The 121,783-nt window shown below is 47.5% G+C and overlaps 3 protein-coding genes and 2 long non-coding RNA genes across 5 annotated transcripts in view; 4 read left to right on the forward strand and 1 right to left on the reverse strand.

The window, feature by feature from the left end:
- LOC306639536 (uncharacterized protein C11orf24) overlaps window positions 1-8,688 on the forward strand; it is a 10,292-nt gene extending 1,604 nt beyond the window's left edge. Inside the window, exons 2-4 of the mRNA XM_079103190.1 lie at window positions 2,878-3,074; window positions 6,489-6,649; window positions 7,260-8,688. Coding sequence (XP_078959316.1) covers window positions 6,574-6,649; window positions 7,260-8,545 — 1,362 coding nt within the window. The 5' untranslated portion in view covers window positions 2,878-3,074; window positions 6,489-6,573 and the 3' untranslated portion in view covers window positions 8,546-8,688. The remainder of the gene's footprint in view (window positions 1-2,877; window positions 3,075-6,488; window positions 6,650-7,259) is intronic.
- Window positions 8,689-28,555: 19,867 nt separating this feature from the next.
- On the forward strand, window positions 28,556-31,918 carry LOC306640231. Its single transcript, XR_013757775.1, has 3 exons — window positions 28,556-29,323; window positions 31,202-31,319; window positions 31,799-31,918. It is a non-coding gene; the product is annotated as an uncharacterized lncRNA (long non-coding RNA).
- An 18,290-nt stretch (window positions 31,919-50,208) lies between these two features.
- Window positions 50,209-53,625, reverse strand: LOC306639604. Its single transcript, XR_013757693.1, has 3 exons — window positions 53,495-53,625; window positions 50,556-50,654; window positions 50,209-50,319 (listed from the first exon to the last, which is right to left on the reverse strand). It is a non-coding gene; the product is annotated as an uncharacterized lncRNA (long non-coding RNA).
- KMT5B (lysine methyltransferase 5B) lies at window positions 53,184-108,290 on the forward strand. The gene is given in 12 exon segments (XM_079103294.1): window positions 53,184-53,636; window positions 70,631-70,866; window positions 78,090-78,237; window positions 82,425-82,493; window positions 87,556-87,721; window positions 88,100-88,209; window positions 89,492-89,609; window positions 89,611-89,659; window positions 89,932-89,951; window positions 90,045-90,181; window positions 98,129-98,325; window positions 104,899-108,290. Coding segments are annotated over 11 exon segments (2,646 nt in total). The 5' UTR covers window positions 53,184-53,636; window positions 70,631-70,706; the 3' UTR covers window positions 106,371-108,290.
- Window positions 96,064-97,893, forward strand: LOC306639603 (small nuclear ribonucleoprotein G-like). The gene has a single exon (XM_079103295.1). The coding sequence runs from the start codon at window positions 97,178-97,180 to the stop codon at window positions 97,370-97,372; it is 195 nt and encodes a 64-aa protein (XP_078959421.1). The 5' UTR covers window positions 96,064-97,177; the 3' UTR covers window positions 97,373-97,893.
- Window positions 108,291-121,783: the final 13,493 nt, after the last annotated feature.

Consider the following 121,783-nt stretch of genomic DNA (forward strand, 5'->3'; position numbering starts at 1 on the left):
GGGAGAAGGGAGGGAGGAATGGACCGCGGCCCTGGAGAAGCATGGATGGGGCCCAGGAGGGAGGAGGCTGAAGCGCATCGCAGACTGGAGAGGAGAGGTCAGGTTGTGCCAGTTGAGGAGCACGGTTGGGACGTTCCCGAGCGCGCGGAGAACTGAAAAGGTCTTCTTGAGGCACGTCCCAGAACAGACTGGACCCCAGAAAGTGTTGGTTTCAGAAAGGGTTGGCCCTGTGGGTGACCCAGGCCTCCGCCCTCAGACCTTCTTTACTTAGAAAGGGGTTGTGGATTTCCATCAGATTTTCCACGCTGCCCATCTGTCTACCTGCCTACCTCCCCCACGTGGTTGCTTAGTGTGTGCGCTTAGCTGTTAGGCTGATGCCTTGCACATGGTACTTAGAAATCTGACTTTTAACACTTCGCAGTTATTTCTACCCCGGGGGAGCATCGCTAAATTTTCAATGAAATCAACAAGAAAAGTATTTAAGGTATAAATTTCCCATTTATATGCTGAACCTGCCTGATAAACAAAGGAATGTTAAATTCTACCCGTCACCAGCAAAAGCTAGACTTTAGCATTTAGCCAAAATACCAAAACTTCCATAAACCTGGAAGCAAGCAGCATAATTAAGGTGATGTCCAGTGTTCTAGGTTCCCATATGCCACATGGACACATCCTTTGGACCACAGGGCAATGTCTATATACACAAAACTATAAGTCTGTGTTCCTTGGGCTTCTGCTACCAAAGTTCAGTAAGGTGACGTGTCAGGATAGGTGTGTGTGGTTTGCCCTGTGTTGACTTTATATCCCTGTCCTTTGGTATGTAGATACAGCTTCCTAAGCTTAGAGAGGGACCAGAACCATGTTCTTGCTGATAATAACATGACAGGGTGTGGACATGACACTGGTAGTCCTTTACCAAGCCTGAGCATTACTCATATTTGATCTGTCTAGGCCAGAAACAAAGATCAAATTTAGAGTCCAATTTCACATAACTTGCATGAAACATCCTATGTATTACCAGAAGAGAGTTAAAACTCAAGCCAAGGTTGGGAGCACAAGAAATAAGAGACAAGAGAGGTTGGGAGGCATCTCAGGGTCCTAGACCAGAAAAGGATAGGGAAGTTGACATTCAGGGTCACAAGTCTAGGAATGCCTTTCTTGGGGGCTGTCGCCTGGCTGAAGGGCATGCCCTACTGCACATTCCTTGCAGATCCTGTGGAGAACTGATCCCTGAAGAGGAGGAACTCTAGTACCAGCCTGGCCTCTGACTTCTGCTTATCACCCTGTTTATTCATTCCTGGCCAGCAGGAAATTATTAAGTTTGTCTTTGTTTTGCAGTGCTGGGGATTGAACTCAGGGTCTCGCACATGCTAAACAAGCACTCTGCCACTGAGCTAATCCCCTTGCCTTTTTATTTTATTTCAAGGTGGAGTCTTGCTAAGTTGCTGAGGCTGGCCTCAAACTTGCAATTCTCCTGCCTCAGCCTCCCAAGTAGATGGAATTACAGGTGTGTGCCACCACACCCAGCTTAATTCTTTCTCCAGATAATAATGAGAGTAACTAGATACGTCCTGAGGGCTAGCTTTTCATTTAAGGCTCACAGAAGCCCTTGCAGGGAAAAATATTATTTTAAATCACATTAATGGTTTCTTCATTATGAGTCAACTTGTACAGGTCAACATTTCAGTACAGGTACCCACCTGTTACCTCAACATTGAGAATATTCTGTTGAAAAGTGGAGGCAGGACCATATTAAAGTTGAAGTCATGGCACAACGAAAGCCTGCTCTTGAGTTGATACGATAACCAATCCCTGTTTCTGTTTGAGGGACCACCAGCCCTGCTGGCCAGGAATGAATAAACAGGGTGATAACCAGCAGAAGTTTTATGGGAAATTTGTAGCATTTTCAGAGAGAGCCTTGTCGAGACACTGTGTGTGTGCACGTGTCAGTGTGAACCCAAGTGCCGCTAGATATATACATGACTGTGTGTGCACACCTTTTGTTTTGGGGAGCAGGCCCGTGGTGGTCCCCAGGCATCACCACCTACTGATATCTGCCCACTGTAGAGAGTGATAGGCTGATTCTACAATCTCCTGTGTTCACATCAAGGAGAGAATCATTTGTACTGCTTGATATCGTCACATTACAGCTGGTCATCCCGGATTCCTCTACAGTTCCAGTTGGCTCCTAGAAGAGTGTGCTTCCTGACCTGTCAATGGTGTAGTTCTAAGATCTACACATAAAGCTTGTCAACCGAGATCGCTCTGTGTCATTGTGCCTGCTAGCTCAGAGTACTTGAAAATCAGTTTGGTTTCACTGGAGCCTTTCAGAAATATTTTCCAAAGTGACACATGACTCTTTAAAAAAAAAAAAAAAAAGTGGAAAAGAAAGAAAATGAAAATGACAGGTCACTCGATTCCCCAGGGCTGATTGTTAGTAACTTTATAGTATAAATCTTTCCAGACTGTTATTATATTTCTGTTGAAACAAAACTCATGGTATGCATGCCATTGTGTAACCTGCTTTGCTCCTTTAATGATGCATGCTGTGCCTTTTTTCAGGTTAATAAATTTGCATAATTTTTAACAGCTGCCATGGTATTTCATATGTGAATGGGACAATCATTTATGGAACTGTTGCAGCATTTTGCTTTATTTTGTGCATAATGCTATGAAGAATATCTTTGTGCATCTGTCTAGTTACTTTACTTCCTCAGAAGACATTCCTGCAGTAGAAGTTGCTACATTGAATGTTTGGGCAATGCTGAAAGCTTTGATGTGCCGTTGTCACTTTCCAGGCATGCTCTGCCCTGCCTGCCCCTCCTGGGTGTTTCTCCCAGCTCTCTTAAGGAGTATTCGCTCTCTTTCCAACCCTAGATGCATCAGTCACTGCAGGGGAGCATCCGCCTTGGTCCCACATGTGCCACAAAGCATGCCACGCCTGGGGTGCACTGCCGAGCTGCTCTCACCTGCGCAGCCAGACCTCGCCTGGCAAGCACTGCAGTGCCAAGCCCGCAGCTCCCCGAGGAGGAAGATGGCCCAGCCTGCGAGCACGCCCTGAGCAGCTGCCTCTGGTGAGTGTCCCCAGCCCTGCAGGGTTTGGAGATGGGACAGTAAGCTTGGAGAGGCCCCTGAGGTGGCTTTGCAGGGTCAGTAGAGGACCATGGAAAAGGAAAGACAACCAAGCCTTCCTATAACCGGGGGGACCCAGTATGTGGCCTTGGACATCAAAGGTCCTGCCTTTTGAGTGTACCAGAATGGTGGTCCAGGCAGGGACAGATGTAGGGAATGGAGACCTTGAATCTTCTGTGACCCTTTTCTGCTTCCGTGACACAACTGCAGGCTACTGCAGGAGACTCTCTTGCAGCCTCATGTCACAATACCACAGTGCTCTTGGGGGCCCTGCAATTCACAGGGGATGCTCCATCTCACTGATGCTGGGGGACAGAGGAGGTGCCTCATAGCAGAAGGCTGAGTAGAGGCTCCAAGCATGAAATGGCCCTGTCTGTCCAAGGTGAGGGACTGGATGGACAGGAGGAAGTCCTTCCCTGCCTTCGCTGGAGCCACAACACTACTTTGCAGACATGCTAGGGCAGCAGTGAGCCAGTCCTACCAGCTGCCCATTTGTGTAAATAAAGTTTTATTGGAACACAGGCACCATCCATGTAGGTGTCAGGCATGGCTGCTTGTGCTCTTGATGGCAGGTTGGCTGTGACACACACCCTCTGGCCCACAAAGTCTACAGTATTTGCCTTCTGGCCCTTCATGGAAAACATCTGCCAACCCCTGTCCTAGAAACATAGCGAGGGTGCGGTGAAAGGCCCTGGGGCATGTCAGAGAGCCAAGACCCCCCTTGCCCACGAGAAGCCCGTCACACCTGAACCCACCAGCAAGGGCTCCGGCATGGGGAGTGTCTTGGGCCCAGTGGTGGTGGCATTGTAAAGGCAGTCAGTGGCTGTGACTGGCATTTACCAAGAGCCCAGATGCATTGCTGGGCTACCAGCACATTGTGAGTTCATACTGGGACCCTCCCATCTCAGTTCTTCAGTCAGTCAGATGTTGCTCCGCCTCTTCTCCTCACCCTACCCCCATTTTTTCTGTCAGAACAAAGAATGCCTTTTGCACCCTAGAGAACAAATGCAAGCCTGTGGTTTGTCAGGCAAAGGAACTTCCTAGACCTGACGGACAGCGGGGGGCCTTATGACCCTTTGAGAGAGAGAAGGCACAGTTTAAAGGTAGAAAAGTCGGGGTTCTTGGAAAAGGATGGAAGCCTCAGGAACATCCCAGCCTTCTATAAGGACTCTACATGAGGCTCATTCCAGCCACGGGCCACATGCAGGAGTCCCCACTGATTATAGGTCACCTGCCACCACCAAGTACCCTTTTACGTGGCACTGGGGCTGCTTGTGTGTGGCTCCCAGCATGGCTGGACATGCTTCTTGAGGTGGCTGCTGACTGAGTGAGGCACCGTGCTGCATGCCTGCCGCATGGACCCAGGTCACCCTCACATACCTTGATGAGGTTCAGCGAGCTGACATGACTTGCCAGCCCACCTGGTTAGTGAGCCTGGGAGCTGGGACTGAGCCCTGCACAGACTGCCTGTCCCCACGGCCCCGCATGGCTCCTGGGCCCTGGGCCCTGCTGCTTCTTCAAGGGAAGGGCCGTGAGCACTGAAGGAGCTAAAAGGCTGCTTGTGGCAGCACCCAGTGTGTCCCTCAGTCCCCACTGATGAATGGGACGCTGACCCAGCACCCAACCCCAATCCACACCCAGGCCTGGGATGTTTCTGCTGTGGGCTGCTGAGTGCTGGTCTTCTCAGCACCTTTCTTGCTCATTGTTATTATTTTACTTTAAAAGAACAAAAAACAAAAAAAAAAAAGTCACACTAAATAGAAACAAAACAAAAGCCAAACCAGATGAACATCATTCTTCTAAGAAGGCATTGAGGTCCCAGTGTCGCCTGCAGAGCGTGAAGGGGAAGAAAGGTTCTGCGTCCTGGGTGAGCGGAGAGGCGCTGAGGACCTGTGTGGCCTCTGCCACTCATTCTTGCAGTCAGTGACACTCTGGCAAGTGGGGTGCGGTCCCCAGGATGCTGGGGATGAAAGAGGGAGAGAAACTGCCTCACCACAGCACAGGACCCAGCTGGAGAGCTGGAGGCCAGAGTTTAGGACACGAGCTGGAGGCCAGAGTTTAGGACACGCCCCGGAGGGGGCTCCTGAGGATGCCGCCTGTGGGAACTTTTTCAGATGAGCAGCTGCTCCTGGGCAGGACCCAGAGACCTCAGTGCTGCCTAGAAGGTGGGATTGCAGGTATTTCACAGGTGCAGGTGAAATCCCAACGCCCTGTGGTTAGTGGGACGACGGCTTGGTGGAATGGCACCTGGCTGTTCTCGCCCGGTTCTGACACTGTCATCCACTGCTCCCTGGATGCGCATCTCCACCTGGTAGATCCCAGACAGCTTTCAGATGACCCCAGGTGTCACTGCCCCAGACAACCTTCCCTGCCATACCCGCCACCACCACTGACTGAATTCAGTGTCCTGTAGGTCGCTGTGGCACCCTGTCCTCTGCCAGCCTCGCTTCAGGCCTGCCCAGGTACTGCCTCCCTCCTGCTTCCCTGCCCAGGTCAGGCCTGCCCAGCACTCACACTGACCTGCAGTGACCTCTTTTCTGTGTCTTCCGCGGTCCCTTGGAAGAAAGTTTTTTATTTTTTGGTACGGGGGATTGAACAGGGACCCTTAACCACTGACTGTACCCCAGTCCTTTTTCATATTTTATTTAGAGACATGATCTTGCTGAGTTGCTTAGGGCATCGCTAAGTTGCTGAGGCTGGCTTTGAACTTGTGATCCTCCTGCCTCAGCCTCCTGAGCACTGGGTCACATGTGTGTGCCACCTCACCCAGTCCATTTTTCATCTTTTGTACTAAGTGTACTGCTGGCACCTCAGTAGATGCTCAGCAAGTGATGGGCAGTTAGGGTAAGGAGGTGGGGTAAGCAGGTGGGTGGGTGGGATGGGGGAAGGGGGCGGGGTAAGCAGGTGAGTGTGGGGGTATGGAGGTGGCTGGGTGGGGAAGGGGGAATGTTCGGGTGGAATAGTAGAGGACGGAGTGGGTGATGGGTGGCTCCATGATGCCCCCACTTGACAGGTGTGGTCAGTGTCATGGTGCACTCGCGAATGGGGCCTGACTTGTGCTCTGCAAACCTTGAGAGAAGCTGAGGACCAAGAGCGTGGCGAATCATGACCCTCTCCTGCCCTTCCAGAACCTGGCCTCTGCCCAGGCTGAGACTTCAGAATGAATGTGGGTCAGGCACGTCACCTGTCAATGGCAAGGCGCAGGCAGGTGGTCGTTACCACCAGGACTGCTGTGCGCACTCTGCCTGTCCTGGGCTAAGCACGTGGCTCTGTTTGCAGCCTGGACCTCCAGGCCCTCCACAGTGGCTGTGGTGCTCAGACAGGCGTTGCTGACCAGTGTGCCTCCTTGACCCCAGATCCTCTGGCCAAGTGGAAAGGAACGTTGACAGCCTGAGAGCCTTGGGCCCTGCCCTGCCCTGCCCGGACCCCTCCTCCCCCAAGATGTGGACAGCCCTGGTGCTTGTTTGGCTTTCCTCCTTGTTCTTATCTGGAAGCCAAGTGGCATCCGAGGAGCCAGGTAAGTGCAAAAGCTGGGTGGCTTCTGGATAGACCCTGGTGGCCCCCACACCCTGAGCCCACGAGAGAGGTGTCTACAGTCCCTGGAGCGTCCCAGGTAGCGGACTGGGAAGGGTTGCCAGGCTGAGCTTGGGGGCAGTGTGGGTGGGGAGCGCCCAGGACAGGGCAGTGGAGCCTGGTGAGGAAGCTTTCACCCCCTCCACATCCAGCCGCCACTCCCTCCTCCCCAGGTGCCGTTCATCTCCAGGAATCCCACAGCAAACCCTGTCCCAAGGTTAAGGGCTCCCGCAGGGGTGCAGGGGTCGAGCCCTGTGTAGCCACCTACCTGCTCTAGGATCCCAGGCGCATGCGCAGCGGGTTTGTTTTAATGTCGCTTCAGGCCCGCAGCGTGAGGCTTCCACCGTGTTTTGGGAATTGGAGGGAACAGCAGCGCCCTTACGCCTCCAGCAGGCAGGGTTCAGAGGGTGAAGGAGTTCCAAAAGCAGTGCAGGGCTTCTCAGGTGCGCAGGCTCCCAGTGTGCACCGGGCAGAGAGGAGGGGCCTGCAACGCTGGTCCCACAAAGCACCTGCGTGTGGCTGGCAGTGATGGCCTCTCTTGTTCTCCTCTTAAGGGTTCTTAGTTCCTAAAAGGAATGTGTCAGTGAAGAAAGATGCATTCGTGGATACAGGTAACAAGACTCCGGAGGCAGCCACCACAGTGACACGTGCTCCTGTCCTATTGACACAAGGGACTTGGGCAGCCAACCTCACCTTTACTCAGGTCTCAGCAGAGATGGCAAACAGGACAAACATGAGCACTCCAGCTGCTGTGGGAGGCATGGCCGACGGCATGGCCTCCAGAGCTTCCCTGTCACCTGTCCCCACGCCTGCACCACAGACCCCATCCACAGCCACCGCCGGGCCTCTGCCTCTTAGCCCACCCCTCTCAGGAGGGCCACACAGCAGCACACCACCGGGGGCAGCAACAGCAGCCACGGAGGCCACACAGGCCCCGGCTGCTCCTGGGACGGCCACAAGCCGTCCTAGCAGCACACTCCGTCCTGCAGAGCACGCGCCGCCCCGCTCCACAGCAAGCCCTGCACCCCCGACCAGTCCCCAAGCACAAGGTCCCACCACCCAGGTGTTGTCAGGCCAGCCCAACACAGGGGGGTGGTCCACACCCACCCCAGAGCCCACCATCACCCCACAGCCCACCACCACCCCATGGCCCTCTACCACCCCAGAGCCCACCACCACCCTACGGCCCTCCACCACCCCAGAGCCCACCACCACCCTACGGCCCTCCACCACCCCAGAGCCCACCAGCACCCCAGAGCCCTCCACCATCCCAGGGCCCACCAGCACCCCAGAGCCCTCCACCACCCCAGGGCCCACCACCACCCAAGGGCCCACCACCACCCCAGAGCCCTCCACCACCCACTCCAACACTCCAGTGTCCTTGATGGCCATGACCACCATCCAGGTACGAGCCAAGGAGCCAACTGCCAGCACAGTGCCAGTGCCTCACCCCAGCCCAACCCCTGAGGTGGAGGCCACATCCCCCACGACTGAGCCAAGCCCTTCGTCACACACCCAGGGGGCTGGTGGGCCAGGCACATCCCCGACGCCAGAGCAGGTGAAAACCAAGACCACACCTGGTGCTGCCTCCACGGGGCCCACACCCACGGACATGTGCCCACTCAGCACCCAAGGCCAGTACCTGGTGGTCACCAGCGAGCCCCTGTCTCCGTCCTTGGTGAACAAGACGTTCCTCCTGGCGGTGCTGGTGCTCGGGGTGACCCTGTTCGTCGCAGTGCTGGTGCTGTTTGCCCTGCAGGCCTACGAGAGCTACAAGAAGAGGGACTACACGCAGGTGGACTACCTGATCAACGGCATGTACGCAGACTCGGAGATGTGACGGCAGCCACCGCCAGCTGTCCCTCCTCAGCCTTCCATTTGCCTCAGACCAAACCAAGTGCTTCCAGATCTCTCGGTGCAATTCAGAGATACGCCGGATGCTTAGGCACGTTCAATCGCATCAGATTAACTCCGCCATCACGAAAGAGTTGCTGCTTTTCATATTTATTTTTGTAAACAATCATGTGCGTGGGAGCAGCTGGGGATCCTGCCGCAGGGTACAGCGGCGGGCAGGCCCTGGCCCACTCGGCCCTGTATGTCAGGCCTCAACCAGAATTAAAACAAAGTCTGCTCTCTGCTCAGGACACCTCCTCGTGTGTCACTGTGTCCTGCCTACCATCATCCAGGCGGGAACCTTTTCTTTTTTTTTTCACCTAAGGCCTCATGGTCTGGGCAGGCTCCACAGCACAGCCTTGGCGAGCCTTCTTGACATGCCTGACGTCTGCCTTGTGAACATTTAATATAACAGGAGGCCCTGGCAGTCTGCTGTTCCTGACCCACTTTCTTGTGCTTCCTCTGATGACCAAGCCTGCCCAGGCACCTGCCAGGAGGCCACCAACCAATGTCCTGTGGTCTCCTAAGGCAGTCTCTTGTAGCATGATTTGGGCACAAAAGGGCTAAGTCGAGCATACCCTCCACACAGCAAGCTAGAATCTTACTGATTGTGCAGCCAGGGAGGTGGGACAATTGTTACCAAGTCCCTTGCTCCAGGCCACGGTGGGCCCCAGAGCCTAGTCCCTAGCCAGACACTTCTGGATTTTAGGCCCCTCCTGAACAGCAGCCAAAGAACTTTTTCTGGCCACTGTCCTGCGAATGCAGGTAACTCCCTGAGCCCTCACCCTGGCAGTTCAGCCCTGTAATCTGCATTTTAAAGATGAGACCCCTGAGGCCCAGAGAAAAGTCTAGTCACCTGCCGAGGGCCAGACTCAGCACTAAACCCTGGTTTTAGAGTCAGTTCTTTACCTTCTTTCTTTACCACCAGCCCAGGCTGGGCTTGGCCTTTGGCCTTGTTCACCTGCCCAAGGCAGCGAGAACTGGAGACATGGGCTGGTGCACATGCAAGGCTGGGCACCCAGGCCAGGTCTGCAGCTGCCAAGTGAGCTAACATAAGTTGTGGAATGTTCCAGAGCTCAGCTTCATCTGGGAAGTAGAGACAGTGCCGCCAGGGCAAGCATGGCGGCTGGCCCCACAAAGGGAGAGGAGTTAATTGTTCCTCCTCAGCTCAGCACCACAGCCAAGGCTGGCTTCCTCTGGCATCTCCTTTTGCCCTCCCAGACATATCTGGGGCCCTGGACTGGGGCCAAGGTCCAGCTTCCCATCTAAGTTCTGCTTTGACCATAAAGGATTTCAGGTGGCCCTTGATAAAAAGGTGGCAAACTCCCTGACCATTTGAAAGGCCCAGTGGCAGGGATCAGAACTCCCATGGTGCTCTCTGCCCCCGGCTGTCAGCTGACTCCCTGCCGCTTGCTCAGGCCCTTCTCCCTGTCTGGCCCAGCTGGCCCGCCGCCACCTTCCTGTCCTGAGCCATGCCCCCTCATTCCCCCCTCGATCCTCCCTACCTTGCATCATGTTTTCTCACAGGTGCTGGCTCCAGCCTTGGCTGGGGAGGTAGCTGTCCCATCCCCTGGCTTGCCCTGGCTGTCCAAGCTCCAGGCAGCTCACAGCATGGTCCTCAAGAGTCTGAGAAGCCACCTGCTGCCTGAAGCAGGCAGCTCTGCCCTCCAGAGGAAGAGAATCAGGGATGGGGCAGGGGCTTTGGAGGATGGTCTTTCCTCTGCCAGCATAACCCCAGTGGCAGTAAGGGCAGCTCCCCTCCTGGCTGCTGGAGTCTCACCCCAGGGAACCAAAGCCCTGTGTTCTCAAAGACTGTGGGTGCCTGTTCATTTGTGGGGACAGGGAGAGGAGCAGCCAAAGGGCTGGTCTTGCACTGCAGCACGTGACCAGGGCCCTCTGCCTGGCACCCTATCTGCAAGGGAGGCAGAGTCAATCTGACATACTGTCCCTGCCAGGAACCCCGATTTCTTGCATTGCCTAAGGGAGCTGGTTGCACTTTCTGTGCCTCCCTCTTGGAGATCCTACTGCCTGCCACTTGCTGTCCTTTTCTTGCGGATGGCTCTCATGGTGACCACAAGGGCCTCAAACTCAGGACAATGCCCAGCATGGCCCCCTCAGGAACGTGTGCATTCTGAGGACCCTCTGGGTACCAAAAGCTTCAGTGCTTCCCTGAACTAGAGACCTGTTTCAACCTTGAGTCCAACACACCAGCAGAGTGAGACCCACCAGGCCCCTGTGGGAGAACAGTGAAGAAGGGACGAGGTGGGCCCAAGGGAGGTGCCTCGCCCCCTGGAGAGCCCAGAAGGCTGCCTGGCAGAGGAGGCTTTCAGCTTTCCGCTCCTGCCACAGGGTGGTAGCTGACCCAGGTGAAGCACAGCACTGGTCCACGGCAGGGCAGTCCCTGTTTGATGGACAAGTCTGCATGGAAGACCAGAGGCCAAGGTGAATGAGAGTTGGATTTGGGGCTTCACCCCCAAAGAGGCTTTCTTTCACAGTGAGGAATCTGAGGTGCAAAAGAATCAAGTCTCTTGCCCAATGCCACCCACCAGGCAAGTGGCGGGACGTGGGGCACAGCCAGCCTGTCTGCTTAGACTGTCCACGATGTGGGAGTACACGCACAAGGAGGCTCCGCCTGCAAAGCCACACGGACATCCCCAGCGGCAGGAGCACCAAGCAGCATGTTTCATCCAGGGGCAGCCAGTCCCCTGAGCAGGCCCGAGGGCGCCCCCTGGCGGTCCGGCTCCCTCTTCCTCTCCTCCACCCAGCTGTGCCCACCCACCTCCAACTTGGCCTGTGAAACCCCTCCAGCCCGCTTGCCCGAGCCTGGAAAGCTTCCCAGGATACCCCGCGCTGAAGAATGGCCCTGGTGGTGGCGCGGCCCAGATCTTCTCTCCCGCTGCCTGTCAGCATGTTCTGGGTGCGATGCCAATCGTGCCTGTGACCGTCTCCCTGCAGAAGGCAACCCCCAGTGCAGGGAGGCTCAGTGAGCTCACGGACCGGCCCGAGTCTTCCGACCCAGAACCGACCGGCCCGGTCACGTGGGGCAAGCCACGTCCAGCCTCAGCTGTGGTTTTTATATCTACACTTAGCTTAAAAATAAAAGGGGTGGGGGTTTATCCAGCCCGCGATGGCCACACCTGGCGACGCTCACTCTGCCAGGCTCCCTAGTCATCTAGTGGTCCCTGCTCCCCACCCCACCCGACTCCTCCGGCACTCAACAGCCAGCAGGATATTTTTAAACCTTAACTCAGATGATAACCCTCCCTGCTCTGTTCCCTCCATGGCCTCCCCCACGCTACTGGAGAAAAATCCAAACATCTGACTACAAATGCACGTGGCAGAGGGAGGCATTCATATGAAGCCTCAGGACCGGGACTCCAGGCAGAGCATGCATGACAGGCTGGCAAGTATGGGAGAAGCCGGCTGGAAGGGACCGTCAGGGCCAGACTGGGTGACAGGAACCGGGTGAGAAGCCGGGGGCCCCCAGAAGGTCAAGCAGAGGAGTGACGTCATGGGATGGAGGGGTTGAAGGGCTGTTCTGTTGCACTGAAGTGTTCACAGATGACAAGTGGTGCTGGCTGAGATTTCAAGAGCTTCACCTCGGGGAGAATGTGGGGGCGGCACCACCAGAAGGCCCAGTGCTGCTGTCCACCCGAGGCGGGTGGACCCCTGGGGAGGGGGCGTTCCCACTCGCTCTAGGCTTGTGTGTCTGGAGTTTTCCATTATGAAAAGTTAAAAGAAAAAGTAAAAGGGAGGGAGGGAGGAATCGTGACTTCCATCTCCTAAGTCAACGGTCACTCTGGTCCGGGAGGCTGCTCTGTTGTCCCAAGGCCGAGGGTGCTGGCTTGGTCCGGGGACAGAAGCCAGGGAACGTGGGGACATGTTTTGGAGGCTGAGTCCACAGGACTGCCACTGTGGCTTTGGTTGTTGTTTGGGTGCTGGGGATGGGACCCAGGGCCTGCGCCCGCTGGGCAAGTGCTCCACCACTCAGCCACCCCAGGCCTTGTTTACGATTTTATTTTGAGACAGGGTCTCACTAAATCGTCCAGGCTGTTCTTGAACTAGCCACCAGCATCCCAAACAGCTGTACTTGTAGACATGCCCCTATGCTGCCTCTCAGAAGCGGGGCGTAGGACTTGGGGGCAGGTGGGTTGGAAGTCGCGAGCTCTGCAGTGGGTATTAGGCAGAGATGCCTGTCTGACGTGAGGACATGGGAACTTGCCGGAAGGGAAGACCCTGCAGGAGAGACGAGCGCCTCACAGTCTCCCCGCAGCAGGACTCTTGTGCCCATCTCCAGATGTGGACACTAAGGACAGGAGGCTAGGGGACTCTCCCAAGGTCACACGGGGGTAAGGGATGTGCCAGGCATTTCGCCCCGCCCACTTGGCTCCGAAACCTCTGCTTTCCCTCTGCTCCAGGGCAGTGTATGCACATGGAATCAACTTGAAGCACTGAATTGTGTGGTTGGGCTGCCACAGCCCTGTTGGCCCATCTGGTTCCTTCATGAACCGGCCCGGTGTCCTTGCAGGGAAAGGCGCAGGCAGGGGCTCGGTTCCACCTTGCTGATGGCAGGACTCCCCTGGGACAGGCAAGAGGGAAGCCTGCACAGCCAACAAGTCTGGGAGGCTGGAGGCCCCAGTGCTGGAGGCCGGGGGTCCTGGAAAATGGAAATTTGTGAAAGAGGAAGAGCCCGCCCCACTTCTGGCCTTGCTCCTGAGTCTCTGGGAGACCCCTGCCCAGCTCAGCATCTGAGAGGCGCCAAGGACGATCTCATACCTGGGCAGCTCTTTGTCTCAGGAAGCTTGCGATGGAACAGAAAGCCGGCCCTTCCTCGGATGGGGGCTTTGTGGCAAAGGCAGGTGTGCAGGCTGAACTCTGGCTCTGGTCCCCTTCTCCTTCTCTGTCCTCTCAGCACAGCTCTCTTCCTAGGCAGCTCTTTGGCTGGCTTTCTCCAGGGAAGGCCTGGCTTTCACCTTGGCCCCAACAGGGCCCATTTCAGCTGCCACATCCAACTTCCAAGGCCCCCTGCATTTCATTCCCCTGTGACTGAGAGGTCATCCCCAGTGGGCTGTGGGTGCAGCCCAGCTGTTAAGGAATGTGGACAGAGAAGAATGAATGTCCACATCTCGGCCCCCGTGCCGAGCCCTGGGCTGAGCTCTGGGCACAAAGCAGCAACAGCTGTGCCTCCTGCCGCCAGGAGTTGCAGCGGGGTGTTCAGGGGTGCCTGTGCCGGACAGGCTGTCAGGGCTGCGAGGCAAGTGGACGCTCCCAGGCCTGCTTGGGAGCTGAACGCACGCGGTTCCTTGCAGGCCAGGGCCGCGGCTGAAGAAGCCATCACAGAGGCAGCGCAGAGCACCACAGCAGTGTGACCCCTGGGGGCAAAACACTAGGACAGGCCCAAGTGGTGGAGTACCAGGAGGAGGCTCAAAGAACGAGCCAGAGCCGCGGGAAGCGGAATCCGGCGTTCCGGACCGGGAGGGTTGGGCCCGCAAGCACTGCTGCCGGCTCTGGTGCCCCATAACAAGGGGCCGTGGCTTCAGTCCTGAAAACCCGCCTCGCCAGCTCGGTCTCCTGAGTCAGTCTGCACAGCTCAGCTGGGTCTCCTGCATCAGGGTGGCAGAGAAGGTCCATCGAGGCGTTGGCCAGGCCTGCGGTCTCCTCCTGACTACGGCTCCAGTTTCTTTCTTTCATTGGATGGAACCCAAGGCCTCAAGCATTCTAGGCAAGCGTCCTTCCCTTGACGGCATCCCAGCCCTCCTTTTTATTCTGACACAGGTCTCACTAAGTTGCCCAGTCTAGCCTCCTGCCTCCTGCTGGTCCTCCTGCCTCAGCCTCCCAAGTTACTGGGATGAGGGGTGTGGCCACTGCACTGGGCAGGCTCCAGCTTCCTGCTGGCTCCTGGAGGCCCCCTCGCTTCCCTGCCATGTGGCTCTCTCCACAGGCAACTGCTACAGTTTGAAAATGAATAGTGTCCCCACAGGTCCAAGTGTTAAAGCCTTGGTCCCCAAGGTGGCACCATTGGGAGATGGGAAACCTTAAGAGATAGGACCTAGTGGAAGGTCCTGGGGCCACTGGGAGAGACAGTGTGGCCCAGCCTGCCTGGCTCGTGATGTGAGTGGTTTGCTCTGCACTGTGTGCTACCCTCAGCAAAGGTCTGAGATGAAGGGTTGCCCAGTCTCAGAATAGAACCCCCTGAACCATAAGCTAAATAAACCCTTTCTCTTTAAAGCGTAATTGCCTCATCCAGGGTGGCGGTGCACGCCTGGAACCCGGCAACTTGGGAGGCTGAGGAGGAGGCTTGCAAGTTCAAAGCCAGCCTCCGCAACTTAGCGTAACCCTGTCTCAAAATAAAAATAGAAAAGGATTGCTGGCGTAGCTTCGTGGTAGAGCGCCCCTGAGCGCCATTGCCAGTACTGCAAAACAAACAAACAAATAAACAAATAAGGGTAATCACCTCAGGTGATTTGTTACCGTCACACAGAGCTGACTGATGCCGCTCACAACCATCTTTCCATTTTCTTGTGGCAAAATACACAATCTCTATAACCTGCCTCTTAGCCATTTTTAGTGTATGATTCAGTGACAGCAAGTATGTTCACAGTGCCGTGCAGCTGTCGCGGCTGTTTCCAGAACTGCTTCTGGTTCTGCCTCTGAAGAACCCTCACGAGGACGCGGACTGTTAAACTCTCTCATTTTTGCTCACATTCTCTTACAGGTGGACCTGGATGTCCCCCATGGCTCCTGTGTGGCAGGCTTGTCCCAGAGCAGCAGTGTTCAGAGGTGGGGCGGGTAGCTCTAATCTCATCGATGGATTGATCCACAGATGGCTTCGTAATCGATGGCATTCTTGGGAGGTGGTGGAAACTGATGTGGGACCCCCTTGACAGAGGTGGGTCCTTGGGGCATGCCCTTGGGGACTCTGCCTTGTCCCCAGCCTCTTCCTCTCCCCCCACCCCACCTGCTTCCTGGCTTCCATGAAGTACTCAGCTTTGTTTTGCCACCATGATGTTCTGCCTTGTCTCAGCCCAAAACAATGGAGCCAGCTCACCAGGGACTGAAACCATGAGCTATTTATCCTTGAAGCTGATTTTCTCAGGTGTTTTGTTCCAGCAATGAAAAACTAACATTCTCTACTTTTTTGTTGTTGTTCTGTATGTCACATATCTCTGCTCTAATATAAATTATTTCCTTCTTTTTGCTAACTTTGAGCTTTGTTTGCTTTTCTCTTTCTAATTCTTTAAGATGTACAGTTATTAATTTGAGATCTTTCTTCTTTTTAAATATAGGCCTTAACAGTTATAGATTTGTCTCTGATTGTTTTCTCTGTATCTCTCAATTTTGGGTATCCTGGTCTCTCTCTTTCTTTTCTTTTCCTTTTTTTTTTTTTTTTTTTTTTTTTGCATTGCTGGGGATTGAACCCAAGGCTTTGTGTTTGCGAGGCAGACATTCTACCAACTCAGCTATATCCCCAGCCTCTGTTCTCATTTTCTTTCATCTCAATAGAGTATCGAATTTACCTTCTGATTTCTTCTTCATCCCATTTTTTGTTTAAGTGGACTTTTGATTTCCACATATTTTTGAATTTTCTAATTTTCATTCTACTATTGATTTCTTGTTTTGTCGCCCTGTAATTAGAAAAGATGCATTGTATTATTCCATTTTTTTAAAATTTAATAAGACCTGTGGTCTAATGTATAGTCCATGTTGGAGAACGTTCCATGCCTATTTGAGAAGAATGTGTTCAACCGTTGTTGAACAGAATGTTCTATACATGTCCAATGGGTCTACTTGGTTTGTAGAGTTGTTTAAGACCTCTGTTTCCTCGTTGATCTTCTGTCTGGTTGTTCTATCCTTTCTTAAAAGTGAAGTACTGGGGCTGGGGTTGTAGCTCAGTGGTAAAGCACTTGCCTCACTCATGGGAGGCACTGGGTTCGATCCTCATCACCACATAAAAATAAAGGTATTATGTCTGTATACAACTTAAAAAAGTTTTTTTAAAAAGTGAAGTATTAAAATTTCCAACTATTAGTGTAGACATGTCTATTCCTTCCTTCAATTCTGTCAATTTTTGCTTCATATATTTGGGGCTCTTATAGGAACCCCAAGTGCATATATAATTGTTAGGTGCATGTATAATTGTTATATCTTCTTGGTGGATTCAACCATTTATCAGTATGCAATGTCTTTCTCAACTCTTGTAACCTCTTTTGGCTTATAGTCCATTTCTTCTAACAGTAGTACTTGTCTCAACTCTTTGGTTGCTATTTGCACATAATATTTTTTTCCATCATTTACTTTCACCTGTTTGTGTCTGTATCTAAAGCAAGTCTCTTAAAGACAGCACATGGTTAGGTCATATTTTTGTCAATCTGATCTTCCAATCTCAGTCTTTTATTTGGTGAGTTTAATACATTTACATTTAAAGTAATTACTGACAAAGAAAGGACTTACTTCTTCATTTTGCTATTTGTTTTTGCACGTCTTATGGTATTTGTTCTTCACTTCCTCCATGACTGCCTGTCCTTCTTTGTATTTAGTCAATTTTTGTAGAAAAATCACTTCGAAGCTGGGCATGGTTGGCATTCACCTGTAATGCCAGCAGTCTTCTCTCTGAGAAGAGATCAACTCTTAATCTTATAGAGGATCCAGTGTATATGACGAGGCTGAGGCAGGGGGATAGGAAATTAAAAGCCAACCTCAGCAGTTTAGTGAGGCCCTGAGCAACTTAGCAAAACCCTGTCTCAAAATAAAAAAATCAAAGGACTGGGGATGTGACTCAGTGGTTAAGCACCCTGAGTTCCATTCCCTGTACCAAAAGAGAAAAAGAAAAAGAGAAATCATTTTGACGTCCTTCTTCTTTCCCTTTCTATATATTTTTAGTTATTTTTTTGGTGGTTACCTTGTCGGTTATAATTAACATCTTAAGTTTGTAACACCCTATTTTGAATAATACCAACTTTATTTTGGTAGTTGGCAAACACCCTGTTCCCATACATTTGTAACCCCTCCCCTTTGTATTGCTGTTATCACAAATTATATCTTTATACATAGGTTTTTAACTTCTGTTTTGTACACTTGCCTTTTAAATCACACAAGGAAAGAAAAAAAGGACTTACAAATCAAAAGTATAACAATTCCGGCTTCTACATTTACCTCTATAGTTGCCTTTACCAATGTTCTATATTTATCTGTGTCTTTGAATTTGTTTGATGTCATTTCATTTGAAACTGAATGACCATGACTCCTTTTAGTATTTCCTAAATCTACTGGTAATGAACTCCCTCTACTATTTTACTTATTTTATTTTTTTGGTACTGGGGATTGAACCCAGGGGTGCTTAACCACTAAGCCACATCCCCAGCCCTTTTTTATATTTTATTAGAGACAGGGTCTCGCTGAGTTGCTTAGGGCCTGACATAGTTGCTGAGGCTGGTTTTAAACTTGAGATCCTCCTGCCTTAGCCTCTGGAGCCACTGGGATTACAGGTGTGTGCCACTGTGCCCAGCCCCACTTTTGTTTATCAGAAAATATCTTAATTCCTTTTTCATTCTTTTTTAAACTATTTTTTGATGTCGAGGGACCTTTATTTTTCATTCATTTATTTATATGTGATGCCAGGACTCAAACCCAGTGCCTCACTCATAGGCAAGTGCTCTCCCACTGAGCCACGACCCCAGCCCGTCCTTCTTCATTCTTTCTTTTTTATTTAATTATTTTTTAAAATTTTTACAGGCTGCATTTCGATTCATTGTACACATATGGATACATCATTTAGTTTCTATGGTTGTACACGATGTCGACCCACACCATTCGTATAATCATACATGTACATAGGGTAATGATGTCTGTCTCAGTCCACCATTTTTCATACCCCCCCCCCCCATTTCCTTGGATAGTTTTGCTGGGTACAGAATTCTTGGTTGACGGGGTTTTGTTTCCTTTTCTTTTCTCTTCTTTCTTTCTTTCTCTCCCTTCCTCCCTTCCTTCCTTCCTTCCTTCCTTCTTTCCTTCCTTCCTTCCTTCCTTCCTTCCTTCCTTCCTTCCTTCCTTCCTTCCTTCCTTCCTTCCTTTCCTTCTTTCTTTTTTTTAATTCCTTTCAGGACTTTGAATATGTCACCCTACTGCCTTCTGGCCTCTGTGGTTTTGAGAAGAGATCAACTCTTAATCTTATGGAGGATCCAGTATATATGATGAGTGAACTCTTTTGCTGCTTTCAAAATCCTCTCTTTGGGTCTCAACAATTTCACAAGTGCTCCTGAGTGGATCACTTAGTTTGTGCTGATTGGGGTTTATTGAGCTTTGTGGATATAAAAATTCATGTTTTCATCAAGTTTGGGGAATTTTAGCCATATTTCTTCAAAAAAAAAATTCTTTTTGTGCTTCTGTTTCCCTTGTGCTTCAGATGACCCTGCAACGCAGGCCGGCGCACTTGACAGTGACCCACAAGACCCTCGGGCTCTGCTTATTCTTTTTCATTCCTTTTGGTTTCTGCTCCTTAGACTAAGCAGTTTTGTCTTATCTTCAATCTTGCTGATCCTTTCTAAATCTGCGTGAGACCCTGCGAGTGAATTTTTTATTTGTTATTGTGATTTTCGACTCTGGTTCCTTTTACGATTTCTCTCTCTAGAAACATAGCTCCACAGGTTGTTTCCCTGGTTTCCTTCCTAGTCCGTGGCTGCTTTCTTCCTCCTTGGGCATATTGAAACAATTTATTGAACACCCTTTCATTAGTAATTCCAATATCGGAACTTCCCCGCGTATGCTCTTTTTTTTTTTTTTTTTTTTTGCAAATGGGTCATCCTTTCCTCGATATTTGTCTGTTTTGCTATTTTGTTGAGAACTGGGTGTTCTGGGTACTGCGATGTGGTAACTGGAATTGCGTCCTCCCACTCCTAGGGTTGCTGGGTTTGTCTGTCTGGCACTGGAGCGGTTCTCTCGGGACTGCTCTGAAATACTCCTGCAAAGCGGGTTTTCCTTATTGTGCACGGTCACTGGACTTTCTGTACTATTATTTCTGTGACCAGCCAGCAGCCTAACCAAAGATTTGTTTAAATGTCTGGCTCCAAATTACATAAATAAATAAAATGTTATCTCTCACTGTATCCCAATAGGTCCTGCTGGGAAAAGCTGGTGATCATGACCCAGAGGGCCGACGCCAAGGTAAGCATCTGAAGCAGTCCCTCGGAGCACCCCCAACCATCCAGACGTGCAGCCCTCAACTTCCAGATAACACAATCCCTTCTCCACCTCGACACCAGCCAGCCACTCCTGGAACGTGGGCCACTATCCCACATCCGTGGCAGGACTGAGGAATGGGGAACGGGAGCCGGCTGTGCACACCCCTCTCTTACCAAAGAGCAGCAGCTTCTCTCCTCACTAAACAAACACTCCACGGATGGTTGCCAGGGTCCAGCAGGTGCCAAGTGGTCCATTCCAACTGCTCTTTCCAGGTACGTGGTTGCTCCAGTGGAGGAACCAATCCCGGAGCTCCCTACTCTGCCATTTCACACAATGTCTTGATCTTATAATGTGAACAGAGTTGTGATCATGTGCATCAGGTCACCTCAGCTGAATCCTGCTATTTAAAAGCAAGTCACAAGTCTGTACCCCTCCAGGTCATGAATACCATCAAGCAGGGATTGTGGGAACCACCTTAGACTCTGTCCCACATACCACTTATGTATTATGTTATTTATAAATAAACAAACATATACATGAAAGAGTGGGGAAAGTTCTGGAAGAAGAGACATAGAAGAAGGCACAGGGATTGTTCGAAGGGGACAGAAAAAGTTAAAAGGTACAATTTTAACTTTTTAGGAGGAAATATATTCAAATACTAAATAAAGAATCATAAGCATCTCTTTTAGAAAAAAAAGATGAATATTAATATTTGAGCTGAGTCTGGAGTTCCTCTGGAAGAACAAAACATTTATTAGCTTAAGAATATCCAGGGCTAGGGTTGTACTCGGTGGCAGAGCGCTTGTCTAGCTTGTGTGAGGCACTGGGTTGGAGTCTCAGCACCGCATATAAATAAATGAATAAAATAAAAGTCTGTCAACATCTTAAAAAAAATTTAAAAAAAAAGAATGTCCAGCTACTCCCTTGGCGTGTGGCGAGCCTGCCCAGACACTGCGGGGCCCAGGGCAGGAGCATAGATGGAAGCACGTGGCTGGACACTTAGACCTCCCTTCCACTTCCCCTCTCTCCCCTCCTCTTCCAGTTAGGGCCCAAACCCACTAGTTGGGCCAAACGTCCTCTGTGTTCACGTGGATGGAGGAGCAGTGACCAGTCCGCAGTGCTGGGGGAAGAGGGCAGGGCCAGGACCAGGGTGAAGCCCGGCAGCCACTCACCATGGTGCAGAATTGAAGAGGGTGCCCCAAGCCCAGTAATTCAGATTGAAAACATTTTAATGAAACAGTTTTAAAAACCAATGAACGTAAATAATCCATAATGAGAAAAGTGTCAAACTACCACTTTTACTGATTTTTTACGTTTCAAAAATTTTTTTCACAGTACCAAGGACTGAACCCATGGCTTCACACTTGCCAGGCAAGCACCCTACCACTGAGTGGTTCTTGTTTCATTTTGATTCAGGGTCTCGTTAAATTGTGCAGACTGGCCTCCAACTTGCAATCCTCCCTGCCTCAGCCTCCAGAGTGGCTGTGATTACGGGCGTGGGCCACCAAGCCCTGTAGTTTTACTAATTAACGTTGAATGTGTTTTAGACTAAACTGTTCGGAACGGGAGGGGAGAGAGGGGAAGTGGAAGGGAGGTCTAAGTGTCCAGCCACATGCTTCCATCTATGCTCCTGCCCTGGGCCCCGCAGTGTCTGGGCAGGCTCGCCACAAGCCAAGGGAGTAGCTGGACATTCTTTTTTCTTTTTGCAGTGCTGGGGATTGAACCCAGGGCTTTGTGCTTGCAAGGCAAGCACTCTACCAACTGAGCGACATCTCCAGCCCCTGGACATTCTTTTGTTAAATATTTTTTTTAGTTGCAGATGGACACAATTCCTTTTATTTTGTTTATTGATTTTTATGTGGTACTGAGAATTGAACCCAGTGCCTCACACAAGCTAGGCAAGCGCTCCACCACTGAGCTACAATCCCAGCCCAGCTGGACATTCTTAAGCTAATAAATATTTTGTTCTTCCGGAGGAACTCCAAGACTCAGATCAAATATTAATATTCTTGCCTCAAATTCCAATATGACTCAGCATGACACTTTCTGATTCTTCAAAAGGGCTTTCCATGGGGGTAGTGCCCCACAGTGGGTATGGGAGCCAGACAGGTGTGGGAAACCTCTAGTGCTGGGTCTCGGGAGATGCCTTGGACTGACTCTCTCTCTCTCTCTCTGCTTCTGGCTTGGAAAGTGACCATTGTATGGCTATTCTAGGTCTTTGAATTTCCATGTGAATTTTAGAATCAACTTGTCAATTTCTTACACAACAGTCTAGCATGAGGTTGGTTGGGAATATGTTAAATCTATAAATAAATGAGGAAATCGCCATCTTAGCAATATTAGAACCCAGACATCTCAGATGTTCTTTCATTTCCTTTAGCGATATTTCCTAGTTTTTATAAACCTGCATCTATTCTCATTTTCCCAGGTAGTTCTCTTTCTTCTTTCCCTCCCAACCCCCTTTTTTTCCTTTCTTTTTGTTTTAGTTTTTTCTCTTTTACTACTTCACTGAACACCTTCCAGGGTCTTTGGGATAGAGATGGGATGATCTACGGTGCCTCCATACTTCTGCTGGAACCAGCGAGAGGCTCCCTGGTTTTGGCCCCGATGCAGCCTGAACCCCACTTCACTTCCTGCCGAGACGCTGGACGCTGCCTGCCCAGCACCACTTAGAGGTTCGGGCTGTGGACATGGAGGCTTGGGTCATACTTGATCCCAGATCGATGTGTTTCTGGATCTCAAGACCAAAGCTCCCAGTAGCTGAGGATTATTTTTCTCAATCCTCCTGCACACTTAGACCTTGCTCCAGATTCCCTCTGCCTGGTCCCTGGACTGTACAGTGGGCAGTGAGCTTCCATTGCTCCGGATGGCAAGGGGTCAGACAGTTGTTTACCTTTGGGAAACACAGTGTCTGGTCTGTGAGCTGGCCCCTCACCCTGGCTGCTGGGGTGGCTCTGTCTCCACTCTTCCCACAAACGTCCAGACAGCGATTGCCTTTCCACCTTGACCCACCAACCTGGGGAGCAGGAAGGGCCTAAGTACTTCATCGTTTATACTTAACACAGCCTCAGTTTGCTGCTACTATGTAGAAACACAATTGAATCCTGTATCTTGCACACTTATTAGATTCACTTATTTATAGCTTCTCTCTAGAGCCCACTGGGTTTTCAATATAGACAATTTTGTCATCTAAAGACCATTGGGGCCTGGGGCTGGGGCTCAGTGGTAGAGCGCTTGCCTAGTACGTGTGAGGCACTAGGTTCAATCCTTAGCACCGCATAAAAATAAACAAAAGAAAGTTGTGTCCATTACAACTAAAAATATTTTTAAAATAAGTAAGACCGTTGAATGTTTTTTCAGTATTGGGGACTGAACTCAGGGGTGCTCTACCTCTGAGCAGCATCTCCACTTTTTTGTTTTTTAAAGTTGAGCACTTTTTATTTTGAGAGGGGGCAGGGGGCAGGTCTCAAAGGCTGGCCTCAAACTCACACGATCCTGCTGCCTCAGCCTCACTAGTCGCTGGGATTACAGGTGTCCAGCTCCACATCCAACTCAGCTGACCCCATGGTCAGAAGCCCCGTAAGATCTGGAACTGCCTCTTTCTCCTCCTCCTCCTCCTCCTCCTCCTCCTCCTGGTAGCAAGTGGAGCTTCCCCATTTGGGCAGAGCTCTAGTCAGGCTCCCTAAGCCGGGCACCTGTCCTCGCCAGGCTGGTTTAAGACCAGGCCAGGGAGCTGTCAGCCTGGCATGGCCCCTCCTGCTGACTGTTTGCTCAGGGATGCCTCAGTGCCTGGAGCATTCCAGAGGCGGGGCTCACCTGAACTTCAAGGAGCGGAGGGTCCTCGCCAGCCCGGCAGCTCTGTGACCACCTGCTTTCCGCTCTTTCCCGCTGCGCCTGTGGAGCCATTCTGTTCCCCTGTCTCTTTCACAGTCCAGGTGCAGACGGTGCACGGGGCCCAGGTTGGGTGCTCAGGGTATCCTGGGCAGAGCTGCCAGATGAGCCAGGATGGCACCAGTGTGTTGATCCTGCTTTGGTTTAAACAGCAGGGAACCTTAGAAAGAGCAGGAGGTAGCAAGAACCCCCACCTCCCCATGCAGCTGCCCATGCAGGCTAGTCCCGAGCTCCCTCGCTTCCCTGCTGCCCTGTCCAGTCTGTAGCTGGCCCTGTCTCATCCACTGTCATTTCAGACATTGCAGATTGCCTATCTGGAAGTTCAGCTGCGGTGTATAAAAAGTGCCTCCCATGTGGCTACCTGGCATTCTAAATCTCACCTTTTTTTAGGCTGTGGAAGCGGGTGCTCACAACTACTCTAACCCTCTGTGCACTAATTCTGCATCAGTGTCACTTCTGGTTCAGTTTCAATGGGTTTAACTTCCTGTGCATCATGGCTCATAGTTTCTTTGCAGGCCTGGCAACAGGGGGCGGGGCTCCCATACATTCTTTTGCTATTTCTTACGATGATCTCACTTTGTTGAGTGCTATTCTTGTATTCATATAAATATTCTTGAACTTTGTTCGGGGACACAGTTAGATTCCTCGCAAACAGTGGGACTGGTCTCGCGGGACCAGCGTGGTGTTCAGTCTAAGGCTAATTCTTCCCTGCGCTCCACTTGGGGCGGGAGGAGGAGCCATTCCCGGCCCCACAGGGGCCACTGCAGTGGCCGCTTCTGAGCCTCCCCGCGGTTGTCGCACCTCCGCATTCTCTGAAGGGTGCACGCTGGTGCTGACCCAGACTAACCACGGATGCGATCTCAGCCTCAATTTCTCTCACCCCACCCGCTTCTTCTTCCTAAGCCTCTGCCCTGTGAAGCCCGGCCCGGGCCTCCCAGACCGGGCTCCTTCTCAGCCGAAAAGAGAGGCCCGGCCACCTTCTTCCCTCAGACCGGAGCTCTTCCCAGAGGCCCTCCTTCAGCGCCTCGCCCTTGGCCCTCCCCTCGGGGTCACAGAAACAACCACCACCAGACCAGCACCGTTGCCTGCTTCCAAAGTTTTAAATACCTCGGCTGGGGTCTGACAAAGTGTGGGTAGCACCTGAAGTGGCACCCCCCCAGGGGCCCGTTCAGGGGTTCAGGGCTCGGGGCCAGCCGGTGGGTGTTGACATGCGGGCAGGGCCACCAGGACCTCGCTCCCACCCCATAGGTCAGTTTGCTTAGATTTCAGTCAGAGGCCCCCAGGACCAGTTTAGGTGTCAACAGGCTCACTTGACATTTCAGTTGGAAAGACAAAGGAACTAGGACATCAACCCGGAAAAAGAAAGAACTGGGGACCCACAGACTCTGCCTGGATTCTGAGCAAAGACAGGGCCAGACATGGAAGGACTGCCTTTCAGAGAACGCACTGGGACAATAGGACATCAGAGGAAGGGAGGGAAGGAGGGGGGAGGGAGGGAGGGAGGGAGGGAGGGAGGGAGAGGCTCCAGCTGTAGCTGAGACCTTGCATAAAAATTCAACAAGTATGAGGAACACACTTAAATATGACATTCCTGGAGGAAAACAGAAGAGGAAATGATCTTAGGGGAAGAAAACCCTGAGCTATGTCACCAAATCACGATCCTTAAAAGAAAAAAGCACTGGTGAGCGGGACCCTAGCCATGTCAATGCTTGCGCAAGATCTACCTGGGAAATGAGGGCGCTTGCTAAAGTCTCCCCCTGTCTATAAGAGAAGATGAGGTGGGGAGGGTGCCTGTTTTGCAAAGGTGTCTACACCTTATTTTAAAGATTTCTTTCCCAATAAGGTGCCATAAAGTAAAAGAATAAAAATTAAAAAATAAATAAATAAAAAGAAGCTGCCCTGGAAGTAGTTCCAAGTGACCTGCCCAGTGTTGGGTCAGTGAGTAGGACGCCCCAGACGGGCGATAAAAGACTGCTTGCCAACCTCTGGGCCTACGGAAGGTGCAGGCTGGCAGACTGCCGGGAGGCTCAGCAGCTCCCAGCCTGCCCACAGCCTGCAGGGCAATGGGGCTCTGGCCTTCAAATGCTGGGGATCACCCACTGATCCACTGCCTGGCTGCCTGTTGCTTCTGATCCCAGAGAAGTCCACAGAGAGGCAGGTGGCCTTCCAGGTTACCCCGCAAGTCTCCCCTCCCCCAGCTGAATGGGGAGGGATTTAAAGGACTGGTGCCCCTGTTGTTGTTGTTGTTCTTTTTTTTTTTCTTGTTTTTTCTCTTTTTCCACTTTGAGGAGCCAGGCCTCAAATACGAGGACCTTCAAAAATAACCACATATACAGGGACAATTAGAAAGTGAAAAAGGGAAAAGCCCAGGCTTCAAAAAGACCTGAGGAGACCTTGGGTTGACACCCCAGGCCGATCCTGTGCAGAGATGGCCAAACAAACAAAATTAATAACAAAACCCAGTGCGCTCTGGGAAGCAGGGAGAACCTGATTTCTAGAGTCAACCGTCCAGTGTTCAACAACAACAAAAAAATCACGAGGCATATAAAGAAACAGAAAACTATGGTCCATTCAAAGGAAAAAATAAATCAGAAACTGCCCCTGTATAAGACCTGAATGCAAATTCACTGAAATAAATGTGAAGCCGTCTCAAAGAAAGGCAAAACCCTGGCAGGTGCCCCGACCTTACTCTGGCCATCACTGCTGCTGCCCAGGGCGTGAAGGCCACAACCAAAGGAATCAGAGCATACCAGCACGAGGCGCACACCCCTAATCCCAAGAATGGGGAGGCTGAAGCGGGAGGATCGCGAGATCAAGTCCAGTCTGCGTAACTTAGCAGAACCATGTTTCAAAATAAAATAAAAAGCAGGACTAGAGACGCGGCTCAGAGGTAGAGTGACCCTGGGTGAAATCCCCAGGACCTCAAAAAAAGGAATCAGAGCAATTGAGGAGGCTGTTTATTGGTGGTCCCTGCTTTAAAACCACAAAGGACAGTTCAAGAGAACACTCTGGGAAACGGCGTTCTCGGATCTCGTGACCATAAGACACCCCTGAACACAACAGCCCGCGCCCTGGGCCTGCGACCTGCCCTTGCGTTGCAGAGGTGGGTGCAGCAACGTGTGCTCGACACCAAGGCTGATGAGCTGCGAGCGGGAAGAGCTGGTTCTGGAGAGGATTCTGGAAGCCTGGTGCCCATCCATCAGAGAGAAAGCACTTGGTTGGTGGTATTAAAGAAGACACAGAAGAATTAGATTTGAGAGACTTCTTTGAAAAGTATGGCAAGAATGAAGCAGGGCGTGGGGGCCCACACCGGTAATCCCAGCTGCTCGGGAGGTGGAGGCAGGGGGATGGCAAGTTCTAGAAGAGCCTCAGCAACTTAGTGAGGCCTTGTCTCAAAATAAAATGAAAAGGACTAGGGATGTGGCTCAGGGGTAGAGCACGGGTCTCTACCACTCCACTTGGGTCCAGTCCCCAGGACTATAAGGAAAAACAAAATAAAATAAAAGAAGAAAGGAAAGATAAAGGCGGGGGGTTTCAGTCACGAACTAGCATATCAATCAGATGGTAAAGCACTCCCACACAGGGCCACCTACTTCCTAGGAGATCTGGAACAGTCCAACTGGGAGTCAGTTCCTGGGAGTCAGGCCTTTGTGTCCCATGGCTCAACCAAATCTGTTCTGCTAGATATGAACGGCTTTCCACAGAAAGGCTGCAAGATAGGAAACAGGTTGTGCAGTACAAGCAGAGTGGACAAAAGGAGATCTGTTTTTGTAACTTTGGTGATTATGATGCAATTGATAAAATAGCTCAGAAATAAAATCACCGTTAATGGGCGTCACAGTGCCGGGAAGTATGCCCTTCCTAAACAAGAGATGCCATCTGCTGGGTCACAAAAAGGCTGCAGAGTGGATCTGGCAACTTCATGGGTCGTGGGGTCGTGGGGGAAATGTGGAGGCGGTGGGAACTCCAGGGGAAGAGGAGGCCTTGGTGGGGAGATGGGGGCAGCAGAGGTAGTGACGTGGGGTGGATGTCGTGGATTTGGAGGTGACAGTTGCCATAGGACAGTGTCCTAGTGTAGCAGCAGAGGAGGCCTTGGCGGTGGTGGGCCAGGACTTGGAAACCGAGACCATGATGGCAGTGGAGGTGTGACCATCGTGATGAAGGAGACTTGGGTGTTAGCAGCTGGGGCACGGGGGGGGGGGGGGGGGGGGGGGACGCATGGGAACTGTCACACTTTTCAGGCTTTGGGAAATAATGGTGGACATGGTCATCCAATTCTGGACCATGGGGGATAGTTTTGGTGGAAGAAGTTCGGGCTGTCCCTCCGATGGTGGTTCTGGGTCTGGTGGTGGAAGTGGCGGACATGGTAGCAGAAGGCTCTCCCAGCAGCAGAAGCTGGGAGAAGCTCCTGAAGTTCCTAGCAGGAGACGGTGGGACGTTTTCAGGAGAGGTGCAGGTTATTCTGAGACGGTCATCCAAAAGGCCTGCAAAAATCTGCCCCGGGAGGAACAATGATCCGTAGTCAGAAAAGTCGCTGCAGCTTATGCAGGAGACCCTTCTGGTTCAGGACTGTCCATCACGCTTGGCAAAAGGTGCGCCGTTAACTCCTGCAACACAGGGTCACTCCGTGCGCCTTCCCCAGGCCTTTTGTCTGGGGCGGCTTGCTCTTTCTTCTCCCATTCCCCTCCTTTTCCCTCCTATGCTGTTCTTTTCATCAGTTATATTGCAGTGTAAATCATGATAATGGTACAAGGAATTAAAAATTAAGGAATTTTCAGTGCAGCTCAGTGGTAGAGTCCTTGCTTAGATCTGTGATGCCCTGAGTCCCACCCCCAGCACACACACAGAGACTCTAAAACAATTGTCTTCAAGATGCTCAGAGAACCAAAAGAACACGTGGAGCAAGTCTAGAAAACGATGTCTGAACAAAATTGAAATATCAATCAAGGGGTTGGAAAAACCTAAAAGGAAACCAAAAATAAATTCCGGAACTGAAACATACAATCATCTAAATGAAATTTGCCGCAGGAATTCAAAGGCAGATTTGATCAGGTCAAAGGGGGAAAAATCAGTGGAATTGAAAATAGAAAATGGAAATTATCTAGTATGAGAAAAAAAAAACTGAAGAAAATTGGACAGAATCTAATGGACAGTAGGGACATCACCAAGTAAGTGGACCAACATACGTGTTGTGGGAGTTCCAGGAACAGAAAAAGGGTTGGAGAGAATATTTGATCAAGACCGAATAAGTCAGAGGAATTCAGAGAGCCACACCAAGATGTGTTATGATCTAACTTCCGAAAGACAAGGAATTCTGAAAGCAGCAAGAGAGAAGCAACTTGTGACAGACAGGGATTCTCAGTAATGTTATCAATGTCTCTCCTACCCGTAACTGGAGGCCAGAAGAGAGCTGATAGACTCAAAGTACTAAAAGAAGAGGAAATAATAATAATAAACTGTCAACCAAGAATTCTGCATCCAGCGAAATTGTCCTTGACAAGTGGAGGAAATGAGGACATTCCCAGATAGACATAAGCAGAGGGAGTTCATTGCCAATAAATTTACCCTGCAAGGTCATCAGAGTCCCCCAAGGTGACGGGAAAGGGCACTAGCCAATAACCCAGAACCATGGGAAGATGGGAAGATCTCAACAAAGGTAAGTATATCAGGGAATTATGAAAGCTACTGTTTTGTGACAGAGGTTTATCACTCACTGTTTGCTTTCTATGTGGTTTAAGAATCTCGTATACCTTTAGGAAGCATTCAGTCTAAAAGCTGGTGCTATTGTAACTTCAGTTTGAACTTCACATCTTTTTCCTCCATAATTTAAGAGACTAATGCATTTTGGAAAAAAACTACCATCAAAAGACAGATATCGTCAGAATAGATGAGAGTGCATAGTCCGACATTGTGCTATCCAGAAGAGATTCACTTTAGACCCAAGACACAAACAGACTGAAAGTGAAGAGATGGGAAAATATACCCATGTAAATAGTAACCCAACAAACAGGGATAGCTGTACTAATAGCAGACAAAATAGGATTTCTTTTTTTTTTCCCCTCTCTATACTGAGGAGGGAACCCATACACTGGGGAAGCACTCTATCACTGAGCTACATTCTCAGCCCTAAAACAAAAAGGATTACAAAAACCACGTGCAATGGCACCACCTGTAATACAGTGACATAGGAGGCTGAGGCAGAAGGAGTGCAAGTTCAAAGCCAGCGTCAGCAACATAGTGAGACCCTATCTCAAAACAATACAATAAAAAGGGCTGGGGATGCAGCTCAGTGGTAGAGCACCCCTGGATTGAATCCGAAGCAGAATGCCAAATGCCAAAAAAAAAAAAAAAAAAAAATTACAAGATACAACTGGAACATTGTACACTAATAAAGGATTCAGTACAGTAAGAAGATACAATAATTACATGGGGCTGGGGATGTAGCTCAGTTGGTAGAGTGCTTGCATAAAAACATAGGGCCCTGGGTTCAATCCCCAGCACAAAAAAAAAAAAAAAAAAAAAATATATATATATATATATATATATATATATATATATATATGCATATAATGACAGACCATGATAATATATGAAGCAAAAACTATAATGTAATATCACCTCACATCCACTGTGACAGCTACTATTTAAAAAACAGACTATGAAGAGCTGGTGGGGATGCACAGGTATCAGAGCCTTGGTGCACGGCTGGCATGAGTATGAAATGGTCCAACTCTGTCACAGCACGTCAGCACCTCAAAAAATCAAAAATAGAATTATCGTGTGATCCAGCGATCCCAGGCCTGCTGGGCCCATTCCTGGAAGAATTGAAAGCAGGCTCTTGCATATCTGGGCACCCGTGTTCACAGCAGCATTTTTTTTTTTTTTTTTTTTTTTTTGCGGTGCTGGAGATTAGAACCCAGGGCCTTGTGCTTCTAAGGCAGGCACTCTACCAACTGAGCTATCTCCCCAGCCCTGCAGCAGCATTAATCACAACAGCTCAAACAGAAGCAGCCTGAGGCCCGTCAGCAGACGAGTAAATAAGCAAAATGTGATATACACATAGAAGGGCTTGTTATTCAGCCCTGAAAAAGAATGTGGTTCTAATTCCACAGTAGGCTGCAATGTGGAGGAACTCTGAGGACATTAAAGTGAGTGAAATAAGAGAGCCACAAAAAGAAAAGCACTGCCTGATGCCACTTGCGTAAGGCGCTTGGACTAGTCAGAGCCACGAGGGAGAAGGCAGTCCGGTGGGCGCCTGGGGCTGGGGAGCCAGGAGCCAGACATCCGAGTTTAATGGGCACAGGGTTTCCAGTTTACAAAATCAGACTTATGGAGCCAGGCGTGGTGATGATAGAGAAGCATTACACATGTATCACATGACCCCGAACATCTCTTAAATCGGTAGAAACTTACGGCAACTATGTATGTTTCCCACAGTGAAACAAAACTATCAACTCATATCCATGTGTATATATATTAGTTGTAGATTGACACAATGACTTTATTTGTTTGCTTATTTTTATGTGGTGCCGAGGATTGAACCCAGTGCCTCACACATGCTAGGCAAGCGCTCCACCACTGAGCCATAACCCCAGCCCTATCAATTTTTTGTGTGGTGTTGGGGATTGAATCTGGGGCCTCACACATGCTAGGTGAGTATTCTACCACTGAGCGACATTCTGAGCTCCTTAAGATTAAAATAGTAATAGTAATAGCCTACCCAAAAAGGTACTTGCGTCTAGATGCTTCAACCAAGCAGATATAAAAATGGCAAAGAAGCCCAAGTTCAACATCCTGAGCCACTAGGGAAACATAAATTGAAACCACATGATACCGCACTCCAGACCTTGTAGAGTGGCTAAAGTCAGGCAGACTGGCAGAACCACGCTCAGACCAGACCGTGGGGGAGCCGGTGGGTCACCCTGCACTGGGGGGTGTGCACAATGCCACAGGCGCTTGGGAAAATAGTTGGCAGTTCTAATAAAGTTTGACATGGGCCATTTGAGCCAGCCACCGCACTCCTAGTTACTGACCCCAGGGAAATGAGAACTTGTGTTCACACCAAGAACGTCTAGAGCAATGTTGGACAGGATAGAGGAAAACTCGAAAGTCCCCCAATGTCCCTCAACAGGAGACTGCGTAGCAGAGGCGCATCCGATAACCGGAACCATGAAGGAATGAGCCGGTGAGATTCAGAACAGCGGAAGACTCTGAAGGCATTAGTGAGCCCAAGAGCCCCACTCCAAGGTGCGTGCTTAACAAGTCCATTCACGTGATGTCTTAGCAATGGAGGCAGGAGGGCTGTCAGGGATTAAGGGATGGAGGGTTAGGGATGGTTTGCCTACTAAGAGGCAACGCCAAGAGAGCAAGAGGGAGGGAGGAAGGAGCGAGGGAGGGAAGGAAGGATGGATCCTGTATTTTATTTGTTTGTTTTGTGATGCTGGTGATCAAATACAGGGCCTCCTGCTGCTTAGTCAAGGGCTCCATCACTGAGCTACACCCCCAGCTCCTTCTGCATCTAATTTTTAAAAATCTCAGTCATACATAAGAAATGTTTTTTGTTGCCAGGTGCAGTGCTGTTCGCCTATAATCCAGAAGTTCAGGACGCAAGGCAGGAGGATCACAAGTTTGAGGCCAGCCTCAGCCATTTAGCAAGGCCCTCAGCAACTTAGCAAGATCCTGTCTCAAAATTAAAAATAAAAAGGGTCAGGGATGTGATTCAGTGGTTAAGTACTCCTGGGTTCAATCCTTGTATCTCGTACCAACCCACCAAAAAAAAAAAAAAAAAGGAAAGAAAGAAAAAGAAATTAAGAAATGTTTTCTGTTTGATTTTACGCAGTACTTCCAGGTGTTTGTAGCGAGGAGCTTTGAGGCTCTCTCACTGTCTTCTCGCCAGCGCTTGGCAACTTCCTGAGACTTTGAACTCTGCATTTCTAGGGACCCACACCCACGCCCCACCCTGGACCTTTCAGCCACAGTAAGTTCTCCACCTCTGAAATGTCACAATTCACAGGAACGCTTGCTATGCCAGTGGTTCTTGGGGGGAGGGGGGTGATGTTGGCCCCCCCCAGGACATTTGGTAATGTCTGGAGACATTTTTGGTTGTCATAACTGGGGCCAACTTGGGGAGGGCTGTGCTACTGGCATCTAGTGGGAAGAGGCCAGAGAAGCTACCAAATGTCCCACCAGGCTCAGCAAAAGATTGCCTGCCTCCACACCAATGACAGTGGAGGCTGAGAAATCCCGCTCCTGCCAGCCTCCCTCCCAGCTCCTCTACTGTGGCTTCACCCTGAGGCCTTTCTGAGTTAATCCAGACCTTTCCCCCAGTCTTTAATTCCCTCTGTCCAGCTTGCGGTCCATGGTCCGTCACTTCGGCCACAGCTTCACAACTATTATCACCTTAAGAAGACAAGACAAACCAAAATAAGTGGGTGGAAACTTGAACAAGGCCTTGGAACGTGGACAGCCAAGTGAGGGCTGCCGGGGACTGTGCTGCCCCCACCTTGCAGATCCATGCAGTGCCCTTGGGTGGGAAGGGCTGCCAGGCTCGCCCCCACTTTGAAAAGGAAATTAGAAAGATGTAGCACAAATCTGGCTGTTTGGCAGGGCAGATCTGGGTAGAGCACTCCTAGCGTGGGGAGGGCCTGGGCTCCCGCCCCAGCACCAAGGAGCAGGAAGGAGCAAAACAGCTCCTCCCCCAGCTCTCTCCGGAGCTCCCGCCCAACTTTCTCTTCTCTGTAGACCAGTGTGGTCCATTCCCCCTGGAACTTAATTATGGGGTCAGCTGAGGGCAGCCTGGTTTCTATGGCTGATTCAGGTGACCAGCAAGGTACAAGTGGTATTCTAATGTGCGAATTCAAATCCTCTTTTCATTGTTGTGATCTGTTTGATTTAGTGGTGCTGGGATGGAACCAGGGCCTTGACCTGCTGGCCAGTGCTCCACCACTGAGTGTCCAGGGGTGCATTTTTTGAAGTAATAGACTCTCTACAACAGTGGCAGGCCTGTAGGCGACCTGAGCAGATAGAACGAAACTCGCACACAATCCTTCCGGTGTCCCCTGTTATGAATATCCAGTCTCTGTGTGGTACAGGTGTCGCGATGCATGAACCAATGTGACTAGCTGCGGTTTAGGGTTTGCCCTGTTGTCTGCGTCTATGAGCCCACCATGCCAGGATCTACAGAGCCCACCATGCCAGTATCTACAGAGCCCACCAGGCCAGGATCTACAGAGCCCACCATGCCAGGATCTCCAGAGTAGTCTTTTTTTTTCTTTCTTTCTTTCTTTTCTTTTCTTTCTTTCGTGCTGGGGATCGAACCCAGGGCCTTGTGCTTGCAACGCAAGCACTCTACCGACTGAGCTACCTCCCCAGCCCCAAAGTAGTCTTTCTGCCTAAAACTCCCCTGCACTCCACCTGGGCCGTCCTCCCCCCAAATCCCTGGCAACCGCTGATCTTTTCTAGAATGTCGCACAGCTGGAATCACAGTAGGTGGCCTTTTCGTCCCCTCAGCAATACGTCTAAGTTTCTCCTGAGTTGCTGTGTGGCGCCACCGCTCCTTTCTTTTTAACCGCAGGATTGCACTTTGACCTTTCACCTTTTGAGGGACATCTCTGTAGCTTCCAGTTTTCCCCCATTATGAACAAAGGTGCTGCCGCATTCGTGTGAGCGCAAAAGAACGGGGTGCAGGCCTCAGCGAATTCGGAGACGCCCTTACTCTTCGCGGACTCGGGCGCCATTCGGGCCCACTTTCGGGATGGGAAAATGGCCCTCGGTTACAGAGGGGACCTCGGTTTTATAGGGTACAGCGAGGATGACGGGATCATCGGAAGCCCTGCACCGTGCAGTTTGGCCGGGCTCGTTGTACAGGTTAAAATCTTGATTTAGGAAGGTAGTTGTAAAGGGGCTGAATCTCGTCGCCTGGGGAGAGAGTCCTACCGGACGAGTCCTCAGCTCTTGCCCCTTGTCATTCAGGACTACGTTGCCATGGGGAAGGCCCAGGTGTAGGACCCAGCACCCAGTGTCCGCCCCTTTCCCCGGGGCCCACGGCCATCGGGAAAGGCTGCTCCGGAGAGGTTTAACGACTGGCCAGTTTCCCCTCTCCTCCCGCCACGCGGCCCTCCGTTTCTCTTGGGGAGCGGTCTCCAGCAATATTATTCTCCATGACCCTTCGACTCGCGTGCAGGATTCTTTGTGGACATGTTTTCCGCTGGGCGGGTAAATGCCACGGAAGCTGGGGCATGGGAAGGCTCCGCTTAGTGTTCCGAGAAACTGCGCCCAAAGTGGCCGCCGCGCTCCGCCTCCGCACCAGCGGCCCGCGGGGACGCCCGCTGCTGCGCATGCTCCGTTGCTCCTGGTAGTGCCCGGTGTTCGGTCTTCAGCCTTTCTAACGAGGACCGAGTAGTAGCTCGCTTTAATTCGCAGTTCCCTAATGGCCTATGAGGTTAAATATTTTTTTGTATGCTCATTTGCCATCTGTATGTCTTCTCTGGCAAGGTCTTTTTCTGCTCTTTTGCTCGTTTTAAAAAATTAGATTCTTTGCTTTCTTCTAATCCATAAATATGGTATGTATCACCATTTAATAAGGCCTTTCTGAACTTTGCTCAAATTTTTGTAATTTTCAGTGTATAGATCTTACACAGCTTTCGTCAAATCTACTCCTAAATATTTTGTTATTTGATGCTATTCCAAATGCAATTGTTTTTCAAAATTTATTTTTCTAATTGCTTCTTAATGTAGAGAAATATATTGGATTTTTTATATTGACCTTGTATCCTGTGATTTTTAAAATTCATTTATGACTTCAAACATAGTTGTTATGTCATAGTCTATATAAACACTCGTGTTGTCTCCTAATGGGGACAGTTTACTCCTTCCTTTCTAATCTTCACTGGCGAGGCCCTTCTGTGCAATGCTGAATAAAAATGGTGAGGCCACACATCCCACCAGGCTCCGGATCCCAGGACAAAAGCATCCAGTCTGGGACCAGGGGTAGCTCTGGGTGGAGCCTGGCCTGGCTGTCAGAGGGTCTGAATTGGACTCCCAGCACCAAAGATAAGGGGTGGGGGGAGCACAGGAAGCAGCAAGCCCTCCACGACCCTAGGTACCTGTGGCCCCAGCTGCTCAAGAGGCTGAGGTGGGAACATCACTTGAACCCAGGACTTACAGACCAGCCTGGGCAATAGAGCAAGAACCCATCTCAAAAACAAAAGAAACTAACAAAACGCAGTATTCAGGCTTTCCCCATTCAGGGTAAGGTCAATTGTGAATTTTTTTGGATGACCTTTCTTTTTTGCTTTTATTGGTGCATTATAGTTGTACATAGTACTTGGGTTCCTTTTGACATAATCATGCATGCATGGAATTTAATTTACTCCATTTCAGTCTTTGGCTCCTCCCTTTTTCCTCCCCTCCTCCCTCCCCCTATCCTCCTTTATTTACTGGTTTACTTCATTTTTTTTTTCTATCTATTTATTTATTTATTTTGGTCCCAGGGATTGAACCCAGTGACATGTAACCACTGAGCCATATCCCGGGTCCTTTTTTATTTTTTATTCAGAGACAGGGTCTCGCTGAGTTACTTAGGGCCTCACCAAGTTACCGAGGCTGGCTTTGAATTCAAGATCCTCCTGCCTCAACCTCTTGAGCAGCTCTTTCTTTCTTTTTAATTGGTACTTTGTAGGCGTACATAAAGGGAGAATTCACTGTGTCTTTCAAGAGATGTGTCCATTTTCTCTAAGACGCGGAGCCTATTAGAGTGAAGTGGTAGTGTCTGATAGCCTCTATGTCCTGTGCAGTGTTGCCTCCCACCACGCAGAGCTCCACGTGTCCTCGTCGCACTCTCCCGCCAGCCTCCTCCTCCACCGGTCTCCTGCTGTCCTTACCCAATCCCACCCCACCGCTTCCTCTGCCCTGGCCTCCTCCCAGGCCTCCTCCCAGGGAAGAACATTGGCCCTGGGGTTTCTGAGTCTGGCCTCCTGCGCTTGCTGGCCTCACGCTGCAGGATGACGTCCTGAGTGCTGAACTTGCTGCAGCCTGTCCCTGCCTTGCTGGTGGTTTTCTGTCTCCTTTTTCTTTTTAATTGTTGAATCCTGTCAAATGCCGTATTAAATATATCTATTATGATGATCACATGTTCTTTTCTCTTCATTATCTAAATATGGTGAATTATATTGATTTTGATGAGTATTAAACCACCTTTGCATTTGTGAGATAAATCCTCCTTTGTCATGATGTATTTTTAGCCTTCTGATATATTGCCAGATTCAGTTTGCTAATATTTTACTAAGGGTTTTACATGTATGCATGGGAGATATTGGGTTTTTTAATTATTTTTTAGTCATAGATGGACACAATACCTTTATTTTAATTTATTTATTTTTATGTGGTGCTGAAGATGGAACCCAGTGCCTCACACATGCGAGGCAAGTGCTCCACCACTGAGCCATAACCTCCGTCTGGAGATATTGTCTTGTAATTTATTATCACAAACATTTTTTTCCAGGTTCTTCACCAGTTATATTTGCCTTGTAGAATGATTCAGAAGTATCCCTTCATTTCTATTTACTGAAAGAGTGGAAGACTCATTGTTTATCTTCCTTAAATACATACTAACTTCACCAGCGAAGTCATTTGTACTTGGAGAGACAGAGAGAGAGAGAGAGAGAGGGAGGGAGAGGTTTCTTCATAATGAATTCATTTACTTGGACAGACATTGGACTATCCATATTTTTTTTCCTTTGGTGAGTGATTTTTTTTTTTTTTTTTTACTTTCAAGAGGTACATCCATTTTGTCTAACATGCCAAACCTATTATAATAAAGTAACATTTAATATTCTACATGTAATATTTAAGAATATAATATTTAATATTCTGTATCTGTATGACCTGTATCCCAAATAGCTGTGCACCACATGAGTATGTTCCCATTCATGACAGACTGCATTTATGGGGTGGCTCAGTAAAACTGCATTTCCCAGGGCTGGAGTGCAGCTCAGTGGCAGACTGCTTGCCCAGCATGTCCTGGGTTCCATCCTCAGCATGCAAAAAGGCAAACAAAGCAAGACTGTCTACCCTAATGATGTCATAGCTGGTTCATATGAGTAAGTACAGTCCACGATGTTCTCACCATGATTGCATTGCCTGACAGGTCATCAGCAATTAGGGAAATGCAAACCCTAACTCCACTGAGATTTCATCTCGTGCCAGTCAGAAGGACAGTTATCAAGAATACAAACAATAATAAATGATGGAGAGGCGGTGGGGAAAAAGGAACACTTTTACACCATCCGTAGGATTATAAATTAGTACAACCACTATGGAAATCAGTATGGAGTTCCTCAAAAGACTAGGCAGAGATCCACCACATGACCTAGCTATACCACTCCTTGGTATTTATCCTATAGAATTAAAGTCATTTTACTATAGTGACATGCACACCCTTGTTTATAGCAGCAGAGTTCACAAGAGTCAAACTATGGAATCAGCTAGGTGTCCATCAGCTAGGTGTCGATGAGTGAATAAAGAAAATGTGGTCGGTATACACAATAGAGTTTCATTCAACCATAAAGAAAAATTAAATTATGTCACTTGCAGGAAAATGGATAGAACTTGAGAATATTATGTTAAGTGAAATAAGCCAAACTCAGAAGGTCAAGGATCATATGTTTTCCCTCATGTATAGAAACTAGAGAGGAGAAAGGAAAAGAAAGTGTATGAAGTGGAATCTCATGAAAATCAAAGATCAGTAGAGGGAAGGGAGGAGGAAGAGCGAGAAAGGGTGAGTGCCGGGAGGAGGGCTGACCTAATTCTCTCATGACATTGTGTGCATGCACGACCAAGTGACCATGGTCCCATCAGTGCGTAAAACTATAATGCATTCCCAATTAAAAAATGTGGAAAGAGAAGGGCCGGGAATGTGGCTCAGTGCCAGAGCACTTGCCTGGCACGCAGGAGGCCCTGGGTTCCATCCTCAGCACGGCAAATAATTATTATTTTTTTAAATGTGGAAAGACAAAAAAAGTTTGAAAAATTACCTAAGGGGCTATTTCTCAGAATTTATCCCCATTGTTAAGAGGTACATGACTATATGCAAAGAATGTTTATAACTTAATCATAACGAGACAAAAAAATTGAATTTAAAATTTAACAAAAGACTTGAAAGACACTTTGCCAAAAAAGATGCAAGTGAGGATGTGCAAAAATGCCTAACATCCTTAGTTTTTGGAGAAATGCAAATTACAGCCACCAGGAACTGTCACTCCCCACTCACTGGGAGGACCAGCCAAAGACTTGGAGCTAACAGAACTCCTGCGGCGCTGGTGGAAAAGCAGGCACTTGGGGGGAAAATGTGTTTCTTATAGTCAAATGTAAACCAATCCATTGAGCCTGACATTATATTGATTCCAGATATTTACCCAAGAGAAATGAAAACATTTGTCCACAGAGTGGTATCTGTAGGTGAACGGTCACCGCAGCTTTATCCATAACAGCCAAACTGAGAACACAAGGGACGTGAGAGTCACACCGCGACTCATCCCCCCAGATCCACGCAATGGCGACTCCTCTGAAATAAAAATGAGCCAAGTCCTGATTCATCCAACAATCTGAATGACCACGGAGTCATTAGGCTCCAATTCTATGGAGTTCTGGAACTTTAAAATCTAATCTAAGGTGGAAAAGTTCAAAACTGTGGCCATCTCTAGAAGAGACCAAGAAGAAACACCAGGTCTGGGGCGGGGTGGAACCCCTATGTTGACAAAGGTGGGGTGTTCATTTGCCAAAACTAAGTAAATTGTTCACTGGAGATTTGTGAGTTTCAATATGTGCAAACTTTACCTAAAAAGAAAAGAGAGCTTCCACCAAATATTGGACTTATCAGTACGTTGCTGCTCACAGCGATGGGTTGGTGGTTGTGAAGCTACCTCCTGTGTGTTCTGGACTGGGGAGAGCCAGTGAGTGAATCTCCTGAAGCTAACGGGTGTCCTGTCTCCTGGCTGGGAAGAAGGGTCACAGAGGTGCAAAAGGAGGGCAGCCCTATGAACTCATGCTTTTGACTGACAAGTATGCCTGGAAATAAGCATCTGCGGTTCTGAGTGGTACGTGGATGTCTACATGTGCAATGGACGTCAAGTGTGTTTTCTTGCATGTCTGCTGAGGATGCTGAAGGGGACGTCGGTGGATATGAGCGTGCTTAGCACCAGGACCTTGCTTTCCAGATGCATGGTGCACTTGAAGGAAGCAAACTTTCCTGGAGATGTAACTGATCCCAGGGCTGGGCCAGCGAAAGCTTAAGATTTCCCATGGCTTCAGAAAGGAAGTGTTCAAGAACCACAGGGACATGTCAAAAGGGACAGAAGCCAGCTCAAAGGGGCTCAGGGCCAAAACTGGGGCAATTTGAGCACTGAAATGAGGAATGGTAATCGCAGATTAAAATCTAATGAATAAATTAAGAACCCTTGACTCCATGTTGACATAAATAGATTAATAGGTAAAAATGAGTGACAATGGAATGCAAAGTCCAAAGAAGTAGTGGTGCTAATGAAATGTTAGCCTATTTACTAAAATAAGAATTTTTTAAATCTATCATTACTGACATAAAAATAAATAAGTGGAAGAGACAGGATAGTTTTTCCTTATGGTGAAATGCAAACTAATAAACAAATGATGAAGTTGGAAAGTCAATGATGAATGTGTGTAAATGTTTAATGAGAAAGAGGAAATTTATTTATTTATTGTGCTGGGGATTGAATCCAGGAGTGCTTAAGTACTGAGCCCTATTTATTTTTTATTTCGAGACAGTGTCTCCCTAAGTTACCCAGGGCCTAAGTGGCTGAGGCTGGCTTTGAACTTGCCATCCTCCTGCCTCAGTCTCCCAGGCTGCTAGATTTACAGGTGTGTGCTACTGTGCCCAGCAAAACAGGAGATTTATGTGGTCTGAAAGTATTTCCCCGTAAACTACTTATTAGTTTCAAGGGCAAATAGTAGCTTTGTGGAGGTCCAGCCTGCTAGACACCCCTGACACCAAGTTTTCAAATCTGACACCACTAATACTGAGACACACTGCTTCGTGGCCTCTGCATAGGAGGCCAAAGGAGGAACGCAGTGTCATTTCCAGATAGTCCTGCTAACAGGTATCACTCGAATCTGATCATGAGAAGACACAGAAAGGACATTCTACAAAAGTTGCTCATGAAAGACAAAGAGACTGAAGAGCCAAACTTATGATAGCTGAACGCAGCGTGCGCCCTGGATGGCACTGGGCTGGGGAAGAACTACCTTATAACAGGCAAGTTTATTTTTACATAATTCCAAGCTTTCAAGAAATTGCAAGAATAGCACAACAGATCTTCATACCCAGCCCAAGCCCAGCCCCAGCCCCAGCCCCAGCCCCAGCTGGGGTTGTGGCTGTGGCTGTGGCTGTGGCTGTGGCTGTGGCTGTGGCTGTGGCTGTGGCTGGGGCTGGGGCTGGGGCTGTGGCTGGGGCTGTGGCTGTGGCTGTGGCTGTGGCTGGGGCTGGGGCTGGGGCTGGGGCTGGGGCTGGGGCTGTGGCTGTGGCTGTGGCTGTGGCTGTGGCTGGGGCTGGGGCTGGGGCTGGGGCTGTGGCTGTGGCTGTGGCTGTGGCTGTGGCTGTGGCTGGGGCTGGGGCTGGGGCTGGGGCTGGGGCTGGGGCTGGGGCTGGGGCTGTGGCTGTGGCTGTGGCTGGGGCTGGGGCTGGGGCTGTGGCTGTGGCTGGGGCTGTGGCTGGGGCTGGGGCTGGGGCTGTGGCTGTGGCTGTGGCTGGGGCTGGGGCTGTGGCTGGGGCTGTGGCTGGGGCTGTGGCTGGGGCTGTGGCTGGGGCTGGGGCTGGGGCTGGGGCTGGGGCTGTGTCTGGGGCTGTGGCTGTGGCTGTGGCTGTGGCTGTGGCTGGGGCTGGGGCTGGGGCTGGGGCTGTGGCTGTGGCTGTGGCTGTGGCTGGGGCTGGGGCTGGGGCTGGGGCTGGGGCTGTGGCTGTGTCTGGGGCTGTGGCTGTGGCTGTGGCTGTGGCTGGGGCTGGGGCTGGGGCTGGGGCTGGGGCTGTGGCTGTGTCTGGGGCTGTGGCTGTGGCTGTGGCTGTGGCTGGGGCTGGGGCTGGGGCTGGGGCTGGGGCTGGGGCTGGGCTTGGGCTGGGTATGAAGATCTGTTGTGCTATTCTTGCAATTTCTTGAAAGCTTGGAATTTATGTAAAAATAAAACATTACCCCTTGAGTTGCCTCATGTTGCTCCTGCTTCTCACACTTGGAATAAAATCCAGGGTCTTTAGCAACAATGCACAAGGGGCTATCACAGCCTCTGCCCCTTCTCCCAGGATGCCCGGGCTCCATGGTCTTCCCGCACCTCCTGGAACACTCCCAGCTCCTTCTCAGCCCTGGGCTTGGGAGGGCATGTGTTCAGAATCACACGTCCACCCTGCTCTTTGTGTGGCTGGTCACCCTTTAGGTCCGGCTGGCATGTCCTCTGCTGTTCTCACCGTGGAAGGCAGGCGGGCAGGCTTCAGATTGCTCCCAGCACTTGGACCCCCTCACAACAGCCCTCAGCGCTTGGTCCCTTTGGCTGAGGTCCAGAGCCCACCTGAGGCCAGAGGCCGTATGGTAAGGGGCCTGGTCTCCCTCAGCCACCACCTTCTCCCCAAGGGCCTGCTCACTGCGGGGCACGTGGCCTGGGTTGAAATCGAGAAGGCAAATCTCCTCAGGAGAGAGCCTGGCTACACTCGGGCCCAGTGATCACCCGTCATGGGGGCAGCGTCATGCCAGAAATAGCCCTGGGGAAGCCCAGGGCCCAGTTCACAGGGGCGAGGAGGCCATATGCACAGACAGGCAGACTCCCAAGGGTACCCCTCGCGCACTATGCTGTCAGCCACCTGCCAGGCCAAGGCATGGACCCAGCCATTGGCCTTCCTCCAGGCCTCCCAGGGAGGCTGGGTGTGGATGGAGGTGACCTCGGTGGCGTAGACGATTACCCCACAAATTCACCATCCCCGATCCCCTGACGCTTTCCTAAGCAGCTCTTTCCTTCTCCGCAGGTGACCGTCTCTGCGCTGTACCCCTCCACAATCCCTCACCTTGCCCACCGCCTCACCCTCAGAGAAGCCAGGTGCCCTCAGAAAGCACGGCTCCCAGACCTGCCGCATCTGCCCCAGGAGCAGTCGCCTGGCTCCCCCTGCCCCTCCTGCAGAGGCCCAGACTGTCCACCCTCCCTCCCTTCCCTCAGGGGACTCGCTCTTCATTTTCGACCTCTCTTCTCCTCCATTGGGCCTGTCTTGGTTTGAGTTCTCGCAAAAATAGACCTTAAAACAAAGGGTGGGGGGTGGAACGGAAGTAGCTACCTCAGCAAGTGAGGCAGTAGGCAGAGGAGAGAGTTCCAGAAAGAGTGCTTTAATGAAGAGGGTCACCTTTGATGAGGGGGGTGGTGAATGGGGCTCCATCCTGCAGGTGACCTCCTGAGGAACAGGGACCATGTGGGACATGCCCAGGAATCTCCCCACTGAGATGCAGCTGAGTGTTTACCCACCAGCTCTGCCCCCAGCAGGTGGAGGGGTCCCCGGGGGCATCAACTCCCAGGCACTGAGAGGTTGTGCCCGTTCCCCAGAGGTGCCAGGGCAAGGCCCCAGCAGAGAAGAGAGGCTGGCACTAGATATGGGGACAGATCCATGTACTGCAAACTGCTGCAGGGCCAGTGAGCGCGGGCAGGCCTGGCAGGTGACGGGCTCTGTGTGAGGCACATGCCGTCCGCTAGGAGGCCCGGGAGCTTCCTCTTGGTCCGCCAGCACACTGTCTGCCTCCGCAGGTCCATGCAGTCTGGACCTTCCTGAGCACTTGGTCCTAACCCTCCTCTCCACCTGTGGCTCCTGCTGAGCCATCTCATTCATGGCCAAGGCCATTCTTTGGTCATCTACTTCACACAGAGGGAGGCCGGCCCTGAGTTAGCACAGAGCCTCCTGCGGTGGTGAGGGCCTTGGCTGGCTGAGCAGTGGTCTGGGAGGAGAAAGCCGGGAGGGTTGGGGCAGAGAGGGGGCGGGCAGATGGACACCGTGCAGAGACCTGCAGATCGCATGCCAGCACCCACCAATGAGCACCCAGGTGAGGCAGGGAACAAACAAGAAGATGGGAGACCCAGTCGGCTGACATCGGCCACCCTGGTGCTGGCACCTGTGCACGGGACCCTGAGAGCCACTGGAGTGACACAGGGCACTGCGCCCTGCTGTTGCAGGCACTGATGAAGGCATAGCCAGAGAGCTGGGGCACGGGCAACTCCGTGCTGGAGTTGGTATAGTCTGAGTTTGTCCCCCTAACTTCATGTGCTGGAGCTTGGTCCCCAGTATGACAGTGTGGAGGCGGTGAAAACTTTGGAAGGGTTAGTGCAAGGTAACTAGGTTGTGCGGTGCTGCCCTTGGAAGGGATTAATGCTGGTCTTGCCAACTGAGTTAGTTCTCACAAGAGCAGATTGTTATAAGGAGTCCATCCTCTGCGTTTACTCCCTTCCGCACATAGCTGGCCCCGTGTCTACTCTGCCACCATGTCGTGATGCAGCCAGAGTACCTTCACCAGGATCTGGCACCATGATGTTTGGACATTGCAGCCACCAGAATCATAGACCAAACAAACCTCTTTTCTTTATAAATTACCCATCGTCAGGTGCTTTAATGTATTAACACAAAAGAGACGAATATGCTTCATGGAGATGCCATACTCCAGAACAGCCGGTACTTAAAACCAATAGCCTTTACATGGCACTGTGTCCTCAGTAGGAAGAAGGTATATAACAGGAAGTGGAAGCCTGCTTACCATCACTCCAATGCCCTACTTGGAGATTCTGTCCTTCCCACCTCCACCACTCTGAGCTCTTCAGAGGTAGAGGTCATGGTTACCGAAGGGGAGAGTTTCTACCAGGTGACACAGCAAGAGTGGTACCTGGACACTTTGGGCTTCTGGTGTCCAGGGACCAGCAGATAAGGAGTCACCAACCTGTCAGAGGTAAAATGGTCCCTGGTCATCAGGAGATGGAGCCACTATTATATAGCAGGGCAGGGAAGAATATGTTTTGTGTCCAGGACATGCCCTTGGGCACCTCTTGGTACATTTTTGCTTATGGCAAATGGCCAGGGGCAGAGTCTCAACCTGAGAATGACAGAGTGGCCTTATAAATGCTCTCCTGGGGCCTCTCACCCTATTTTCACAGCTCCCCCAGGGTCGGGGGGACTTGCATCCCAGAGCAGCTTCTCCCTCTCCCCATCCGGCTGCCCTTCTGCCCGCTTCCCCGGGTCCTGCGCCCAGGACAGTCCGCGGCCAGCCTCCTGCGTGTGCTTCTCGGCCGGCTCTTACTGAAGGCGCACTCGCCCGGCGCTGCCATCCGGGTGGAAGAAACCCCGAGCACACGGTGGATGGCGACGCCCGAGCTGAAAGCCATCCGGACGACGGCCCTGGGTGTGAACAGCGCAGGGACACTGTCCCCCTTCATCGCGTGGGCTGCGGACGCCCGCCGCCTCCCCCACCGTCCCCACGCGAGCACCTGCGCCTACGCCCAAGGGTGCGCCCGGCCCAGAGCAGGTGCGGCGCTGGGAGCCAGTCCCGGAAGCGGCCGTCCTCGGCGACCGGAGCCAGGGGAAGCGCCCGGGCCCGGCCTCCCGGCCCGGCCGTCCGCAGCGTGCTCCGCACCGCCGCCCGGAGGCCCCAGCGGGACGAGCCCTGCGCACCCAGCTCCGCGCGGCCTGCCTCATGGCCTCCGCGGTCTCGCCTGCGCCCCCGCCGGCGCTTGCGGGATCGCCCTCAAGCCCTTTGCTCAGGGGCTCAGGGGACTGACCTGGCCTGAGCGGCGGTGAGCACAGGACCCTCGGAAGCACCCCGCAGAGGGTCACTGCGTGCGCTGCCGCCGGCTCCCCGCCACACAAAGGCTGAGCTCGCGTGCGTGGGGCGCCGCGGCCTGAGGCTTTCCGTTCCCTGGGCATCCCGGGCCGTCAGAGGGACACCTACGGCTGACCGGCACACGCAGAGGCGGCCTCAGCCCCCGCTTCCTCCTCGGTGAGGCGGGTTCCGGACTCCCCAGCAGGCCGTGGCTGAAGGGCGGAGGACCCTGCTCACCCTCGGCCTGGGTGCCAGTATTCCCTAGGGGAAACACCTCCACGTTTGAGCGAGGAAAGGCCGCAGCTTGGAATTGACCAAGGGACCAAGCGACAAGAAGGTCGCCCAGAGTTTAATTCTGAGGTGCCACTCAAGGAAAGAACAACGACGAGGTGGAGCAGAAGCCGATGCCGGGCAGAGCCCATGTAGCCCAGTCAGAGAACAAGGGTGGAAGCTTCCAGTCTCCTGCAGGCCAGACAGCAGTGGGGTGGCAGCTTGAGGCCTCCCGGCTGGTCTACTAGAAGCACCTGCAATGTTCCCTCTGCCCCTTAAATGTCACTCCTGGTGGCTTCAGTTGAAGGAACAAGAATTTTTTTTTTTTTTCCGGTGGTGCTGGGGATTGAACCCAGGGCCCTGTGCATGCTAGGCAACTACAACTCTCCAACTGAGCTCTATGTCCCAGCCCCAAGAAGAATTAAAAAAAAAAAAAAAAGTTCTAAAAGGACACAATACCTTTATTTTATTTATTTATTGTTATGTGGGGCTGAGGATGGAACCCAATGCCTCATAGGTGCTAGGCAAGTGCTCTACCACTGAGCCACCAACCCGGTCCCAGGGGCAAGAATCTTCAGTCTCCTCACCTGGAACCTGGAAACTGCACAATGAACCCGGGTCACCCCCAGAAGCAACATCTGGGAAACACCCAAGGAAAAACTAAGTTGCAAAATGTACTTGGTCAGACACAAGTCATGGAAAAATGGAGGTTTTTGTTGAACAGTAGCCAAGTTCTGTTCAGTTTTTTTTCCAGCTTTCCCCCCTCCTTGTGGAGTGTGTTATTCACATGCAGTCATTTGCACAGAACTTGAATTTATAGTTGAAGAGTTTTCACAACATGCACATCTGGGTAGCCAGATTCCAGAGACGTTTCCGACTCACCAAGATGTCTCACGTCCCTATTCGGGCAAGCCCCGCTGCATGCAGGCAGATGACTCTTTAGGTTTCTAACCCCATCGATTACATTTTTCTGCTCTAGGCATCATACGATTGAAATCAAACCATTTTTACTCTGGTTTGTGATTTTTTTTTTTCTCTTCTTTTTCTCAAATTTTTACTCTTCTTTTTCTCAACATGTTTTAAAAATTCATCCAGATTGTTGTTTGTGACAGTAGGCTTGTCCCTTTGTATTTAGAAGTAAGATTCCAGTGCATGAACAAACCACTGTCTATGCATTCTTTCATTGACTGACATTTGAATTGTTTCTATTTTGAGGCTACTATAAATACAGCTGCCACAAATATCAGAAAAGAAAAAAGGATAGAGGGAAGAGAAAGAAAGAAGGAAAGAAAAAGGGAGAAAGAGAGAAAGGGGGAGAAGGTAGGAAGGAAGGCAGAAGGGAGGGAAGGGAAAGAAGGAATAGAAACCTACTGAATAAAATGGGAATTCATTGTCCATACTGAGATACATGTGTATATATGTATCTCAGTTTGTATCTATATAAACACTTAGGTTTCCATTACTGTAATAAAATACCTGAGATAATCAACTTATAAAGAAGAAAGGTTTGTTCTGGCTCACAGTTTTGCAGGTTCTGGTCCATGTTGATTGTCCCACTGCTTTTGGACCTGTGGAGGCAGCACACTGTGGCGGGGAGCATGTGGCAAAGCCCATGATCCCGTCACACCTCCCACAGGGCCCCACCTCTTAAAGTTTCTGTCACCTCCCAAGACTGCCAAGCTGGGGACAAGGCCTTTACTACTTGGGCTTTTGAGGGACATTCCAGATCTGAATTGTAGGCCACATCAATACATCCAAAGTATGCCGAGGAATGGGATGTTCACATCTCAAGGCACCTCAGCCCTGAAACCAGCCAAGGGAAAAGTGAGTGGCTTTCCAGGGAGGACAAAGCAGTAGCCCAGGAGAGCATTGTCTGCATGGGTCACAGCAACATCCTCGGCCACCTGCTAGCATGCGACCAGGACTCGGCATTGCTTCTGTGATGTCCCTGCCAACGGAAGACCTGTGACCTCAAGCAACCCACAGGGAAGCTTAGAAAACTTCAACTGAAGGACAGACTGCAAAATAACTGGGTTGTGGCCATCAAGAGTGCCAAGGTCACGCGAGCAAGAGGAGAGTGAGGAAGTGACCTGGGGGGGAAGGAACTGAAGACACCCAGTAACCACAGGCAAGGTGGGGTTCCTGGCAAGTGCCTGGTTATAAAGGGGCACATGATCATCAGGATAGCTGCAGAAACCTGAATGTGTAACTGGCAGAGCCCAGCAACGCTGACTTCTCAATTTCCATGCCCTACTCTGGTTTTGTAGGAGGGTGTCCTTGGTGCAAGGTATTGTACCCCAAAGCATTTGGAGGCAATGGAGCAGACAGCAGTGACTTATAGTCAGATGGCCCGGGGGAAGAATTCTTTGTGCTGTACTTAAAACTTCTGTATATTTAATCCAAAGAGGCAACATGAAGAGAGAGAGAGAGAGAGAGGAGACTCCCGCATCCTATTTGTTTGTGGTGCTGCGTGGGCTTCATGCTGCTTGGCAAGGGCCCCATCACTGAACTGCACCCCAGCTCCTTCTGCGTCTAAAATTTAAGAGTCTCAGCCACACCTTAGAACTGTGTTTGTTTGTTTGTTTGTTGTTTTGTTTTTTGATACCAGGGATCGAACCCAGGGGTGCTTAACCACTGAGCCACATCCCCAGCCACATTTAATACATGCGCCACTGTGCCTGGCTAGAACTATTTTTTGTTGCTAGGTGTAGTGGTGCACGCCCGTAATCCCAGTGGCTCAGGAGGCTGAGGCAGGAGGATGGAGAGTTCAGAGTGAGCCTCAGCAACTTAGTGAGGCCCTAAGCCACTCAGTGAGACCATGTCTCTAAATAAAGTGTTAAAAATGCCGGGGATGTGGCTCAGTGGTTAAGCGCCCCTGGTTGAATCCCTGGTACCAGAAACATAACAAAACTAAAAAATAACAAGATGAAGCTCCACCTGCTCTTGGAACTCTGTTGACCCTTGCTAGGGTTTGACTGTGTCCCCCAAGTTCATGGGTTGGAAACCTAATCCCCAAAGTCATATGTTAATGGAATTTGGAGGTGAGCCCTTGGGAGGTCATTAGGATCTGGTGAGGTCATGAGGCTGGGGACCCTCGCATGGCATGAAGACTTTACAGGAAGAGGAAGAGAATGGAGCTAGCACCCCTGCGCTCTCCTGCCAGGAGGTGAGCCGGTGAGATGAGACGCGGGGCATCAGTCGTAGGCACCACGGCCTGGAACTTCCCAGCCTCCCATTAGCCAAGTAAACTTCTATTCTTGATAAATTATCCAGCCTCAGATGCTTTGTTATGGCAACAGAAAATGAATGAAGATGTCGGCTGTGTTTATTTCTAGGTGTTTGAAAAGAACTTGTTAGGGCTGGGTTTAATTGTGGGGTGTGGGGGAGGATGAAAGACAGTGCCTGTGGGAGCCACCAACACGAACTTCCCTCCGTGACATGGGACTTGACCTGGTGCCTGTCTGAGGTCCCAGGTGGACACCCAGCACCAAGTCCAGAGATACCAGTGCGTCGAAAGCTACATACCTTGGGGAGTGGGGGGTAGGGGTGGAAAGCTTCATCACCTGAACAAGCGTCTCGAGCCCTGGGACCAGGAGAGGAGTCAGCCAGCCCCTGATGCCTCCTTTTATCCTAGAAGCAAGTTCAAGGCTAGCTTGTCCCTCCCCTCCCTATCCTATCCTTTCCAACCTTTCTTTTCCCTTTTTTGGACACAATACCTCTATTTTATTTATTTATTTATTTTTATGTGGTGCTGAGGATGGAACCCAGTGCTTCACATGTGCTGGGCAACCGCTCTACCTGAGCCACAACCCAGTCCTCCTCCCTGTCTTTTACATTACGTGAATATGACTTGGGCCTCTACACTGGTGTCCCAGGGCCTGTTCTGGGAGCAGGAGAGACAGCAGAGACACCAGTGAACAAGACAGATAAAGCCTATCCCTGAAGAAAAGAGAGGCAGGGCAGTGATATGAGCTAGGGAGAAAACCCTGCAGCCACGGAGGGAGAGGGGAAATGGCTCTGGAGCTGGGTGAGAGGTGGTGCTTTGCAGGAGGGAGCTTGCGATTGGTGGTCCTGTGTTCAATTTTAGAGATGCAGTATTTGAAATGCCTTTTAAACATCCACGCGGTGGTATCAGAAATTTGGAGACATCAGGCTGGAGACAAATTTGGACACCGTAAGTACAGAAATGATTTATTGATTTCTTTACTTATTTTTGCAGTGCCGGGGATGCCAGGCATTGTGCTTGCTAGCACAGTCTCCGCAATGAGCTATGCCTGAGCCTCATAAGTGGCTGGGATTGCTCAGGCAGGTCCGAGGATGGATCACAGTAGAGGGAATGGACAGGTGCCATCATTTGCCCATTTACATGGCTGGTAAGTTGTTGAGCTAGGATGCAAATCCAGGTCAGACTCAGGTTGCTGGTAAGTTGTTGAGCTAGGATGCAAATTCAGGTCAGACTCAGGTTGCTAGGAGTGGGGTGGGAGTGGGCCCGGGCATGTCACTCCTCTTTGAGAGGCCGTGTCCTCATCTGTCAAAGGAGAATGGTGGTTGATGAGTAGGTGGAAGGCAGAGATGGTGCAGGGAGCTAGTGGAACTCAGGCAGGTGGCCAGGAAGCCACTAGCCACCCAAGGGTCACCAGAATGTCCAGGATGCCCACCTTTTCCCACAAGTTTCAGATACCTCCTCTGAGCAGAGCAGTCTTGTCTTCAGGGCAGGGGTCAGGGACTGGGGGAGAATATCACTTTCAATGAGAAACAACCTACCCCCAGCCTGGGATCCCAGGGTCAGCATGACCAGCAGGTACTCCTAGTGAGCACAGGATCCCAGCAAGCAAATCTCTGCCAGCTGGTCACTGAGTGGACCTCGTGTTTAGAGAAGGGAAATTGGAGATGGTGCAGGGCTGGTGGCACCTGATTAGGCAGCTGAAGTGCCCCCAAGCACAAAGGGAGATTGGAATTGGCATCAGTCTCAGCCTCTGCCCTGTGAAGGACACAGCTCTGGGGCCAGACCCTGGCTGGGCTGTCACTCCTGGTCAGTCTTGGGGTGCTTCCGGAGCTGGCTGTGCCCTGTCTGTCAACTCAATCTTTCTTTAGAGTTGTTAATCCCTGTCAGTCTGGCCAGGCTGGGTGGGGGCCCAGCCTCTGTGGCTCTGCTCTCCCTCTGTGGGACATCCAGAGGCTCTGCGGTGTAAATGCCAATGGCTCCTGTCATGTGGGGCCTGGGCAGGTGCCTGGCCACCTATTTCCTGTCCCCTTTCCTCCTCTGCCAGCTGGCAGGAGGAGGCTCCAGCTGGCCTCTGGCACTACTGGGAAATCCAATCTCTAGTCTCTCCCAGGAGGGCAGCTCCTGGCTTTGCCCCCGGCCCAACTCAACCTTGGCCTCCCCGGGTTAGGACCCTCAAAAGTTCCAAGGCTTTAACATGGCTCTACCAAGGTCCTCAGTCCAGTTCATCTTGGCCAAGACCCCCAGTCTCTCTGTGACTCAGCCAAGGCTGAAAGAGCAGCTGGCAATGGAGGGGCTGGAGGAGGGATGGCCCAGAACTGCAGAGTGAGGAGGCTGTGCTGGGTGGCTCATCTGCAGGGTGCCCAACCTGCTCTCTTGCAAAACAGTACTTGGCCTGGATTGATCAGGGATTCAGGGGAGGTGCTGGCAACTTAGGAGTCTGGGGCTTAACAGAGCTGGAGGTTTGGGTCAGTCTGAAGAGTCTGTGCACTTCTGTGTTGGGGTGGGCCCTGTAAAGCTTGGACAGGCTTGGTAGGGCTACAAAGGTGGGATTGGACTTGGGGGCCTAACAAAGACACTAGAAGGTGGACGAACAGCCACAAGCACCCCCGGAGACAGGTGGTGTCTCTCACAAGCACCCGACCTCCGTGGCAGTCAGTGGTGGGGGTGGCAGGGACAGCCTCAGTGTCTCTGCGACACGAGTTGAATATGTGGAGCCAAGTCCAACAAAAATCTTGAAAACTTTAGTGATAAACCAGAAACTATTGAAATGGAAGCAATCATTTGTCAGCTGCGTTTGCAGAGAGGAACGTGGCAAGATGGATGACCAACTCCCTTTAGAGTGAAAGAGCAGGAAGCACCCCATGGTTAGGGAGGGAAAGGACAGGTGCCGCTGAGGGAGCAAGTAATCTAGACCTGCCTCCCCTTTAGCCTTGTGCCCTCAGCAGGTCACTGCACCTCAGTTTCCCATATGTGGATCGGGTAACAAGCATCATGTCTGCCCCCCAAGGCCAAGGAGGAGGGAAAATGGGGTTAAGGTGTTGTCAGCTGGATTTTAGGACAGCCTTGTGGAGGCCGCCCAGACACTCCATTGACTGGTCCTTTACAGAGTGTCCACTGTGCCAGACGCGGGATGCAGGGAAACCACAGCAGGGACTGTTTCGGCCGCTGACCCTGTCCTTCTCCTCAGGGCGGAGCCGCAACCCTTTTCCCTGCCGCTCTTTGTGCTTGTCTGTCGCAGGGAACACATATTTCCTTACTCCCCTTTCCCTAACACTCCAATTTACCCCTAAGGTCTCCAGTCTGCATCTATCCGCTTGCCTATGGCAACTTCAACCTGTCCGTCCTTAAGGCACGCTAATTTACTTGATGTTTGCATATTTTTCATCAAAGTCCTGTCCTGACTAGTTGTCCCGAGGCCACCTAATCACTCGGTGCCTCAAGTTCCCTATGTGTAAACTGGGAACCACAACACCCCCCACCTCTGGGGGTTGTTCTAAGGAGGTAAACGAGATAGTGCATCGGAGCTCGGAGAAGGGGAGCCGGTGAGGCCTGAATACATGTTACCCTCCTTATTGCTATTTTGTACCCTTTATTATCCTCCGAGATCCAAGGGGCGGGGCTTCGCTACATCCCCGGCGCGGGTGCAGGGCGCTCGGTCTCTTTCTGTGCCGCCTGAGCTCCTGCAAGACCCGAACGCCCTTCTGGTGCTCGTCGACTCCCAGGAGGGCAAGGAGTGGAAATGCCATGGTGTCGCGGAAAGACTGGTACCCATCAGGTGCTCAAGAAACGGCCGGCTGACAGCGCCGAGCGGCCCGACCAATGCCCGCTCCCTCCCCTCCTCCCGTGTTGTAATGCTCGGGCTGCCCACATGGTCTTTAAGGGTGTATCTGCTCCCAGCGACACCCATTCCCACAACAAAGAAACTCGCCTTCCCGGGGCCGCCTCCCCTCGGCGCACCGAGGCGGCGCTGCAGCGAGGAGCGTCCCCGGGCCCCCGGGCTGCCCCCCAGTCCCGGCTCGGGAGCTGTCCCTGGTAGGTGCAGGTGCGCGAGAGCCGGGGCGGGCGCGGGGCCCCGCGGGGCGGCTCGGGCCCGGGCGCTCGCGAGCTAGGTGGCGCCCGCGGGCGCTCGGCGACGCCGCCTCCGCCGCGATTTAAAGGGCAGCGGGCGGAGGGATCCCCGTGCGCCACGCTCGTCCCGATCCCTCCGCCGCGAGGCGCAGCGACGGCAACGACGCGGCCCGTTCGCTCGGAAATCGCCGCCGTGCCTCCGCCGCCCGGAGACGCCGGCGGGGAACTCGTTTCCCTCGGGCGCCCTCCGCCTCCCCCCACGGGATTCCGGCGGGGCTTCCGCGGCGGCCGCGCCGGACAGGGACGCGCACGCTTGCCGGACCGCGTCCGGCGTGGTGTTCCTCCGCCGTCGCCGCGGACTCCTTTTCGTGTCCTTCCACCGGGCCCGGGCGGTGTCCGGGTGGCTCACCGGGGGCGGCGGCTGCGGCGCGGCTCCGGGGCTATGAGGTGAGGACAGCCGGGCACCGGAGGCGGCACCGCGCGGCGCGAGGACGCGGAGCCCCGCGGCCGACGGATGCTTTTCGGAGCCGGCGGCCGCGCGCGAGGCGGAGGTGAGGCCGGGGCGGCGGGCCCGGGACGGGGGCGACGGGCCGGGGCCGGGGCCGGGTGCGGCGGTGGCGGCGGCGGCGGCGGGGGGGGGGGGGCGGGGGCTCGGCCGCGGGACTCCTTTTTCTCCTGAGCGGAGGGAGCGGGCGGTGCTGCGTCTGCGCCGCCATCTTGGATTTTACTCTCCATTTTTCTCTGGAATTATTTTTTGGTGATTAATTTTCTGAGGGGACGGGCGAGGGCGGCCGGGCAGCGCGGGCCCGCGTCGCGGCGGCCGGGCAGCGGGGCCTCGACGCGCCCGAGCAGGAGGCGGGCCGGCCGGCGGTGAGCGGGGCGGGCGGCCGGGCGGGGGCGTGCGGGGCCGCGGCGGCCGAGCGGGCTCCGGGGCGCCGGGCCGGGGCGGCCGCGGGCGGGGCGGGCGGCGGGCGGCCTGCAGTGGTGGCCGCGGCCGGAAGGGAGCGGTAGCGGCCGCCGGGCCGCGCCGGGCCGGGCCGCGGCCGCGCGAGGGGGGCAGCCCGCCGCTCGCGATTGGGGGACTCTGCCTTCGCTCTTCGCCAATGGGCGGCCGTGCTCGGGCTCGCCCAATCTGCTCCCCGGCCGCGCTCAACTTTCGGTTGTTTTTGTTTTGGCTCGAGCCGCGCTCGAGTGTCCTCGGAGCGCGTCCTGCGTCCGGGCCGGCGGCCCCGCGCCGCTGCCTCCGCTTTGTGCGGCCCGGGCCCCCGCCCCCGGCGCCGCGTGCCGCCGCGACCCCTCCGCGGACCCGCTGCCCGCCGGGCCGGAGCCGCCACCCGCGGCGGCGGGGCCGGGCTCCGGGCGCGCCCTCGGAGGCGGAATTCTCGCCCCAGGAGAAGTTCCCCGGCGCCGCGGGCGGACGCATTGGTTGGACTGGTCGCGATTCTCCTGCCGGGACCCTTTTAGACTTAGCCTGGCCCGCGGGCCCGGCGGCGGCTGGGGAGCATCCTCAAGGAAGTTGCCGGCTGTAATTTCCCTGCAGCCTTCGGTAGTTATTGAGGGCACGCCTGTAATTTTTGGTGCCGAGTAGTAGAAGCGTAAATCGGCTCGGAGGGGAGGAGGAAGTCGTTCGGGCCCGCAGTCATCACGGATAACTCGAGCCTGCTCAAGTGCACGCTGCAGAGTTGCTCGCCAGACACGCACTCGCGGTGGCCCAGGGTTTAGCAAGTCGAATCGCAGGTGCGGCCCTGTCACTGTCGGCGCGCCCTGACGTCCAAGGCTAAAGTGCACAAACGCTTCCCTCGGCAGTCTGGGAGCCCCAGCTCACTTTGGGGCTTTAACCTCCCAACATTCTACTTTCTGCTCCCTCTCCCAAGCTCCAGGGGCGCTAGTTTCCCGCGCCTGATACCGTTTGGCCACGTCCTGCCAGGCGCTCCTGTGCGCCGGTCCTGCCCCAGCAGTGCACACCCACCCCTCAGAGAGGCTCCCGGAGAATCCTGCCTGCCCGAGGCTCCTTGTTCTTAAACACACGTCGAGGGGCTGACCCGCCGGGAGGAGGTGTGCTTCCTCCGTTCCCTGAGCAGTTGTTACATTGTATTCTGTTGGCTTGTTTACTTGCTCGTGCCCTCAGCATTCCTGTGAGCTTCTTGTGTTCGTTGTTATTTATCTCCTCTGCCCAGGGACAGGTGCGAGTAGATGCTCAGTAGACCCTTGATGAATGTGATAATTTGTTAATCTCCAGGCTGACAAGTTTAATAGTTCATATTTGGTTTTTCAAAGTATGTCCATTTGAATGTTATTTTAAAACGTCGTTGGCAGGTGGTGGCTCATACCTGTAATTCCAGATATTCGGGAAGCTGAGACAGGAGGATCACCAGTGCGAGGCCAGCCTAGGCAATTTATCCAGACCCTGTCTCAAACCAGTAACAAAATGTATACACATATACATATGTGTATACATTTTCATCTCTAGTTAAACATTGTTATTTTTTTAAAGAAACTTAAGTTTGAGAGTGGAAGGAATATTATAGATACTTCAAGAGGAGAGAAGTTCTGCTCCATTTTTTACCCATAATCTTTGAAACCAAATTCTTCCAACATAATTTTGAAGGGCCCTTCCTCTTCTCGCCCAGGTGCACTCTTGCCTATATTTTCCTGTGCCTCTTGGACACGCTGGACTGCTTTACTCTGCACTCTCTGTGCTTGTAGCACCGGTGGGCCATGCTGGGGAGGCAGGATATGTTTGGAAAAGATGTGCCCTGGGTGTTTGTATTGTGCACTGGGAAGGAGTTTGTGAGTGGGGGATGCTGCTTTGTAAATTTCCCCCTTGTACCCTATAAATCTAGGCTTTAATCTGATTCTCCTTTACATGAGTATAATTTGTGGTTTATAGGGCCTGAGTGTGTGGCTGGACTGTGTGACAAATTTGTATGTGTGACATCTGAGCAGCTCCTGGTCTGCAGGAATACCTTCCCATGACTTACAGAGCAAATCCTTTCTGATAAATCACTGTAATTCCATTATTTTGTGCTCTTGTGTGCTATTGTATGAGCTTTACTCACTCCCGTTCAGTAGAATACTTCTCCTCCATGTACTGGAGTTGGGGACTCTTCATTCCTGGGACATTCTAATAGACTTCCACAGACTCCCCACCCTCACCCTCCAGGACTCAGGGTGCTGTACCACTGAGCTCCTTTCCTGAGCTCCGATTTATTTTGAAACAGGGTCTAAATTGCTTAGTCTGGCCTCAAACTTGTGAACCTCCTGGCTCAGCCTCCTGAGTAGCTGGGATTGCAGGCATGTGCCACTCACCCCCACATACTTTGCACAGGCTTTTTTTTTTTTTAATGTGGTGCTGAGAATCGAACTCAGTGCCTCACACGTTAGGCAAGCGCTTTGCCACTGAGCTACCAGCACCAGCCCCCTTCCACAGACTTTTAAAGGCAAGAGCTCATGTGACTTTCCTCCCTTAGGTCACACTGTTGGTTACATGGTATAAAGCAAATCAGAGAGGACCCATTGTGTTTCTGCATGGAGTGGTTGTATTTTAAGTAGAGCTAGCTCTGTGCAATAGAGATTGGATTTCTAGGGAAGGTGTGACTACTTTTTCAGCCTAATTTTGTATTTGAAGAAAAACTTGTTCTACTGACATGTCATGGTGTGAAAAATGATTTTGATTGCTCAGAGAAGCACAAATCAAAATGATTGTAAGATAAAACTTATCTCTAGTTATTGATAAAATGCACATGGTTCAGAGAATAATTTCTTTCTTGAATAGACTGTCCATCTTGAAACCTTAAAGCATTTACTTTGTGTTTGAGGCTCTTACCTTTGAAATGTGAATTAAAAACCTACAGTTTTAGTGGGGGAGATCTAAGGAATGTGCTGTACAAAGAAGGGCTCCTACTCAGGAAGTAGGAAACTTTTAATTGGGGGGAAACTTTAATAGCTTCTTTTGAATTCTTTCTGCCAATTCTGTATCCCCCCTCCAAAACAAAAACAACCTCCCCAGAAAAACTTTACAAATTCAATTTTACTTTAGTTCTTGCTATAATTTCTTTTCATCCCTATAATTTGATGTTTCCTAGAAGATCAGAAGTGTTAACAGAGCACAGGTCATGCCTGATCAATATCTAATCCTTGTTTATCTATTAGTATGATCTGAATTTCACTTTGTCCTAGTCAATGAAAGCACTTTTCACTTAAAAACATCTTGTCTTACTCAAAAGACATATTCCCAATTTTTAGTCATGCACGTCTTATTTTAAATGCGTGACAGGGTTTGACTATTTTAAAGGCGTGCTATAGAGAGAATCCATCTGTACAGTAAAGACTCACCCAGTTTATTTTTGTAAATTCATGTTAACTTCCAGTGATAGCTTTTTCTCCTCTTTAGACTTTTTGTTTTTTGATGATTCCCTTGTTCAGAGTTAGAGAGGGTATATTATCATTTGTGTATTAGGTGATGAAACCAGAAACCATTTGCATCCTATTATTAACCTTCATTATTTCTAAAATATTCTCACAGAAGGACAAAAACTCACTGCTGTTCACAGTTATCTTCTAAATTAGGTTTTGCTTCACCATTTTCCTTGCATTGTGCCAAGCCATGGAAGGACCACCAAAATCTGTTTGGTCCCTTAGCTGTTTCTGGCCTCAGGCCGCTCGAGTTGGGGCTAGTGGGTGGGTGTCTGAGACATACATAGTCCTCTAGGGCTACATAGAGTTTCTACTATATAAATATAACTTGAGGGGTAGTTGAAGGACAGTGGCATAAAAATCAATACCTGTATTCCAGTCTCTGTTCTGTCACTGTTTGTGTAGGACATTTATAGGGCCAAGTCTCAGTTTTTATAAAATGACTAAACATTAGTCTCTGGACGCTTCCATTGTGTTACACTTCACCTTTTCATCACCCTTTTTTCTCTTAACTATTTTGGTTATATTGTGACACCCGTGTCACTGCTTTACTTAGTTCATCTCTGTTTCATGTCATTTTACCTCCTTTTTTGGAAGTCATTTAATTGATGGGATACTTAACGATCAGTTGAGTTTTAGAATTGAGAGACTGTTCTTAGGCCCTGTATGGATCCTATTTGCCCTTGCATCTCTGAGTTTCTGTGTATAGCACACGAAGAGAAAAATAAATAGATCTAGGGAGCATTTGCCAGTGACAAGCCTCTTTATTTAGGGGTGATACACGTGGCCCAAGTGTTGGAGTAAACCCCAGACTCCAGTTTAAATGCCAGGGTTACACTTGGCCTTAACACGTAATAGCAGTTTGACATCAGGAAAGCATTTCATTTCTGAGCTTTCTTCTTATCATTTGTGATGATAATGCCTGTCTCCCCTCAGTTGCACATGCTAGTGGGAAACAATATAATTCCTAATTCCTGTGTTAGGATGCCTGTCTTTAACTTGTGTTATCTTTGTAGGACACCTGGCTGGTAGGTCACAAAGGGCAGTGGGATTGCCTCTTGGGCTTTACATAAAAGACTCTTGCTGAATGATCATCCTGCTTTCTATTCTGCACCCTTCTGTCCTGTTCTTTAGATATTCTTTTTTTGTGTGCTTCCCTTGCATTTTGATCCCCAATCCATAGTAGTTCTGCCCTATTTTACTGAAAGCAGAAGCTCTCGAGCGCCCTCTAGTGTTCTCTGACTGTGATCCGTATTCCAGCACCACGAACAGTGCCCGGTTGGCTCCCACTGGGCTCTTGATAAATGTTTGTTGAAGTGAGTATTCCAGGTCTGCAGAATGAATGATTTTGTCTGTGTATCAAGATGAAGTAGCCGATATCTCTTAATGATCTCTGAAGAATGATTTTATTTTTAGGGAAGTGTTTATGTTGTATCATGTGGAGCAGTATATGCTTTTAACAAGAGAACCAAACAGGTCTTGGGAAGATGGAGCTCCCTCCAGTGAGAAGTAAAGGGAGGCTTAACCCTTTAGCCATCGAGTCAGTGGCTGTAGCTGTCATGAGAAACCTCTCTTCCCCTTAAAAACAAACAAAACCAACTTTATTAGGTTTCTGGAGGGTTCAGACAAAGTCATTTGCCTCAAAATATTTGTTTGGTGGATGGAAATAGATAGTAAGACTCTTTTTGACTTAAAAAAGGTGAACCTTTTTATGTATTTATTCTTTTGGTGTATTTTCTCTAATCATCTGATCTAAAGTCTATTACTGCATTATTCTCTCAGCTAACATCCTGTTGGCTTTCCTTAGAGCTCTTTTTTTTTTTTTTTTGGGTGCTGGGGATTGAACCCAGGGCCTTGTGCTTGCAAGGCAAGCACTCTACCGACTGAGCTATCTCCCCAGCCCCCTTAGAGCTCTTAACCAGAATTTATAGGTGCATGTTTATTTGATTTTTTTTTTCCTCCTCCCTCACTATACTCACAACTCTGCGAAATCAGGAGCCATGTCTCTTATGTTTTAGGGTCTTTTCATGTATGGGGCAAACTGTATCTAAAATTCTGTTTGGATCAGGCTTGTATTGCTTTCTTTATATGATGTTACCAGCATACAGTCTCAACCTGGACTTGTCTTGATTTTTTTCCTAATTATTTTATTTTATTTTATTTTATTTTTCTGTTTTATAAATAAAGTTTTATTAGAATACAGTAAAAAGTTCCAGAATAAACTGTGTGGCATAAATATTTTAAACTGAAAGCATGTGAGAATAGTTCCCTCCATCCTAATTATTTTAGTGAAACAGGGATGATAATGGTAGTATTGTGTACGTATAAAAGACTGTGGTGTGAGTAGATGATGCAGTGCTCATGATGGGATTGGTGCAGTTCTTGGATCAGAGTGAATCAGTCACGTGAAGTGGTGCTGGAACAGTCCAGTGAGAAGGTGGTCTCCCTCCACTACAGTATTCAGGTCCTCACATTGTGAACAGCCGTGTATCAGACATTGAGCTAGGTACTAACCCATATTTCCCCAAATACTGTGCGTGGCGGTACTGCTTTGCAAGACGATTCTCTTGTCTTTTGCTCATCTCTTTCCTTCTCTGACCCCTTCCTCTCTTCCTTTCATTTAACTGCTGATTATAAAGCTCAGAATATTTTCTGTTCGTTTGTTTCATGTATTATTGGTGGCACAGTATCCTGTCAGAAGAAGTGAATTACTTTGGGCAAGTAACTTGCTTCTTTAGCCTGTTTCTTTGTAAGTGACTTAATGTTGAAATGCATGGTAAAGTGTGAAGTCCTCTTATTAATGTGAATCTTCTCATAGCCTCTACTCTGAGTTTTAGCATCTTAAGACAACTTTACATGGGTAGTACCCTTCTCCCCACATTTAGCAGGTTCACACTTGTTCCTCTTGCCTGCAAAGCTTTTTTCTTTGTTCCCCTGCTCAGTAAATGACAGTCCTGCAGTCTTCCAGACTACAGCCTTGTGCCCACCAGAGATTCCCAGCTTAACTCAAAGTCCTCACCACCTATTTCTAATTTACCAAGTTTTGTCATCCTTTTGTCTTAAACACCAGAGCTTTTCTCTCTTCCCACTCACTACTGCTAGTGCATTTCATTTCCTGTCTTTAATCTCAGTATTCCATCAGAGAAATCAGTCTTTTTTAGAGCAAAATTGAGAAATTTTTCCAACCTCTTGTCTGATAACCAGGAAAATTTACCCACTTTACAGTGTGTGAGAATCAAATGATAGAATGAATATAGGAAATGTAGTGAATGTAACTGTTATCATAAAAGCAGGATTTATAGTAAGAAGAATTAATCTGCTTTACCAGATACACAACAAACTAAATTTTACTGTAATGAAATCTGTAGTCCCTCTGCATGTTGAAGTGTAAGTGTAATTTGGTGTGGTTTCACATTCCTTCTCAGGAGCTGTAGGAAAAGCAAAACCGATGCTCAGTTCTTAGCACTGCCTGTCCTTTTTCATTCTCATGAATATTTGTACTTTTTAAAATTAGTGAGCTGGCATTTTTTTCCCTGTAGGAGTTTGGTTTGGTGGGAAATGGAAAGGAAATGTCTAGTGCATCTGGCCCTCTTTCCTTTTGCCTTAATAGTTGGAAAGAGGAGGCTCATTTGGTCTGTGTGCCAAACCCAGGAGATGGCCCTCTTCATTTTACCAAGGCGGGGGACTGTGAGTGAGGTTAAAAGACTTGTGCTTGGTCACACTGCTAGAAAGTACTAGATGAGATGAGAAGGACCCAGGTGCTTTCACTGCAGAGCCACATGCGAAGCCACTCTGGGCTCCCTCTGCACAGTGCACCACCTGGCAGACTCAGTCATTCCTTGAAATCCAGCCCAGAAATCACCTTTGAAGTTCCCCTCACCTTTTCATTGGCTGTTCTTCAAGGAACTATGGGCTATAGAGGCTGTACTTACAGACATGTGGCACCAGGTGGCATCTGTTTTCTAGAAGAATGAGATACTGTTGGGTCTCAGAGGAAAGGGTACAAAGAAGCATCTTGGATTTTATTTCATAGTACTACAAGGTAAGCAGTGGGTCAGTTGGAAAGATGGGGGAAGCAGTGCTTTGTTCTCTGTGGGGGTTTTGTTGTTTTGTTGAGTTTCCTTATAATCACATAACCTTTATTCTTAAAAGACCTACTGAGACTGTGGTGGACACGAATTCTTTCTTGTCTAAATCCCTCTTTGTAAAGCACACTGGACATGGGCACATGAACAATCATGAAGCAATGTTTTCTGTAATGAGGCAGTTAGCAATTTGTTACATGTCTGACTTCAGATTACCAGGTAGAAATTGCAAATGTCTGATGATAAATTTACCAGTAGTGGATGTTGCTATTCAAAATGTTTTACTAGATGAAAAACTTTTAGCTTAATAGCTATTTTTATAACTTTATAAATAGACATGTTCAATCTTAAAACTTTTAAGGAAGATCTTGGCTATCTGGCTTAGCATGGGACATAAGTGATTAGATGTGTAACTGGGAAACCACCTTTATTTTCAGAATCCATATAAGCCTGTAACTGTGTTTCATTCCTGCAGTTGAAGGGGAAAAAATAACTTTTCAAAGTAGTCTTAAATACCCTTTTTTTCCCCTTTTTTGGGGGGGGGGGCTAAGAATTGAACTCAGGGTCACTTAACCACTGAGCCACATCCTCAGCCCTTTTTTGTATTTTATTTAGAGACAGGGTCTCGCTGAGTTGCTGAGTGCCTTGCTGAGTTGCTGAGGCTGGCATTGAACTCAGAATCCTCGTGCTTCAGCCTGCCAGGCTGCTGGGATTACAGACATGTGCCATCATGCCTGGCTTAAATACGTACTTAAAAAAGTACGTTGAACCTTTTTTCATGTGTGTGTTAGAATTTTATGTATTTCCAGTGTCTGATAGTGAAAAAAATTTCTACTTTGGTTTACTTTTTCGTGGTCTCTATTAGTTTCCTGTGGCTGCTGTAACAAATTACCACATGCTTGATGGCTTAAAACAATAGAAATGTATTCTCCCACAGTTCTGGAGACCCTAAATTCAGCATCAGTTTCACAGGACCCACAGCTTGTATGACAGGGCTGTGCTCTAGAAGAGAATCTGCTCTCTGGCTCTTGGAGGGTCTGGTGGCAGTAGCACTCCTTCCCTTGTGGCCACATCACTCTAGTCTCTGCCTCTCCTGTGTGGGGCCTCCCCGTGCCTCTCTCTTACAAAGGCAGGATAATCTCCATCAACAGAATCCTTAATGACATCTTGTAAGACCCTTTTCCTTATATGGTAATATTCACAGGTTCCAGGGATTGGGACCTGATCGATTTGGGGGCTATTTTCAGCCTACTGCAGTCCCCTTTAGAGTAATAGACCAGTTTGCCATGATCAGTGGTTTAAAAGACTCTAGCCAGGGGCTGGGGAGATAGCTTAGTCAGTAGAGTGCTTGCCTTGTAAGCACAAGGCCCTGGGTTCGATCCCCAGCACCCTCCCTAAAAAAAAAAAAAAAAAAAAAAAAAAGACTCTAGCCGCCATTTGATCCCGAGAGGGCCCCCTTCCCTTGGTGGGCCAGATGAGAGCATTGCCACCTAAGGATGCTTGGGGAAGCTGTTGGATTGGCCAAAGCAAAGTGCTTCTGAGCTTCACCCTGCAAAAGCTAGAGAAGGAAAGCAGGAATGACAACCTAATAATAACACACCACTTGTCATCATTTCACAAGTATGGAGAGACCTGCTCTTTGCTGCTGAGTTGGTGGTGCCAGATGCCGGGTTAGCATGTGGCTAGGTTGGCAGCTCCAGTGCTGCAGTGACAGCTCTAACTTGGGTAGAGGTGTAATTGTGAATCTGAGAGAAACAAAAATCTCCTTTCCCACCAGCAGCATTAGTTAACTAATCTGGCACGTGTCTAGCTTTTTCAGGTGAGGTTTCTGACAGCTATTCATAGGAGCAAATTTTAAGGTTGCTGTCCTGAACGTGAATTCATGGTAGTTTTCTAACAGATTGGCAACTGAACAATTGCCCTGTCAAACCTTATTAGACTCTTATGATGGGATATTGATCAGAAATGTCTCTGATAGCTTTGCAGGTCTTCTCATATTGACCTAATCATTAGAATTATTACTTGAGGCTTCTGTAGAACTTTGGGTATATGGTGATTGCAGATGGGCTTGGAATAGTGGTTGGTAAAGACTAATTTGCAATTCTTTGATGTAGAATTCTTTTGTAATTTTAGATGTAGGGGAAAGATCCAGTGACTAACTGGATATGCAGCAGTTAGGTTTCAGATTTGAAAGAGGGTGTGATGTAGCTAGGTGTGGTGGTGCACACCTGTCATCCCAGCGACTTGGGAGGCTGAGGAGGAGGATTCCAAGTTTGAGGCTAGTATCAACAACTTAGTGAGGCCCTAATCAACTTAAGAGACCCTGTCTCAAAATAAAAAATAAAAAGGGCTGGGGATGTGGCTCAGTGGTTAAGTTCCCTCGGGTTCAGTCCCTAGTACCAAAAAAATGGAAAGCGTGATGCGAATGGTCCTGTGGTGTGGGAAGCCTGGGTGCTAGGTGTGAGTGCTTGGATAGCATACCTTAGCTAGTCCACGCTCCACTGGGAAGGTAGGTGTTATCAGATAACAACACAGGATGCAAGTACAGTGGTGGTAAGCTTGGGAGCCCTGTGGCAAGGATGCCTGTGAGCTTGGGAAGTGGGACTGGGCGGGGACTGAAGGGTGGGGGGCTGTCAGCCTGCCTGCCTTTCCGCAACGTATATACAATTATTATTACAAAAGTGATGCGTGTTCATTTTGAAAAGTTGAACATGTTCCAGGTAAAAATGACTTCTAATCATCCTCCAGGGATAACACTTAACTCTTAGGTATATTGAATTGTTTTCTTACCAGGTTATAGCCAAATCACTTGAAAAACATTTTGTTTTTCTGAATAAAATTTTCAAAAATCTTCTAATAGGTTAAAGCCCGCTTTTTAAAAACATGTGTTAACTTTTCAGTTTCAACCACTGGGGATTTGTTTCCCTGCGTCTGAATACTCTTAAGATAAACTTCAGACAAATTCACCATGTTAAACTGCTTAGAGATTTCTTGGTAATGTCACAGGAATTATGTTAACTTTTTTATAGTTCTTCAGAATCAGTTTTTCTATTTTTTATGACAGATTTTTTTTAAAGTCCTGATTTGTGTAAGGACGTTAAGCAAAATATCTCCTGTCTTTAAATGAAAAAAAGGATTGGAACCAGGGTTATCAAATTGGGAACGAGCTAAATCAAAAAATCACTAAACAGCTTGTAGTTCAGTGGTGGAGTACTGTCGCTGCCTGCCATGAAGCAGGCGCTTGATGGGGACCAAGCACATTTCCTAAGCATTGCTTTCTTCTGAAATTTGTTAAAGAGTATCAGGGTTTTTGTTTCATTGTTTTGCTTTCTAATTATAAATAAATACATTCACTATAGGCATTAGGGGTGGCAATGGTGGGGGTGGGTATTGAGGGAGTATTGGGCTTCACACCCATTGGGAAAGTGCACCACCACCGAGCCACATCCCCAACCCTTAAATAAAAAGTTTTTTAAAGTTATCCCATCCCCCCAAAATGGCCATTGGTGTTGCCATTGGTAGTGATCCTCCTGTACCCTGGTAGTGAGGGGTGGGGTACTTTTAGCTTAGTGGTATTATGGTATACATATGAGTTAGCTTTTTCTTTAATTCTTTGCATACATTAATTTTAGCAGCTTGCTTGCTTTTTCTTTGCAGTGCTAGGATGGAATCCAGGGTCTTTCAGGTGATAGGCAAGTGCCTATCCTTAACCCATTTTAGCAGTTTTTTAATGTTTCATGTTGTTCCTAAATTGTCCCAGTTTTATTTTTGTTAGTAGAGTCTTAAACATGTGCTTCTTCCTTACTCGTTGATCCAGTGGAACTGTGGAAGGTGCAGTTATTCTCTCAGGAATGGTGCTGTCCATCTGGGACCTTAGTTACAATTACATTTCCTTAGCTGGAACCCAGGATCTCACTCATGCTTGGCAGGTACTCTACCACTGAACCACACCCCAGCGGTCCTGGTTATGCCATTTTTGTGAAAACTTACAAAAATAGAGGGAATTCTACCCCACTTTCACAATCGGATGATCCATATCATTCCAAATCAGAGAATTAACTATTAAAAAAATTTACTCAGATCCAAGAAGCTGAAGGCATGGTGTTCTCAAACTATTTAACCAATTTCCATTGCCTATCCTCTCCCATGCTGAGTTAATTTACATTTTCTGGCATGTGAAACTTTTTTTTTTTTTTTTTTTGCTATTCCTTTTTTTCCCCTCTGCCATCTATTTCTTGAGCAGAATTTCTCGTCTTCCTCAGCATGTGTGTTGAGCTGTCATGTCCATTTTAGAAGTTCTCTATCATTTCTGAGCAGTGGCCCATCCTGTCCAGTTTATACTCATAAGAGAAAGAGGTACTTGCCTTCTGGGAATATGCAGCCTTTGCCTGTGTTGGTCACTCCCTGCTTGGGCACCTTCCCTGGTTTGGTTCCCCTCTTTTTTTGGCTGGTACCTTCTTTCCAGTGTCCTGTACTTTCTTCTCTCTCCACGACCTCATTAGCAGACCCCCTCAGTTCTTGGGTTTCTTTCATGCCTACTCACTCCTAGGTGATTTGGTCTGGTCCAGTGGCTTAGAACACCATCAACACTCTCACTCTAGATTTCTCTCTGTAACCTGGACCTGTACTCCAGGCCCTTGTGTCCAATGCCTGTGCCACTGGTGTCTCTAATGGGCGTCTCAGAAAAGACCAGAGCTAAACTCCTGCACCCAGATCCCTGCCAAAACCCAGCCTTCCTATAGTCTTTGTCACCACCTGAGTATTATTAGACCAGTCTTGCATTTGGAGGCACGTTTGAGTCCTGTTTGTCTCGTCCCAACATTCAATCTGTAAGTGTCAATAAAACTTTGAGAAAAGACTCCAACCTCTTCTTGCCACCTATGCTGCAGGCCACTAGTTCTCTGATTTATTGCAGTGCTCTCTCAGCTGGTCTCCCTGCTTTCTCTTGTTACTAGAGATTATTACAGTATTCATTTGTGGCCTCTTCACATGGCAAGCTGCCAGCATGATCCTTCAAAAGACTGATTTGGATCCTCTGCTTTCCACACCACTGGGAGTAAATGACTTCTGAAACCCTGTTTCATGTTCTTTCTTCTAGAAGCCTCTGTGGCCTGCTCTGTGCCTCTGCCCACTCCAATCAATTCCAGTCACCCAGCTTCTGTTCTTCAGACATACCACGGGCATTTCTGCCTCTGGGTTTCATGCTTCCCTTCCCTGGACCTTGCATGCTTTCCCAGGTGGCTGCCAACTTCCCCTGGCTTCCCTCAGCTCTCTGCCATCACCCCCTGCCACCATAAACTGCTGTATCTTACCCAAGGTGCTGATATTTACTTGTTAACTTATTATTTATTGATATTATTTATTAAGTTACTTATTTCCTAGCACTTTGTTCCACTAACCTGCATAAGCACAGATGAGGGCAGAAACCTTGTTTTGTTCTTTGTTCTTTGTTGAGTCTTCAGTGCCCCCAAGATCTAGATATAGAAGTCTAATAATTTTCCTGACATTTTTAAATTGGGAAATTAGAACTAAGAAAGATTATAGTTATGCACTTAAGAAGTGACCATTACTCTTTCTTAAATTTCTATTTTCTGCCAGTTTGGGGATAAAATTGAAGTAATTTTTACTTCTAAATATAGTCAGCGGCTAATCAGTTCAGATATTGTCAACCAAACCAAGACTGAACCTGTACTCCAAGACTGGGGGGTATTTCCATGTGAGCCTTTTTGGGTTCCGTGGCAGAGACTACTGCACTGGTATATGTTGGGAGGGGCCTCTGGGCTTTCTGTCTACCAGTGTCTTCAACTTCTGCTTGCCCTTATGTCCAGCACTTTCAACCTGCGCTTGCTTTTATGGTCCTAGAGGAAAGATCGTGTCACAAGAACAGAGTCCACACTTGGTAGAACAAACAATATTTTGATAATTAGTAGAGTTAAAAATTTATGAATAGCCCTGAACTTACTGTAGCTTTATTAGAACTGCCTTACTGATCTCTGTTGTCTAGTGGTTATGTGGAAAGTACAGGCATCTCTGCGAGGCCATGCGTGGGTATATGCAGTGTGCCTTGTGTGTGGAATTCATCCTTACTGTGATCCACAGAAGAGCTTATCACACTCTGGGACCTTCGGTTCAAACAATAATTGATCACAATGTGATCGAGACCCAAGTCACAGTTGTTAACAATATGGATCATTAACCTACGTTCAGTCAGAATAATGTATAAAATGGCATGGGTCTCAGTATGTTCTATGAACTGGGCTGAAATGTGTACTGTGTTGTTGAACTTTTCATAATTCTCAGAAAAAAATAGGTTGATAGATATAATTTCTTTAATAAAATTTGTTCCATAATTTGTCTTAAAATTTGCCATGCGATCTTCACTCTGATAGATGATAAAATGACTGTCAATGTAATTCTCACACTGCTCTACCTGGAGGTGGTACCCAGGGGGGCCTCCTCCCCAGATTTTCTGCTTTGTACCTGCTGTATGGGAATCTTGGCTGAGACTTAGGGGTTCTCCATGGAGAGATGGCTTGCTGTCTCTTGTGTCTCTTGATTCTGTCTGCAGTCCCCTCTTCTGGTTCCTGTGGATGACCTTTAGGCCTTGCTGAGGAAAGTCAGAGCTCCTGAGAGCCTCGAAAGCAGCATTCTTCAAGGCTGGGCTGGGCTCAGTGGCGGAGCTTGCCTAGCACGTGTGAGGCACTGGGTTTGCTTCTCAGCACCACATACAAATAAAGTCCATTGAAAATTAAAAAATATTTTGAAAAACCCCACATTGTTCCGTCATATAAACTGTGTGTTATATGGGATGTTTTAGGACTGGATTCCCTAAATGACAAAAAGTACTTTGCCTTCTCCTCCTTGCTCTTTTTCTCTGGACATATAAAAGTAGGGACTGATACTGAATGCAGAGTGGCAGAGGGTAGGGAGGTTCCTGGTGGTGGCTGTGAGTCCTGCCATGTCTGTACCTGTGCAGGATCTTCTTTTGCTATCCCTAGCACCATAGGCATCTTGAAAAAGGAGATTTGAAGAGGTTAGGCAGTACCTTTAATTACAGTTTTTTGTGACCTGGTTTAGAACAGAGCCTCATTTATTCTTTCATCAGTTGATTCCTCTGATCTACTCTGTTATGCTAGGTACTGGGGTCAGAAATAAGAAAAATGGATTCTTGATCTTAGGAACCCTCAAGTCAGTTACGGAAAGCACATGGTTAGTTACAGTGACCTAAGGCCTTTGACCTGTATTAGGGATGTGCAGCTGTGTTTGGCAGTGAAGGTCAAGGAAGATCTCATAGAGGTCCTCAACACTAAACTGGGGCATGTCTGAATTAGCCAGACATAAAGACAGGTCATAGTAGTCTGGGCAGAGAGAGAAGAAAGGTGCGAGAGGGCCATGGTGCATTATTTTGTTTTTCAGCCTTCCCGTGTCTAGATGCTTCACAAGTACACTGCTGTGCAGGGAAGTGTGGGGCACACTGGTAATCCCAGCTACTCAAGAGAGCGAGGCAGAAGAATTGCAAGTTCAAGGCCAGCCAGGGCAATTTAGCAGGACCCTGTTTCAAATGGAAAAAGAAAAACAAAAAACAGGACTAAGGATGCAGCTCAGTGATGGAGCACTTGCCTAACAGCATGTACAAGGAAGCCTTTGGTTTAATCCCCAGTACTGCCAAAGAAAGAAGTCTACTATTGACTTCTGTGCCTTTTTTCCTAAGTATGAATGTGTATAGGGTATTTGGTCATCAATAGGAGGTCTTGATAGGTTTGATGAATTTAGTATTTGAATAAGCTTTAGCTTATATCTGTTGTAGTTTTACTTGCCCTTTCCTGTAACTTAAACAGCAGTATTTCTTTGCATTTAAGGAAGCCTACAAGAAAAATTAAAAAAAAGGCACAATAAAAGTTGAATAGTAATGAAATTTAAACAGAAAAGGAACAAGAAAAATATATTTTAGAGAACAGCTGTAAAACTCCTCAACATCATTGAGACATTTTACCTTTCACTTGAGCATGGTCACACACACATTCTAACCTACTGTGAATTCAGATTTCTGAGGTCAAGTAAAACTGGGTGATTCATGTGTTTGTGTTGGGTATCACTAAAGGCATGTCCAGGTATGCATTTCTGGGAGTACTTGAAAATGGTTTGTCCTGGGGCCAGGAGGATATATAGCTAGTGGTAGAATGTGTGCTTATCAACGTGGAAGACTCTGGGTTCAGTGCCAGCACTTTTTAAAAAAGTGTATTATTCATACTTTCTATATGTTCTGTAAAGCAAACTGCCCTTGTTGGTGTAATCAAGAGGTCCTTGGGTGAAAGCACCAGGTTCTACTCATGTTTCCACTGCAGGCAGATTGAAATGTGGCCCTGGTTTCATCTATATGTCGGAGTGTGCTAGTGATCACAAAATCCCTTTAGGCCTTAGGCTCTAAAGTTGTATATTCTTGCACTTTGATATCTTTGGGCCTTTTCAGTGTGACTTAGACTAAAGCATAATTCCGTAATGAAGTGATAGAAAGGGCATCATTTTTCTTATTCCATTAGCAAAATGAGAGTCCATTCACCATGGTGGACAGAAGTTCACATAGGTGCCTTTTCCTAGGGCTTTCCTTTGGACAAAGAACATGATTTCTTTGGAGTTTACCCAGCTCAGAGAGCTTCACCAAAACCTGTCATTTGAGTGAATTATGGAGCTATTCCTAGATGTCAGCAAAATAAGGAGCAAAGATGATTCTTATTGATAGTTAACTGAAAGGAGAATACTTATTGAGCACCTACTGTTTGCTAGTCACTCTTAGCACAAGGAATGAACAAGTCAGAAAGATCCCTCCTGTCTTAGGTAGTTTACATTGTGACTAGAGTCTGGGGGCACTCTAGTCCTGAACCTGACATGGTATGGTTCGGGGGAGCTTATTGGTCTTTAAGAGTGAAAGCATTATTACTAAATTAATTTCAATCATGTGTGTCTTTCTTGGGGTGGGTTTAGCATACTTTTTCATGTATTTACCTCCCTGTATTGTTTTGTTTTTCATGTTTTGCTTCTGGTAGGAGAGAACATTGAAATCATTCTCTAAGCTATTAAAAGAGAGTGACTAAATGCACCTGGGTCAGGCTGTCTGTGGGTATGAAGTGGTTGGGAGAATCCAAGAACATGGTGATGAATGGCAGGAGAAATGGAGGCAAGTTGTCTAATGACCATCAGCAGCATCAATCAAAATTACAGCACACGGGCAAGGACACCTTGAAGACTGGCAAAAACGCAGTTGAGAGGAGATCAAGCAGATGTATGTACACACTTAAAGCTATTATTATTTCGATAGTAATTCTTTCCAGTTTGTAATGTGTATTGTTTTCTTTTGTTATAAAAACAACTTTGTAGGGCTAGGGTTGTAGCTCAGTGGTAGAGATGCTTGCCCAGAATGCACAAGACCCTTATAAAAGAAAATTTCATATATCCTCATAGTTACCAGTATAGTTTTTTTTTTATTCTCAAGGTTTTTAGCAGTTTTTATTCTTACCAAACAATATGTAAAACTTAAGTTTAAAGCTGTATATAATCTTAATCATGTTTTTCTGTCTATAACTTTATATTTTGTAGAATTTATACCTGAATAGTTGGTCTCTTCTTTTTTTTCTTTTTTTTCCCCCTTAGTACCAGGGATTGAACCCAGGGGCACCTAATCACTGAGCCATATCCCTAGCCCTTTTTATTTTTTATTCTGAAACAGGGTCTCCCTAAGTTGCTGAGGGCCTCATTAAGTTGCTGAGGCTGGCTTTGAACTTGTGATTCTCCTGCCTCAACCTCCTGAGTTACTGGGATTATAGACATGCACCACATGCCCAGCAATTGATCTGTTCTATAAATTTTTTTGACATACCACTGAGAAATTTCTTGTAACTTCAAGATATATTTTTTATTTCCAATACAAGTATAGTTTTTCCATAAATGTTTCACAGAGTGATATGAATACCAAAGTCAAATCTAATTTAAATGATGCATAGAATGGAGGACAAGTAGAATTGCCTGTTTAACAGCTCATAGGTCACAATTCTTCTGATTTGTACGGGGGGAACTATGGGTCCTGACAGTGGCACATGCTGCCAAGTTGCTTTATCCTCCCCTTCCCACCCCCCCCCCCATCCCCGCCACTTTCTTGGTGGGAACAAGGGTACTCTGAGAATGTAAGTTGTATGTTTTGTAGTTCTTCTCAGGGTAGTAAGGTGCTGGAGGTTGAGTGTAAACTAAGTGGGTGTTAAATGAAGGTTGTTCAAAAGCATGTGTGTGCCCATCTTAAGGACAACTTTTTTAGTTTTTGCTTTTCCTAACATCAAACTACTTGCTATCGAATATCCTCAATTTGTGTCAGGATTGGCCATTTCCCAGTGATTTGGATTAACCTTGTGTTTTCTGTAGTGTCAAATCTATAGTGTCAAATCGATTACACCAGTTCCAAGTTGTTTCCCTCTATTCACCTTCCAGGGGGGATGCTGTTTATTGTGCCCAGGCTGCTGTCTCCCTTTCTTTCAATATCAGATCAAGTCAGTGTTTCCTAGAAAACCAGGCATGATTCCTGCTTGGGATAAGAATAGGAGAAAGTCCAAGACTTTATGGGCTTTCTTTTACATGGACACCAGCTCACCCCTAAGGCTGCTGTCAGCATAAACCTTGACCCTGTCTCACCTCTTAGCATTTAGTGGGAACCTAAAAGCTTGAGAAATGTAGTGAGTGACCTTACCATTGGGATTGTTGTGGTCTGTAAAATAGGCATCTCTGAAGTGAGTTAACAAATTACTCTTGGCTTCTTTTTGTGCATTATAGTGCAAAAAGATTTTAATTAATTGTCATAGATACAAAAGAATTTAAGAAATGATCATTACATGAATTGCACTTTGCTAAGAGTAGATAGAGGTTGGGAAAACACATAGTGTGGAGCTGGCAGCTCACATTGAATGTTTTTGGGCAAGAATGTTGCAGAAAGAAAGCCAGAGAAGGAGAGAAACGGGAGAACACAAAGTAGCACCTCATCTTGGATAAAATGCAGCAACTTCACCTAACATTATACCCCCAAAGGGCATGAAACAAAAGCTGACAAAATCGAGGGGGGAATGGGCAACTCAGCAATAATTTGGATATTCCAATACTCCACTTTCAGTGATTGATGGAACAAGTAGGCAGAACATCAGCAAGGAAAGACTGTACTTAAACAACACTGCAAGCCAAATAGGCCTATCTGACATCTATAGAACATTCCATTCAACAACAGCAGAATATGCCTTATTCTTAAGTATGTGTGAAGTGTTCTCCAGGATGCACCATGTGTTAGACCATGTAACAGGCCTTAGGAACTTGAAAGGATTGAAATCATACCAAGAATGTTCTCTTACCACAATGGAGTAAAATTAGAAATTCATATACAAAAGAAATTTGGGAGACTTTACTAATACGTGAAAATTAAACACTTGCTCCTAAATAACTGATGAATCAAAAAAGAAATAAAAAATGAAACATTCTGAGATGAATGAAAATGAAGATACTCATACCAAAACTTATGGGAGGGGCTGAGGAGATGGCTCAGTTGGTAGAGTGTTTACCTTGCATACACAAGGCTCTGGGTTCTAATCCCCAGCACCAAAAAAAAAAAAAAACTTATGAGATGGAGTGAAAGCAGTAGCTTAAAAGGAAATTTATAGTCATTGTAAATGCCCATGTTGAAAAAATAGATCTCAAGTCAGTAACCTAGCTTTCTACCTTAGAACACCAGAAAAAGAAGCATGTACTAAACTTGAAGCAAGCAGCAGGAAACAAATAATGAAGATTAGGGTGGAAATTAACAAAATAGAGAATAGGGGAAAAGGTGAAAAATCAGCAAAACCAAAAGTTGATTTTTGAAAATATCAACAAAACTAGCAAACGTTAAGCAAAAACAAGAAAAAAAGACTGAAATTACTAAGATCTAGAATGAAAAAGGAAACATTACTACCACCTTACAGAAATAGATGTTATACTATGAGCATTTGTATACCAACAAATTAGATAAGTTTGATAAAATGGACAGATTCCTAGAAATAAAGTAAAGTGATTCAAGAAGAAATAAAACTTGTGAAAAAACCTATACTGAATAAAGAGAGAGGATCAGTAAAACAAAAAAAGAAAAAAAAACCCACACATAAAATCTCAGGTTCAGAAGACTTCCTTGTGAATTCTCCAAGATATCTAAAGAATTAATACCAATTCTTTATAAACTCTTCCAAAAAATAGAAGGCAAATGAAAACTTTCTAACTTGTTTTATTACCCTGCTACCAAAATCAGATAGCATAAGAGAACTATAGACCAATGTCTCTTGTAAATATTGACAAAAGAATCCTGAATAAAATACTAACAAATTCAAGCCAGCATCTTATAAAAAGGAGTCTGCAGCATGACTATTGGAATTTATCCCTGGAATACAGGGCTGATTTAACATCTGAAAATCAATTAATGTAATAAACCAACTCGTAGAATGAAAGACAAAAAAAACGGCATGGTCATTTCAGTAGCTGCAGGAAAGGCATTTTAGCAAAATCTAACCTACTTTTAGCATGGGAAGCACTTAGAAAACCAAGAATAGAAGGGAATACCTCAAGCTGATGAAGAGCTATGCGAAACCACAGCTCATAGCTTATGTCATATTTAATGGTGAAAGCCTAGATATTTTCCCCCTAAGATCCAGGAGCAAAACAAGGGTGTCCATTCTCACCACTTCCATTTAACATTGTACTGGAGGCTCTATAGCCAGAGAGTTAGTCAAGAAAATGAACTAAAAGCCATCTAGATTGGACAGGAAGAAGTAAAACCATCTATTTTGCAGATGACATGATAGCATAATATAGAAAACCTGGAAAACCACTAAAAAAATTAGAATTAGTATACAAAGTCAACAAGGTTGTAGGAAACAAGATCAGTATGCAATAAGTCATTCATTTTTATGCACTTGTAATGAACAACTCAAAAATGAAGTTAAAATCTCAATGATGACATCCAAAATAATAAAGAAATAAATTTTAGAAATATGTTAACTTTGGACTGGGACTGTAGCTCAGTGGCTAGTAGCACTTGTCTAGTATGTGTGAGGTACAGGGTTTGCTCCTTAGCACCACATAAAAATAAAGGCATGCTGTCCATCTACAACTACAAAAAAAAAAAAAAAAAAAAGGACAAAAACAAACAAAAAAACATGTAAAACTTATCTCTGAAAACTATAAACCATTGCTGAAAGTAATTGAAGAAGACCTAAATGGAAATGTTCATTGATTAAAAGACTTAATGTTAAAATGGCAGCACTCTTGAAATGACAGATTCAGCAGTCTTTATCAAATCCCAGTTGACTCCTTTGCAGAAAATGACAAGCTGATCCTAAAATACTTATGGAAATTCTAGGGACCCAGAATAGCCAAAACAATCTTGAAAAAGAACAAAGTTGGAGAACTCATACTTTACAATTTCAAAACTAAGTACAAAAATGCAGTAATCAAGACAGGGATAATATGGCATAGACATGTAGATTGAGAGTCTAGAAATAAATTCTCACATTTTTGGTCAGTTGATTCTTGATAAGACTGCCAAGAAAATAAGTGTGAGAAAGAAATTTTTCCAGTAAATAATGATGAAAAAATTGGGTATGTGTATGTGAAGAATGAAGTTGAAACCCTGTCTCATACAATATGTAAAAATTAACTCAAAATGAATCAAAGACCTATATGTAAGAGCAAAACCTATGCAATTCCTAGAAGAAAACAGACATAATTCCTCCTGACTTTGGATTAGGCCGTGGTTTTTGAGATATGACACTAAAGACATAAGGAACAAAAAAATTTCATCAAAATTGCCAGCTTTCACACTTTAAGGGACACCATTAAGAACATGAAGAGAGAGGTCTGGGGTTGTGACTTAGTGGCAGAGCACTTGCTGAGCATGTGAGGCACTGGGTTCGAGTCTTAGCACCACATATAAATAAATAAAAGTCCATTGACAACAAAAAATATTTAAAAAAAAAAAAAAAAAGAAAAGAAAAAGAACATGAAGAGACTCCATGGTATGGAAGGAAATATTTTCGTGTCATAGATCTGATAAGGGACTAGTATCCAGAATATATAAAGAACTCTTAAAAATCAACAATAAAAGACAAAATTCAGTTTTAAAATGGACAAAGGATCTGAGTAGACAGATTTCTCCAGAGATACACAAATGGATAGTAAGCACATGAAAAGATGTTTAACATCATTAGTCACCAGGTAATGCAAATCAATGTCACATTGTACGATTTCACAACTACTAGGATATCTAGAATCAAAAAGACAGATGCTACCTAGTGTTGACAAGGCCCTGGAGAATTTGGAACTCCCTCACACTGCTGATGGGAATGTAACCTGTGTTCTGGGAAACAGGATGACTGTTCCTGGGCAGTTAAACTTAGAGTTACCATATGACCCAACACCTCCACTCCCAGGGAGAATGTTCATTGCATCATTATTCACTCTAGCTGAAAAGTAGAAACCACTCAGATGTCCACCAACTGAAGCATGAATAAAAAAAATGAGGTGTGTATCCACACAATGGAATATTATCTGACCATAACAAGGATGAACCTTGAAAATTATGCTAATTGAAATAAACCAGTCACAAAAGGCCACGTACTATATGATTCCATTTGTATGAAGTTTTCAGGCAAATCCATAAAGGCAGAAAGTAGATTAGTTGTGTACAATTCTGCATATGTCAAAAATCATTGAATTGTGCACTTTAAATGGGTGAAATATGGTTGGTGACTTATATTTCAATAAAGGTCTTAAAAAAATGTAACATTAGGATGATGCATGCCTATAATCCCAGCGGTTTGGGAGGCTGAGGCAGAAGGATCCAGAGTTCAAAGCCAGCCTCAGCAACTTAACAAGACCCTGTCTCTACATAAAATATAAAAAAGGGCTGGGGGCTGGGGTTCTAGCTCAGTGGAAGAGCACTTTTCTTAGCATGTGTGAAGCACTGGGTTCTATTCTCAATAGCACATACAAATAAATAAAATAAATGTCCATCAACAACTAAAAAATATTAAAAAAAAAAAAAAATCTGGGATATGACTCAGTAGTTGAGTGCCCCAGGGTTCAGTCCTAGGTACCAAAAAAAAAAAAAAAAGTAATAGTTTTGATAGCTTTCACCTATCTACATGCAGATGAATTTGATTGTAAAACTATATATCTGGGGCTGGGGTTATGACTCAGGGGTAGAGAGCTTGCCTGGCATGCATGAGACACTGGGTTCGGTCCTCAGCACCATATAAAAATGAATAAAGGTATTATGTCTATCTACAATTAAAAAAAAAGGAAAAAAAAAAACATGTACTTACCCTTGGTAGGGAAGTACATGTGTTTATTTTGTTTTGTGAAAGTGAATGAAAAGGTTAAGCCTCTCACTGTATCTCCCATTCTTCTATGTCTTAATTTTGAGAGTCTTGAAATTATATTGTGGGTGTCTCCTGTAAATTACATGTGCTCATTCCATGGAAAAACTGTCAGCGATGTATACATCAAACTCTCAGCTCTGATAAAACTTTATTCATACAATTGTGACCTACCTTCTTTACATTGCTTTACCACAGTTAAATCTAGTTATCACAGTTAGATATTTCAGTCTCTTTTTATCCATTCTTTCAAAATTATTTCAAACAAAAGTCAGTGAAAAATAGACCTGTCAATCTCTCTCCTCAGTCCCCATTTCTGCTACCTAGCTCTGTGATCGTAGGCAAGTTTCTTAACCTCTGGACCTCAGTGACCTACAAAGTGGGGATAACAGTCACTCAGTTGCCTAAAAACAGGAAGCTGAACTCTAGACTCCTGTTGGTGCTTAAGATGCACAGTGCTAACCCTTACTTTAGAATCTGTCTTGCATTCCATTTATTTCTTGTCCCAACCCTATCTGCAGTGGCACTATATGCTTTCTTGTTAAAATAATAAATATTCTATTGTCCCGTTTCTCAGCTGTCCTTGGAGGAAAGAGTAAAGTTTTTGAATCAAAGCTTCTCCCAACTACGTACAGACCCCAGAAACCTGATACTGTTATCAGCTACCCAAAATACTCTTAGTAGCTGGGCACAGTGGCACGTACCTTATAATCCCAGCTGAAGTAAGAGGATCATAATTTCCAGGCCAGGCTGGGTAACTTAGCAGACCCCCATCTCAAAATTTAAAACAATTTTTTAAAGGGCTGAGTAGCAAAGTGTTTGCTTAACATGTGCAAGCTTCTCACTTGATCCCCAGTACCACCAAGAAAAATAAATAAATAAATAAAAATGTTCTCAATAATTGATTTAGTTTACTGCATTTGGTTTTCTGTTTAATAACTTCTTAATTGAGTAATTGAAATATGTTGATTTCTGTACTTGATCAGTAGCTATAATTGGGAATGAATCTGAAGATTTTAAAGTGAACTAGTTTTCAGTTTGAGTCACTTTTCTTTCTTTTGCTTTTTCACAGGTAATGGTAATTCAGGATTCGAAGGACAGAGTCGTTATGTACCATCTTCTGGAATGTCTGCCAAAGAACTCTGTGAAAATGATGACCTAGCAACCAGTTTGGTTCTTGATCCCTATTTAGGTTTTCAAACACACAAAATGAATACTAGGTAATTTTAAGTCTTTATCCTGAATGGAACAGATGATGATGCTAAATTTAAGAAAACAGAATGGCTCATTTTACTTTTATTTAAATTTTATGTTAAAAATTTTAAATGATATTAAAGCAAGTTCTTTGCTGCAGAGGGTTTTCTGCATGTCAGCCTGCGGAGAGTCATCTGCGTGGATCTGTATTCTTACTTCACCTCGGGGTGTTTCCATCACAGGACACAGCAGGGTGGCAGCTTCGTGTTGCTCCAGTGTTGGCGAGGATATCTTAGCTAGAAGTGGGATCTTCCCAGCATCCTCTAAAGCCTCGAAAATGGGTGCTTGTTATTTTCCAACTTAAAATTCAGTGGAATTAGTTATTTTTCATGATTTTACTGGACTTTAAACCTTTTAAATAAATAAGCAGAATTTTGCCTCTATGTTTAATCTCTGCAATTCAGCTAATTATTATAAATTAGTGAAATCGTTTTTTAAAAAATGTTTATATTCAACATGCAGGTAAGAAAACAGATGTGTCTTTTTAGTGTCAAAATCTAAATATATACATTTACATATTTTTACACATAAAATACTAAAAACACCCAAAACACCCATCTTGAAATTTCTCATTTTTTTTAACATTTGACATCTCTCTTTTATTCTAACTCTCTTAAATCTCTGTCTCTCCAAAAAAAGATCCTTAGATCATTTCAAAATGATTTCTGCCACCAAATAGGCAGACTTTGCAGCTACTACCTCTTGGCTTCTTGGGAGAGGGTGGTGCCTCTGGTGGGGAAGCAAGCCAGCAGGAACTTAGGATAGAGAGCCAGTTTGGGCCTGCCCCTCTCGTCTCTGTTGGGCTCTCTCTGGTATTTTATTGGCCTTGTCTGTGCCAGCCCAAGAGGAAGTGGAAAGCCAGGTGGATAGGCAGAGATGCAGCTAACTGGAAGGAAGCTTGGGGTGTCTTATCCCCACTTTTCATTTTATTCCTTGCTGGAATTAAAACAGGACACTGTGTGTTTCACTTACCAGTCAGAGTCTAAATCCAGAAAGAAATAATCAGGTAACGAGGTACCTTTGGTATTTGTGTGTTACTTCCTACAGCCATGTATTTTTTCCTCACTTAAGTGAAAGGAAATGTTGGAATGGAATTCAAAGATTATTTATACAGTTACTTCCAGGTGACTGGTTGTTCTCTGGAAAATTAGAGACCCTGATGTCCAGTTAAGATCTGGTGTGCATTATTTTTCAAGTCTGTTTCCATTTTTTTCTATTAAACAAAAGCCCAATGCTCATTCTCCTCCTGGAAGATCCTGGTGGAACTTGAGTTGCCCCTTGGGTCCCACCTTCCACCCTTTTTCCTGATTTAGTCAGTGTAAATATGTGAACCACTTTTTGCACAATAGTAGTCTTCTGGATGTCCCTGTGAAGGCCCACAATTTGGGCCTGGAATCTTTGCAAAAGTTACAATTTGTTGACTATGGGAGCATATAAAATATTTTAGACAGTTATCCCATCAGAATTATAACAAAGGTTTTAGTGGCTTATGAGAGAACTTCTTCACGTGCTTTATTCCAGAAAAAGAAGACTTAGGGCTGGGGAAGTAGCTCAGTTGGTAGAGTGCTTGCCTCACATGCACAAGGCCCTGGGTTCAATCCCCAGCACCCAAAAACAAAACAAAAATGAGAATGAAGGTTTACCTGTTACTGACTTTTGCAACAGGGAATACTCCAGAGTTCTCCTAGACCACTGATGCTTCTCATTAGTTCACGTATGAATCACCTGAGAATCTTGTTAGACTGCAGGTTAACTCAATAGCTTTGAGGCAGGGCCTGGGATTCTGCATTTCTAATAAACTCCCAGGCCTCATTTGGAATAGCTCTTAAGTCTCAACCCTGGCCTGTGAGTTTGGTTGTGATGTGATAAATAGATAAAAAGTTGCTTATGTATAGTTTCCAAAGGCTGGCTTAAAACTGTGTAGTCATAAAATGTGAAGTTCAGAGGGGTTGGGGATGTATGTAGCTCAGTGGTAGAGCACTGCCTAGCACATGTGAGGCCCCGGATCTGATCCCAGCACTGCAAAAAATAAAAATAAATAAAATATGAAGTTGAGGATTGTCACACAAATATTAAAGTACAGAGCCTTACTGTATCAGGACTCGAGTGAAATTGCGCCCTACTACAGAAATTGAAGCATCTAAAATCAAAACTGGTAAGCCCACAAAAGAAAACATTTATTCATAATTTAACATTTAATCACACTCACATTGTTCCTAAAATAACCTGTGATGGATGGGCCAGGAATCCAGATCCTGGGATCACACAGATCAGCCTGTGCACTGCACCAGCACTTCAGCCACCATGGTACAGGTAGTGACCTCCCCTTCCCCTGCCAGGGCTCTCAGGAGTATCCTGTGGGAGCTGGCGTTTGGGATAATGCAGACTTGTGTGCGGTGTGCAGTGTTGGGGATCAAACCCAGCCTCATGCATGCAAGCCTGGCGCTCTCCACCAAGCTCTACCTCCAGACCTACAAAAATTTTATTCATGAATCTTTTTTTTTTTTTTTTTTTTTTTTTTTAGTTGTAGATGGATATAGTACCTTTTATTTATTTTTATGTGGTGCTGAGGAGCGAACCCAGTGCCTCACACATGCTAGTCAAGCACTCTGCCACTGAGCTACAGCCCCAGCCCCTACTTGTGAATCTTGTTAATTTTAGTGAAAGGTACACATTATATTGGTGGGTAAATTTAATTGAAAATAAAACTATCCTTTTTAGCTCCTCATCTTTTGAGCAAGAATTTATGAGAATGTTGATAGAAATCATTTCCAGAGGGATTATGCTATAGAAAATAAGGAAAATAGATAATGCTTTCCTGGAGTAGTTCATAAAATACTTCTTATTTCCTTGTGAAGATTTAATCTTTGTGTGCAAAAGAAGTAACTGGAAGATGTACTGGATCTTGAATTTTAAATTCTTCATGCTGCCTATATAGTAATTGAATATGAACAGTCTCTCTGTTGATGTTTATGCATTTATAATTTGTCAGGTTTTTTGGGTTTTTTTTTTTAATGCCTTTTGTCTCTTCTACTTCTTTCAGTGTACCTCCAAGAATAGTGTCTTAAAAGAGTATATGGGGCTGGGGATGCAGCTCAGAGAGGTAGTGCAGCTTGTCCAGTGTGTGTGAGGCCCCAGTGTGATTGCCGGCACCACCAAAAAAAAAAGTATTTGTTTGCCAGTGGCTGTGGCACAACACTTGGAATCCCAGCTCTTTGAGAGGCTGAGGCAAGAAGATCCCACATGCAAGCCAACATGGTCAATTTAGCAAGACCTTCACAAAATGAGAAAAAGAAAAGGCCTGGATTCCATCCCCAGTCCTGCAAACAAAACACTAATAATGTTACTGATTTTTAGAATTTTCAAAACTGGCTCCACTTTGAGTAATTATGTTTAATTGTAATATATTTCTATAGTTACCAACAAGTAGGTCAGAGTTGGAGCACGAGTACTTAGTACACATGGAATACTAATTTCAATTTATTGAGAAACTTTCATATTTAATTGACTTGTCAGTTATGAAACAAATTTTTATTTTTAACAAGAGAATAGAATTGTTGATACTACCTCTGATTGTTTAAAGGAGTTGGGTGCAAGATTTTACAGAGGCAGGATGGATGCTTTCACTGATGTCCCCTTGTTTAGGCAGCATGACCCTGGGATTCCAGTGTTGCTGTGCAGGGGAGAGCGAGGAGGAGACAGCCTTATAAAGCAAGAGCAGTTGCCTCGGCGCGTTTTTTCTATGGCATTCATCTTGATTTTTTTGCAATTGCGATGTCAGCGTGCATCGTCTTATTTGCCCTGCCATCATGGTACCCATCTGACTTTTATGTTACTGTTGTACACATTTGTGTATTCATATCCACGGTTGGATATGAGTTTATAATTCACTTTAAATATCACTTTCAAATTCGGTGCTTGACTAGAATGCATAAAGAAATTTTTTAAATCTTCTAACTTAATCAATGGTAAGACTATATTACATTGAAAGAAAAGAATTTTAACCACCTGGCCTTGTTACCTTGTTGAGCTCATAAGGTTCTTAAATATCACTGTTTTAAGAAGTTTTGCTACAACAAATACTGTAAGTCTGTTTAGAAATTACAGATTGTACAAATAGTTTTTATTGTTGTTTGTTTTTGCATTTATATAGCGCCTTTCCTTCGAGGAGCTCAAGGCATTTTTCAAAATCTGACAGTTTTCCTCACAACAACCCTGTGAGGTAGGTAGAGTGCACTGCCAACAATAAGATGCCAACTAACGCGTTCCAGCCTGTGTTTGCTCTTTAATGCTAAGTATTTTGAGATGTCAGCATAAACACGAGTTCTAGAACATTTAGCAAACCTTTTAAAATAGTTTGGTGTTAGTTATATGTTGTTTTAAAAACCACTTGTACTCCATGACAGGGTAATTTTAGGAGAAACATATCATTCATCAAAAGATCAGGAGTCACTTCTTTGGATTAGCTGAGTTCTGATTACAGGAGTCTGCCAGGTATGTTTTTGGTTCCTGTTTATTTTCAGGTCAAGAAGAAATGGAGCTGTGGTCCCGTGACTCTTCCTCTTCGTGTCTACAGACTGGCAATTTGCAGTGAATCTTTCTTCCAAGGGGAAATGTGTTCACATTGTTGCCTCATGGTTTTCTTATTTTATATCTTAAATACTTGAGCATTTTTTCTTTCCTCCTCTCTCCTTCCCTTTTTCCTTCTTTCTGTTTCCCTTTCTCTTCCCCTGCCCCCTCTAGTCAACTCTTGATTGTGCATGCTAATGGAAGGGTACAGTAGTACAGCTAATACAAATCTGCAACTTTTCTTCATTGCCACAGTGGTCTCTTGGGTTTGGAGACAGAAAAACCAAATAGCAAGAAAGCCTGGGAAGTCAGTCTCTGGAGAGAGTGGGGAACAGGTGTGTGGGAGTGTAAATTCATGTTTTTCCCCTGCCTCTTTAATAATAGCTAATTGTAAATTATGTATTCTTAATTTCTTACACCAGCCATTAATCAGAGGTGTAGAAAGAGAAAAATAAATACATTTGGTTTATTTAAAGTAACAGATTATGTATCATGCAAGGGTGGAGGGGGCATGTTGATTTGCCTCCACTAAGGACTCCCCAACCTCACACTAAGTTGAAAATCCAGTTGGCCTCTGTCCCTTCCACCGCGTTGTCAGGACACAGCCAGAACTGTTTCTTGCTGGACTCTGTGGCAAAACAAGTCAGATCCTTCTCTAACATGCAGTGACACAAGAGGGCTCCCCTAGGCCAAGTGACAGCTGAATAAGAAAGGCCTGAAAGAAAATCCCAGCTGTCCTGTGAATCATCCCCACATCATTGGCCAACTGCTTAGCTTCAATGTACCTTATTTCTCTCATTAGTGGAACAAGAGGATTATTCTAGATAATTTGTAATTTTTTTCCCTAGCTTTAAGTATCAGAGTATAAAGTAGTTTTATGGTGTTTATATGGGAATTTAAAGCTATTATGGGTGAGAGGGTATTTTTGTTCAGTAATAGAAAATTATTTTTTTAATGTCCTCATTAACTATTGCCCTGGCCTTAATAGCTATAACAGTCTTGTTAAATAATTTTCATTTCTTACAGTATTTACTATAATGGGATTTGACGTATAGGTTTGTAGACCAGGTGATTTTTATATACTGCTACAGGATTATTGAAAACAAGTGTGTCTTCCTCTGCCTGCCTGTACCCATATCCATTTCCTTCCTCCTTTTCCTCTCATTTCATGCCTATACCAGTGAACTGTGACAGCAAGTTTTAACACTTTGGGGACCACATATCTGCCTTTTAAGTGAAATACAGGTTTAAGGTAGCAAGGGATTGTTTCCTGGATTTTATTCATGTCTGAGGCAATGCAAATCCCAAAAGCAAACAAAAGTCTGCTTGAGAGAAGTGGAAGGCAGAATATTAATATAGTTGATTATTCTGTATCAGTTTTAGCATATAAATTGTTGGACATCATGAACAAAAAATAAACAAAACTTAGCATACCTGAAACATTTTTATATAGAAAGGAATGTGTTTCAGAAAGCATAGAATATACACAAAGTAGGCTGGTGTTGTGGCTCAGTGGTAGAGCTCTTGCCTTGCATGTGTGAGGCACTAGGTTTGATCCTCAGCACCACATAAAAAATAAAGTTATTGTGTCTGTCTACAACTAAAAATATTAAAAAAAAAAGAAAGAATACACACAAAGCTGTTACAGATGTCACAGCATCCTCCACAGAGTCTATTGTTTTTCTATAATGTTCTTAAGGCTTTTCAGGGTGAGTTTACCCCTGACTTCCTTTGTATAATTATTTTTAAACTGTCACCATTAGTCAGTTCCACATCAAACCCATAAAGATAGCTTGGCCCACTGGGTGTGGTGGCACCTACCTATAATCCCAGCAGCTCAGGAGGTTGAGGCAGGAGGATCATAAATTGCCAACCTGGACAATGTAGCAAGACCCTGTCTTAAAGACAGTAGTAAAGCTGAGATGTCTCAGTGGCAGAGCCTCCCTGGGTTCAGTTCCAAGACTTTAAAAAAAAAAAAAAGATACCTTGGCTACCTGTTGTTTGAAGTCCTGCCACTTCCCATCAGGAGTAATTTATTGCATTTGCTCAAAGTGATCATTTTTTTTTTTTTTTAACTAATTACTGTGTAGGACAGAGGTTGTCTGTTTCCCACCATTTCATATTTTATGTTGCTTGAGACTTATACCTTAGTCAGCAACTGCCTTGTTTCCACTTACCTGCTCTTTATTTGCAAATCACCCTACAGGTGTAGGGTTGCAGCAAGAATGGTTTGGCTTGGTTTCTTAGAGCTCTTATTTTGACAAAGTTGAATGTGATGACTACAAATAAGTAGTTTGTAAGGACATTTGGACACTCCCCCAGTTCTGCGACTCTTCGGTGATTTAGTGGTGGCTCTCCAGCACCATATTTTGACACCTCAAAGACATTCTGAATTGTTTAAAGGACTTGTGTTTATTTCTCTTCGAGGCTGTATATACTAATGGATTGCAACTGGAAATTAAAGGTGCCATCTCTTTCCCTGTGTGTCTCTAGGATGTGTTTAAATTCTTAGAAAGGCATTAGCAGCTGTGAGAGTCCAAGGTTATTGAGACAGAACCTGTTACTAGGAAGTTTCTAGTGTATCAGTGTTTATTAACACACCTGAGGTCCTCCATAAATCTGTCCTGGAAACAGTATTAGTAAGACCTATCCTGGACCTAATTTCTTCCCTCTTCCTGCTTCTGGTACTTCACTATTTTGCTAACCAGTTAACCCTGGTCAGCTGCTGGAATCCAGTTGTATTATGACCCTCTGCTAGACTTCCTCTTTCTTTGCCTTCCCTTTGACATTTTCCTGCCTGTAGTATTGTGCCGTTTCTTTAATAAGCTAACTCCGCTTTTTTCATTGCTCATACTACTGTCAACTTAAAAACTCTTCCCAAACAAACCTTGTACCTGGGTTATGATTTTCAAATTTGGAAGTGCTGTGGCAGCAGTTTGTTTATCACACTAACATGTACTTGCATGCCACTGTCTTGCTTAACTATTGGATGCATATTTGTGTCTTTTATTCCCAATTAAATTTCCCTTTCAAGAACAGTGGCCATATCCAGGTGTGGTGGCACATGCCTGTAATCCCAGAAGGCTGAGGCAGGAGGATTTTGAGTCCAGAGCCAGCCTCAGCAAATTATTGAGGCCCTAAGCAATTCAGTGAGACCCTGCCTCTAAATAAAATACAAAAACGGGCTGGGGATGGGACTCAGTGGTTAAGCACCCCAATGTTCAATCCCCAGTACCAAAAAAAAAAGGAACAGTGGCCATGTCCTCTGTCATTTATGAATTGTTTAAAGGACTTGTGTGTAGACCACCTAATAAGCCTTGGTGATATAGTGTGGCATAAAATTTTAATGAAATGTTAATGAATACATTTGTGGTCACTTATCTAGGAAGAAATGTTGCTGAGTATTTCCTTTGCTGGAGGCAAAGATCTTATCTTTCCAGATCTTATTTCAGTTTTAGCATTTTTAGGCTCTTGAAATGTATAGCTTTAAATGTTAAAGTGCCTAATTCAAATATTTCTTTCCCCTGAGCCAGTAATATTTTTTTCTCTTTCTCTTTCTTTTTTTTTTTGGGGGGGGGGGGGGAAGGAGGGCACCAGGTATTGAACTAAGGAGCACTCAACCACTGAGCCACAACCCCAGCCCTATTTTTGTATTTTATTTAGAGACAAGGTCTCACTGAGTTGCTTAGTGCCTTGCTAACGCTGAATCTGGCTTTGAACTCAAGATCCTCCTGCCTTAGCCTCCCGAGCCACTGAGATTACAGGTGTGTGCCACTGTGCCCAGCTTATTTTTTTCTTAATATATTTTATTTGAACAACCATCTGTAATTCCTTTTTCTGTTGCATGTTTGTGTTCTAAAATAAAACCTTTCTTTGAGAAAAGTTGCCAAAATGAAATTGTTCATGTAAAGAAATTTTGACACCAAGATCATGATGTACAGTCTCAGAATGAGGGACTCATACAAATTTCATTCTTTACATGGGCCATGATTGTCTCATGTCTTGGCACATGCTGAGCAGGAGAATGTTCTGGAGTCCTTTTGGCTGATTGACAGGAGAAGCCTTTTTTGATGCTGCCACACAGTTTGTACAAGCATGGTGGTTTCACTGACAGTTGTACTTTCTGCACTCTTCGCCTCTGAATGCAGGTGTCAAACCAACATTTGATGTGGGTGTTTAGAAGGTCAAGGTATTTTTGAAGACCTGTGGAGATACTTAGGTTAGGATTTTTCTGTGTTTGGGTTTTTCAGTGTTTTTGTTTAGGCATGGTTTTGTTCGCTTTACCATACTTCCTGAAACTCATTTCCTTGCGCTCTTCCAGTTTGATTCTGCATATTTTTAAAATGTCTGTCATTCTGACTTTGAATTAGACATGCGCTATTCTCGATATTTCATTTTTTGCCCCTCAGTGTGGCTTGTGTTCCAGAAGCAGACAGCTTTTGTTTGAGTCATCTAGTCACCCCCCAGTTATGAGATAACTGAATTAAAAATATTAAAATATGGTTTGAAGGAAGGGATGTTATATTTCCAGGTGGTAAACATAGTGATTGAACAGTAATTCTCAAGACTACTGATTGTTTTCTTCTGTTAGATCTTTGCTCTGATAACCATGGCCGCTTTTAGGGTATTAGTTCTTTTCTCAAGATCTCTTAAAATGGAACAGTGACCCCAAAATTGTAGCGGATAACTAAGCTTGGTGTTTTAATCTCTTTCAGATTTCGGCCTATTAAAGGAAGACAAGAAGAACTAAAGGAAGTAATTGAACGTTTTAAGAAAGATGAACACTTGGAGAAAGCCTTTAAATGTTTGACTTCAGGAGAATGGGCACGGCACTATTTTCTCAACAAGAATAAAATGCAGGAGAAATTATTCAAGGAACATGTAAGTTTATTAAGAATAATTATGTAGACCTCTGGATAAAATAGTAGATCTTATTAAATCTGGGTATTGGTGAACACTGAAATTTTAGGTTCATTTTTCATAAAAAAACTAATAAGTATGGAAGTCTGCTGACAAATAACATCACTTGGATAACTACCTAAGAGAAAACTTTGTCATCTGGGGAATGAAGTTTTAGAGAAATGTAGCCAAGCTACCAGGTACTAAAATATATTCAACTGAAAAGTAACAGTGAAGTTTGTCACTTAATGACCGTACTTAACGTTTTTTTACATGGTTGCCATGGTGTACTTTTATAATTCTGAGAAAGCCTAGCAGGTACATAATTGACAGTCATTATCATTTTTTTTCCTATTTTAGGTATTTATTTACTTGCGAATGTTTGCAACTGACAGTGGATTTGAAATACTGCCTTGTAATAGATACTCATCAGAACAGAATGGAGCCAAGATAGTTGCAACAAAAGAGTGGTAATTATTATTACCCATAATAGTCTAACCCGTGAAGTAATTTTATTTAAAGAGCTCTTAAATTACTTTTGACATGCTAAGGAATTCTTGGTAAGGGTTGAAGCCAGCATTTCCCTAAAGGAGCCAGTGGCATTACTCTGCCTGTTGATGAGAGTTGGGATGACAGAATCAAATCTTGAGTGATTCAGGTCCCATCTCTGGCCCAAAGTGCTTTCTGCTTTCCCTGTGTTGTCTGGAATCTTGTATGGTGAGGAGATTGCTGGAAGGCTGGGGGCTCCAGAACCAGCCTTTCACTGGCTTAGAGGAAAGACTGGAGGTAAAGTGTTAATGATCCTAGGTCGAAATGGTAGAAACATCCTCACATGTTACCTGCTTTTTAAAAAAAAAATAAATACACATGTGACAGCTTAAATGAAAGTAGTAGAGCTGTAGTTAGGCACCATGGCACACATCTGTAATCCCAGCGACTCAAGAGGCTGAGACAGGATGATCACAAGTTTGAGGCCAGCCTCCGCAACTTTGTGAGACCTTGTCTGAAAAAGGGCTGAGGGACTGGGGTTATAGCTCAGTCAGAGCACTTGCCTAGCAGATGTGAGGCTCTGGATTCAGTCCTCAGCACCACATAAAAATAAATAAAATAAAGGTATTGTGTCCATCTACAACTGAGACAAAAAAAGGGCTGGGGATGTGGCTCAGTGGTAGAGTAGCCTGAGTTCATTCAGTTCCCAGTGCTGCCAGAAGAGCTGAGCCGAGCTTACTGAGGAGGGTTAAAAGCCAGAGATGAAATTTTAAGTCAGTTTTTCATAAAACTTTGGATGTGGAGCTCTTGCAACACACAAAATCATTTGGATGACCATCCAAGAGAGATCCTGGGTGGTGGGCTCCAGCTGGTGGCTCCACATTCTGGATCCCTGTGACACTTTATTACTGCCAGTCCCTGTCTGCTTCCTCCAGAAGTCAGCAAAGTTAGTGCAGGCAGCAAAAGTTTGAGCACTTTCAGCCATGAAATACCGTACTAGGTGCCACAGGTGCTGCTGGAGAGTCGAGAGACAAGGGCACCATTCCTGCCCTGGAGGAGTTTCCTTCCTCTCCTAGGGATGGGTTGATAACAAGTAACCATGGTCCCAAGCTATGGGACTCCAAGGGGGAGATACCCAGGTGGGGTCCAAGTATACACAGGGCTCCTCAATTTCCAGGATTTAACGGGCAGGCTGATTTATTAAAAGAAGCCTTATTATTTATAATTACTAGTAATTTTTAACACATCACATATTTCAAATAGGAAACGAAATGACAAAATAGAATTACTGGTGGGTTGTATTGCCGAACTTTCAGAAATTGAGGAGAACATGCTACTTAGACATGGAGAAAACGACTTCAGTGTCATGTATTCCACGAGGAAAAAACTGTGCTCAGCTCTGGCTCGGTCCTGCTGCATTCATAAACCATGGTAAGCTGCACCCCTAGGGTATCTGCTCTGGTGTTGGGCAGTCCCGCCAAGTTAGCGTGGCCTCACCACACTTGAAAGCTCCTCTTTAAGGGAGAGTTCGAATTAGGAATTCTTTTTTCATAGACTTATTAAATATTCCTAGTTTGACTTGAGACCTAAACTTCTATCAGGAATTACAAAGTTGTCTGAAAAACCTTTTCAGATTTCTGTAACTGTTCGTGTTTCAGATCTTATCAGCAGTTAATTGACTTTCTCTTTTGGACATTTTTCAGATTGCAGACCTAACTGTAAGGTAAGCATTTAAAAAACAAACAAACAAAAACAAAACTCAAATATTTTGTTTCTGCCTCAGTGTCAGACTCTTACTGAGTTACTTTTATTTCAGTTTGTGTCAACTGGCCGAGATACAGCATGTGTGAAGGCTCTAAGAGACATTGAACCTGGGGAAGAAATTTCTTGTTACTATGGAGATGGGTTTTTTGGAGAAAACAATGAGTTCTGCGAGTGTTACACTTGTGAAAGGTAAAGTATTAAATAAGATTTTCAGCTTAGACATTCTTTTAGCTACCTGATGGGTATTGGCATAACTCATTGTTTGTCATTTAAGTGCAGAGATAGTTTTTATATTATGTGGCTCCCAGTGCAATGTATGAAAACAAAATCAAATGGCATCCAACTATTCAGGGACTCTTGACGCCTGTCCCTTTAAAATCTTCATATTACCAGCGGTTACAAATGGGTCAGGATACAGATGTGTTTAAGGAGAAAATGGATATTAATACACACTTGTGCCCACATGCAGTGCCAGAGGGGGTGGCCTCCCAAAATGGCAAGTGCAGTTCTTCCCTGATAGCCATGTAAAAACCCTGAGGTTGCCTTGCATATCATTGAACTGTGTCTTCTAGAATTTTTGTTTTAATGTATGTACTATTCACAGTCCCTGGGTTCCCTGCTGACACTCAGTGAGGAACCTTTTTTATGACCCATCAAGATAGTGGGTCCTGCTGGGCACCATGGTGCCACTCCTATAATCACAGTGACTCAAGAGGCTGAAGCAGGAAAATAGCAAGTTCAAGGTTGGTCTCAGCAACTTCACGAGGCCCTGTCTCAAAATAGTAAACAAAAAAGGTTGGGGATGCAGCTCATGCCCTGGGTTCTGTATTCAGGACGAAAAAGAAAAAGTAGGATGCTGGGACTGTAGTGTAGTGTTAGAGCAATTGCACTGAGGGTGTTGAAGACCCCACCACTAAAAAAAAAAAAAAAAAAATTCTCGGTCCTTTTGGAAATTCCCAAACTCTCCTTCAGCAGGACTGGTCCAATTCATGCTGCTTGTGACTTCTGTGAACAGGAGCTCCTGGGAGACAGTGTCAGAACTGGTGTAGGCGGGGCCACAGGAGACTCCTCCTGCAATGCACAGCCACACCCGGTGGGAGCCTATCCCAGTTGAACCTCTGCTGGCCACCTCACTCGCCCTGCCTCCTTCAGTCCTCAGCTGTCCTGTGAGAGAACAACAAGTGACCCAGTCAGCTGAGTGCAGAGTCCTCATTCTTTCCACTTCCTGTTGCTTTTGTAAATAGGACCTATTTATTAGTACCACTGCTCTCGCTTGAAACAGCCAGCCTAGGGAAGAGAGGGCAGATGCTCCTCATATCACCCCTCATTGGGGCCTCCACCAGTAACGAGAGAGCAGGGCTATAACTCCACCCTGGCCTTTTCTCTCCCAGCTTTGGGCTCCTTGCCACAAAAAGACAATGGAAAACCTGTTCCTAATGCTGCCGAAAGCCAGGGCACAGAGGAGGTGGGCATAAAAGTGATCTTTTTTAACATTAAAAATGATTCAAATGTTAGATCTTCGACCTCCACAAAAAGATTCTTTAATCCATGAAGTCTTTTAATTATAGATAAATAATACCTTAAAATCATTTTATAGAGAAAGCAGAATGAAGCTCACTTGTGAGCCTATGATCTGGATCCAGACTGCTGGAATCAGAACCCTGCAGCTCTGCATTCATTAGCCCTGAGGTGATGGCATGTCAGATAGCTCCCTGGGCCTTCATTTTCCCCATCTATAAAATTAACATAACACAGTATTTCATAGGGTCATTTTGGGAATTAAATGTTGACATAGGGCTGGGGACATAGCTGTTGGTAGAGTGCTTTCCTCACATGCACAAGATGACCCTGGATTCAATCACCAGCACCAAAAAAAAAAAAAAAAAAAAACTGTTGATATAAAACATGTAGAACAGCAGACAGTTAACACACAAATGTTAGCTGTAAAATTATTTTGTGGTTTCTGGTTATTGTATTTTAAAATACAAGCTCTATGAAGGCAGAGACTTTTATCTTCTTCATTTACCGTGATATAGACAGAACAGTACCTGGCACATAGGTGCTTGATAAATGTTTGGTAAGTGAATGAATGAATGTAGCAAATAAACACAATAAGTTTTTGGAAGCTGTCTTTAAAAACCCTACCCATATATTCAGGATTCCAAAATAACACAAATAACTCTTTATTGGTGTGTGGAAGGGTTGTTTTTGGTGGGGTTTTTTGTGTTGTTTTGTTTTTGTTTTTTTCCTTTGTTTTTTTAAGAGGCCAGGTGTGGCTGTTTGCTCAGACTGGTCTCCAGTTCCTGTGCTCAAGCAGTCCTTCTGCCTCAGCCTCCCCTAAGACTGCACTACAGGCACATACCAGCCTGCCCAGCCTCTGTGCCTACTCAGAACCACATATGTGGTCATGTTCCTTGGGCAGGTTAGTCCTCTGTCCTGAGCCATAGTTTCCTTCCTGGTCAGATGCAGTGATCCCACACACCTTAGTGTGAGAGGGAAGTAGAAGCACACAAGAGCCTTTCAGGGGAATGGCGTGGTACACAACACGGCGTGGCTGCTGTCGGGCAGAGCTGTTTGGCTCAAAAGTTGGCTGCTTGTGTTCTTGAGATTCTCAGTAACACCAGACTGCCTTTGCAGAAGTAGCTGGGAAGATGAGCGTAATGGAAGGAACTCATTGAATAACTCATCAGGTACTAACAGTAGTGAAGACTAGCACAGTGAAAGAGGCAGGGGATACCCCGTGTGCTGAGAGCCCAAGGGTGACAAGAGCTGACTCTGAGGAAAACAGAGTGAACAGAGCAAGCAGAACATTGAGGCTGTGGCCAGAGTACTGCAAATTTCTCTCTGAACATTTGAAGGACAAAATTTAATAATGACCTGAATCAAAGGTGCTCTGAGCCAGGTGCCAGGGCACATGCCCGTGTCCCAGTGACAGGGGAGGCTGAGGCAGAAGGGTTCCTCAGCAACTTTTTGAGACCCCATCTTGAAATAGCTGGGGACATAGCTCAATAGTAAAGTATCCTAAAGTTAATCCCCACTACCACCGGAGGAAGAAAGGAATGCCGGGCAGTGTTGCACATCTGTAACCCCAGTGGCTCAGGAGGCTGAGGCAGGAGGATCACAAGTTCAGAGCCAGCCTCAGCAACTCAGCAAGACCCTATCTCAAAAAAATATATATAGAAAAAAAAGATTGGCGATGTGGCTCAGTGATTAAGCTCCCCTGGTCCCAGAGGGGCAGGAGGAGACAAAACTCTGACCTTACTTAAAATGCTTAGGAATATTACTCCTTCCCTAATTAGTATATAATTATTTTGGACTTTAAGCATTTTGCTTTTGGAATTAGTCACAGTTATTTTTAAAGCTGATAAAAAAGTGTCTTTTGATAGCAAAATTAATTAATTAATTAATTAAATAAATAAAATAATAATAATAATCTGGAATGTGAGAGAAGCTGTGTGTGGTGACCTACCTTGTGATTCAGTACACCTTAGCAGGAGGGTCAGCAGCCAGCCTGGGCAACAGAGCCAAAGCCTGCCTCAAAATAAGATAGAAAGGGCTGGGGTGCAGCCCAGTGGCAGAGGACTTGCCTGTCATGTGCATGGCCCTGGATTCAACAACCAGTAAGCAAAAGGAAGAAGAATGTCAGGGGACACTTGCCTTGACAGGTGGCAAAGTTTGTTATTAAATAATCATGATCCAGCTTGATCATATTGGCTCAGAAATGGTCAAATAGATAAGAGAACACGGACAGAGTCCTGAAATGGAGGCAAGTATAGATTGAGATCTTAGGCTAAACCCATGCCACCTCATATATGTAATAAATTCCTAGAATTTAATACATTAGAAAAACAATTAGGAGAAGACAGTAAGGCAAGAAATTAGAAATACAAAAATGTTTGAATGGCCAAAATAAAGTCCATGGTAAATGATTTAATGAAGGAAAATAAAGTACGTATGTGGCAAAAACTTAAAATCCTAATAACAAAAAACTCCCAAGGAAGAAAGTCAGATGGGAAAAAGGTAAAGGAAGAAGAGGCTCTGCACAGAAAGAGATGGCCACAAGCAAGGAAATTAGTATCAATTAGCTATTCGTTTTCCCTCATTATATTAGGAAAATTCAAGAAGCACAATGTACTCCTAGTGAGGATGTGAAGATACAGGTACCCAGACGGTACTAGTAGGGCTGTGAATTGCTAGAACCCTTGGGGAAGTTCTCTGGCAGTGTGTATTAAAAAGAGGCAAACCCTTTCCCTGTGGTCCCTGGCAGGGAGGACTCCAACCTGTAGAAATAGGAGCACCCCCACGGGATTTGGTTTCCAACAACAGCAGTATTTTGCGTAAGAAAAAAAAACTTAAAAACACCAGTGTCAGTAATCACCTGTGAGGAGTGATTGAATAAATTATGGAATGTTTATGAAAATATGCAGCTTTCAAAGTGCACGGCCAGGGCTGGGGTGCAGCTTACTTGGAGAGAGCCTACCTGGCATGCGTGAGGCTGTCTCTGGCACTTGGGGAAAAAAAAAACAAACTCTACACTCATTGCAGATTTTTTTGTCTATAATGTACTGACAAGACAACTGACCGCTGAGTAAAATGTTTTTAATGTTCAGGTATTTTGGTTTCGTTGGCTTGAAAGGCAGCCGTGATATAGAGAGTTGTGCTGAGCCGGAAGGCAGGGGAGGCAGCAGCGAGGCAGGAGCAGGGCAGCGCAGGCTGGGCCTCAGGCCGCTGGGAAACAACTGCTCCCCTTGGTTTGTGGACGGCTTAGCCTGGCCTCACTTGATGCAGCAAACATGAGTATAATTTCACAAGTTAAGAAGAAGAAATAAGATTGTAGAATACAAGAGAATGTTTTACTGTAAAAAAAAAACTAATTTCTGGACTGAGATTGTGGCTCAGTGGTAGAGCACTTGCCTAGAACCCGTGAGACACTGGGTTCAATCCTCAGCATCACATAAATAAATAAAATAAAGGTATTGTGTCCATCTATAACTAAGAAAATTTTTTAAAAAACCAAAAACCTAATTTCCAAAAGTTCCAACACTGTTATTATTGCTGTTTTTTATGTGTGTGTGCATTTGTTTTGTGTGGGTGTATGGTACTGGGGATTGGACCTGGGGCATGCTGAGCCACATCCCCAACGCTTTTTTATTTTTTATTTTGAGACAGGGTCTCACTCAGTTGCCAAGGCTGGCCTGGAACTGGAGATCCTCCTGCCTCGGCTTCCTGAGTCCCTGGGATTACAGGCATGCATCACCTGACGGTTACATGCCCTGGAAGCCAAATCCTTATTTGTAGCTGCTCTTATTTCTGTGGGCTAGATTCCCCCCAGCATTGGGACTGCCAGGGAAAGAAAGGGTTTGCCTCTTTTTAATAAACACTGCCAGATTACTTTCCCTAGGGATTCTAGCAGTTCATGACCCTACTAGCATTTGTGTTGAAGTGTACTTTAAGTGTGGCCCATCTTTCCAGACATGAACCAGAAATGTTAACAAGTTATGGTTTAGGAAAAAAAAACAAGACCATGGAGTGTCTAATAAAGATAATTTCCTTCTCGATTGCTACGGACTCCGCCTTTCGGGGCTTACACAATGTGCATTCTAACTGTGTCTTAGGGTAGAGTGGGGTGTGCCTGGTTACTAGCCTGGTGAAGGTTACCTGGAGGTTTTTACAGTGATTTCTTCCACTTTTGAAAAAGAATTAAGGAAGTTTGACTATCAAGTTTTAGTTGTTATTTTTACGATAACATCAGTTGAAGTAGATTTTAAAACCCATTTTAGGAAGCAAGGAAAACAAGAATGCTAACCTTTATTTACCAAAAACAACTCTTATGTTAGATTTAAATCTGTGCTCCTCAGTACTTAGGATAAGGGGCAGGAAGGGAAATAAAATGTATATTGTCCCTTAGCAAAAGGTAAAACACCCTACTACTTTGCAGAAAGGAATGTTATTTCTCCTTCATCCAAGTTCTGAAAGAAATGTATCAATCACATGGGACTTGCAAAGGGCAGTCAGTAGTGCTCACTTGATAGAGGGCATTCATTTTTTTTTTTTTTTTTTTTTTTTTTTTTTTTGGTACCAGTAATTGTTGCTTAACCACTGAACCACATCTCCAGCCCTTTAATGTTTTTTGTTGTTGGTTTTTGAGACAGGGTCTTACTGTCCTTAGGGCCTCACTGTTGTTGAGGCTGGCCTCAAACTTGTGATCCTCCTGCCTCGGTGGGATTACAGGTGTGTGTCACTGCACCTGGCAACACAAGTTTGTCATAAGTTCAGAAACTGCATTATATGACTTTCTACTGATAAGCTAAGGCCATAAAAAGGGCAAAATGATTTTAGCCAAAGAAATTTCTCAGTTTTTTAATACCACATAGAGTCTTCTGTTCAACCTTGTTAATTCATAATTTACTCTTTTTTAGTAGAGCTGAGTAGAGACTTGCATTTTATATACTGACTAAAGCAAATATTTGTAAAACCAGCCTCAGCAGGCAGTTTAGGGGGACTCCTACCAAGCACCTGCATTTACTGCAGAAGAATCACATAAGTAGTCAAGGAGAGATGCCCACTGGTTAAAGCAGGTCTTTAAATATCTCTTATTTAGTAACAGTTTGTTAATTTAATTATGATTACTCATGTTAATTTGAGAATTTAAGGGAATTACTTAACAGTTTTTATTGTTCACTAATAGCCTCACCTTTTTTAATATATTTTTTTATTTTAGATTTTGATAGACCTTTATTTTGTTCATGTATTTATATGTAGTGCTGAGAATCAAACCCAGTGCCTCTCACATGCTAGGTAAGCGCTCTACCACTGAGCCACAACCCCAGCCCTAGCCTCACCTTTTCAAATAGAATTTCAGTTATAATTTGTTTGAATATAGTTTAAGTTCTAGGCCATGAATTAATTTAGGGAAATTCTGTGCTTTTGAAAAATTTCCGAGCATGAAGGAGACCGCCAATTCCGTTTCAAAGCATCTCTGAGCCTGCAGAGTAGACAGCATGAGCAAAGCTCACCCTCCCGGGCTGCAAAAAGTCCCAGATGTGAAACACCTATAAAAATTTAAATATAAGCTGGGCACTGTGCTGCAGTGCCTGTAATTTCAGTGGCTTGGGAGGCTGAGACAGGAGGATCAAGAGTTCAAAACCAACCTCAGCAAAAGCAAGGCACTAAGCAACTCAATTTATGGACAAGAAATTATCATTGAAATTAAGTGGTGGCAGACATGTCCAAGGAATATTGCGGGGATTTGACCCCTTTATCAATCTTGTGATAGACGAATGTGTGGAGATGGCAACTAGTGGGCAACAGAACAATACTGGAATGGTGGTAATACGAGGAAATAGTATCATCATGTTAGAAGCCTTGGAACGAGTATAAATAATGGCTATTCAGCACAGAAATCTGTGTCCCCTTTCCAGAGGGCCTGTTTATGACATAAAAATCGGTTCATGTACATTTTCATATTAAACTTTTTGTTAAATAAACTTTTTAATAAAGAATTTCCTGATTCTTAATATTCAGTTAATGTAGTGCTAAATGGTGCATAACAAAGCTGAAGTATAATTAACAGTTTGGGTTTTTTTTAGGATACAGTGTAACCTATTTTAACAATCATTTTTAAACTTTTTTTTATCTACACATGAAAATCCAGATTTTCATAGGCAATTAGCAATTGATTGACGACAGTCACTGAAGGTTATTTTATTCTGATAAGCATGGGGTTTTGTGTGTGTGTGTGTGTGTATGTGTGGTTTTTTTTGTTTTGTTTGTTTTTTACAGACTGCATTTTGATTCATTGTACACAAATGGGGTACAACTTTTAATTTCTATGGTTGTATGCAATGTAGATTCACACCTTTCATGTAATCATACACATACATAGGGTAATACTATCTATCTGTCTCCCACTCTCTCCCGTCCCATTTTCCTCTATACCATCCAAAGTTAAGCATGGGTTTTTTATGTTAATTTGATTAGTTACTTACTGAGACTCCTGGACGTGGCACTTCCCCAGTGGTTGTCAAAGTCTCCCCAGGTCACACCATTGAGCCATGCGGCATGTGCTCCTGGTAGCCAGGTCTGCTATATGTGTGTGTGCTCCATTGACTGAACTTGTTCTCTTTTCTCTTACAGACGGGGAACTGGTGCTTTCAAATCCAGAGTGGGACTGCCCGCGCCTGCTCCTGTTATCAATAGCAAATATGGACTCAGAGAAACAGATAAACGCTTAAATAGGCTTAAAAAGTTAGGTGACAGCAGCAAAAACTCAGACAGTCAGTCTGTCAGCTCTAACACTGATGCAGATACCACTCAGGAAAAAAGCAATGCAAGTAAGTAAGGGAGGTTTGATAAGATGCTTTTTTTTTTTCTTGAGTATTTTCACACAGTTTGCTTCCTAAAGCATGCTTCAATAGTTTTGAACTTCTAAATTTTGAGAGAAACTGGGACTCATGAGCTTCAGCGGCTCTGCAAGGTTCTAGAAATGGTTTGAGTACAAAGCACGGTTGTGCCCACCTCCAGATTCAGTGCTGTACTCTAGACTATGCTCTTGAATACATGGTAACTGGATGTTGAATTCATCATCATATGTTCCAGGATCATCATGTGTTTGAGGAAAACATTTTCAAGGTGTTAGTGACTCTGTCATTAGTGTTGTTAGGCCCTGCAAGAAGACAAGGGACCAGGTAGAATCATACAGGCTCACACATGTCCAGTGCCCAGCAGTCTTTTGGGAACAGGTGATGGACTTGGGAGTTCCTAGCTTCTGTCCTCAAGGCTTCCACCTTCGTACTACTTGCTTATCTTTTTCTAAATGAACGGACTCAATTCACCAGACCACCACTTAATAGACTCGGAATTATGCTAGAGGAGCACTCAGAGTGGGCGTTTTGTGGCATGTTGTGTTAACACCACAGAAAGTAGCAAGAGAGATGGAAAAAAGAAAGAAGCAAGCTTTGAAAACAGTCGTATTTGGGGGCAAGATCTGATGGAAACTGTAAAAAGAGGATGAAGAACAAACAAAAAAGGAAGAAAGAAAAGGAAACCCAAACAGGCAAAGGACAGCACGACATGTGTGGAGCTCTGAAGTGCTGGGGCTGTGACACTGCTGTCATCCGTCTGGGTAACGCCCATGTTCCCTAGGTGCCACGACAGCAGCAGGCTCTTTGGCCCGCCTTGTCTCTAACAGACGGTTACTGGAAGGGTTTGACTGGGTGGTCCCCAAAGTCTGCCTATGCTGGCGTCTTAATGTCAGTAAGACTGGCAAGCACTGTCTTAGGCTGTCCTGTGCCTCAGCTGCTCCCTCCCCTACAGAAATCCCTGAAGAAAGGTTGAATGTCACTGCCATGGATTCCTGAATCTGCCTGCTGCTGGGAGTCAGAGGCCAGGTGTGACCTTTGTAGTGCGAAAGTAGTAGTATAGTTCTTATCCAGACTTTTTAGTTAATGTCCAAAGTGAGCAAAAAAGAGGAGTTAGTTGATCATTCACTGTTGACTGTTGATTCAAAAATAAATGCAGCCTAATGAACCTTCGCTTTCTGAGTCTGGTTCCTTGGTGAAACTGGAGACCTGTGACCCCATGTGATAGACCCTCACATGGAAACACGTGGGTGCGTGCTGCTATCCACCTGTGAGAGCCACAGGGCCGCCTGCAGGATGGCCCTGCACAGTGCGGGACTGTCTGCTTCTGCACATTAACCTACTAACAGTGTGTAGATCCTGCACTCAGTACACCATTTCGCTGAAAAGATGAAAATATGAATAGTTTTTGGAAGGTGTTGAGTGTGTTGATATACAACCATCTAGGAAATACTTCTTACTAAACCAAACACTTACTAAAAGACTGCTAGTTCTTTGAGAGAGATGAGGATATATGAGACCCAGGCCCCTCCCTCAGGAGCTTGTGCCTTAGCTCCAAGACAGGTGCACAAAAACTATGCAGAGCAGACTAGATCTCCATGCCATTTTCTCAAGGTGAGAGGGAACAAACGGTGCCTTTGAGCTGACCTCAGTAGTGGCTGCTTATTCTGGGGTGCTTGCTTTGTCCAAGTTGCCTTTCTGCAGCGTGACCTTGGAATAACCTGAGGCTGGCGTGACTGACTTGAGGGCACGTAGAGTGGCTAGACATGGCCCAGGGCTCGGAGGAGCCCAGACTTGAGCCACTCTGAGGCCATTGTACATTGAATTGCGTGCACAGAAGGATTTCTCTAGTTCTTACATGTATTCCTTTAGGCTGTATTCTTTTGGTGTTTATTTCTCAACCAGACCCTTTAAAAAGAAAGAATTTGAAACTGACTGGAGAAGAGCCAGAGCTCTTTTCCCAGGGGAGCTGGGTGCATAGCGTGCATAGGTGTGGACTGCTTTTCCTCTGCCTGGCTGCCCATCTTTATCTTGCACTTCATGTAGGATTTAGCAGCTGATAGAGGAACTCTTTTCTTTGAACAGCATGTACAAAGAAACACTTCCGCCTATTCAGAAGAAGGATTACTATTCCCTTCCACGCAGGTTCCTTTTTTGGAAGGTGTCTTCAGAGCTCCAGCTTGACTTTTCACTTTAGCATCCAGGAGTGGAAACAAGAAGAAATCCATTTCTACAGTCTACAAGTCTGAATGACAGAGTTGTTTTTAGAGTATTCTGGTTTTTCAGGCCTCTGTGGCTTGTGGGCTGGGGAGCCTTCCTATAACTAGTGCTGTGATACAGGATGTGAAGGCTCTCAAGAGCATGCCTGAAGGTGTGGACACAGCCACTGCCAGTGTCACCAGTCAGCACAGAACCCAGAAGACATGGCCATGGGATCAGTTTATCTTAACTAAGGAGCAGCTGTCACAGACATGGAGATTGGGCTGCCTGCTCCCGGCACCAAGCCTGTGGGCTGCTTCTGCATCCTTTCCAGCACACTGTTGCAGGTAGCCAAGGCCGGCAGGTTGGCAAGAGCAGCTTGTGCTTAGCGAACTCATGGAGACTGAGCCTTTAAAGTTCTGTGGGGTTTCCTGGGTTCTCGGGCTCTGCAGATGCTGAACTGAGTGTGTGTGTGGTAGCATCTTATGTTGCCAATGGTGTGTTTCCAGAGCAGCCTGAGTGCTCAGGAAAGCTCAGGTGTCCTTCTGCAGCTCTTCCATGTCATCTGACTGCAGGAATGCCACACTGTCTTATAATTTTGATGGCATCTTCAAATTACTATGATAGCCATGTCCTTTGCCCGTGAGTTGGGACTGACACCATAATAATTCTGCAGTAGACCTTATTCAGCATCCTTTTTTTTTTTTTTTGGTACTGAGAATTGAACCCCGGGGGTGCACTACCACTGAGCTATACCCACAGCCCTTTTTGTTTTGTTTTGAGACAAGGTCTTTCTGAGTTATCCATGCTAGCCTTGAACTTGGGATCCTCCTGCTTCAGCCTTCAGAGTTGCTGGGATTACAGACCATACCACCTCACCCAGCTAGGTTCAGCTCCCACCGCTGCCATTTGGAAAATGACTGACCTTAAGCTACTCATCCCTGAGAACTTGACTTTCACAGGGTGTGAGGTCACACACTTCAGGTCCCAAGGGGACCTGTTTGCATGACACCTAGCACAATAGTAATTGCTGAAAAGAGTATGTACCTCCACCTAGAATTGCTGTCCAGGCTTATGCATTTGGTGGATTTCCAGGCCACTAGAGAAGGATAACCCACAGAAGCAAGGGTGGCCGTAAGTACGCCTCACTTACACTGATGTCAGAATCCTTACTCTGTTGACAGTCTTTTAAAAAAGACTTAGTGTGTCATTGTGGCAGTCCTCTAGCCTTACTGTACCTGAAATTACCAACCCCTCAAGGACATGGTAGCACTTTTGGACAGTGAAGGACTTGTGACTCTCCGGACTTGCATCTTAGTCACATCTCTTACATTCCTCTTGCCTGATCTACATGTGTCTCTATGCCTTTGACTTGACGAGCTTACCTTTTGACTGGGCTTGTGATAAGAACACACTGATAAGTACACAGATGTGCAAGTGAAATCTTGAAGTCCTGTCTTCCCTCTTCAGTATTTTGTGCTCAGCCCAGAACACAATCGAGGTGATTTGTCAGCCGCTGGCTGCCACCAGCACTGAACTTCTTGGAAGGAAGGATGGACTGGGAAGAGCCCAGACTCAGAGTCACCTTACGGTGGGCTTCATCCAGCGGATTAGACTAAGTGCTGAGTAAGCAAAGTCTTGGGTGCTGTGACAACACAAGAGCACAGCAGGCTCTTAAGAGGAAGTCACAGAAGCTCCCTGCCGGAGGCACTGCCTAAGCTGAGGCTCAGTGAGACGTTGGCCCAGTGGAGCCTGTTCAAAGCAGGGGACTATCATCCATGTGCATGTACAGGTGGAGGACTTGTTCATCGTGGCTTCAGCAGGTGAGAAGAAGGTCCATGAACAGAGTTTATAGCATTTTGGACTTGATTCTCAGGGCATTGGCTTAACCCTAAAAGTGACCTGAGATAATGGGAAAACCATCTAGCTACATGGAGGAGAAGGGGCTGTTGGGAAAGCAACAGGAGAAACGGGGAGCATGTAGGTTCCAGCAGCCGGGGCCATGACATCGCAGGGCAGACTACACAGTAGAGCCTGCTGGCTGGATAAGGGAGGGAAGAAAGAGTCCAGGATGGCTCCAGCAGCTGGGCAAGAGCTGTGTTGTGTGATGTGATGGCCAGGTTTGGTGGTAAGCTCGATGCAGGCACAGGGAGACATACGAGAAGACTCTGTTGGCACTTGGTTGTTGGCAGTCTGTCGTTTAGGAGAGAGCCGGACTAGAGAAGATATTAGGGGACTGTGGCATATAAGAGCTAACAGCCACGGGCAGGTGGGTTCCGGTCACCTGGAGAGACCTGAAGAATAAGGGGGTTGGGCAGATGGAGAAGTGCCATGGACAGGAGGAACCAGGAGAGCACTCTTCAGTGGCTAGAAAGAAGATGACTTCTTGACAGCAGTTGGTGTCACACCCGGGTGAAGAAAGAAAGGTCTGAGAAGTGCTCGCTGCTTTTTGTGACCAGAACACTGGTCAGCAAAGGCTGTCTTGGAAAAGTGAGACCCAGAGTGTGCAGGGTGCCGGTGGGAACGTGGTGCGTGTGACCATGGCATAGAGCACAGCAGGTGCCTGGGGTGGCATGGAAAAGGAGAGCCAAAGGCTGAGAACCACCAGGTGTGACTGCAGGTCTTGACGGGGTGTGAGACAGGGCATCCCGCGGCCACATCCAAGGCAGGCAGGCAGGGGCAGTCCTTTCTGGGAACAGCCAGGACACTGCCGTGCTGTGTGGGCATCATATCTGCTCAGTCCATCCTGTCCTCTGTGCTAAACAATTCCATAAATATCCTTGTATTTAAAAGCACGTATCCTCCAATTGCATAGTACCTAACTCTCACTACTCCTACTATTCTAAAAATAAGCTGCCTCCTTGGTAGCAGCCCACAGATCAGCTATTCTTGGTCCAGGCAGTGGATCTCACCGCTGTGAATTCTGCTAGTCTGGGTAGCCTGAAGCCATTTATGAGCCATCCTCTGAGTACAGAGCCTTCTCTTGGTGACTTGATAATTTTTGGAGTGCTTATTAGGCATTTTTGCTCTTCTGTCAATAAAAACTAGTTATGGCTTTTCTTGCTTAGCTATGCAGAAGGTACAGCAGCTGCCCAGGCACTGGCACTTGGGAAGGAGCCTGGTCCTCGCTTGGCCTCCATGCTAAGCTCGTCCACAGTAGGGGTTTCATCCCTGGTGATGTGGAGGTTGGGCGCAGCTTCCCCACTGAATGATCTTCAGGGTTGATCGGGGAGGCTTTTTGACGGGATGAGAGAGCTCAGGAACTGAAACATGGGCTGGTGCAAAGCCCTGAGCAGTCCCAACGGCAGAGGAGCAGTGGCAGGGCGAGCCTCCAAAATCTCACCGGTGGTCACTCGGTCCTCAGTGGCAGCACCTCCAGGGCAGCCATCCTGTGTCCCTGTCTTGGGGTGGAAGCGGGACCCTCGCTTTTCTTGAGAAAGCATCTTTCTGGCAGCTGCTGCTGGCCTCTTGCCATTGGCTGTGGGCACCCCGCAGGTGTGAAGGGATGAGGCCCCCTCCCTCAGTCACCACCGAGCTGAGGTGGGCTAGCACCCGCTGGTGTGTAGGGTTTTTGGTAAACATCTATTGAGAATGACGATATATGGTACTTAGGATCTACTTTTCTTGCTTGAAACGATCTGTTAAAATTTTTCTCTTCGAACCCAACAGTAATACAGTTCTCTTCTGTATTACTGGCCAAGTAATATACTTACTTTGGGTAAATGAGTAATAGATTTTAGAAGCATATTCTAAATTATTTCAAGAAGAATTTGTGAAAGAAAACTGTAATTCTTACTTAACTTCACATCTTTTATAAGAGAAAATACTAAATCACTGTTGGGCGTGGTAGCACACATCTTGATCCCAATGACTCAGGAGGCTGAGGCAGGAGGATCTCAAGTTCAAGGCCAGCCTCAGCAACTGAGCATGACCCTGTCTCAAAAGGAAAAATAAAAAAGACTGGGGTGATGAGCTATAACCCCAGTACTGCAAAAAAAAGAAAGAAAAAGAAAATACTAAATTGGGAGAAGAAACACCTAGTTTGGATCAGCATTTGGGCGGATGAAGGAGAAGCTCAGAGTGAAGTCGGAGTCCCTCTGTGCTGAGAGCTCTTCAGCCATAGAATCACCTGCCTCCAACATGAGCAGATGCTCCGTCAGTTTGGAAGAGAACAGGAAGGCAGCATAGGGAATGCTGGCTCGTGCGCTGGCAGATCAGCTGGGGTGTTTCCACATGTGTGTAATGGAAATACTTTGTAGCTCGTGGTCTGGTTTGGGGCAGTGTTTGGTTGAATACTACTGTGTTACCCAGCTGGTTTTCATCCTTTTTTTTTTTTAAACCTTACAGCTTCTAACCGAAAATCTTCCGTTGGTGTAAAAAAGAACGGCAAGAGCAGAACGTTAACCAGGCAGTCCATGTCCAGAACTCCCGCCTCCTCCAACTCTACCTCATCTAAGCTAACTCACACGGACAATTCCAGGGTACCAAAGAAACTGAAAAAGCCTGCAAAGCCTTTACTCTCAAAGATAAAGCTGAGGAATCACTGCAAGCGGCTGGAGCAGAAGAATAGTTCAAGAAAGCTCGAAGTGGGAAACTTAGTGCTTAAAGAGCCTAAAGTGGTCCTGTATAAGAATCTGCCCATTAGAAAAGACCAGGAGCCCGAGGGACCAGTCCCAGCTGCAGTTGCCAGTGGGTGCTTGACCAGACACGCGGCCAGAGAACACAGGCGGAATCCTGGGAGAGGTGCTCACTCGCAGGGTGACAGCTCGCCCTGCACCTACACAACCAGGCGCTCAGTGAGGACCAGGGCGAACCCTCCGGAGGCCTCGGACATCAAGCTAGAACCAAATACGCTGGAGGACTGTAATGGCACAGTGGAGCCTTGCCTGGACAGTGGTGAGCAGCCGGCCCCCGACAGGCAGGAAGAACTGGCTAGCGACACTGCACAGAAGGGGGAAGCACAGGGTCACAAGAGTGACCCCAGCATGTCCAGGAAGAAATCACGACAAGGAAAACTTGTGAAGCAGTTGGCCAACATAGTGGAGTCCACCCCGGTGCAGGACTGCCCTGGACAGGACGGTGTGGTGCCAGATTTGATGGCACCCCACTCGGACCAGGGCGAGCCCAGCGGTGTGGCTGGGGCGCCCGTGAGCTACACAGACTGCACTCCCTCGCCCATTGGGTGCTCGATCGTCACGTCAGACAGCTTCAGGGCGAAGGACGGCTTTAGAACTGCTAAAAGCAAAAAGAAGCGGCGAATCACAAGGTATGACGCCCAGCTGATCCTGGAAAATAACTCTGGGATTCCCAAATTGACTCTCCGTAGGCGCCACGATAGCAGCAGTAAGACGAACGACCAGGAGAACGACGGGGTGAATTCTTCAAAAATAAGCATCAAGTTAAGTAAAGACCATGAAAATGATAACAATCTCTATGTAGCAAAGCTCAATAATGGATTTAACTCAGGATCAGGCAGTAGTTCTACGAAATTAAAAATCCAGCTAAAACGGGATGAGGAAAGTAGGGGGCCCTATGCAGAGGGGCTTCATGAAAATGGGGTCTGCTGTAGCGACCCCCTCTCTCTCCTGGAGTCCCAGATGGAAGTGGATGGCTACGGTCAGTATGAGGAGGAAAGCACGGACGACTCCTCCTCCTCGGAGGGGGATGAGGAGGAAGAGGACTACGAGGATGACTTCGAGGACGACTTCATTCCTCTTCCTCCAGCCAAGCGGTTGAGGCTGATCGTCGGGAAGGACTCCATAGATATTGACATTTCTTCAAGGAGAAGAGAGGATCAGTCTTTAAGGCTTAACGCATAAGTTCTTGGTCTGACTGGACCTGGGATAGCTACTTTAAAGAAATAAAAAATTCCAGTCGATTATTCCTCAACTGAACCATTTTAGTGGCAGCACTTCTATCGTCTCTTCACTTGTCAGCATAATATTGTAGAAAGTGTACAGCGTACTGACTCTTCCTAAGTCTGATTTGTGCAAATTTTTATCGTACTTTTTAAATAGCCTTCTTATGTGCAATTCTGATTAGAGGTGACGCCCTATTGTAAAATACAGGCTCCAGCAAAATTGTACAGTGAGAGCAGCTTTCCACTTGGGACGTTGAGACAATAATGTGGCTCCACAATTTTTTTTAAACTTTTAAGAGCATCAACTGGCTCTTTAATATATGACTAAACAATAATCTAAAACAAATCATAGTAGCAGCATATTAAGGTTTTCAAGTATATGCTAATATCACCAGCAATGATCTTTGGCTTTTTGATTTATATTTGCTAGATGTTTCCCCCCTCCGGAGTTTTGTCAGTTTCACACTGTTTGCGGGCCCAGGTGTACTGTGTGTGGCCTCTGTTGACATAGCAAACCATCGGTCGGAGTCAGAGTGGTTTCTTTACAAAACAAAAAATAACCCTCCCACGCAAGGTGGCCCGCTGCCGAGCACACTGTATGTCTGGGGTCAGCAGTGGGCAGGATGAGTTTCAGAGCAGCGTATTTATTGCTTGTCATGTACATTAAAGACCTTGTATTTAACACTTTTCAATCCTTTTAGATAAAATGGTTCTTTGCGAGAATGATTGGTGCTTACTTTTTCAAAACCCTGCTGTGAACACGCGACGGCAACAAGCAGCGTTATCTATGAACTGCAGCTGTCTTAATCTGTTCTTCAAGTTTCTGTTGCACTTGTAAAATGCTACAAGGAGTATTAGAAAATCTATTCACTTTAACTTATAATAGTTTATGAAATAAAAACATGAGTCACAGCTTTTGTTCTGTGGTAACCTATAAAAATGTTTTGTCTTTGGAATTCAATGTAAAGAGCTGAAAACAATGTATATGTTGTAAATATTTGTGTGTTGTGAGAAATTTTTGTCATAAGAAATTAAAAGAACTTACCAGGAAGGTTTTTAAGTTTAGAAATATTCATGCCAATAAAATAGGAAATTATAAATATATAGTTTTAAGCACTGCCTCAGTGGGAGTTCTCAGCTTATGTTAGTTTATTATTAAAATATCAAAGATTTTTGATTATATTATCAGTTAATCAAAAAGGAGTCAGATTTAATTTGTTTTTGAAGCACTTTGAAAAGAAATTAATTTTAAGTAACTTAATGAGCAAATTTTTGATTATTACTTTATGTTCAATACCAGGCTCTTTTCATTTCTCTTTATTATTTTAGAAGTCAAAGAATTTGGGAATATAAGTCTATAGCAGGTAGTCTCTGTTTCCTGGGAAATGTGTACATGTGCTTTCAGACGAGTAAAATCAACTTAGGAGATTCTTATAGTGTCTGTAGAGAAGTAGCCCATGTCTTAAAATACTCAAAGGGATCTGCAGGTAGCACGAAGTCCAATGGAGAAAACCTCGAAGCTTCACTGTTATTTCCATGTGATACCCACCACTTGTCAAGTTTGGGAGACATTGTTTAAATGAAGCTCCTCAAAACTAGTGCCCATAGGTTGCAGGCAGAGAGTGTGGGAGTCTGAGAGGCCTTGCTCCTGCGACCCCGGAGCCCCTGGTCCCCTGCAGTGCTGACCTGGCTCCTCGTGCGGGCAGATCCTCAGGTATTGATTTAGAAGCAGGCGTGGCCCCGCACGCACGCTCCTCTTCCTGCGGCTCTCCAGGCAGAGCAGCCCACACAGCCTGGCGCTCCTGTCCCCGGGCACTGTCCAGTCCTCATGCGGTCCGTGCACAGAAGTGTTGAGGCTGGACCAGGCACAGGACGATGAAGATGGCTCTTGGAGTGGGTGGGCAGCCGGGTCACCTCTCGTTCACCACTTCACTTGGGGGTATTTGAAGAGATTCAGAGACTAAACCTCAAGGGTTTTTTTTTGTTTTGTTGTTTGTTTTAATACCAACAATAGCCATTTCAGGAATTTCAGTCTTAGGAAAAAGTAATGAAATAACACATTCTGCCAAGTTTCTGTCTCCACTTTGAGATTAATTTTAGTAACGTATTTATGATGTTTGTTTTAATTTTTATATGGCCTCATCTTCTGAGGCTGACCTCCCCGTGGGTCTCAGAGCAGTGACATTTGGTGATGAGTCGCTGCTTCTCAGGAGTTGGTATGCACAGCACTCAGCGGCCGCTGGATGCCTTCTAGGGCGCCCCTGATTTCCGTTTTTTAAAGGTAGGGGGCCTCGGGACTGTTCTCAGCCTACTGTAGAACGTCACCGTTTGGAGACGAAAGCCACACACTCTTGACCAGTTTGGAAGAGGTTACATTCAATAAAACTTACAGCTTGAGCTTATGCAATGATTGGTAAAAGTTTTTGGCATTGTAAGAATTAGGAAATGATCATAGAAATATATGTAAAGTATTCAATTTTCAATCATTTTTCAAATTACTGTTTTAAATTGTTTTGCTGAGTTGTAATACTTTTGAGATACAATGTATTCCTTGTACTGAAAGAATGAAAAAGGACTTTTTCAGCATTTGAGGTAAGTTCTTTAACGTTTCATTAAAAACATTTTTTACAAATATTTTGTACATGCACTTGCAGTATTGAGGTTAATCATTTTAATAAATTCGGAAATTAAAACAATGTGGCCAGTGTTCACTGTATATGAGAAGAAGACGTCACAGTGGTCACCTCCACGCAGTGTTCCCGTGAAGCCGTGGACCAGGAGTGCGCCCTTGCCAGTGCCACTCGCGGTAGGGAGAAGAGTGAGCAGCCAGTCCCCACAGGGAGGCTGGGTCCAGCCTGTTGACGCCGTAGCCTGGGGACACGGCAAGTCTTTGCCTTCCAATATCCAGAAAATGACATTTGAGGCTTTTGTGGCCAGTTACTCCTCGCTGCCTCATTGCTTGGGTTTCCCTCCCATGAGAATAGCAGATCCCAACTGGACTGGGTCCTTTTTCTTCTGCTTACTCTGGCAAAGACCTCCTTGAAATAGGACTGGCACGGGAATCGGGAACCCTGGACCTGGCCAGCTTGGCAACTCCTTGCGTAGCCTGGAGCAAGCTGCCTGGCTGCGGACCTCTGTCCTGGCACCTTAGTCTCCATTCCGGGCAGAAGGCAAGTGTGCCTGATCCTAGCACCAGTTAAGGCTTAGAAGGGAACACCCTTCACCCTGGTGCAGTGGGAGGGGTACAGACCAGCAAGTGCAGCACTCGTTTGCTAACTGGTGGAATATTTACCTGAGCCTGGGTTCCCCTTCCTGGAAAAGACTGACCTGTCCTGCCTGTTAAGTGCTCACGTCTTGATGGCTCAGGTCTTTCCAGTAGCTCGTGGCACGCTGCTCAGAACACCTGTGTGCTCTTTCTCAAATACTAGATTTCTGTCACCAACATACACCCTGTCAAGGGCTCTGCCACAAAAAAAAAAAAAAAAAAATGCCAAGAAGCTGCCACCCCCCGGGTACTTGTGTAGTCCCAGGATGACAGTGCACGTGACCCTCGCCTGCAAGGGAAGGGCACGAGGCTGCCTTCTGCACCTCCGGCCCCGGAGCACTTGAGTGCCGCTGCTGGGACTGGAGAAGCCAGAGCACAGGCGGGTCTGCATTCTTCAGAAGGAGCAGCAGTGTCGGCAGGTGAGCCGGAAGGGGATGTGCTGCCATGCACCCTCCTCTCACCCTACACCCCTGCTCCAGGGCAGTAAGCTCCCAAGTGAACAGCTGGACAGAAGACCCTGCAGGCTGGTAGAGGTGGCTCTGGGCATGTTGGGGAAGAGTGCTGTTACCAGATCCTGTGCCTCACCGGATCTGAGTTCTGCTAAGCTGCCCTAGGATGCAACCATCCTTTGGGGAGTCCCGGCCTGGTCCAGTGTTCTGCTGAAGAGAAGCAGTGCTTCACGCTCTTGCTTAGGTACCCCCAGAGGCTGGTCCCCGTCCGAGACCCTGAACCCAGGGCCTTGTGTTTACAAGGCAAGACTCTACCGACTGAGCTATCTCCCCAGCCCCATGAACTGGCCTTCGTGGTTTCTGTTGGGGTACTCGGGGTGGAACCAGGGTGCTCTACCACTGAGTCACTTTTTTGACAGTCTGGCTAAATTGTCCAGCTGGCCTAGAACTTCTGACCCTCCTGCCTCAGCTGTTATTACAGGAGAGCACCCCCACCCCCAGCAGGGGACAGGAGTTAGTCACATTTCTCTGGTATGTGTTGAGCACCTGTTAGGTATTTGGGGTTGGGGAGGCAGGATTTGAATTAAAGCCACAGGAGTGGATGAGGCCAGCTGGTGCCTCCACACAGGAGGGCAACAGGGAATGTTGTGCCAAGGCAACTGGACTTTGGAGGGCACAGCTAGGGCAATACTTGAGAAGCAAGGCTGGCTGGGGACCGTGGAGGAGAGGGGATGACATCTGAGAGAGAAGGTGGTTAACTATTTAGAGGGAAAGCAAGTCTAACCCTGAGACAGATGCTTCAATGGGGTGGCGAGTCCCTGAGAAGCGCAGTGAGGAGTCATGGGTGGGGGGGTGGGGAGTTCGTCCATCTTCCAAGTGGAAGGGGCATTTGGGTGTGATGGAGGAGCCGGCCCACGCCAGCATCCACAAGTGTTCCGGCCACTCTGGAAGCAGCAAGGCCACTGAGAGTCAGATGTGGGATTTGGACAATGAGAGATGTGAAATCGAGACTGGGAAAGCAAGCTGACTGCAGAAACTCAGCACGATTCATCGAAGAAATATCTACTCATCACACTGCAGTACCAGCCCAGGTCCGAGTTGCCTTAGTGGGTGGCGGGCAGGTGGGCAGGGAACTCCTCTGCACAGATGTGATCCTCTCAGGCCTGGAGAGGTCCCAGGAGATGGTGGGGTGGAGGTAGAGTTCAGGTTGGCAGGAGAGGGTTTGAACGGGTGCTGTGCAGGCACTCAGGGTAGAGAAGGAAAGATGAGTCTGTGAGCAGAGTGGGCCACTGGCAAAGGCAGATGCGGGAGGCCTGGAGGGGCTCTGTGGTCAGGGAACCCGGAGCTGTCATCAGACCAGCAAATGGAGAGGGCAGGCTCTGGAGTTTGGGAGAGGATGCATTTTCCAGGGACTGCAGGTCCTGGATGGGACCTGGGGAAGACCGCCCTGGCAACAGGGTGGTCGCAGTTCTGGGACGGTAGGGACTTCAGTCTGATGCAGACAACCCTCACCGAGGGCCTGCGGGGCACGTGGGTGATGTGGGGCGCGGGAGGGGCACACGGCGACAGGCAGCCAGAGGAGCTGGGCCTGTGGCCGCCATTGGGTAAGAAACTGGGGCTCCTCGGCCTGCTCCAGGACCCGACCCAAGGGCCCGGCTCTGCGGGGAGGGCTGTTCTGGAGTCGCTATAAGAGTTCCCTTGAGGGACAAAAGGAACCGCCGCTTTTTACCCGCTTTCCGTGCAGCCAGCAGGGCAGGGGAACGTGGGCAAAGGTCGTGTGCAGACAAGCAGGGCGACGCACTCACCCAGCCTAGGCCGTGGGAGAGGCTCGGCAGCCCTGCCGCCCGTGGGAGGCCTCAGCTGAGCCGCCCCAGGACGGGGCGGACCCCTCTTTATCTGCAAGAAGTGTGTAGAAGGCCAGCAGCCCAGGGGCAGCAGGCAAATCCAAGGTGTCCTCCAGCATTGGAGCTGCAGGACTCATGATTTTAATAGCGACCTGACTCAAATATGCCCCAGAGGGCAGGGCGGGCGGGGGCAGTTAGCTGCGCCTGATGAGAACTCGCCGGTGTTGGCCTCAGAGAGAATGGCACTGCCCTCTCTCCCCCGTGCCCAGCTTGGAAGCTTATAGTTGCATGAAAGGGAAGCAGCATTTTATGCACAAAGTTGGTGACTCAGAAGCCACTTGCAAGGGACCTAGTTTTCTCCTCTATGACATGTGTTTGCTGCCCCAGAACTCCGACCGTGACGGGAAGCACCTGGGATCACCAGAAACCGGGAATCCTGCAACTGACCTTCCTGGCAGCCAACGCTGGAGGAGGGCCCCTCTCCAGAGCAGCTGTCCCAGGAAGGAAACCTCCTTTGTCCTCTTCTTTCGGGTTAAGCCACATTTTCCTTCTGGGGCAGGAGGGTGAGCAGAAGCCTGGGGGCTTGCCAGCCTTCAACTGGACCAGAGCTGGCCCAGGAACGTTTATCTGGGCCAAGGCCTGGACCAGGTGGGGGACCTGGGTTAGGCAACGCCTGTGCATGCTGTTGGGATCACAGGCCAAGCAAAAAGCTGCCCTTTTCTGAGTCTGTATCTCACTTGTATGAAATGGGAGCAGTAGTCCCAAACTTGACTGTGAGAGTTGAAGAGCGAATGAGAGAGTGCCTGTCAAACCCTTGGCATGGCTGGCACCTGAGCAACCCAGGCATCAGCCGGTAGCCCGCGGTCCCACCTTGGACTGGGCCAGGCACCAGCGACACCTAGCAGACTTGTCTCTGCCTCTGCCCCTGCCTTCTCCAGTGGCACCTGCCCCCCTGTCACCATTCCAGGTCCTCCTCCAGTCGCGACTCTGCGCCAGCCAAGCACCTGAGGAATGCTGCTCCGTCCCTGCCCCTCTTCCATTCCACAGGCTCCTTCTGGATCCACAGGCTCCCTTGACAGCCTTCCCTATTCAGGCACCAAATAGGTGTTGGGCACTCAAAAGGCAGAGGGACTCCAGGGGTGATCTGAACCCAGAGCCTGAGCTGGGCGAGACAGGCAGAGGACACAACCAGCAAGGAGCGTGGACAGCCTGGGCAAGGTGTGAGGGACATGCAAATCAGAAGCACACAGGTTCCATCTCACCCCAGTGAGAATAGCCATCACCAAGAACACCAACAAAATCTCAGCGGCTTGGGAGGCTGAGGCAGGAGGATTGCAAGTTCAAAGCCAGCCTCAGCAAACTTAGGGAGATACTGTCTCAAAATAAAAAAATAAAAAGGACTGGGGATGTGCTCAGTGCTAAAGCGTCCCTGGGTTCAGTCCCCAGTACCAAAAAAAAAAAAAAAAAAAGACTAGGAAGGGAGTCATCTTATGACTCAGCCATCCCTGATAAATACTGAGGAGTATTTATCCAAAAGAACTAAAATCAGAATGCCAGTAGAGGATAAGGAGGAACCAGGAGGGAAAGGAGAGGGGCAGTACTGGGGAACAATTTTGACCAGATTATACTGTTAAATTGTGTGTGTGTGTATAAATACGTAACAATGAATCTTACTATCATGTATAGTTATAATGTAGCCATTTTTTTTTTTAAAAGGGTGCGGAGGGATGGATAGGAGTCCAGAAACCAAAAGAGTATGTGCAGATTCCTGGAGACCGGGAAGGACAGGTCGTCTTCTGGAAAGAGGCTGAGAGGCTCGGTGTGGCAATTCGGGTTTATAGGAGATGGTTGAGCAGGGTGGAGCCTGAGCCCCAGAAGACAGGGATGGGAGGAAGACAGGGAGCTTTGGTCTTGGCAGCAAAAGACCTGTTCAGGCATTTCCTGGACAAATCCTGTCCCCACAAGTCCCTGACTTAGCAGCTTTGCTGATGTAGCCTCAGTTTCCAGGACAGCAGTATCCACCTCACCGAAGCCGAAGTAAAAGAGCAGAAGGATGCGCAGCCAGTGCCTGGCAGGAGCCTTGGTTGGTTCCAGGAATCTGCCTCCAAAGCCTATGCTTCTTCTCTGGCTCCACCTAATCAGCCCCAGCCAACTGTCCCCCTCCACCTCCAGCCCCCAGCCCAGACTATGGCCCAGACACACCAGGAGACCAGAGTGAGCGCCGGGCCTCTCGCTGTACAGAGGCAGGGACTGGAACCTGCCTGGAATCACACATCAAGCAGCAGACTGAGATAGACAGGGCTTGAACCCGGGGCAGCCCCTGCCCCACCCTGCCTGACCCCGAGTCCCTGCCCCATGCCTGCGTGGCAGGTGGGTGCCCAGGCCATGAGTCAGTGGGTGACCAGGGCAGCAGGAGGCCACTGCTGTTGACATGTGATAACTGTGTTTATTTAGCTGTAGCCACTCACCAAAGGGGCTAATGTTCAACCGCTGCAGCTCTTGGAACCACACCAGGGACCTGGGTGGCAGGACTTTTCCTCCTCTACAGCCTCATGAGTCGGCTCTTACCTTAGACTGAACCTGATTCAAACTCACAAGAGCCTCTTTTGGGTCCTTGGAGACACTGAGGCCAGCAAGGCTGGGCTCCTCGTCGCTCTTCCTAACAGGAGGAGCTTGAGCCACACAGCAGGACATCACCCACTGTCACCCCGCCTGCAGGCTCTACCACACAGGGCTGCTGCAGGCCAGGAACTGAGGCCCTCTGGGAGGCCCTGGTGGGGTGGGCTGTGGCTTGAAGTAGGGCGGGGAGTGGAAGACGGGCCCACCAGTCACGGAGGGCTTTGTGCCTGAGGCTTCTCTGCCACCCCACCACCTGAGCAGTGTCCTCTTACCCTCCAGTCTTAGGATGTCACTCCCACCTCTTCTCTGGTACCCGCCACCTTCCCTCAACTCAGCCCTGAGCCCCTCAGTCACATGAGTCTTTTGGGCCCACCTGCATTTGGCCCCAGGAAGCTAAGCAGGTGGCAGGCTGGTAAGGAAGGGACTTTCTCACTGGAGAAGGAAGTCCCTGCTACCCCAGCCTCCCATCCACATAACCTGCCAGAATCAGGTCGCCCTGAAGACAGAGCTCAGGGTCACCAGCCATGAGAGCCCTGGGCCAGCGAAGGGTCATGGAAAATAATATTCCTGTAAGATGGTCCCAAGAAAAAAACGGAGAGAGGTGCGGCTCAGGAGGAAGGAGGGGAGACTAGCCAAGGAACAATGGGCCCCCTGGGGACAGGGGCGGATAGTGAATGCTGGGCCCTAAACCTTGGCCTTCTCCATGGCTAATTAGTCCTAATGACAATGGCAAGATCTGAGTACTCGTCCCTGGGGTCTGGTTTTACCCTGTACAACTAGCCCCTGAGTCAACAGAGCACCTGCAGGCCTTCCATCCTCATTCCACGAGGAGGAGGGCTCCATCATCCTCACTGTCCCCTCTAAGACCAAAACCCCCTCTGTAACCGAGGGCCATTCTCCCACCTGGAAAATGGGCCCCCATGGCGCCGAGTCCTCCGTGGAGGAATGCAGGCTTCTCTGGGTCCCTCAGGTCTGCCTCTGTCCTCTTGCGCTTACATTTTGGTTCCCGGACCAGGAAATGGGTGTAAGGCAACATGTGCCCTTCCCCGTCTCCCCAGACCCGTTCCCCTTCCCCTGCAGTTAAGCTAAATGACCCCTGGGACCTGGGAAGTGACCGTTGATGTGTCAGGCAGCCCCTCGGGTCTCTGAGGTTGGGAAACACCACCATGGCTCACGCAGCTGCGGCCGGAGCCCCAGACTGACTGCTCCCCTGCCTCCCTCCCCACCCTGCAGAAAGAGACCCTCCATACCCTCCGAGTCCACTTTGGCTGAACAGCTGTAGGCGACCCGTTACCGACCCAACCTGGGCTGGGTTTTCACAGCTTATGCTACGTGGCCGGCGCAAGGACTTGTATGGAGTCCTTTATTGCTGCTGGAGGCGTCCTCTTTCTGTCCCCCTCTCCCCACTCCCTCCTTCCTGATACCCCACCAACCTCAGGATCAGAGACTACTTTGCCATTTTGTTCCTGCGTCCAACACTGGCCTTTAAATTCTCCAGAGAGAGAAAACTCTGTCCATCTGGTCTCTAGCAGATAGGAACCCTGCTCTGAGACCCTGCCTTTTGACCCATGGAACCCCGGGGGTCCCCCACCATTGAAATTGGGGTGAAAATGTTCCCCTGTTTCTGATGGCACTGTCCAGCTTGGTGTTGAAATGAATCCAGGGGACGCTTTGGTTTCGTCTGACACCCTGATCACCCCGATATGGGAATGTCAGTCAATTCCACGGGACTCCCCTTTGGTTGTCTCATTAGCAATTTTAAGACCCTTTAGTCCTAAACTGACCTCAAAATCCAACGCCTCATCAAGCTCAGCACTCCAACTTGGCCACACTACAAATTAAATAATCTGCACCAATGGCCCAAATATGGAACCTTTGATCAAGAAATTCTCCAAACCTTAAAAAATCATTCATTGCAAAATGGCAAATGGAGCGAGGTCCCGTACCTCGAAGCCTTTCTTGTCCTTCGCTCAAACTCCTCATTATACAAAGCTTGTCCCACTTTGCAATTAATTCTTACAGACTCACAACTCTCTCCCTCATTTACAGCCCCAGAAATAGCAGATGAACCTCCTCCTTTCAGATACCGGGGTCCCATGGCCCCCCATCAGGTCCTCCCCCCATCAGGTCCCACTGCTACCCCATCAAGTGCTCCTCAGCAAAGTCCCCCATAGCTGACTCCTCTCCACAAAGTGCAGCTGCCCTGCCATCAGATCCACCTCCCCAGACCCCAAACACTAGTTCCCCCTCCCTTTTCCTTCCCCTCCCTGCACAAGGCCTAAAAATCTCCCAGCAAAACACATGCTCCCTCTCCAGGAGGTGGCAGGAGCTGAAGGTATGGTCTGGGTCCATGTTCCCTTCCCCATGACAGATATGTCCCCAATAGAGGATAGATTGGGATCTTTTTCCGAAAACCCTGCTAAATATAGGAAGGCGTTCACCCGCTTGGCTCGGGCCTACCACTCTATGTGCGCAGGTGTGTCCATATATTAACACCCACCTGACCCCTGACGAACGCACGCGCATTTGGCAGGCTGCTGAAGATCATGCGGACCTCCTGCGTGGCCAAACCCTAATGTCCATCCGGCCACAGGCGCTGCTATCCCTGCAGTTGACCTAATCGGACTTATCGGCCTCAAGAGCCCGGGGTCCTCAGACTTCAACACATGGTCACTTGCCTCCTTGAAGGAATGACAAAAAATTCTCACACTCGAGTTAATTGGGAAAGATCAAGGAAATTACTCGGGGACCTGATGAAAACCCCAGCCTATTTTTGGCTCCGCTTGCTGAGGCTGTCACCGAGTACACACAGTCCTGGTGGCAGTCTCTCTCTTCATTTTGACTTTATCAGCGGGTCTACACCTGACGTCCGCCAGGAACTCAGTTAGAGAAGGGGCCTGAGTCTCCTCAGCAGTTACTCTTAGATACTTCTTTCCAAAGTTTTTACCAGCCAGGAAGATGCGACCAAAAAGGAGGAAGGGCGACATCTTAAAGCTGAATCCATCCAGAGCCCGAGGAAAGCCCTGTGGCCACGGCTCATGGCCCCACCCATCCACCTCCCAGACCCTGCTTCCGATGCGGGCAACAGGGACTGGGCAAAAGCCTGCCCTAGCCCAAGGAACCCCTCCAAACCCTGTCTCAAGTGTGGACAACGGGGACATGGGAAGGCGACTGTCTTCAGGGAAGGACACCCTTCCCCCGGCACAGCCACCCGATTCCAAGTCCCATTCACTGAGTTGTTGGAATGACGGGGCCCAGGCTCCATTGCCCCTGCCACCTCTGATGGCCCATGGAGGAGCCCCGGGTCACAGGGACGGTGAACGGCCATGCAGCTTCATTTGCGGTCCACAGTGGGGCAAGCCTTTCGCTCTTGAATGAATGGCATAGATATACTTTTAAATCAGACGCCCCAGTTATGTCCACTGCAAACACCCCCCCTTTGTGAGCATTTGGATCCCTTTCGTTATCATTCCTTTAAAGTTATGCCACGTTGCCCTGTCCCCCTTTTGGGTCAAGATCTCCTTCACAAATTAAAAGCCTCCGTGATCATCCCCCCTTTAAAGTCCACTACCATCTTTTTAATACACACTGGCCTGGACACTGTCCCTGTGCCCCCTAAGCCTCCTGGTTGTCCTTTACTTGCTAGGATTAACCCCACAGTCTGGGATACTTCTCAACCTAAAACCAGCCACTACCCATCCCTCCAGGGCGGAAAGTGGCCCAGGAGGGCATGCTGGGCAAAGGGCTGCACCTAGACCCATGCCCAGGACCCCGCCCTGCCCAGTGATTCCCGGCAGAGAAGGAAGGGCCTGGAAGTGATCTGAGTTTGCCCTGTGCTGGGCCTTGAATGTGGCCTGAGGTCTGGGGGAGGGAGCCTGCAGCCTTTGCCAGCCGCACAGCCTTTGTCCAAAGGGAGTACAATGGACCAGCGTGGAATGAGTTGTCCCCAACTGGCCTCCCAGCCCATGTCTTGGCACAAAACTGCACCTTCCCTGAGTTTCCACAGCCCCAGAGGCTGGGCCCCAACAGCAGTGACTTGGGAAGCGCCACCCATTCCAGACTCAGGGAACCTTCTTGACCTGCCTCTGTATAGCCAAGAACTACAGAGAGGGAAACTGAGGCCCAGCGGGCATGTGTGCCAGGCAGAGGCAGAACTGGCACAAGAGCCCAAGCCTGCCTCCTGCAGGCTGACCCCCTTGCTGCCCATGAGGAGGGAAGGCTGCTCTGTCTGGCACTCCACAGCACGCCAGGCAGTGTTCTGGCCACCGGGTCCCAGCCCCCAGGTCAGGTCACGTGGCCTCACAGCTCTCCATGTCAGTGGGGCTGAGAAGACAGTCTGACCTTGGACTCGTCTTCAGCCTTCCCTGGACGCTGACCACAGCTGGACTCCGGCCCTGAGGCCCAGCAGGAGGAAGGGAGCAGAGCGGAAGCCTCCCACTCCTGGGCTTGAATTCACTCCGCCGCCTCCTGCTGTGAGTCGCCTTTGCAGCCTCCTCTCCTCTTCTGCTGCGTGGACTGACAGCAGTGGCAGCCGTGGGCTCCCCTCCACGTGGCAAGACACTTGCATTTCCCAGGCTGCGTCTTGATTTCTCACCATGACCCTGCGAGGGGAAATCGACTCTGTGCTCTAAATGAGGACAATGAAATGAGGACACTAAGAGGCCCGGCCAAAACAACCCCAAGACCCACAGAGCTGATGGGGCCAGGGTTTGAGCCCCAGGGGTTGTCCTCCGGCCGGCGTCCCAGCTACCGTCCTTTCCCACCTCCCTTAGCTAGGTTCCAGCTCATCAACGCCCAGCTGGGAAAACAGGAAGCCAAGAAGAACGGGAAGGGATATGGAGGAAACGAGAGCGGCAGCAGGGCAGCCGTGCCTGTTCTCCCAAAGTCAGGAACGGTGACATGGCAGAACCCCACACCAGGTCACTGGCCAAGTGCCACCTCTAGCAAAGTCCCCACCTGCCTGCCACCACTGCCTCCCTCAGCCTTCCAGATCTCAGGAAGATGCCTGTGATTGACAGGCACTACCCAGAACCCTGCTGCAGGGGATGCTGGGAAGTGTGACTCTCAGACTTCTAGGCCCTGCAATGGCGGCTGCCATGGAGCCGGGGAAATGGCCTTGGAGGTCTGGGAGGCCCTGCACAGACTGGCACGTCAGTCTTCCCCACCCGTGTGCTCTGGGCAGACCGCCAACCCCTCTTGCCTGCCTCCTGTCTGCAAAACAGGATGGTAGTGGTGCCCGCCTATGGGACCGTCGTGAGGGACCTGTGCAGTGAGCCACGTGGAACGAGCTTGGGGTACCCAGTGGGCGCTTGGCACACACCAGCCGCTCTCATCAGTATACTAGGGCATTTTCTTGGGCAGGAGCATCGGCTGCTTTGTTTAGCTGTCAGCTATCTTGTGCCCTGTGGGATTTCCCACCATAGGGCTTGGCGGGGGTGGATGGGGTACCTTGTCCTCAACTCCCAGCCTCTCAGGCTCAGGCCTAAAGATTTCTGCACAGGGAATCGGGCACACTTGGAGTTCTTCCCAGCAGCTCTATCTACAGTATCTGCAGTGACACTCTGGTGGTGACATTCACCATGTCAGTAGTGGTCACAGTTGACCCTTAGACCAGACTCCCCAGCTTTCCAGGGTCTGTGAAGACCCTTCCCAAGAGCTTTCCAGTGTATTCTCTGCTTCTTAACTCAGTCAGTGTCTTGACCATGGGGTGGTGACTCTCACAGTTCTGGGGAGAGAGTGAAGTGGGGTGCATCCACAGATGAGAAACCCACTCGTCCCTGAAGGCCATGCTGGGGATTGAACCCAGGGCCTTGTGCTTGCAAGGCAAGCACTCTACTGACTGAGCTATATCCCCAGCCCTGAAGGCTGCATTTTTAAAGAATGTTTAAAATGTCTCCTGGAGGATGGCAGAATCAAGGCCAGTCTTGCCAATTTAGTAAGACTTTGTCTCAAAATAAAAAATAAAAAATGTTGGGATTGTAGCCTAGTGGCAGAAGGCCCCTGGGTTCAGTCCCCATCAGTCCAATAAATAAGTGAATGAATGAATGAATAAATAAATAAATAACTGACTCCTGGGAAATGCTTATGATACAAATTCTTCCATTGCAGTGCAATTTTCACCACAAATCTTAATAGACAACTGTGATGTTATGTGATTTTTTTCTTTTTTTTTTTAACCACAGTCCCTGGCTTGTAACTCCCTCCCTAAGGCGGGTCACCGACACTCCCTTCTCCCTGTCTTTGGCTGGCTGTAAGGAAATTCCCTGGCCTATTTGTCTGATAGCAGGTCACAGGACCCTCCTCACCTGAGGGGTCCTGCCCTGTACCCGGATGGAAGGAATACTGCACAAGAGGCCAACCAAGAAGAATCACAGCAGACAGGCCTGCTGCTTCTCCACCCAGTCAATTAGCATCACACCTGTGCAACGAAACCTCAGAAAATCCTCAGGAGCCCCGTTTGGAGAGCCTCCATCTGGGCCGTGGAGGACCAGGAAGGTGGTGCACGGGGCTCCACTTCCCTTCTCCCCTACTTCGCCCTCTGCGCCTCTGCGTCTGAATCCTGTGCAATACCCTCTGCCACAAACCTGTAAATATTAATTGGTCCCCATGTTCCCTGAGCCCTCAAGCAAGAACCTGAGGAAAGGGTCGTAGGAACCCCAATCTGTGGCTTGTGAGTCAGACGCACAGATAAACAACCTGGGGCAGCGTTGAGGACTGTGGGATCTGAGGCCACCTCCAGGAAGACGGTGTCACAACCGACCCAATCAGGGGACGCCTGGCTGGGCCTGCCCACTGCTGCAGACTTGCCAGCCTGCTCGCTGGTGGGGAGAAGTCCCACACCTGCCAGGGTCACAGGAATCTCCTGGGATGACCGTGTGGTGTGAGAGAGGAAAGACAGACTCTGCTTTTCCAGTACATACAATCTTGACTTTTTTGTATTGTGCTAAAATCCACATCACATAAAATTGCCATGTTAGCCATGTTTAAGTGTTCAATTTGGAGGCGTTAGGTATATTCATGATATAACCCAATTTTTTTAGAAAAATATTTTTAGTTGTAGATGGACACAATTCATTTATCTATCTTTATGTGGTGCTGAGGATCGAACCCAGTGCCTCAAGTGTGCCAGGAAAGCCCTCTGCCACTGAGCCACAACCCCAGCCACAATCTGGTTGTTTCTGACAAGCTATATTCT

This window comes from Sciurus vulgaris (genome assembly GCF_902686455.1).
Source record: "Sciurus vulgaris genome assembly, chromosome: 11".
Taxonomy (NCBI): Eukaryota; Metazoa; Chordata; class Mammalia; order Rodentia; family Sciuridae; genus Sciurus; species Sciurus vulgaris.

Excerpts from the sequence above, each read along its gene's own strand:
- LOC306639603 (XM_079103295.1), top strand. The coding sequence starts at position 97,178 with ATGGACAAGAAATTATCATTGAAATTAAGTGGTGGCAGACATGTCCAA.